General features: G+C 41.6%; 12 protein-coding genes and 2 pseudogenes across 19 annotated transcripts; 10 read left to right on the top strand and 4 right to left on the bottom strand.

The window, feature by feature from the left end:
* The first annotated feature begins 4,580 nt into the window (after positions 1 to 4,580).
* LOC127764215 (ABC transporter C family member 3-like) lies at positions 4,581 to 10,226 on the top strand (annotated as a pseudogene).
* Positions 10,227 to 16,330: 6,104 nt separating this feature from the next.
* Positions 16,331 to 20,559, bottom strand: LOC127762425 (uncharacterized). The gene is made up of 2 exons (XM_052286934.1): positions 18,700 to 20,559; positions 16,331 to 16,677 (listed from the first exon to the last, which is right to left on the bottom strand). The coding sequence occupies exon 1, from the start codon at positions 20,459 to 20,461 to the stop codon at positions 18,731 to 18,733; it is 1,731 nt and encodes a 576-aa protein (XP_052142894.1). The 5' UTR covers positions 20,462 to 20,559; the 3' UTR covers positions 16,331 to 16,677; positions 18,700 to 18,730.
* A 3,157-nt stretch (positions 20,560 to 23,716) lies between these two features.
* LOC127762426 (pectinesterase-like) lies at positions 23,717 to 26,718 on the top strand. Its single transcript, XM_052286935.1, has 2 exons — positions 23,717 to 24,665; positions 26,006 to 26,718. The coding sequence occupies exons 1-2, from the start codon at positions 23,717 to 23,719 to the stop codon at positions 26,716 to 26,718; spliced, it is 1,662 nt and encodes a 553-aa protein (XP_052142895.1).
* Positions 26,719 to 27,985: 1,267 nt separating this feature from the next.
* On the top strand, positions 27,986 to 29,452 carry LOC127762429 (uncharacterized). The gene has a single exon (XM_052286938.1). The coding sequence runs from the start codon at positions 28,040 to 28,042 to the stop codon at positions 29,276 to 29,278; it is 1,239 nt and encodes a 412-aa protein (XP_052142898.1). The 5' UTR covers positions 27,986 to 28,039; the 3' UTR covers positions 29,279 to 29,452.
* Positions 29,453 to 31,843: 2,391 nt separating this feature from the next.
* Positions 31,844 to 33,362, top strand: LOC127762428 (uncharacterized). The gene has a single exon (XM_052286937.1). It carries the CDS (start codon positions 31,863 to 31,865, stop codon positions 33,132 to 33,134), a length of 1,272 nt encoding a protein of 423 aa, XP_052142897.1. The 5' UTR covers positions 31,844 to 31,862; the 3' UTR covers positions 33,135 to 33,362.
* Positions 33,363 to 34,894: 1,532 nt separating this feature from the next.
* On the bottom strand, positions 34,895 to 36,521 carry LOC127762427 (uncharacterized). The gene has a single exon (XM_052286936.1). It carries the CDS (start codon positions 36,376 to 36,378, stop codon positions 35,077 to 35,079), a length of 1,302 nt encoding a protein of 433 aa, XP_052142896.1. The 5' UTR covers positions 36,379 to 36,521; the 3' UTR covers positions 34,895 to 35,076.
* Positions 36,522 to 45,886: 9,365 nt separating this feature from the next.
* Positions 45,887 to 48,899, top strand: LOC127762431 (uncharacterized). Of its 3 annotated transcripts, none has more exons than XM_052286942.1 (3): positions 45,887 to 46,824; positions 46,992 to 47,087; positions 47,578 to 48,899. In XM_052286942.1, the coding sequence occupies exons 1-3, from the start codon at positions 46,207 to 46,209 to the stop codon at positions 47,743 to 47,745; spliced, it is 882 nt and encodes a 293-aa protein (XP_052142902.1). In that variant the 5' UTR covers positions 45,887 to 46,206; the 3' UTR covers positions 47,746 to 48,899. The 3 variants fall into 3 exon arrangements, 2 of the variants coding, with proteins under 2 accessions (XP_052142902.1, XP_052142903.1); XR_008015531.1 differs by lacking the exon at positions 45,887 to 46,824 and adding an exon at positions 46,891 to 46,919; XM_052286943.1 differs by lacking the exon at positions 47,578 to 48,899 and having other exon boundaries at positions 46,992 to 47,570.
* A 1,411-nt stretch (positions 48,900 to 50,310) lies between these two features.
* LOC127762430 (BURP domain-containing protein 4-like) lies at positions 50,311 to 54,329 on the bottom strand. Of its 3 annotated transcripts, XM_052286939.1 has the most exons (8): positions 54,213 to 54,329; positions 54,027 to 54,125; positions 53,837 to 53,935; positions 53,636 to 53,740; positions 53,396 to 53,544; positions 53,201 to 53,299; positions 51,704 to 51,766; positions 50,311 to 51,625 (listed from the first exon to the last, which is right to left on the bottom strand). In XM_052286939.1, the coding sequence occupies exons 5-8, from the start codon at positions 53,481 to 53,483 to the stop codon at positions 50,880 to 50,882; spliced, it is 996 nt and encodes a 331-aa protein (XP_052142899.1). In that variant the 5' UTR covers positions 53,484 to 53,544; positions 53,636 to 53,740; positions 53,837 to 53,935; positions 54,027 to 54,125; positions 54,213 to 54,329; the 3' UTR covers positions 50,311 to 50,879. The 3 variants fall into 3 exon arrangements, with proteins under 3 accessions (XP_052142899.1, XP_052142901.1, XP_052142900.1); XM_052286941.1 differs by having other exon boundaries at positions 53,396 to 53,740; positions 53,831 to 53,935; XM_052286940.1 differs by having other exon boundaries at positions 53,396 to 53,740.
* Positions 54,330 to 57,630: 3,301 nt separating this feature from the next.
* Positions 57,631 to 70,099, top strand: LOC127762424 (ABC transporter C family member 3-like). 2 transcript variants are annotated; one of them, XM_052286933.1, is made up of 12 exons: positions 57,631 to 57,767; positions 57,904 to 57,965; positions 58,648 to 60,415; positions 60,699 to 60,785; positions 60,871 to 61,506; positions 61,618 to 61,782; positions 62,279 to 62,573; positions 62,672 to 62,886; positions 63,477 to 63,782; positions 69,392 to 69,455; positions 69,544 to 69,783; positions 69,863 to 70,099. In XM_052286933.1, the coding sequence occupies exons 3-12, from the start codon at positions 58,664 to 58,666 to the stop codon at positions 69,961 to 69,963; spliced, it is 3,861 nt and encodes a 1,286-aa protein (XP_052142893.1). In that variant the 5' UTR covers positions 57,631 to 57,767; positions 57,904 to 57,965; positions 58,648 to 58,663; the 3' UTR covers positions 69,964 to 70,099. The 2 variants fall into 2 exon arrangements, with proteins under 2 accessions (XP_052142893.1, XP_052142892.1); XM_052286932.1 differs by having other exon boundaries at positions 57,631 to 57,965.
* On the top strand, positions 65,187 to 66,127 carry LOC127762432 (DEAD-box ATP-dependent RNA helicase 40-like). Its single transcript, XM_052286944.1, has 2 exons — positions 65,187 to 65,682; positions 66,003 to 66,127. Exons 1-2 carry the CDS (start codon positions 65,193 to 65,195, stop codon positions 66,044 to 66,046), a joined length of 534 nt encoding a protein of 177 aa, XP_052142904.1. The 5' UTR covers positions 65,187 to 65,192; the 3' UTR covers positions 66,047 to 66,127.
* An 11,862-nt stretch (positions 70,100 to 81,961) lies between the features above and the next one.
* On the top strand, positions 81,962 to 84,877 carry LOC127764171 (40S ribosomal protein S3a-like). The gene is made up of 6 exons (XM_052289007.1): positions 81,962 to 82,106; positions 82,239 to 82,344; positions 82,957 to 83,094; positions 83,190 to 83,375; positions 83,484 to 83,684; positions 84,590 to 84,877. The coding sequence occupies exons 1-6, from the start codon at positions 82,048 to 82,050 to the stop codon at positions 84,683 to 84,685; spliced, it is 786 nt and encodes a 261-aa protein (XP_052144967.1). The 5' UTR covers positions 81,962 to 82,047; the 3' UTR covers positions 84,686 to 84,877.
* A 10,585-nt stretch (positions 84,878 to 95,462) lies between these two features.
* On the bottom strand, positions 95,463 to 109,801 carry LOC127763470 (cell number regulator 10-like). Of its 3 annotated transcripts, none has more exons than XM_052288179.1 (6): positions 104,440 to 109,801; positions 97,029 to 97,066; positions 96,791 to 96,928; positions 96,624 to 96,695; positions 96,108 to 96,317; positions 95,463 to 95,770 (listed from the first exon to the last, which is right to left on the bottom strand). In XM_052288179.1, exons 3-6 carry the CDS (start codon positions 96,906 to 96,908, stop codon positions 95,688 to 95,690), a joined length of 483 nt encoding a protein of 160 aa, XP_052144139.1. In that variant the 5' UTR covers positions 96,909 to 96,928; positions 97,029 to 97,066; positions 104,440 to 109,801; the 3' UTR covers positions 95,463 to 95,687. The 3 variants fall into 3 exon arrangements, with proteins under 3 accessions (XP_052144139.1, XP_052144141.1, XP_052144140.1); XM_052288181.1 differs by having other exon boundaries at positions 96,118 to 96,317; XM_052288180.1 differs by lacking the exon at positions 104,440 to 109,801 and having other exon boundaries at positions 97,029 to 97,592.
* Positions 109,802 to 129,360: 19,559 nt separating this feature from the next.
* LOC127763793 (disease resistance protein RGA5-like) lies at positions 129,361 to 133,220 on the top strand. The gene is made up of 3 exons (XM_052288585.1): positions 129,361 to 130,461; positions 130,901 to 132,849; positions 132,941 to 133,220. The coding sequence occupies exons 1-3, from the start codon at positions 129,614 to 129,616 to the stop codon at positions 132,970 to 132,972; spliced, it is 2,829 nt and encodes a 942-aa protein (XP_052144545.1). The 5' UTR covers positions 129,361 to 129,613; the 3' UTR covers positions 132,973 to 133,220.
* Positions 133,221 to 133,772: 552 nt separating this feature from the next.
* Positions 133,773 to 137,833, top strand: LOC127762481 (chlorophyllase-1-like; annotated as a pseudogene).
* The last annotated feature ends 4,805 nt before the right edge of the window (positions 137,834 to 142,638 follow it).

Below are 142,638 nucleotides of genomic sequence, written 5' to 3'. Positions count from 1 at the left end.
CTCCCAGTCCTTTTAAATCGTGTTTCCCTTGTTGTGTGTATTTTTCTATTTCTTTTCTTTTCTTGAAAGTTGAAACCAACTCTATTTCTTTCTCCCCTGTTTTAGTTGATTTCCACAGTTCACTCTACCATGGACGTCCGACTGAGTTTCTTTATATATACTAGCAAACATACCCGTGCGTTGCAACGGATGAAAAAACCTAATGCTAATATACTTTTTCATACATAACCATATTGATGACAATCAGAAAATCAGAAAATTGGAACATCTTAAATGTAATGGCCCAACCTCGATGATGGCAACCTTACCGATGTTTGGTTTACCTAAAATAATTGGATTATTCATATGACAACATGCATATAATCTAAAATATTATTTTAATCTCATTCTTGCAACCAATCAAATCCTACACTGACTTGCATGGTCAAGTCTACATAAAATAGAGCCACTGTGCACTCTTTTCTAAATAACAATTAAAATATGTTTATTTTATAATATTATTTCCATATAATATGTTATCAAGAATAGTAGCTATACTTCACAAAAAATAGTATGATAATTGACTACAGAGGTGTGTAGGGTCTCCAATACAGGAGAATAGATGATGAAACAAAAGCCGTGTAGGAGATGGAAAAAAAATCGATGATCCTATCCAACCAAGCGTCCATCAATTTAGCCTTTTTTCTGACAATTTTTTCCTCGTATGCTTTTTTTTTTTGCTTTTTTACAGACGATGGAAATATTTTTTTCTCGCGTGTTTTTTTGGACTACGAAAACCTTTTTTCCTAGCGTGTTTTCTTTTGTGCTTTTTTCTGATATTTTTTCCTCACATGTTTTTTTAAACCATTTTTATCTTCCCGCACATATTTTTAGTTAGATTAGAGATAGAGAAGAGATATATATGGACTACTAAAACGACAAATATAAATCCTTTCTAGATGTTTTCTGGATTTTTTTATTTTTTACGGATTTTTTTTGTTTTTCGCTTTATAGGAAATTGTACTTTTTTTCCGTTGTGGGATTGGATCTACGTTAATATAGATGTTGATGAATCTAAACATATATATTCATTCTTGTATCCGAAGGGACTAACCAAACTTTTATAGAGAAACTAGGAAGATACTCCCTCCGACCGGATGGGACACTTCATAGTGCAACGAATCTGGACAGGAAGCATGTCCGGATTCGTTATACTATAAAGTGTCCTATTCGGTACTAGTTTGTTATATTATGGGATGGAGTAGTAATTTCCATCACTTCGCACCACTTGTACCAAACATGCTATACTAGGACTTAAAAGTCAAATTCTAGTCTTAGTATTAATCAATTTCCCATCAAAACTTTCCATCCTCTTCATCGCAAAACATGCTAGACTTAAAAATCAAATTCTAATCTTACTATTAATTAATTTCCTCTCAAAACTATCAGTCCTCTCCATCGCCAAACATGCCGAATGCAGCCACACTACTATTTCCCTTCTATAAACTCGCAATATTCTCTAAACTTGCCAAATAGGCCCACGGCTGTAAATTTGGATTTCAATATATGGCAGGTATGATTATATTTCATTAATTGACTAATCATACTCTTGTGTAGCTGTAGGTGTCAAATAAAAGGGGCATTAATTCTCCACATAAGAAGGGTACGAATTCAATGGTTTCCTTCTATATGATTATTACCTCTATTGGATTAGCCTAAACAAATCTGTACTTTGTACTGTAATAAAAAAATCCCCACATAAATACAGGAGTGCAGTACATATGAACCCCTTCTGCTACGAAACCCCGTGGAAGACGGCTGGCCTTGGCACGGCGCATAGCAGGCAGCAGCCGGCGTTGAGAAGGGGACCGGCCGATCTTCTGATCGATTTGTTAGGCTTTTAGGCATAACGAAGAAGCTAGGTAAGTATATGCCTGCAGACTTTGTCATCTCTATTTTGATTCTTCACATTGGTCCTTTTTTTTCTTTTCCTTTGTATTCATCCATGTATACCCGATTCGAGAACGATCTTAATTTTATTTCATTTTTCAGAAAAAATAGTCCATATTACTTAACTCAACTTCTAAATTTTACTAGGCTATACCCTTACTTTGCAAAGGGATTAGAAGGAAAATTTGCGAGGCTTGAGTTTCATCCATCTGGTTTTACTGGTGGGATGAGTTTTGGATGGAAACGCACGTGTTTGTTTTTGTTGAGGTGGTTTCTTTACAACGAATTACGATGTATGAGGAGGAAGATGGCGACTTACACTTCTTAGAGCAGGTATATATAATAAGGTTGAGTCAGTAGGCTATACGTTGTTCCACATTAGCGAAATTCTATGTGGGTGAGGGAGAAAAGAAGAAAGAGAAGAAAGCGGAAGAAAGCGGACGCTAGATCTGTCACCGGGCGATAGTGTAAGAAACGAGCCTCTACTGCTCGCTTGCAGCTGATATGGGTGATACCTACGTATTTGGTGGGCCTCCGACATATCTCCACGATCTAGTTTGCATGTATTTCTGTTTTTCTCCCTATCTAACACGCTAGAGCACAGGCAACACAAATAGCTACAAGGATGGTGGTTAGTTTTGATCATGCCAATTTGGTTGTGCATGCATGAATTAAATGTTTGTTTATTTCCATTTAGCTAGCGAAACAGCTAGTTCATCGCATGAGCTTCTCTCTTGATGGCTATATCAGACACGGACAAATACTATCGCTGGTAGCTTACTACACTAATAAACTTGCTCTTAATTCACGAATCCCCGAATTCTAATATTGTTTTTTACCCCTTACAAACTATTTTGAGCCTCGTGAAATACCGGACCAAATCTCCAAATCACCGCCGGTTGAATAGGAGGGCGGCTGCCTGCGCAACTCATGCCCACCCACCCCCACCCCTAGAACGAGAGCAAGTGAACATTCGTTGAAGATATTTAGTTAGTTGCCACTGACATGGAGGAAAATAGATGGTAAGGGGAAGAAGGGAACCGTTACTAACAAGCGGGGATTATGATATTGGTTTCAAGCGTTACATATGTGAAATCCGTAATCCGCACTAATTTGAACTTAACTAACATTTTTATTGTTTTGTTTGAAATAAACTCCAAATTTACTCAATTTTAAAATAACCTTTAGGCATGACATTGATAATGCTACGGTCGTACAGCGTGTGAACTGTGAAGAAAACCGGGGTTCAGATTTACAAATAAGTTCTATAACAACTTTTTTTTTCATAATTGTGATAGGAATTACTTTTAAGTCGTTGATAAACTCGCCACCCAAATCTATAACAAACAAATGTGTTTCATAAGATTTTGAGAAATTAGAAAAACCCACGTACCGCACGTATAGGTAATTTCTGTCTCCTTTGGTCACGTGAGTCGAGCGAGACGGAGATATTTGATAATTTAACACTCCTTAAAATTTGGGCAACGGAAAAAAGCGTTAAATTATCAAATTTTTCAGTGAGACGCGGCTTCTTTCCAACTTCTGATCACCGAGAAAAACCACGCAGACACCCGGATGGCCGTGGCGGCGATCTTTACAAGCGTCAATTAAATTAATTTGGGCAACGGAAAAAAGCGTTAAATTATCAAATTTTTCAGTGAGACGCGGCTTCTTTCCAACTTCTGATCACTGAGAAAAACCACGCAGACACCCGGATGGCCGTGGCGGCAGCGGCGGCGGCGGCTTGCCCCAGCCACCAGCGGCACGTCCGTGCTCCTCTTCGGTCGGCTCGGCACCGTTGCGCTAGCCCCGCTGGTGGGCTCAAGACCCTCACCGCTGCATTCATTTGATAGGCTCTCCGTGATCGCCGCCGCCACTGCCGCCTCTTTGCCGGTGGGCTCGAGATCGCCAACTTCTCTTCTCCTCCATCTCTCCCACCGAATAGCCAGTATCTGGTTAATTTACAAAAATTTCGCACAGATTTCGATTTGTGGCTAACACCATCCTATTCCACGTGCGTGCTTTTTTTTTTCTTTCTTTTTGAGGTATGCAAGGAGTAATGCGTAATATATATTCTCATTTTCAGTCTGTTGCACTAATTTTGCTACTTTTATTAAGTCTGTGCTTCAATGCTGAGATGGGCATGGTGAGATCGGATACTTTTAAAAAAAAAACTCAATTGCTAAATTTAAAAGTTCGGTACATCCTCTTTTTTTTTACTTCTAGGAAGTTTAGCACATATTAGATTACATACATATTACATATGCTATTTATCTAATCTAGGTCTCGATTTTGTTTACTTGGAGATTTGTGATATCATCTTGACCATGTGTGACAATGGAATTCTGTGGTATCGTGCGGATTCATCCGGATGTTTTTCATGCAACATATGGCTTTAACACTCACAGTTATGTTTGTTTCCTTTAAATTAGCTATACTTTCTGTAATCCTATTAATGTCCATGAACAGACTTAAATTATCATTTTTACGTTAACACTTTTATACTTTTCTTTCTCATAAATAATCAGTTGTAACTTGCTAAAGTTTGTTGTTCTATGTTCAGGAGTTATTAGTTTATCATGGATCAGCCACTATTGGACCGTGCAGCTTCTTCCTCGTCTAAGGCCACAGGCAGTAGATCAGCTTTCACAGATGCTGGATTCTTTAGTATTATCACTTTTTCTTGGATGGGGCCGTTACTTGATCTTGGAAGGAGGAAAGCACTAGATCTTGATGATGTGCCAACTTTGGATGATAATGACAGTGTTCAAGGCATCCTCCCTAACTTTGAGGCGAAGCTCATCTCAGTTTCTGGTTCAGGGAAGTACACCGATGTTACAACAATTAAGCTAGTCAAAGCTCTTGTTCTTACAACCTGGAAATTAATCCTCTTCACTGCAGTTTGTACCTTACTCCGACTGTCTCTTCATATGTTGGTCCATACCTGATTGAGTACTTTGTTGACTACCTGAATCGAAGTCCACGGACCGCTAAAGAAGGCTACATTTTGGTGTTGAGTTTTGTTGTTGCGCAGTTCATCGAAGGCCTCTCATCAAGGCATTTGCTCTTCAGATCGCAACAACTTGGTGTGCGGGTGCGCTCAGCTCTTGTCGCCATCATTTACCAAAAGGGTCTCTCCCTCTCAAATCAGTCCAGGGAAAGCATTTCAAGTGGAGAGATCATCAATGCCGTGAGCGTTGACGCGGTGCGTGTCGCGGGTTTCAATTCGTCCATGCATGAGCTTTGGCTGTTTCCTGTGCAGGTTATTCTAGCAATGCTGATCCTATACTCCACTCTTGGTTTGGCAGCATTTGCAGCCCTTGCTGCCACTGTTTTGACAATGTTAGCAAATCTACCTATAGGGAGGATCCAGCAAAATTACCAAGAGAAAATGATGGATGCCAAGGATGCTAGAATGAGGGCTATGTCTGAGATGCTGCGGAACATGTGCATTCTCAAGCTTCAAGGATGGGAAATGGTCTTCTTGTCGAAGATCATGGAGTTTAGGAAGGAGGAGATGCATTGGCTAAAGAAAGATGTATACACTCAGCTATGCTTATATTTGTCTTCTTTGGAGCTCCTGCTTTTATTGCTATGGTCACCTTTGGAACTTGTTTGCTTCTAGGCATTCCATTAGAAACAGGGAAAGTATTGTCTGCTCTAGCAACGTTTAGGCAGCTACAAGGACCAATCAATAGTATCCCAGACACAGTCTCTGTGATCATCCAGACAAAAGTATCACTTGACAGGATATGCTCTTTTATGCACCTCGAGGAACTATCGAGCGATGTTGTAACTAAACTTCCAAGAGGTACAACTGATGTATCGATTGAGGTGAGGAACGGTCAGTTCTCTTGGAACACATCTTCTGAGGTTCTTACTCTCCGAAATTTGAACTTCCGTATTCAACAAGGAATGAGGGTTGCTATCTGTGGAACTGTTGGATCTGGAAAATCAAGTTTGTTGTCATGCATACTCGGTGAGATACCGAGGTTATCAGGAGATGTTCAAACATGTGGTAGGATTGCCTATGTTAGCCAATCGCCATGGATACAGAGTGGGACAATTGAACATAACATACTTTTTGGCACAAAACTGCATAGGGAAAGGTATGAAAAGGTCCTTGAAGCATGCTGTCTTAAAAAGGACTTGGAAATATTACCATTAGGTGATCAGACAATTATAGGAGAGAGAGGCATTAACCTAAGTGGCGGACAAAAGCAAAGGATGCAAATTGCACGTGCTTTGTATCAAGATGCAGATATCTTTCTGTTTGATGATCCCTTCAGTGTTGTTGATGCTCATACTGGGTTGCACTTGTTCAAGGTATTTTTCAAAACAAATCTTTAAATCCTATTTCTATGTGTGTAAATCATCACTGAATGCTTAAACTAATAACTTATTGTTGGTACTTAAGACTTCTAATACTACAAAATATATTTTTACATCATATGATTTCAACGCCATTTTCTCCCAGTCAATTTAGGGGGTTTTTTTTAACCTTCTTCAGTTGTCAGTGCTAGTGTTGTTATCAAATCCTTAGACGAATAGAACATGTTTGTTTTGTTTGATTTTTCATTTCCCAACTTCCAAAATCAGTAATAGCAGTTTATCTCTCTGCATAGTTTATTGTGTGGACAGAAACCTAATGTCTTAATCAGATCTTTTGTATGTTTCAGCTAAACAGTTTTTAGGTAGCCTGTTCTTGAACAATATTTAGGGTTCAAGAGTATATCTACCGTATGAAAGTTATTCAACACGACCTTGTATTTTTCAAGAGTGCTTGCTTGGACTCTTAGCTTCAAAAACTGTAGTGTATGTTACCCACCATGTCGAATTTTTGCCATCAGCCGATGCTATCATGGTGAGCTTCCAACAACTATCAAATCTACTTATTTATTCTACTCGCAACAATCGTTTTACCTTGTCAATTCATTTCGTTGTTCCAGGTCATGAAAGATGGACAAATAATACAAGTTGGGAATTACGCTGAAATACTTAATTCTGGAGAAGAGTTTACAAAATTTGTATTTTCCCATAAGGATGCCATTTCTACTCTAGAAAGTTTAGAACACTCAAGTGGCAATCCCGAAAGTAGTCTTATTCCTGGTGACAGTGGAAGTATGCTTTTCAGACAAGATAAGCAAAAGGATGAAAATGAAGGAGCAGAAGGGATTGTTCAAAATGGTCAGTTGGTACAAGAAGAAGAAAGGGAGAAAGGGCGGGTTGGGATTTCTGTCTATTGGAAATATATTACAATGGAATATGGTGGAGCACTTGTGCCGCTTATTTTGCTCGCTCAGATAATTTTTCAAGTTCTTCAAATTGGAAGCAATTTTTGGATGGCTTGGGCTGCTCCAATATCCAAAGATGTGAATCCTCCAGTCAATAGCTTGAAAATGGTACTTGTATATGTTGCGTTAGCTTTTGTGAGCTCGTTATTCATTTTCATAAGATCCCATCTTCTTGTCATGGCTAGATGTAAGACTACAATGATGCTATTTGATAAGATGCATCGATGCATATTCCAGGCTTCAATGTCTTTCTTTGACTCCACTCCTAGCGGTCGAATCTTGAACAGAGTAAGTAATTTACCTTCACCATCTTTATTTTAATGAGAAAATTGAAGTTATCTCCTTGGAATACCATTAGAATTTTTATTCATATTCAATTAATCATGAAAGTTGAAACAAAATTGTAGGCTTCTAGTGATCAAAGCACAGTGGACACCAGCATTTTTGACCTGATGGGATATGTTCTATTTCCTGTTACCGAACTTCTTGGAACAATTATTTTAATGTCACGGGTAGCATGGCCAGTCTTCGTAATTTTTGTCCCAATTATTGCAGCATCTTTGTGGTATCAGGTATTCTTTTTATTATATATTTTATGTTGGATGCCATTTTTTGGTTCCAGTTTATAATTTTTAAGTATGTGGAAGGAAAAATACAATAATTCATGAAATTATTGACAATTTTTCACAGATTCAATTGAAAATTGAAAATCAGTGTTTTTTTCTTTTCACAGATTTAATTTGAAATTTAAAGGCATGGCAAAGCAATTAAATATAATACATAATAAAAACATGAGGTACATATATGATGTGATTCTTTTCTTGGCAAAAATGTTCCCAATAAAATTTCTAGGTTGATGCTACTGCATATAGGAGAACTTGTGCATTTCCGATGTTCTTCTGAACAATCAAACTTTTAGTCTTAAAATATGCTATTAACCAATAATAATTGTAATCATATTTCAAAATTATAACTATGTCCTATGGCATTATTGGTTTCAATACGACTCATGTTTTGTTTTTATTTTTAATCACCATAATTCCTTCCCTTCAGCAATATTACATAGATGGTGCTAGGGAGTTGCAGAGGTTGACTGGAGTTTGCAGAGCTCCGCTGATGCAACATTTTGCTGAATCAGTAGCTGGATCAAATATTATTAGATGCTTTGGCAAGGAAAGACAGTTTATCAATTATGTCAGTCATTTCATGGATAATTTATCTAGACCAAGTTTATATAATGCTGCTTCAATGGAATGGTTGTGCTTTCGCTTGGACATTCTTTCATCCTTTATCTTCGCATTTGCCTTGGTACTTCTGGTCACCTTGCCAGCTGCTCTAATTGACCCAAGTAAGTACAGTGGGCTTTAATTTGATTGGTCCGATCAAATTAGTTCTTTATGTGTATTACCATCCTTGCTAACTATTATTTTTATTTTTATTGTCTTCTCACAGAGACAGCTGGTCTTGCAGTCACTTATGGATTAAGTCTGAACATGTTGCAAGGGTGGGCTATTGCAGTGCTCTGTAGTTTGGAAAATAGAATGATATCCGTTGAAAGAATTTTTCAATACATGTTTATTCCTTCTGAACAACTCCTTACAATATCAAAAAGTAGACCAAACTGCCAGTGGCCGACAAATGGTGAAATTGAGCTTCCCAACCTCCATGTTTGTCTCTTGAACTCTACGTTGTTATATAAGTTCACTTCTAACAATGTCGGAGTCATATCAATTATTGATTAGAACTCTCAACATTTCTATTCATAATATTTTCTGAGAAAAACAGTGTGTTATTAAATTAATTTTATATCGAAGTTATTCCACAAAAATTGGCATGCAGATTTTTTTTCTAGTACTGTAGAGTTGCAATCCTCTTTCATAATATACTATTTTGTACGACTTCCAGCATACCACTGTGGAAATACCCTCACAACACTATATCTTCTTTCTTAACATGGAAAACATACAACACCTAATGCAGAAATTTCTGGTGAAGTGTTATTTTTTTCCTCTAAGTGCTTTGTATGTGATGCAGGTAAGGTATGCAACACAATTGCCTTTTGTTTTGTAAGGCCTTACTTGCACTTTACCCGGAGGGTTGAAGACCGGCATCGTTGGAAGAACTGGCAGTGGCAAGTCAACCTTGATTCAAGCGCTATTCCGTATTGTCGAGCCATCTATTGGGCAAGTGTTGATAGACGGCCTTGACATCTGCACCATTGGACTACATGACCTACGGACAAGATTGAGTATCATTCCACAAGATCCTGTGATGTTTGAGGGGACCCTACGAAATAACATTGACCCTTTGGAGGAGTACAGCGATGAGCAAATTTGGGAGGTATTTTAATTTTAATTTACTGACATTTTAATTCTTCAATGTGCACCTGTCAAACTAATGCATAACTTATATTTGTTGTGTTATCCAGGCATTGAACTCTTGTCATCTTGGCGATGAAGTTAGAAAGAATGAGCTCAAGCTTGACTCTGCAGGTTTTATATCTATATCAGAAAGCTATAATGCATTGCTCCACAGTGTCAAACTCATAAGTCATAACTGATATTTTAATATGAAATATAGTTACAGAAAATGGCAACAACTGGAGTGCAGGTCAGCGCCAGCTTGTTTGTTTGGGAAGGGTAATTCTAAAGAAGCGAAAGATCTTGGTTTTGGATGAAGCAACTTCTTCAGTGGATCCAATAACTGACAATTTAATTCAGAAAACCCTGAAGCAACAATTTTTCGAATGCACAGTGATTACAATAGCACATAGGATCGCATCTGTTCTTGATAGTGAGAAGGTCATTCTTCTGGACAATGGTTAGTCATGTGCCTTGTTTAATTAGTAGCCAACGGTTAATAGCTTGGTTCTCCCGTTTTAATTCCATGTTGTTGTAAACAGGTAAAATCGCAGAGGATGACTCGCCAGCAAAACTTCTGGAAGACAATTCATCGTTATTTTCGAAACTTGTATCAGAATACACCAAGGGATCAGAGTATTAAACTATGTAGATGAAAGAGGAGCCAAATATATCACCGAAACTAAATTTTTGGCTTAAATTTAAATATTCTTTCTTGGTAACTTGTTGCAACATGATCAGTTGTGTATTCGGAATGTGCAATGGAACATTCATACATTATTACATTTGCTCATTGGTTTGCATTTACGTGTGTACTGACTAAGAAAATTGCAATGCTGACGCATAGGCGATGATGTGTTTGCAAATGTGTTTATCTTTCAGAAAGCACTACTCCAGAAGTTCACCATAGACAAAAATGCTACTACTAATATATTCACCATCTTATTGTGTTATTTATAACAATTTTTTATAAGGCTTCTAAAAAAACGTACATGTGTCCTTTGCTATCGAAATCTCGAATTGTGACGTGACAAGTTTTTGAACGATCCTAACAAGGTGCCAAATAGACAAAAGACTGCCGTTAAAAATAAATGGAAAAAGTACGAATAACCCCCCACCCCCTATCCCCCGAACTATTGCGGTCGTCCAAATTACCCCATGAACCATAAAAACGGACATTCTTCACCCCCAACTATGCAAACCGGACGAATTACCCCTCTCGAACCAATTCAGAGAGGTTTTGTCCAACGTGGCGCACACGTGGCAATCCAATTAGTGTTTTTTTAATTAAAAAATGCAGGACCCGCCTGCCATACTCTTCTTCCTCTCTCTCTCTCTATTCTCTCTCTCTCTCGCTCTTTTCTCTCTCGCGGCTCGCACAACACGCATGGCGAGGACGGCGCAGGGACGAACGGTCGGCGAGGATGGCACGGACGTCGACACGGAGACGGAGGCGACGGAGGCGGAGGCCGACCGGGCGCACGGGGACACGCAGCGGGCAGCGGGCTCCTCCTCCGCGCGGTGGAACACCGCCGCCACCGCGGGCTCCTCCTCCTCGTCGTGGGCGCGCGGTGGCCGGCGGCGCGTGGGGACTAGGTGGCAGGGCGGCGGGGCAGGGCAGTGGATGAGGCGAGCGACGGCGGGAGCTCGCACTGCTCAAGGCGAGGCGAGGCGGCGGAGGCGGGGTACGGCAGAGGAGGCGAGCGTGGCGGCGGAGGAGGCGAGGCGGCGCGGGGTGACGGCGCGCGGACGGGGCTCGAGGTGACGGCGGCGACGGGCGACGGACGACGGCGCGCGGCGCTGGCGGGGCTCGAGGGGAGATGGCGACGGCGCGCGGCGCGAGCGACGACGACAGGCGACGCGATTGGTCCCATCTCCGCGCTCGCTGCCTCCACCGCTGCCGCTGCCTCCTCCGCCGCACCCCGCCGCCACTCGCCTCCTCCTCCACCGCCACCTCGCCTCGAGCAGCGCGAGCTCCCGCCGCCTTTCGCCTCCTCCACTGCCCAGCCCCATCACCCTGCCCCGCCGCTAGCCTCCCCGCGCTCGCTGCCTCCACCACCGCCTCGCCTCGCCTTGAGCAGCGCGAGCTCCCGCCGCCGCTCGCCTCCTCCACTGCCCTACCCCGCCGCTTGCCTCCCCGCGCTCGCTGCCTCCGCCGCTGCCTCGCCTTGTCGCCGCCGCGCTCGATGCCTCCTCCGTCGCCGACCGCCCGTCCCCGCACCGTCCTCGCCGACCGTCCTCACGTGCGCGCTGCGTGAGCGGCGAGAAAGAAAAGAGCGAGAGAGAGAGAATAAAGAGAGAGGGGGGAAGAAGAGTATGACAGGTGGGTCCCACAATTTTTTATTACAAGAAGGCTGACCGGATTGCCACATGTGCGCCACATTGGACAAAACCGCTCTGAATTGGTTCGAGGAGGGTAATTCGTCCGGTTTGCATAGTTGGGGGTGAAGAATGTCCGGTTTTGTGGTTCATGGGGGTAATTCGGACAGGCGCGATAGTTCGGGTGATAATTTGTATTTTTTCCAAAATAAATTAACTGGGGTAATGCACTGTTGTCTCCTTTTTAAAGTCACTTCAAATATGGGCCCACGTTGACTATGGCTTCCAAAGTTCAGTAATTAAGTTCTCCGGTTTATGACCCATCATTCCATCAATATATCTCGCATATAGCTTGTCCTAATAATTTCTGTTAGGTTAGATCTTTCAAAAACAATCAGTGTAGCAAATTGCATAAATCATGTGCCTGTTTCTGAAGTAGTAATAAAATTTAGGGATTGAATGGATAGGGTAGAGTCCTCAAGCGTATTTTTGGTCAGTTTGAATATGATTTGAATTTTTGTTTCTTTTTTTTCTAAATGAAATCCTAACAGCGAAATGGACATAGGACGAAACGGTAACTTCGTTTTACAAATGCAGAGTCAAATAAGCAAATTAAAAATTAAAAGAAGCAGGGCCAAATTGATATTTAGACTCTAAAATAGAGTCAAATAAGCAATTGTCCCTTTCGATAACTGCAAAGCAGAATTGTACTCAAACCCACTCAAATCTGAGTAATAGTCCCTTCTAGCTTTGTTTGTCAAGATTTGTGCTGAGATGGGCTTTTGAAATATTGAGAACTCATAATTTATCGAAAACGATTGTAATAGGTCCCGTGTGATTTAATAAAGTCTATTTTCCCTGCAAAAGAAAAATCTTGATGTAGATCAACCAGCCATAAATTCGACTAATCAGGCTAAAAAAATAATTCGACGTCTATAACAAAAACGGTTGAAGAATACACTCATACTTAAATCCATCGAAATTTGAATATCAACAGAGAGGTAAGCATAAAGAAATAACGCTCAAGTCCGATTGACCCCCCCCCCCCCCCCCCCTCCCTCCAACTATCACGGAAGTATGATTTAGCCTCCTCAACTCTAATTCCAAACAAGTCACACCCCGTAACTAGGGGATGACTAGGGATCGGTCACCCGATCCAAATCTCCAAAAAGCGGGCGCTGACGTCAGCGCCACCCATATGTGCAAAACCACTTTAAACTAATTTTTCTTTAAAATTATTTATCCAAATCATGATCCGATTGCACTATTAAGTTTGTTGCAATTAAATCTTCAAAACAAAATCACCCATGGATATATTCCGACGAAAAAAGTTTAGCTTATTATTGATATTTTTTAAATGTTGCACGATGTTCCACCAGGTATATCGGAATTGTTTCACTAAGTAGATCGAAAATGTTTCAATCGTTTAAATCGGGCGTTGTTTCGCCTTATATAAAAACAAGTTTCAGCAAATAGCGAAAGAATGTTTCAGTTAACTGCAATATTTGATCCATACATAGTGAAACATTATATAAGGCGAAACATTTTTTGTGGAACAAAAAATGAAACGAATTCCCTTAATAGAGGGTTTCCAAAATATGTGGGTGATTTGTTGTAAAAGAATGTTTCAGTTCACTGCAACATTGTATCTATACATAGTAAAACATTATGAGTACACTAGATGAAATATTTTGGGTGGAACAAAAAAATGAAACGAATTCCCTTAATAAAGGGTTTCTAAAATATGTGGGTGATTTGTTGCAAAAGAATATTTTAATTCACTGCAACATTAGATCTATACATAGTGAAACATTATAAGTACACTAGGTGAAACATCTTTTGTGAAACAAGTGGAGGGACAAGTGGGTGGGCCCAGCGGGACGCGCGCATGGGGGAGGGGGAGTGACCGATTTCCCCCCTCCCCCAGTCGACAGATCTTGAGCATTTTCGCCATAACTATTCAGTTCGGACACACAACCCCCTCATTCCTATTTATAGCCAGTTTTGTTCGAGAGTTATCTCACATGGCACTTCGACGGATGACATAGCAAAAAATTAAATAACTCCCTCCTCTCGTCTCTCTTTCCCTCAAATTCCCCATCCTCTAGAGCCCAAATCCCTAACACTAGGGTGCAGGAGGCACCGGACAGCACGACTGCTTCTTTCCGGTGAGCATGGCGCTGAGCTTCCTTCCGGTGAGACGGTTCGCAGAGGATGAAAAAAAAATAGCCGACAGAGGCTATAGATTTATAGCCAGCTACAGCACGAACTCCAAAACACTATGTGTATGTGATATATAGGACCAGTTATTAATGATATAGTATATATTTATAATTAACTATTAGAGCACCCACAATGGTTATCTATATACTCTCTACAAGAGATCCATGTCAGCATATTTTCCTACTTGGAATGTATTAAATGAAGAAAGAGAGCAAAGCTATCTACTAACTTAGAGATAGTCTATAGAAAAACGAGACAATGCATGAGAGAGCTATAGATACCAATGTATACATACTATTAAGGTGATTTACTATTAATCGAGTATATTGCTGAGATGTACATGTTTTATATAGAGCACATTACTTTACCATTGTGGGTGCTCTTATATGAATGACTATTAGATTGACTATAAATGATTTAGAGCTGGTAGTTGGCTATACTATTAAACTAATCTCTTGAACCATTAAACTAATCTCTTGAACCATTTTGGGCCAATTACAGAGTGACATGGCCTCTACATGCAGTAGCTAACTCCATCGTGTGCTCCTCACGTGACAGGCTGGGCCCGTCTCCTCAGTCCTCATTAGGAGATTAATCTCTATAATTAGCCCAAAACCGCCGGTAAATGGGAGGAAGGGGGTTTCTCTATCCGGATCGAATAGTTTTTGAAACGTAAAATCTATTCGGAGAGGCGTCTCATTTTTGCGTGGAGTTTACTACATCGTACTACATGCATGCATTTTTTTAATAGACATGCATGTCATTTTTCCTCTTCAAACAAAATTTTCTCTCAAATTACTTATCCGATCTAAAATCCGATTACACTATTGTTTTTGTTACAATTAAATCTTCACAACAAGTTCTTACATGATTATATTATGATGAAAAAATGTTTATATTTGTAAATTACTTTTATTATATACGCAAGTTACATTTATCATATATATAGAAGTTGCTTTTAGATTTAACTAAATTACTTCTTAAACTCAATAAAGTCTAAAAGTAATTTACATATAAACTTAAAACAAAACAAAAGTAACTAAATTCGTTATAGGGATAAAAATATGACTTCTCGTACAATGAAAAAAGGCATTCATTAAAGTTACTTTTTTTTTATAAGTTACTTCTATAATATATGTAAATTACTTCTATACTTTATTGAATTTACTTTTATATGTCTAAGAAGTAATTTAGTGAAATCTAAAAGTAATTTAGATATATGATAAAAGTAATTTATAATTTTTCATGAAATATAATCATGTAAGATCTTGTTATAAAGATTTAATTGTTACGAATACAACGGTGCAATCGGATCATAGATCGGATGAGTAGTTTAAGAGAAAATTGTATTTAAAGTATAAGTGGATTGTGTCCCTCTTAGATGGAGTGGTAGTTGATTTAGACAAATCAGCTACCACTAGCTGTCTAGTCACATCCTTGAAACTAAACCGGCAGGACAACTATCAATTATATTTCAATTAAACATGAGTAAAAACCCAGACGGGTTACAGAAAAATAAAACAACCTCTCACTGGAGTAAAAACCCAGACGGGTTACAGAAAAATAAAACAACCTCTCGACAAGTAGAGACTCGCCAAGTTCCTCCACCACAACCGGTACAACCACACAACACATGAAGCACCAAACAACACTAGCCAAACTACCAACGAAACAACGGCGGAATCCAAGAGCGAACGTCGATGTTGAGATGCTGAAGAAGTGGCATACAAGTTTGATATTACAAGGCACGTGTCATCGTTGCCGAGCTTGCCGCCCAGCGACCTAGCAACTCCGACTCCATGGCGATCGCGACATCGTTGGAGGCACCGCCTAAACAAGCAAGACAACACCAAGCTCACACTTTGGACATCGGCCAAAGTGATTTATCTAGTATTAGAGTTGATGAGGGTATTTTTTACTTTCATGATAGTTGAAGGAGGTAAATAAGACTTAACCCTAAAGAAATAAATGAGGGATGATGGTTCAGAGCTATCTGCATTGCAAGTCGATTGCCGAATCAAATTTGGAGAACCGTACAGGTTGATCAAGATGATCGTAGTCGTAGCGTGCAAATCATGCATCCGGAAACTGAAATTCTTCACTCTCTGTAATGAAATGAAATATTTTTCACTTCATGAATAAGCATGACTTAGTTGCACAGAATTGTACGAGACTGAGATCATGTTGGAGCATTACAACAAAACGAAACGGTTGCAGGTCGAATAAACCGGGCAACAAAATAAGCAGGATTACGGGATTTCGGGTCAATATCAGCATCACGCATATCCCAAAGTTATAGAACCCCCTTAATTAGGCACACCTCCTAATTAAAACCAAATGCCATCATAGATACAGGCGTTAATTAAACTGTCATCAGCTCCATTGCTAACTCATAAATTAAAGGGATACTACCATCTAATCACATAAACAATCGTTCACAGAATAGCTCTCGAGAACCAGAGACACAAAACCCAGTAGCTCAACTCGTCACGTCATATCCTTAGCTCCACAAGCCAAAAATCTTCTGCAACTTGAATCTTCAATACAACCATCTGCTTGTGAACAGTGAACAGAATAAGTGTATGGATAATGAAGCAATATAAATTAGTACTACTAAGGATGCAAGAAGAAAATTGAAGCAACGAAAAGAAATGTTTTGTCCAGGCACAGACAAATCAAAGTCTTAGCAATGCACTCATATGCTCATCATTGTAGTTTGAAAACAAATAAAGCAGATTTGAGATATTGAGAAAAGTTATGTACGGCTGTTACACTAAGCTACCTTGTATTCGCTCAGCCTTTAAGCAGTGAACTAACTAAAATGGTGCCAACTTATAATCTTCATGCCAACAGCCCCACAAGGCTCAACAAAATCCAAATTAAAGATTAAATATGATATTCATATATGGATTTTGGATTAACCATTGATTTCATTTGTATGTTAACTCTAGATGAACAACTTCCTGAGTTGCTACTGTGACTTGGTTAAAGAGACTCAGAAAAAATCATGTATCCCTGAGCGAGCCTCACAGGCTCACATAAACAAATCAATATTCACGTATCAAGGCTCCAAATTCAGCTGAAATAAATGCAGGCTTAGCATAGAATCCTCTGTGCTTGACCAAACTGACAAGTGTGGTGGCATATACTCCCTCCATTTCAAAATGTATGACACCGTTGACTTTTTGCATAACGTTTGACCATTCATCTTATTCAAAAAAGTTATATAAATATCATTTATTTTATTGTAACTTGTTTTATCATCAAATAAAATGTAATCTTAACTTATACTTTTACATATTTATGTTAAATTTTTGAATAAGACGAATGGTCAAACGTTGTATGAAAAGTCAACGGCGTCACATTTTGAAAATGAGGTAGTACATAATTAGGATGGTCATCTAGACAAACAAGGTAGCTACTTACTCAAATTCCCATGTCAGTACTAGCAGGTAGCTTGAACAGAATGCAACTGTTGTTCTTTAGTGGAGTTGATGAGGTCAGTCAACAAAATCAGGTCATCTATACAAGACAAGGTAGTTCCCTCCATCCCACAAAAAACCAACCTAGTATTGGACGAGACATTCCCTAATACAACAAATCTAGATAAGCTCCTGACAGATTTGTTGTACTAGGAAATGTCACATCCAATACCATGTCAGTACTAGCAGGTGGCTTGTAAAAATGCAACTGTTCTTTTAGTGGCATTATTGGGAGCAGTTGGAGCAGCCAACAAAATTCTTCAAGAGAAACCCTAAATTCACTAGAGCAATGGACATCACACAATAATTTACTTTGAAAAATATAAAGCATAACTTCAAACATTAAGCTATTTATATCAACCTAAGCTACAATTAACAAACAAAACTACAAAGAACTTGAAAATAAACTATGCTGCCTTTTGCAGCACAAGATTCATATGGACAAACTACCAGTAAACATTGCATATATCAGTTGTGGTAAAAAAAAGCATTATAACTCAGTTCTGCAAAGGAAAACCATCCCCAAAAAATGACTATTCACGGTGAGTAGAGTATAGTAGGTACAAAACATTACAATGACAACCTAGCAAAGCAACAACTGTGCGTTTGAATAAGGTAAAGCTAACTATTTCAGGAGTAGAATGCAAGAGATGCTTTATTCATAGTGTTCCCTTGTTCACTACTCCTACCTCTCAATCCTTACAAAGTGTAGGTACAGTTTAATTTACAACCAATCAAGAATAGTAGAATCCAACAGATGATATATTCAAATCACTCCCTTATGTTGCTACGTATGACAAACTCACCCTCTCAACACCTACAAAGTGTAAGTTAGCTTGATATACAAACCAATCAAATATTTAGATGGTTTGTACGTGTCAAATATGGCTAAATCTTTCGTTGGCTACACTTTCCATAATTGCACATGTTTCACACTAAACTGACCACATAAGAACAGGGTTGTTTCAATAATTAGTTCAGAAGTCACACTCAAATTTTAGAAGCAACAAGAACACTTTAAATGCATTTAGCTATAACAGAACTTTAATATACAAATGGGAACATAATAACGCAAGTAAGAAGAATGTATACCGCACAAAAAGGATATCAGCACCGCAATGTTTTAGTCCAGCAATCCTAACAAAGCATTGGCTACTTCCTTCTTCGTGTCTGCTAGACGGAGCTGCATTCTCACTTCCGCTATCTTCTGCTTCTTGATCTTGGATTCCAGGGTGCAAGCCTTATCATCACTAATGAACTCAAAAGCTCTCTTGAAGGTTGATCCACATGGATGCTGGGCCTCAATTCCGTTCACAAAGGAAGCAAGGTTGGGATACAAACTCTGCAATTCAGCATACTCCCTCCGTATGCTTGGTACATTAGCATCTTTATCTACTTTCTCTTTGTGATTTTCCCCTCCTGTTAGGATGCCACCATTTTGGGTGCCAGCGGTGGCCTCCTTTGGCATAACACTGTGTGTGTCGCCATCCAATTTCCCATTGTCAGCCTTCCCCTTCTTACTCCCAACCAAAGTACCATCATCGCGAGCGGCAGTTGTGGTGGCCTCCTTTGGCATGACGATATGTGTGTCCCCATCCAATTCCTCTTTGCCAGCCTTCTCCCTCTTACTCCCACCCAAAGTTCCATCATCATCATCATCATCATCAGTGGCAATTGTGGAGGTCACCTTTGCCGTGCCACTCTTTGCTTCTTCATCCAATTTGTCTTTGTGGCTTCCCTTCTTCTTACCCTTGGTTGGACTAGCAGCAAGAGCGGCCTCCTTAGATAATCCAACCTTTGTTTCCATACCTGTTTTCTGCTTGTTGGTTTTCCCCTTCTTATTCTCTGCCAGAGTACCACCCTTTTCATTAACAGCAATGGCGGCTTCATCCACCTTATCTTCCTTGGCGGCTTCCTTTGAATCTCCACTCACCTTATCTTTCTTAGCTTGCCCCTTCTTGTTCTTTGACGAATTGCCAGCATCCTTTGCGTTCTTTCCCCAGATTTCTGACGATAGCTGATACATCCGCAGGTCATCCTCTTTAGCTGGTAGGTCGCCGCCGTGTTCAACTTTCTTGGCAGTGGCCTCGTACCGCTGCTTGAGCCTCCGCACCTTCTCATACATGTCCGAATACTTGATGCTCTTCCTCTCGAGGCTATCGCCCACAGCAGCGATGATCCCCTCAACGTTAAGCTGCGTGCCGTGGCTCTTGAAATGGGCCACGAGGACCTCAAGAATCTTGACCTCGTCATCCGTCGTCCATCGCGATAGGGCCTTCCCAGACTTGCTTGACGGCGAGGGCTCCGGCGCCAACTTGGACTTGCTCACCTTGCCGGTAGAAGGAGCCGGCTCAGCGGCGGCCGCTTTCGCAGCCTCAGCCTTGGCTGCCTTCTTGGACTTGCCCGAGGAGGGAGCGGGCTCAGGCGCCGCCGCCGACGACGACTTCTCCGGCTTGGCCTTCTTGGCCTTGCCCGACGGCGCGGGCTCAGGCGCGGCCCTCTTCTTCTTGGCCTCGGCTTTGGCCTTCTTCGCCGACTCCTTCTTGACGGGCTCCGGCTCCGGCTCCGACTCCGACGAGTCGCCTTCCACCTCCTCCCCTTCCTCGTCGCCGCCGCCAACCTTCCGAAGCTGGAAACCTTGGGCGTAGGTGTCAGTGTCGGAGTCCTCCTCCTCCTCCTCCTCATCCGACGAGGCGGCGCCGCGGCCGCTGGGCTTCTGGGGCGGTGGGGCGACGGGAGACTCCCTCTCCTCCTCCTCCTCCTCCTCCTCGCCGCTTGAATCCGCGGAGGACTCGGCCTCGGGAGGCGGCGGCGGCGGGGGCGGGGGCGTCGGCGCGCGGCGCTTGCGGGCCATGGGTGATGGATGGCTCGCTCGCTCGCTCGCCGCTAGGGTTTTGGGGCGGCGGAGGAGAGGAAGCGGGGGAGATGCGAATGCGAATGCGAGCGGCGGGGTTCTCGGCGTGGGCTTTGGGCCTTTGTGGCGGGTTGATTTCAGGAGACTGTTGGGTTTCACTGACGCGTGGGGCCGGGTGTAGCGTACGCTAACGGTTCGAATTCCATTTTTATTTACTTGTTGTATTTATTTTGGGCATTTCGTAAAGGAGAAAGTTCTTTCAAATGTCGCGATTTGCCCGGAGGAGATCGAGGTGAAAACTGAAAACCGATCATGGTAGGTTTTACCAAAACAGCGCGAAAGCCGATACAAACCATAGAACCGGTGACTTTTTTTTTTTTGTTAATTATGTATGAAAACTAACTAAAATCAATTGGAATTCACAAATTGGGTCAGGGTGGTTTCAAGCAATGGCGGAGCTAGAAAATTTTTTAAGGCCGGATAAATATAACTAGTATTTATTATAGAAATTTCATCACCAATTTACTCACTAATATAAAAAATTAATGGAGTTTTCGCCTGCCCAGGCGATGCCTCCGCCATTGGTTTCAAGAAAACCAAGCGATTCCTAAAAAACAAATCGGATCTGTGAATCCCAATCGAGAATTCGGGGCTTGGGGTTTGTGCAACTTCAAAGTAATAACATCAAGATCATCTCTCGGTCTTTTATGATTGGAAAATACGCTTGAGATCAAGAGAAGCAATTTAATGTGGCGGCAACAATATAGAGAAAGGTAAAGAGAAAAAAGTTGTCACAAGATAAATTGAATGATAGGAGATACTCGTCCCAAAATATAAGAGATTTTAGGTGGATGTAACACGTCCTATTATAGTTAATCTGGACAGACTACGATATGTTGATATATCATATCCACTTAAAATCTCTTATATTATGGGAGGGAGGGAGTATGAAATAAAACAATATTACTGTAGATCAAATTTCTTAGTACTACAAAATATATATATTTCCTTTGTTTTTCAAGCTTGCTAGCTTTCCATTTATTGAACCCACGTTATTATCCCATGGTCACGTGTTTTGCAGTTAGTCCTAATAAGATATCCATTATCATAAAAAAAAAAGTAGCTGAAAATGGAGTGTGCGGCATGTACTAGGGCGATCGAGAGGATATGCAGCCGGCACACGGCACGGCAAACAAGCAGCGCGTCAGCCAGAGCGTGGTATGATGGACGGGCGGTGTGCCGGTGTGGCGAGGCAGCCAGCAAAACCAAACCAACCGCACACGATCGCACGAGACGACTCGCCCAGCCACCGATCGATCGCCCATCGTTGCCGCGACTTTTTTTGTTTCTTTCCACGAGGCGAGAGCTCCATCTGCGCTCGTCACATGTGCCATTGTGCCAATGTCACACGATTCCCTTTAGCTATCTCTTCGTGAGCCCATATATACGTGTACAATACAATAGGAAAATCACATCCAAATGTGCAGCAAAATTGTAAATGACAAAAAAAGAAGAAGCATCGACGACAGAGCTAACTAGCTATATATATAGCCTGGAATACTGCATTTGCATTGTCTAAATCGGCACACAGTATTTTATTTTTCTTTTTCAAGTGAAATCACCGTCACGTTTGGCTGTCCCACTGTTCTCCTCGTGCCTTTCTATTTTGTTTTCTTTTATAAACATGTATGGCTATGCAGGGTTCACTTATTCACATTTTTAGTGTACGTTAAAAAGCCGTGTAAAGATAAAAAGAACATGTCCGATCTTTGCAAGGTGTTCATATAAAGGTAAGATGTTCGTGTATACATTATATGGATGAATGTATACGAGTTGTGAGCGCACTTTTTTTTTCTTAAGAAGAGAGGAATATGAATTCCTAACTACCCCTCACAAGTAGAATGCATGGCAATCAGGGGTAGAAACATCATATCGTGTGTGTGGCTGAGTCAATAGTGATCAAGGTGGACGGAAAACGATTAAGAATTAACGAAAGTGTTAAAAATGAGAACGTGGTGAGCTTTAGGTGCTATTTAGTATCTTTCGATGCTATAAAAAGAAAAAAAAGATGATATATAACCAATTTTGCAAAAAAAAACCTATGATTTGAGACAATTATAAGGAATTTAGAAGGAATTCAATACCTTCATTCCAAAGCATCATATAGGAATTTATTTCGATAGAAATGTAATCCTCCAAAATTCTTTTATTCGAAAGGAGCCTTAACTTTCATAAGAAAATTAGATCCAAACTAAAATTCAGTGTTGTTTCTAAGATAATACATGGTAAATAAAACTACCATAGGTAATACACGGTGAATAAAAACTACCGTAATATAGTAAGTAGTTTATATATCCATAGTACTCACTCCGTCCCAAAATGTAAGCATTTTTAAAATATTGTCAAGTCATTTTTTTAACTATGACTATTAATAGAAAAAAAATATTAAAAGGTCAATCATATAAAATTGATGTTACTATATTTATCATTAAACAAACTACAATAATATGTAACTATTTTTATTTAAACATCTTAGTTTTATAGATGTTGTTGGTCAAATAACATTACTTATGATATAATCTCTTGATTTCCATGTTACTCATGCACCTAATAACGTTAGTTCACTAGCCACAATATCTTTTTAGTTTTATCTCATTTCGTAAGCTTCGCGTGAGACGGTAGTTGAGAGGTGCACTACTCTACTACTCCATGAGTAGTAATATAGACCGAAAATATGCGCCCAAGAGCAAGTGACACATATCAGTGATCTGTGAGCCGTGGTTTGTACGTGCACACAGAGCAGGATTTGTTCCCGTCGCGAGACCACGCAGCGTCTCACTGACGCACTGCGCGCTAGCTAGCGCGCGCACACGCGCAAGCGCAATGCCGCGCGGTGGGCGCGCCAGCCAGGTGGGGTGGGGGCCAAACGAGCAGTGCATCTGCATGTGTGCTGCTGTGGTAGCCCAGCCCACGCGGCTCTCGTCTCGTGCCGCGCCCATGGATCGGCGAACAAACCAAGCGGACGCGGCCGCCGCCGGAGCTGAGCGAGCCCATCGTTCTCCGGCGATGGCAGGCAAACCATCGGTACATGCCGCGCTTTCCGCGAGACGCAAAAGCTTCCCAGCTCGCCGCCCGCGCGCGTCCCATCATTCTCGCCACCCCCAATCGCCCTATAAATGGCCGCGCCGCCATCGCTGGTAGTCCAGCACCTCGTCGACTTCTTCCAGCTTCCATAGCTAGCTAGCTCGGCTCGCCATGGGCCACGCCGTCGCTTGCCGCCTCATCCTCCTCCTCGTCTTCCTCCCCTGCTTCTTGCTGCCGCTCTCCGGCGCGCACGCCTTCCCGGCCTCGGCGCTGGAGGCGGAGGCGGTGGCGGCGCGCCACCGCCGGCTCCGCATTGCGCTCAACGCGACGGCGGTGCACGTGGGGAAGGCGCTCGAGGCCCTGTCGGGCGCCGCCGTCGCGCCGGCCTCCGCGGTGATGACAACGCCGTTCTCGGCGGGCTCCTCCTCCTCCTCGCCGCTCGCCGCCGCCGCGCGCGACGACTGCGCGGAGCTGCTCGAGGACTCCCTCGACCTCCTTGCCGGCGCCGGTGAGCCCAGTGCCGCCCACGACGACGCGGTCACGTGGCTCTCCGCCGCGCTCACCAACCACGACACCTGCGCCGACAGCCTCAATGAGGCCGGCATCCCCCACGGCGCGGACGCCGCGCCCCACCTTGCCGCCGCCCGCGCCATGGTCCGCGACTGCCTCACAATGTACGCGGAGGTCGCGTCGGCGGCCATGGCAACCAGCAACAAGGACGGCCTCGCCGGCGTCCCCGTCCGGAACGGCGGCGGGAAGAGCAAGAAGCAGAGGAAGAGAGGGAGAAGAAGAAGAAGCCTCTTCCCGAGGTGGCTGTCGGCGAGGGACCGGAGGCTGCTGCTGGGCCCCGCGGCGCCATTGGTGGAGAGCGCGGACATGGTGGTGGCGAAGGACGGCACGGGGACGCACCGGACGATCTCGGACGCGGTGAAGGCGGCGCCGGAGCGCAGCGGGCGGCGGACGGTGATACACGTGAAGGCCGGGCGGTACGACGAGAACGTGAAGGTGGGGAGGAAGAAGACGAACCTGGTGTTCGTCGGCGACGGCAAGGGCGTCACTGTCGTGTCCGCCGGCCGCAGCGTCGCCGACAACTTCACCACGTTCCACACCGCCACCTTCGGTATGTCATTTGTCGCCACGATTTACTCACTCCATTGTCATTTCATCGAACATTTTTTTTTAAAAAAAAGAGAATGTTATGGTGTCAAGAAGAAACAATTTTGATCTATCACGTTCTCTGAAACTAAACCTTTCATTGCTACCATTAGTGCATTTTTCTTTTGTACTGTTTTCATATCACATAAGTTTAGAAAAGAATGCTGTTGCTCCCTCTATTCCATAAGGCACAACCACTTTTCTTATATGTTTGATAATATAAGGCATGTATGCAAGCATACAATTAACTATGACATCTTCTCCATTAAATTATTACTTTTTAAATTCTCTACTCTCATGTTATCTAATTCTATTGGATGCATGCATTATATTTATTAGGATGATTCAAACTACAAGATGATAATAACTATTTCTTGGTCTTTGGATTAAGAGTGGTTGTGCCTTATATTTTAGAATGGAGGGAGTAATAATTAAAAACAATTATATTTTATAAAAGTATTTTTTTTTCACTTTTTACTTTTCAACTGACATTGCATCCCCTGTCTTCACCATAGATAGACCTATGCTGATTTTGCACAAGAAATTAAGTGTTACAAATAGGGACGATTTCCTAGTTTGTCTAAATAAACTAATTTTACTTTTGCGCTCAATGCAAGAAGGTAGTAGTAAAAACTAGCTAGAGGCAAGTTATTAAATTGCAATTATTTTAGTGATATGAGCAGTGACGGGTTGCAATGAGCTTACAGGAAAACACAATTAATTCATTGCTACCGAAGTTAAATACTACAACACTATGCCAACAACAGAAGAAACTTCACTAATCACAATAATGATCTACTCCAGCCTGTTGTGAATGTCTGATGTTGGAACCATCCAATTTATTTTGCGGTCATTAGTTCTATTAAATTGGTGGATTCTTTCTTTTATATATTTTTTTGCTGGGCAATTGATCGATCGTTATTCCTGCTGTTACTTCTGCAATCTCCTAACGCTTCTACTGTTCCGCAATGAAGACCACTTCGAGTAGGATTAGCTCGTAGTATTAGGCACGTACTAATAGCTTCTGTAGATGACTGGGTATAAAAGCTGGTAAATTTCCTGAAAAGAAACGGTAGAAATGGACTACTCGTTTGCGTCATTGCGGTAACATGGCGTAGTGTAGTGGGTGGGGGACTTAATCACTTAACTGAACCAGAAATCGGATAGCCTGCAGGCAGGCAGCGGTATGGCGCGACATGGCACGTTGCGAGCACTGCTGAAATTTGACAAGAATTTGTTGCAAATTAGTAATCTCGTACTAGTATAAGAAAGCAGCTTAATTAATTTGTGTGAAATTTGTGGCAGCGGCGTCGGGGAGCGGGTTCATGATGAGGGACATGACGGTGGAGAACTGGGCGGGGCCGGAGAGGCACCAGGCGGTGGCGCTGCGCGTGAGCGCCGACCGCGCCGCCGTCTACCGGTGCAGCATCATCGGCTACCAGGACACCCTCTACGCCCACTCCAACCGCCACTTCTACCGCGACTGCGACGTCTACGGCACCGTCGACTTCGTCTTCGGCAACGCCGCCGCCGTCCTCCAGCGCTGCAACCTCTGGTCCCGCTCCCCTCTCCCCGGCCAGAAGAACACCGTCACCGCCCAGAACCGCCGCGATCCCGGCCAATCCACCGGCCTCGTCATCCACGCCTGCCGCGTCGTCCCCTCGCCGCCGCCGCCGTCGACGGCGCCGGCCGTGGCGGCGCCATTGGCGCCGACGTACCTGGGGAGGCCGTGGAAGCTGTACTCGAGGGTGGTGGTGATGATGTCGTACATCGGCGGGCACGTGCCGCCGGAGGGATGGCTGGCGTGGAACGCGACGTTCGCGCTCGACACGCTCTACTACGGGGAGTACATGAACTACGGCCCCGGGGCCGGGGTCGCCGGGCGCGTGGCGTGGCCGGGCCACCGCGTCATCAACGACAGCGCCGAGGCGGAGCGGTTCACGGTGGCGCGCTTCATCTCCGGCGCGTCGTGGCTGCCGGCCACCGGCGTCTCCTTCCTCTCCGGCCTCTCGCTGTAGCTAGCTCAACCATATGCTGCATGCGCATATATATATATATACCTGTTGCGTTGGCATGTGCACGCACGTACGTACTTGGGATTATATTGATTTGTTGTAGTAGATTCGAAATGGGATGGAGCGATTTGATTTGCATTCAGAATTTGGAATTTCGGTTTCACCGCGGCGAATTTTGCGGTTACATACATCGCATCGTTCTAGGCTTCTAGCGGTGTTTGTTACGTTTTCACTGTAAGGTGTCGGTGTCGGTGCCGAGCGATTTGAATGAATGTGGGGGCTGGCTCACTGTGAGCTCTTGTGCGGTTTGGTGATGAGAATTCGAGTGGGTCAAGTGACAGCCCATCGATAGACTCTTGCGGCGTAACTTTTTCTTCAAATTTTCAATTTTTCCATCGCATCAAGACTTTCCTACAAATAAACTTTCAACTTTTTTCTTTAAACTTTTAATTTTAGTCAAACTTTCAATTTTAACGTGAAACTAAACACACCCTCGAAGCTAGCATATCAAATGCGCATGTACTTTGGTCTGTGAGACCGTGACAAGCACTGCAATGACTAAACACTGATTAGTTACCTATGCAATTATTAAAATATATAAATATTGAATTTAATAAAATAATTTGTTGCAGTAGATGTTGCTAAATGTTTTTTTATAAACTCAGTCAAATATTTAATATATTTTACCTAGCTTACTTACAAACAACCCAGCGAAAATTTGGTTGTATCAAGGGTATTCATCTAATATATGGACCAAAGAGAGACTTCGTTAATTAGGAAAAATGTCATGTGATTTGTAATAATATAAAACAAAGAGAGTACACAACAGTAGGTGCAAAACCCATCTCATTCTCCAAACAACATAAGATGGGTGATATGACTATTTCAACATTAAAATGAGGATAGCCCCTAAAACATTTTGATTTTTAAATAGATGGTTTGCATATCAAAATGTTTAGAACACAACTAAAACCACTTGGCATGAAAAAAGGCCGAGTTCTAAACTTCAACTCCGACCTACAATTCGATATATAGGTTTCTTGTTAACAACTCCGACCTACAATCCGAGACTATTTTAATTAGGAAAAAAGGACATGTTTTCTAAACTGCTAAGCAGTTTTTTTAAAAAAAACTATGGAAAAGCTTTTTTCTAAAAAATATCAAATAAATCCATTTTTTCAAAATTTATAATTAGCTAATACTTCCATCAAGGAGTAATAAAGTCAGCCAAAAGTCAAAAATCCGCGTGGAAATTGACTCGTCACAAGCTGGACCAGACGACCGCTTCCCCTTCTCCCTCTCAGCTGCGCTTCGCGGGAACGCCATGGAAGACAAGGGGACGCAGCCACCGGAGCCAGCCGCGGCCGCGGCGATCTCGTCGGTGCTCGCTAACGACGACCTCCTCCGCGAGATCCTGCTCCGCCTCGGCCTCCCCACCACCCTCGTCCGCGCCGCCCTCGTCTCCACCCGCTGGCTCCGCCTCGCCTCCGACCCGGCCTTCCTCCGCCGCTTCCGCGCGCGCCACCCGCCGCGCCTCCTCGGCTTCTACCACACGGCCAGGGCGCGCTTCCAGGACGAGGTCCCGGCGTTCGTGCCGCTGCCCCAGCCGCCGGAGCTCGCCGCCGCGCTCCGCGGCGCCCGCCTCCGCCTGGCGCCCGGCTCCTCCGGCTCCGGCCCCGACGCGCCCGTCATCCTGAGCTGCCGCAACGGCCGCGTCCTCGCCGCGGAGTTCCCTCCCGATGGGCCACGGGTCAGCATCATCAGCCCGATGCACCCCGCCCGCCACCCACCGGCTCTCCCGCTGGTCTACGAACTCCCTCGCCAGCCGGGGCAGATTCTGTATGCCTCGTGTATGCTCCTCTTCCCAGATGTCGGCAGCGACGATCCGTCCTACACTTTCGTGGAATTTCTACGCAAAGATCAGGAGATGTTGGCCAAGGCAGTTTCTGTAAGGGCTGAAATTTCGGATCTGAACAGTGTCCGTGAATCGGCAACTATAGAGATTCAGGAAAGCTGGGAAAGGAGCATAAGGCGTGATGTGCTTGTCAATGGCAATCTCTATCTGTTGGGAGGGAAGGGGCATGTTCTTGGGTTGAATTTGGCATCCATGAGGCTATTCTTGTTCAGATTGCCAGATGGTGTGCAGCAGCTACACCGGATGGGAAACATTGAGCTGCTACGCGCAGGCGATTCCGGCTTATATCTCATCCATCTGAAGGGGTTTCAGATTCATGTTTGGTTCCGCGCCTCCGATTCCGACATCGGTGGTGGCAACTGGGAGCTGGTTGATAACATCTGCTTGCGTGAATCGTTTGGTCAGTTTGCAGAGCCCAATTGGGAATCAGGGGATGCTCTGGTTGCGCTCCATAGGGTGGAGGACAATGCTGAGGTGTTCTTGCGGGTAGACCGTGTGATCTTCCACATACATATCATGAACAGGACGGTAAACAAAGTGTTTGAGATGTCACCAGAGGCTTATAGATATTTTGACATATTTCCATTCATGATGCTCTGGCCTCCCACCTTCCCACAACTTAGGAATGATCATGATCAAGATCAGTGATCCTCAAAGGCGCATTTGTCTGGTGCCTTGCAAGTATGGTCCTGAATTTGTCTTGTAGATCTCTCACTGTTAGAATCTGCTTATGTTATGTATCTCTATCTTTTAAGATGAGGTCGAAGATTAATGTACTATGCATCAAGAATATATATTACCTGATGCTATCTTTGTCTGCTATTCTGCTCTCTTTGTGTTAACCTGATCGACTGACTGTACTTGGGTGGTTTAGCACACGGCGCCCAACATGTAGTAAATTCTCAAGAATTTTATAGCATAATTTCCACGTTTTCGATGAACTGGTACCTTCCTCATAATTCCCGGTGTTGCTGTCTGCATATTCCTTGTGCAATAACTCTGTAACCTTTGTTGTTTAGGCAATTCTGAATGTTTGGTATCATGTTCAGAACCAATGGCTTTAAGCTAAGAAGTAAGAAACTATTTTGTAGCAAAGTTTTAGCATGTTGATTGCACATGTTCAATCGATGTTTAAAGAGATTCCTGACAAAGAAAAGAGATAGATTTAAAGGGACTAAATGTATAGCACGTTTTTGAAATAATACTACATATGTGTACTTTACAGGCTTACAGCAGGAGAGGCATTTCATTTGACCTGCTGATCTTGTGCAGAATCTGTACATGCCTCATGTAGCTTTGCAATTGTCAAAAGGTAGTGGTTATTGCCTGTAATTATCATCTGACTTTTGATCAATACGGCGCCGGGAGCAAAACCAGGCAGTGTCAGCTTGCTGGATCAGGATTGACACTGCTGGATCAGGATCCTCTGCAGTCGACTGCACCGCGCCTTTATCAGTGACATATGGGCCCATAAATCATCAGGCCCATATGTCAATGACAAATGCACGGTACAGTGACTGTTGAGGATCTCAATCCTAGCTTGCTAGGGGAGGGATTATAATTACTTGTGACTGTTGTTAACATAATTGGACTGGGAGATATCTCCCATCTCGTCTTGCTTAATCTGAATACGCGGTTCTCTTTTGTATAGGTTAATTTAAACCTGTAAGGATAAGGCGAATAGTGTTGAAAAAGTACTACTACTATTTGATTTAATTTCATAAAGCTGTTTGTATGTTTCAAATCTTCCAAATGAAATTGTGGCTCACCATGGTTAGTTTTATAATGTTAGTTGTATAATACTAAAAATCCTACAGCATAATGTTCGCGTTTTTAATGAACTGGTAGCTTTCTCCTCGTACTTCCCATTTTGCTGACTGCATATTCATTGTGCTTAGGGGGTGTTTAGAGCAAGTTTAATAGTATAGCCAACTACAAGTTTCAATTCATCTATAGTCAATTTAATAGTCAATTCATACAATAGTGCTTACTATACTATTAATTCCTGGTCCCACCTATCATACACACATTACGTTCTGGAGTCCATGCTGCAGCTGGCTATAGATCTGTAGCCCGTTGCTCTTCTCTCTCCTATTTTATCTCTTTAAAATATGTTTATAGTTAGCTTATAGCCTGCTATTGTACTTGCTCTTAGGGGGGGGGGGTGTTTGGGGACTAAACTTTAGTCCCCTCTCTCCCAAACACCCCCTTAGATCCATGAGTGTAAAGTTTTGGCGTGCCACATCGGATATACGGACACATATTTGAAGTATTAAACGTAGACTAATAACAAAACAAATTACATATTCCGCCTGTAAACTGCAAGACGAATTTATTAATTAAGCCTAATTAATCTATTATTAGCAAATGTTTAATGTAGCACCACATTGTCAAATCATGGAGCAATTAGGCTTAAAAGATTCGTCTTGCAATTTACACGCAATCTGTGTAATTAGTTATTTTTTTTATATTTAATACTCCATATATGTGTCTAAATATTCGATGTGACATGGTGAAAAATTTTAGCATGGATCTAAACAGGCCCTTAGATCGGTGTTCCTAATGACTTAATGACTTAATGTTAGATACCCTGTTCAGAACAAGATGACATTTTGTTTCGACAACTTGACACTTGCCTCTTTTTTTCTCCAGGACGAGTAGTATATGTACATCTAGATTTTTTTGTTCCGATGTTAAAGCTAGATGTTTGAAACCTTTTTATAGCAAAGGTTTAACTCGATATTAAAAGAGACAAAAGAATAATGCATGGCGTGTTGTCCAAATAATCCTACGCGTGTGTGGTTTACAGCAGGAGAGCGTGGGCGCCTCCTAACCAAAATTCAGCCCAACTATTGAAAAAAAAAGAACCTGAATTAAAGTTAGTATTTGTATATAAGATATGTTTCCTTTTCTCTGATTAATATATGTGGTTTTTTTTAGTTACTCCTTTATTAAGGATAAATAGATTTATATATTTAGAGTTGTACATAGTTATTAAAAAATATATGTAGAATTAAATGGTAGAAGTGATGAGCTTGAATGTTGGAGTATTATTGGTTGGAAAAAAATGTTCGTGGAAAAATTAATATATAAATTTTGAAGGTTAAAAATTGTTATTTTTGATATGGATAGAGTAATGAAGTTGTAGAAATGACATTAAGTAGAAAAATATTGTTAAACCAGCTTAGCTTAGCTCAACCTGAGCTCCTGACTCCAATACCTCCTCGATCGCATGCAAATGGAAGACGAGGCGACGCGTCCCTCCTCTCCGCCACCGGCGGCTTCTGCGGCCTCGTCGGTGCTCGCCGACGACGACCTCCTCAGCGAGATCCTCCTCCGCCTCGCCTTCCCCACCACGCTCGTCCGCGCCGCCCTCGTCTCCTCCCGCTGGCTCCGCCTCGCCTCCGACTCGTCCTTCCTCCGCCGCTTCCGCGCCCGCAACCCGCCCCGCCTCCTCGGCTTCTACCACACCGCGCGCCGGGACGAGCAGCCGGCGTTCGTGCCGCTTCCCCAGCCCCCGGAGCTCGCCCCCGTGCTCCGCCGCCTCGGCGGGTTCGCGCTCGGCGGCGCCGACGTCTCCGCCGTGGTCTTCGACTGCCGCAACGGCCGCCTCCTCAGGGCGGAGTTCCCGCCCCCGCCCGACGAGCTACGCTTCGGCGTCGTCTCCCCGCTGCTGCCCCCCGCGCGGCAGCCGCCCGATCTGCCCCCGAACCTGCACTCGCAGCTCCATCAGGTACCCAACGATGCCCGTGTGCTGCGCCCGGGCTGGATGCTGCTCCCGGAGGAGGAGGAGGAGGACGACGGCGGCGACGATCTCTCCTACACGCTGGTGGTTCTGATACGAAGAGGCCGTGGATTGTTCGCGAGAGCAGTGTTGGTGAGAGGTGAATCAGACGACCAGATCCGCACCTCCGATTCAATCGAGCTGCCGAATCACTACTTGCCAAACAAGAAGATGAACCGTGGATTGCTCTTCCATGGGAGCCTCTACATGCTGGGCAGGGAGCATGTTCTTGGGTTGAATCTGGCGTCGATGAGCTTGTTCTTGATCAAGCTCCCGGATGGTGTGGAGCAGCTGGAGCATATGGGGAACCTTGAGTTGTTGCGGGACGGCGATTCCGGATTATATCTTGCTCATCTGAAGGGGTTTCAGATTCATGTTTGGCATCGTGCGACAGACGGCGGTGGGAATGGTGGTGATTGGGAGATGGTTGATACCATGTCTCTGCATCAATCGTTTGGTCAAGTTGCGAGGCCCGATTGGGAGTCGGGGGATCCTTCACTTGGGGATGCTCTTGTTTCACTTCGTAGAGTCGAGGATAATGCCGAGCTGTTCTTGACGATAGACCGCGTGATCTTCCACATACATATTGCGAGCAGGACAGCGAACAAGGTTTTCGAGATGGCTCCAAAGGAAGATATTGGTTTTGAAATCTTTCCCTTCATGATGATATGGCCTCCCACTTTCCCGGCTTTGAACTATGACGATGACGATGATCAGTAATTCAGTATGAATGATCCCAGAGGATTTTTTTTCTCTAGTGCTTTATGTGATGTCTAACCGATTCTCAATTCAGCATGTAGTTATCTTGCTGTAACAATCTAGTTGTTACTAGTCTTTTAGGAGAGTCAGGAATGTTATGTGATGTTCCTTCGTTACGCTTTAAAATAAGATTTAAGTATGAGTTAACCTGATCTACTTCAAAAATATTCTTCTGCTTAACAAATTGAATTCAAGCAATATTTCAGGTTTAAATTTCACGTTTTTTCCGCGTATGCTACAGAGGAATTTTGAGCTGGTAATTTTGATAGCCTGTTTTGGAGATTATTTGCAAAGTACTGCTTCTGAGTTTTTAGTCCAAAAACTGGAAACCTGGAATGTGTGAATAACTTTCATTGACAATTTAGGATTGAATCATGTTGTGAGCTTTTTGTAGTATCAGACTTTATTCTGTTCATACTTAATACAACATTATGTAGCATTTGTATTGAATCTCAATTCCTGATTTTGTGCATACGAAACAGGAACAACGAAGAAGTCATATCCTTGTGTGTTGTACCATGTGCTGCTTGTTCTGAACTAGGAATTTTCGGATTTCAGAGCAACTCTGTCATAGCTTGAGTTCTAACACTTTTTTTAAAAAAAAAGGAATATTTGCTCGGCTTAGCAACATATCCAAACGAAAAACAAGGATATGGCAGATCATATAAACAATTGTAATGTTGTTGGAAAATTTGGACTTGTACCCACCAAGCAAAGTCTAGCTATGGCTCGATAGACACTAGCACCAGGTGGGCCTACCCAGCATGTTTTATCTAGTTTCGTTCCAACTTAAAATTGAGTAGAATTTGGGTTTCAGGTCATAGTTGAAGCAACTCATGCATATAATTGAAAGTGGTAAGTCACAGCTACGAAAAGAAACTGCTGAATTGATAATGCTTCAGATTCTAACATGGCAACAATTGTTTTGTTTTGAGCATGGAACATCCAGAACCTATAATCCTTCGGTTTTCATTTTGATTCGGCAAGGCAACTCACGAGAATAGGAACATCAAAATTACTAAACGACTGATGCCTGGGGCTCTCTAGTTCCTGGCTGCTGAGGTAGTACTGCTCGATCGGAAGGATATATGGAGCATAAGCCATCAACATGGTTAAATTTTCCATCAACGGGTTGTTTGCTTCAAAGAAAATATATCTTCCTTTCTTGCAGTTCATGGTTACAGTAACAAATCTCCAAGATCAATGCATCACCAGAGTTATCATGCCAACTTAAGGCTCATGCTTACGATAGAAGTAACCAAGGGTGCTTGTGGAATTATATTCAGAGTAAATTTCACAAAACTATATATACTTTGACTAAATTATCATAAAACTACAAATTTAAGATGATGTATTATAGAATTACAGATTTAACAATAAATTTATCATAAACTTACAAGTTTGGCTAAGTATCACAAAACTATAAATTTAATAATAAAATTTTCATAAATCTACAGATTTTGGGGTTTAAATCTTTACCACTAATATTATGTTTGAATTATAAATATCTTATTCGCATGATTAAATTAAATTAAACATTTAATTTTGTGATAACTTTGTTACTAAATCTGTAGTTTTACGCTATTTCACCTTAAATCTATACATTATATTAAATTTGTAGTTTTGTGATAATTTAACCAAACTACCTATAGTTTCGTGAAATTATAAATCAATATGCTAGCAGAGAACTTGGGATTGATTTTAGGAAAGGATACCCATATATTATATATTAATCCATTAATTCATCGACCGTACCATTTTTAGTCCATTACCACAAAATGGAAGAGACAAACACACATCACACATGATAAATCAATCCAGCAGTAGACAATAACTTAAGACACCAAGCACCAAAAACCAAACCTCCTCTTCAAGGATCACTGAAATGGCCTCCATCCTTGATCTACTCCAGCACTGGGAAGATTGGAGGCCACCAAACCATGGTCAGTGGATGGATCACTGGCAGAACACCTCCTCTCTTCGGTGACGCCTCGAAAATCTTCTTCACCATCTTCCTCCTGATATCCATGTACAGCACATCGCCATCAACGCACAAGAACATGAAATCGCAGTCGTCGCCGACCTTGATAACCCCAACCAGACCACCAATGTTCATCTTCCCGCCAACCTTCGTGAGGTGATCGAACACTCGACGAACACCAATGTCGTCCACCAACACCCAATTGCCCGCTGCCATGCCGTCGCCGTCATCGTGGTCGTGGTCGTCGCCACCGCGACGCCAGAGACGAGCTTGAAACCCATTGACATGGATGAGGTTGAGGCCGGCGTCGTTTGAGCGGAACAGGTCGAGGTCTCCATCCTGCTCGTGGCGCACTCCGTCGGGGAGGTTGATGAAGGAGGCGGCCATGGATGCCAGGTCGAGCACAAGAATGGCGTGGGACTGCATGCCCAGGACGTAGAGCTTGCCTTGGACAAGCAGGACACGGTTCCAGGTCGTGTCGCCGCGGCACCGCGCCGGGAGCTCGATCGGCGCCGTGGCGCGGACGACGTCGTCGTCCCAGGCGCCGGCGCGCAGGACGGACACCTTGGCGAAGAACTCCCACCGCACGCGCCAGTCCACGCGCTTGCTGCGCACCAGCGTCACCACGGTGTAGGACTGGCCATCGCCGCCGTCCTCGGGGAGGAGGATGCAGACGTCGGTGGCCCGGCCGAGCAGCGTGTCGTCGTCGCCCATGGCGGACACGGGCGGCGGGCGCGCGGCGAGCGGCACCGGCGGGAGGACGGCGAGCGACCGCGACGCGTGCAGCAGCGGGCTGACCACCGCGAGCGCGCCTTCGCCGCGGTCGAACGGGTCGGAGAGGTCCATCAGGACGCGGCCGTTGCGGCAGTCGTACACGGGCAGCGGCTCGCCGCCGCCGAGGGAGCCGAGCATGGCGCCCTTCGCGGCGCGGCGCGCGGCGGCGGCGAGCCCGCGGGGGTGGGGGAGAGGCTCGAACAGCGAGCCCCCGGCGTGCTTGGCGAAGAGGCCGAGGACGCGGGGCGGGTGGAGGGCGCGGTAGCGGCGGAGGAAGGCCGGGGCGGAGGCGACGCGGAGCCAGCGCCTGGAGACGGCGGCGGAGCGGACGAGGTCGGTGGGGAAGGCGAGGCGCAGGATGATCTCGCGGAGGAGGTCGTCGTCGTCGAGCACCACCGAGACGGCGACGGCGGCGGCGGGCATGGCAGGGTGCGTTCCCTGACCTTCCATCTTCTTGGGTGTGTGAGTGGGTTTGGAGAATCGGGAGGGACGGAATGCATAGAAGGGGAATCAATGGAAGCATGGAAGCTAGTGTACTGGTTCCTTGTTCTCTTTTCCGGTTTCCATTTTTTTTTCTTTATGGAAAGGGTTCGGAAAATATTACTACGGTACATAAGACTATAAGAGCAGGTACAGTAATGGGTTATAAACCAGCTATAAACGTATTTTAAAGAGATAAAAAAAGAGATAAGAGCAACGGGCTACAGATCTGTAGCTAGCTGTAGCACGGACTCTAAGACGCAATGTGTGTATGACAGGTGGGATCAGGTATTAATAGTATAGTAAGCAACTATTGTATGAATTAGCTATTACATTAGCTATAGATGATTTGTAGCTAGTAGTTGGCTATACTATTAAACTTGCTCTAAGAGCAAGGTCAATAACACAACATATTGGCTGCAATAAGTAGCCATGTCACCTATAGTAAATAATATAGCCCATGCATACAATAGAAATAAGGAATATCTTGTTTACTCTAATACGAATATTCTATTATTTTTTGTAGGGCCCACCATATTCTTCCATCTCTTATTTTCTTCCTCCTTACCTTTACTCTGACGATGAAGCCAGCACTCAAGCGGCCAGTGAAGACGGTAGCTAGGAGCATGCCAGAGCGGGGGAGTGGGGGTGGTGTCAGCGGCGGCCATGGTGATTGCGAGGGTGAGGGTGACAGTCGCGGGGGATGCAGGGAGGGCGGCGGCAGCCGCAGCGGATGAAGGGGGAGAGGGTCGCAGCCTTGAGACTGCGGGCGACGGGCAAGAGCGGTGGTCACGCGGGAAGATAGCGAGGGCGACGGCGACGGTCACGAGGGACGCGAAGAGGGAGGCGGTGGCTACAGCGGATGGAGGAGGAGAGGGTGCGACCTCACGGCTACCGGTGACGGGCAAGAGTGGCGGCCACACAGGACGGGGGCGAGGGTGAGTGCGGCGACGCGAATGATGGGCAGGAGCGTTAGCCGCGGGGAACACGGACGACGGCGGCGGCCACGGCGGGTGCAGCGGGTGACGGCGACGGTAGCCACAACGGATCCAATGGGCGACGAGCCGACGATGGTGGTCACAGGGGGATGCAGCTCGGGGTGGACAAGGTCGTAGTCCAGTGGAGGCCTGGGTGGTCGAGGTGTTGACCCGACGAATGCTGTCAGAGCCTTGGAGGCTTGGATGGACGAGGGCGTCAGACTGACGGACGTCAGGACGAATGCAAGAGACGTTGCTGCCTGTGGTGTAGGGGGGTGAAAACGGTACGAAAACAGACGAAAACCACTGTTCACAACAATGATATTTTCGGCCCAACACCATAGTATTCGCTATTTAGTGCTTTAAAAAAAGGAATCCAGGCTATCTCAGTCACAAAATTTCCCGAAATTCCGGGAAAATTTCTGGAAATTCCGAGAAAATTTTTGGAAAGTTTCCGACCGATTCCAAGTTTCGATAGAAACTGCCCTTATCGAAAATCGATTCCGTTTCCGAGAAAATATTTCCGAATTCGTTTCCGTTTCCGAAAAAATTCCGACCGACATATTCCGTTTTTGAAAATAGGTCCAGAATCCGAAAAGTTTCCGTACCGTTTTCACCCCTACTCATTGGGCTTCGCTTGTGATGGACGTGGCATCAAATATGCCGTTCCTCTGGGAGACTCGAGAGTAAATTCGACCACTGTTGCTAAAGGACTCTTGCTACAGTACCATGCGATAGTTACTGTAGCAGACTTAGATCACTATTCCACAGGAACTCTGTTGTACTGCAGATGATTCGATCCCACCAGCACCTCTCGCGCCTGGTAGCGTGGGTGTGTCATTCTTGGAGTGCGGTGTAGTCGGGCGATTATATAGTTGCCCGCTCCTAGTCCCTCGTCCCTTCATTCTCTCTGCCAAGTCATGCTTTGAGAGTCTACATGTTCTTGTTGTCATAAGTCATATAAGCTCTACTGTACACTAAAGGGATCGTAATTTAGTCCATGACGTTTCACATTATCTAAAAAAATACCATATAGCTTAATATGGACCCATAAAATATGGTAATATGCCACATAGGCAAGCCACGTCATCATCGTATGCATAGTTAAAATTTAAAAGCCAATTATATCCTCACCTATACCATAGAAAGATAAAGCGTAACACCCTAAATATTCGGTTAAAGATCAGTAAAATTTCCAACTTTTGCATCATGCTAGGATCTTGTTGCTTGAGTTATGTGGAACTTCACCTTAAAATGGAACTATAAATAATTAAATACCAAAACCTACCGAGGAATGTAAATGAACTATTTTACAAATATCAAATAAAGCACAGAGAAATCAAACACCAATTTTTTTTCGGGACGGCTATCTATCTGGCGACAGATTTTCTTCATCCAAATCTTGCAGATTTCTGTTTGTTGGATGTTGTCAAGACTGGTGTTGCACATCTGGTTTGATGTGGATAGACCTTTTGGTTTGTTGTGTGGGCCTGGAGTTTGAGTCCGATTTTTGTTTGGCCTGGATCCTGTTTGGGTTCTCATTTGGGCTTTATGTGGGTCCCACTCTACTGTTTGCTTTCACTGTAGATTTCGAATTCCGCGCCTGCTTTTTGTGTCGTTGCCTCCAACACGGAGAGAGAGAGTTTAGGACACACACTCTCTCTCTCTTTTTCTTTCTCTCTTTCTCTCTCGTTGACTCCGCCTTAGTGACGCGGTGGCGATTCCGGCCGCCGTCGTCGTTTCGCCGGAAAGTTTGGTTCCTTTTCTCCGGTGAGGTTTCGTTGTTTCGTGTATGCGTTCTAATGCTTGTGCTTTTGGTTTTTTTTTGAAGTTTTTGTTTGATTTTTCTTTTGTTTCTTCTGTAGGTTTCCTTGACGAAGTTGTGGGGATTGCCGTCGTCGAGTGCATCTTGTCGGTGAAGTGTTGATCTATTGCTTGGTGAGGTTTCCTTGCTTGTGCTGTTGGCTATGTGTTGGTTTCCACCTTTGGATCTGTGATTTTTATTATGTTTTTGTCGCAGAGATCTGGCCGTGGTATATAAGGTGAGTTGTTTTCTCCGATTTGAACTATATTTGGTTGTGATTTTGGGTTTGGTTCATGTGGATTTCATATGTTGTTTATGTGGATTTGAATCAGTGGATCTATTTGTTTGTGAATCCTGTAGTTTTTGGGTCCAGTTGCTGTGGATTTGATATGTGAGATTGAGGTCGTAATGGTTTGGTTTTATTCTTTTGAGTTTGACATGTTTTAGGGTTTGTTGTGTCTGATTCAAGGTAGAAAAATAGTTTTAAGTTCAAATCAGTGACTTGGTTATTTCGATTTACTCCTCATATAGCTCATTTGTTAGGTGTACATCTGATTATTCATACATACTGTATAACTATTAGCTTGTTTTGATGCTATTTTTTTGGTGGATCTAGTGTGGTGATTCGTGGAGTTTATGGATTTACTTTCATGAGCAACTAGTTTTATTCCATATAGCCTGTTCTTGTGATTTGTAGGTGGGTGCATTTTGAATTAATTTGGTTTTGTGTTTGCATGCTGGTTAATTTTCTATTTCATCAGTTTCATGTTGTGTTTGATGCATACACAGACATGGGTGTTCACATTGGTATGTGTCAACTAGTATGTGTATCTCCTTGTGCATGATTCTACATTCTTATGTAGTCCATTTTCATGTATAGGGCATGATTATTTAATATGGATGTATAAGGTATAAATCTGAAAGAAGAACAATTTGCGTACAAATCGGAAGAAAACAATTAATGGAGCCTGTTTGTTAATAATTTGTATTTGTACTTTTCAGAATTTGGGTAGTTTTCTGTAACTTTTCTCTAAGTATGTACATTCTTGTTTTTAATGGAGCCTGTTTGGCAGGGGGTGGGGTGGGTGGTAGTGCAGCTGCTGTTTGCTTGACTACAGCTGTAGTGCCCTTGTGTTTTTGTTTGTTCCTTTAGCAAGCAGTATGCTAATATATGAAGCTTCTTGTAATATTAATGTTTTCTTTTTACATTCTATAGAACTATATATGATTTGGTCGGAAGTATTTAGTTATAGTTATGAATGTTGAATGATGTAATTTGATTGCATTTTTATTGATGTACTAGTTTAAATCACTTCATATGCAGAAATCAGTATGTCTTTTTTAGCCATTAGATCTTGATAGTATGTGGTGATGCATTTTTTTTGTTTTGCCAAATGAAGATAATTATCATTTGAATTAAGCAAATCAAAGTTCTGCACGTCATCAGGCAAGAAAATTAATCATCCTAAGTTAAAAGAATGATTAAAATTCTTGTCCTGATGATGTGCAAAGCATACTTATTTTCTCTTTGTTTATTTCTTTTGAACTATGAATGATAATGAATATCTTAATTTGATGCAACGTTTTCTTTTTGATAATTTTGTATATGCATGATGCAACTGTTTTGTTTTGAGATTTTGTCCATCTATAGATGAATTGCTTGGTATTATTTATTTATAGTATTGAAAGTTTAGTTATGTTAACATAATGCATGTTTTTTTTGTTTGTATAATGTCTAGATGCCTCATGCTCATAAAAGGAAGATGGCCACGAAGGCTGTTAGTATTTCATCTGATGAATCTCTTCATGAAGATTCTGATTCTGCTGAGCATATTTCTGATAGTGTTTCTGATGAATCTGAAAATGATAAGGTTTTGTGATAAATGTACTTTTGTATTTTGTGCCTTTATATTTTTTTCATGTTCCATTTTCATTTATGTATTTCATGTTTTATATTCATGTTTATGTTTCCTAACAGTATGCTGACTCTTCTTCTGATGATTTGATGGAAAAGGTTTTGATCAAAATATTCAGGAAAGAGGTGTTTTTAGTGATTTCATTATTATCATATTTTTCACTATTCCTCTTGTTTCCATTTGTTGCTCAATTTTATGTCCATTTTTGTAGGTTGTTAATGAAATGAAAAAGAAGTTAATCAATAGTGCAAGTAAAGTTGTTCGGAAGCATAAGGTTCATCATTTTAAATTGAATGTTTCCTTCTGTTTTTATTGTTTGAATTTAGTTTCTGAAATTTATGTTTTAAATTTTTTTGCTAGGCTAAGAAAGCAAAAGGACTTGCTCAGAGTGATGGCTCCTTCTCAAGATTTTCTGCTACATATTTTTCTAAAGTTGTCTCATCCTTATCTCCACATGAGAGGACTATTGTTGAGAATTATGGTTTTAAAAATCTGCTCTTCTTTGATAGTGATAGTGTTCCCAAGAAATTTTCTGCTTGGATTGCAAGTAAGGTTGATTTGAAAACATCAGAACTAATCTTGAAAGACAGAGTTATTCGTTTTTCTGAGGAGTCAATTCGTGATGTGCTTGGTCTTCCATTTGGTGGGTTGAGTTTTGGAAAAGATCGCGAGGCGGGAAAGAACTGTGTTCTTTCAATGTTTGGACTAACTTCTCTGCCTTCGGTCAAATATTTTGGTGATTTGCTGATCAAGAACAAAGAACTGTCTGATGAACAATTTATCACTTCATTCTTGATTGTTGCTTTGGCTTGCTTCCTGTGTCCTAATTCTTCACTGCGTCCTAGTGTAAAGTATCTGAGTATTTTTCAAGATGTCAAATCTTTCGGATTCTTATGAATCTCTCAAGTTCACAGGAACCTTAAGGTAGAGTTTAATCTTTGACATAAAAAATTCATCATCCTCTAATCTTGTCGCAAAAACTAAGGGAGTATCTATATATGCAGTCATATTTTCCATGAAAAAAATAGTTAGCACGTATTTACATTGTAAGTCTCCAAAATTATATACGTAATTTTAATATATTTATACTGTAAGTCCCAAAATTACATATGTAAGTCTCAGAATTGCATATGTAAGTTCAAAATTACATATGTAAATCGATGTAGAGCTAAGGTGTAACTATAATGGAAGAGGTAAAATAATAGTGACTGGTGAGCTTTCTCTCTTATTATGATGTCAGTGAAATTTTTTTACACACCAATCATATCACAGCAATGCTTCTCACCTCACCCTGAAACCGTGAGTCGTGAAGAGCTGACGAGGCGCACACAACTGAACAAGCGTGTGCGCGTTGATGTCATACGTGAGCACGAATCTCCACATCATCGTAGGGTCCAAAATTCGACCGTGATTCCACTATCTATCTACTGCTACTTTAAAAAAAAAAAATAAGAGACGTTTCCTTCGTCCGTCACATAAAAAATAGAGAAAAAAGACTTAAAAAAAAGTCCGATTCCACTTAAAATAGCGAAAAAAACCAAAAAAAACCGTAGTCCGATTCCCCGAAAAACGGGGAAAAACAAAAAAAAAAGATTCGAAAAACAGAAAAAGTGGTGAAAAAAATAGATCCTATCCCTTAAAACGGGGAAAAAAAATCCTATTCTAGCCCGCGCACGGTTGTTCTGTTTTTCTTCTTTTTTCGTTTCTTTTCAGTTTTTTTTCTTTCCTTTCTTTTCTTTTTTTGTTTTTTTGTTTTTTATTTCTTACATACTATATACATGTATACAAACTTTGTATACGTTTATATTTTTTATATGTTTGTATATAAACTTTGTATACATATGTATCTCTACTTCCGTCCCTACTTAAAAAATTCTAAAAAGGTCTGTTCGATTCCGTGGAAAAAAACGGTTAGTAAAACATAAAAAACAAACGAGAAAAAAAGGGCGAAAAAAAGCGCGGCAAAAACGTTCGATTTTTATTCGTTTTAATAGTCCATATATACCTCTTCTCTATCTTAACTAATTCGTATTTTTCCGTTCATCACCCCCTCTATTCGTCTGTATTTTCGTCCCTCCCTCAAATCCCAATCCGATTTCGATTTTGTGAATGATCGAAAAAATTGAAAAAAAAAAAGAGAAACCCAAACTTCAACACCCAAAAACACCAAATATATCGACCCAAAACTCCAAATACATCGAGTCCGTCGCCGCCGCTCGGGATTGGGTTGGGCGCCGCCGCCACTGCTACCTGCCGGTGGTGGGGGAGGACGCCGCCGCGCTGCCGGTGGTGGGGGAGGACGCCGCCGCGCTGCCGGTGGTGGGGGAGGACGCAGCCGCACCGCTGGTGGTGGGGGAGCCGCCGTCGCCGCTCGCGGGGGGAGGACGCCGACACCGCCGCCGCTGCTCGCCACCGCCGCCACTTGGGGGGAGAGGCGTCGCCGCCGCTCGGGCGGTGGCGCCGTCGCTCGGGGGGAGGGCACCGCCACCGCCGCTTGGGGGATGGGCGAGAGGCGCTGCTGCAGCCACCGCCGCTCGGGGGAGGGAGAGCGGTAAAGGAGGGGGGAAGGGGTAGGAATGAGTCCTAGGGTTAGGTTTTGGGTGTAGTTATTTAGGTTAGGAATAATCTGGACCGTCCATTCGATCGGACAGCTCCAGCTGCTCCCGCGTCGGGCCGCCGGCCTATTGGGCCGCCAAATGGACCGTGTGGTCAATTTCAGGAGGATGCAAAATGGACTTCAACAGAGAAAGGAAACAAGCTAGATACATAGAATAGACGTAAGGGAGAGAATATAAACTTTCTATAATCGGCCGAAACTTGAAAGGGAGGATTTTGATTCCTTTTTCCAACTAAATAATTGTTAAATGAGGTTTGTATTATTAAAATTAGCAATTAGGCTCTGAAAATTCCAATAAAATTCCAAAGAGCTTAACCGAACATAGAGAATTTAATAAAATTAAATTTAACCTATCATTTTATTTCTCATTCTTGCTTTACTTGTAAATTGATTTTTTTACACAAGGGAGGGAATATAAACTTTCTACATAATGTAAATGTTTCTTAACTTTTCCTCAACTAGCAAAATGCCCGTGCGTTGCACCGGGTAATGACAGGTCTGAACTATTTACCTGAAGAAAATAAGTGGAATTGAGCTGATGGCATATCTGAATCGTGTAACTTAGAAATTATATTTACTTAATGTAATTGTTGAATATACTCATGAATTGTCACATGAACAAAATGTGTGAAGTTGAACTGATGGCACATCCGAATAGAGACGTACAAAAATTATATTTTTTTTATTGTAATGGTTGAAATATTTCCGTGCGTTGCTATGTGCAAAAAAGTGTGGACTTTAACTGATCACACGTCTAAATCGTGACATGTAAAAATTAAACTATATATTGTAATTATGAAAGCTGACGGCATATCCAAATCATAAAACCAATGTAATTATTTTTTTTCTAAGGGAGTATTGTTTTCGATTTATAAATCGCATTTGAGGTCAAATAATACCTAATAACACCACTATAAAAGACACGTAGAGAACATTACTATAAGTATCGAAATAGTTAAAACCGACACTTGTAGAATATTTCCCACCTACGTGAGGGTGGAAAACTACAGAACCGACATATTTCAGGAATTATATGTGCCGGTTCTGCTCCTGCTAACTGTCGTGCTCCACCTTTGGAGCCGCTGTTACCGTCCCACTCTTCCGTTCTTGCCACCACCGGACCGCTCACTCCGCTGATACTCCCATCATGCGGTTCGCTGCGCCACGGGCGGGTTCCACCCGTCCAGTCTTGGCCGCGACGCCACCTCGTTAGTCTACATCGCCACCTTTTCTTGATGTGTCGCTCACTGCTGTAAGGTTTCTCAACCGGGCTAGGCGGCTCGCCGTCATATGCGATGTGGCATACACGACACAACCGACATGGATGCCGCGTCGTACGGCTGAAGCGATCACTTTGATCGACGCTAAGAACCTCACTGTGCATCTCGTGCACATTTTAGAAACAATTATCCTATCCTATGCGTGAAATGAGTCAGTCCCACGATAGCTCCACAGCTAGTGTCTATTGTCGCTACTGTGTCTAATATATCGTTTCGTGGAAAATGTTATTTTCTTTTTACAATCCATAATTTTTATCTCAAACAAATATTAACGTGAAAGTATTTTAATTGTCTGTATTTTATACTATTTAATGGTTTCTTTTACCCTTAACGAAGTATGGATATTTTGCTAGTAATATTAAAATAAAATATTACTTGTCTGTAAAGTAGGTACGTGTATGTCAAAAAAAAAAGTTTGTTTTCAGCGAAATTCAATGCCGTGATTAGCACGATATAGGCATTGTTTAGTTCGCAAAATGAAAACTTTTAGGTGTCACATCGAGAATGTCGGAAGGGGTTTTCGGACACGAATGAAAAAACTAATTCCATAACTCACCTAGAAACCGTGAGACGAATCTTTTGAGCCTAATTAATCCGTCATTAGCACATGTGAGTTAGTGTAGCACTTATAGCTAATCATGGACTAATTAGGCTTAAAAGATTTATCTCGTGATTTCCTCTATAACTGTGCAATTAGTTTTTATTTTTATCTATATTTAATGTTTCATGCATATGTTAATGATTCAATGTGACTTTTTAAAAAAAATTTAGGGTACTGAACAAGACCATAGAGCATAATGGCACTTGACTGTAATTATCTAAAGTCAAGCACTCAAGCTTGTACACTACTTTAGTATCGATCAGTAAAAATGTCGTGACTGTCGCTCTCTCTTTTTTCCTCTCTTCCCGTCTTTCTCCGCCTCTCCCCCTCCTCACTTTCTCACTTTCTCGTTTGTTCCTCTCCTCACATTTCTTCCTCTCCCTCAACGTTGCTGGCCGATCCACCATATCGTCTCCGGCCAATCCACAGGATCGTCGCCGGCCTTCTTTTTCCCTCGAAGTTGTCAGCCAGATCCACGATGCCATCACCGCGGAGGTCCTCATCGAGGGCGAAGACGTGGTCCTGGAGGATGCGGCGGCGGTACTCGGAGGCGAGCAGCTTGAGGCGGAGGGAGTGGTCGGAGACGGGGAGGCCGAGCAAGTCATGGATGGATTCGCCTCGCTCATCATCTCCTCTCCATCTCGCCTCCCTCCCGCGGCAGATCCGGCGTTGGTGGCGTCGGCGGCAGCGGCCGCGGGTGGATCCAGTGACGGTGGCGGCGGCAGAGGATGGATCCGGCGGTGGCGGCTCCTTCCGCCCCCTCTCGCCTCCTTCCCACGGCAGATCCAACGGCGGTGGCGGCGACCGCGTGTGGATCCGGCGGCGGTGGCGGCGGCCGGGGGTGGATCCGACGGTAGTGGCTCCTCACGCGGCGGATCCGGCGACTGCTGCTCCTCCCTGGCATGGCGGCCGGCGGATGCTTCCCTCCCCGGTGTGTTGGCAGCACCTGCCCGATCTGGCGATCTCTTCTCCTCTCGCACGGATCCCATGGTTTTTCCGTTCCCTCTTGCGCGGATCCGCCGTTCGCTGCGACGGGATGGTTGGATTCGGCGACCTCCTCCTCTCCCGCTCGGATCCTGTCGTCTCTCTGCGCCCTGCTCTCGCGGATCGCCGCCGGCGACGACGGGAGTGTCCAGATCCGGCGGTGTCGATCCTCCCTGCCGCCGCCGTTTCTGCACGCGCGGCCCGTACACCGCACCCTGTCGTCTCCTTCTTCCCCAGGTTAGTATGCCTGTCATATGTTTTTATTCATTCGAGATGTTATAAAATTTGTGACACAAGTACAAATGCTAGACCCATCACCTAAAAGTCTTCAGGTGAAATTAAATTGCAAAATTTAGTACCATAGCTTTTCAGGTGATTTACCAATATGACCTGTTGGATTGCAGATTAGAGAGGATGTTAGAACTGCTTGTGTCTATGTTGAATCATTGACAAAGGAGTTAGTTTTCACTACAAAGGATGTAACGCAACTGTTGGTGAAGGTACATGCATCTCAATATTGTCGTCTAAAGGTTTGCTGATATGTTTCTCATATGTTTGTGCTGTTGAATATTGATCCTAATTTCTAATAGAGTTAAATTTGTCACTTGTCGCTGTCAGACATGCCTATTCTAAGCTAAAATAATTCACGGTTATGATTATTCTGAGCTAAAATAATTTGCCTGTTATTTATGTGTAAGATTTAATGCCTTGTCTGGCTGATAACGTATCCTTGTTAATTCTGCGGGCAGTGGATATTGTTTACTTTACCTGAGTTCTTGTTTTCTTCCAAGACACTGTAGCATCTGGAAATAACAATGATGCAGCATTTGCAACAATAACGATTAGCAGATGCTGCATAGTAGTTCTAAAAAATTCATGACAAGCTGCATGCTTATTTCTTCCTAATTGTTATTCCAGTACCTGCCCATACACATAGAGCATATTCTTTCCTCTTCTATTTAGGAACTTTGATTAATTCATATGTTGCAGGGCCTCTCAAATCGGAGGACCGGGGTAACAAGCGCAAATGCAGACAGCTCACGCTCACATTGCGTTTTTACATGTGTCATCAAGTCTGAATCAAAGGTAGTTCTATTAATCATACTATCATGTACTTTCAACTTTTATTTGGTCATGTCCTTTTTCTTGCGATCATGATGATGCTCTATCTTATCTTGTTTATGTGAGCTGATAATTTTTCCAAGTGGGTTTTCCACTTCACCTGTCTGCATCTTATTTATAGTTTATTTCATTATGCTGAAGCATACGCTAAATGCCAAATGTAGATGCTTGTGTGATCCCTGATAGCTTGAAACCTTGAAGGCACATTTGGGATAGTTTAGGCATCGTCTGTAGTCATCCATATTTTGTTGTGATGGTATTATCCCATGATTTTTGTTGCATGGATCGGAATAGCAGTTAAGATTAGACTCGGATTTGATTCTATTCAATTATTGCAAATAAATAGATGAGCGTATATTTTTTTGACGCTGTAGATGAGCATATATCACCTGATCATCGGCAATCCAGGTTTCAGAGATCGATATTTGGTTGCATGACTAAATTGGAATGTACTGTACTTGCTATGCCCCTTTAATGCTTTGGAATTTTTAAGAGCTCTATACTGTTGTCTGCTAGTTTTGCATGGACCATAGGTGTTTATTCCACTTGCTGTGTTCTATTGCCATTAAGCAATACTTTTGCACACTCAGTTCAGAGTAAGAAGATATTTTGAATATATTTATCTCTACTGAGGGATATTGTGTGTAGTTTATGCATGCTTTCAGTTTTTAAATATTTTCAATGGTTGATTAAGACTGTTAGATTGAATATATTTTTGTCTCTATCATACTATTATATTATGTTATGAATTTTTTAAAAAATATTCAGGTAATTAATGTCAATATCATCTTGTTAATAATGAATTAATTATGCAATATCATCTTGGTAAATAAGTTGTATTTCTTGCTCCTGCTACATGCATTTAATAGGACAGAGTTTATGCAAATTACAATTGCTCCTAAAGTTAGAAACAAAACAAATCTAATTGTTAAGGGTTAAAGAATTTCCTTCCGTCGTCATAAATCAGCATGCTCAATATCCACACCAAATATTGGGTGTATATATGAGTCTTGTTTGTGTTTTCAGTTTCTTTTATATAGGTTGAGAAGATGTTTGTATCCTACTTGGACATGTAATTCTTATTCTTGGATTATGTATGTAATTCTTGCGTTGTAATTCGAGCCATGTAATTGTATGACTCTATTTGGGATTCAATACTTCCATGTGGCAAATCGGGGAAAAAAAGGAAACCGGGCAAAAGAAAAACCATGCGTGGAAAAAAAAAAGAATCAGACGAAAAAAACCACGCGTGCGAAAAAAACCGGTCAGAAAAAAAACAAATCGGACAAAAAAAAACCGGGCAGAAAAAACAAAAAATGAATCGGACAAAAAAAACCGTGTAAGAAAAAAACCGGGAAAAAAACCGCCCGTGAGGGAAAAAACCGCGTGCGGTAAAAAAAATCGACGGACGAAAAATCCCCATCGGAAGCCTTGCGTATTTTTTAAGTAGGTATAGATATAGATATAGATATAGATTTTCAGGTCTGTACAGTTTCCGTTGTAACGCACGGGCACTTTTGCTAGTGAAAAAAAAAATCTGTCGTCATGATTATAACAAATCTGAAAGCTAATTTATTTACAGATAAGTAGATCGAACAACCAGCTAGGATGGGCCTCGTGAGCTTTCATGCCTCAGCCAGCAAATAGACCGGTAGGCCTTTGTAAACAAAAAAAGAAATCAAATTTAGTTTCCTAATTATACTCCTTGTAAACCGTGACTCTGATTAGCACGATACACATGCATGCGTATACAGTATATATAAATTGACTAGAAATAATGCTATGCTTTGCAACTGGTAAAACCGTTTTTTATCACTATACATTATACTTCTTTCTTGGTTTTGGACTGAAAGCCAATTACTTTCTTCCTTTTAACCCTAGGCCTAGTCTGTTATCTTCAGCTCAGCCCACAAGTAAAGCTATAGGTCTAGCTCGCATATTCAACTGCCGTCTTCAACCTCCGGAAGTGCCTACGATGCATGAGCCGATCCTTCCATCGAATCCAGGAAATCTTTTTCGATCCTTCCCTCACCAAAATTGGTTGAGGGGTTTTGATCTCCTCGATTTTCTCTTTTCGTTTTTTATCAAACAAATCATCATAGCAATCGGCAAAACTTCTGGTGAAGTAAAGCCGAATTGTAAGAGAAAATCAAGGAAAAAAATGATAAGGGAGTTGTGCGGAATTAATTTTTGCAATCAACTAAAAAAGGAAACAAACGGGGTGGCAGATCAACGTGGCGGCTACGCTAGGGTTCGGCCTAGACCTTACTGCGTGCCATAAAATGTGACAAAAAAATAGCGATCAAAAAAGTGGATGAAAGGAAAAAAACGTGCAAAGGATAGAGAAAAAAATAGCGGATGACAAAAACAAAAAAAAAGACGAAAAAAGCGTGAAAATGCCGCGACTTAAAAAATAGTGGCAAAAAGAGGAATGAAAAAACCGAGAAAAATGACACAAAAAAGACGCGCCAAATAGAAAGAAAGCTGACGGAAAAAACCGAAAGAAACGGTAAGAAAAAAATGGACGTATATATAAAAAAGAAAAACGGAAGAAAAAAGACGGACGAAAAAAAGAAAAAAAGAAAGAAAAAAGAGAAAAAAAACAAAAGACGGACGAACAGAAATACTGAAAAAGTGGACGTAAAAAAAAAGAAAAAAGAACGGACGAAAAAATGAAAAAAAGGAAAGAAAAGAAAGACGGAAAAAAACGAAATACTTACGTATTTTTATAATAGGTATAGATATGCATGTCGGATTGACCAATTAATTATGAGGACGAGCAGAACCGACGTGTTCGACTGACGTCCGACTTAACGGCGAAACACACAGCGTGAGGCAGCCCTGACTTGCTCCGCCATACAGACGATCGATGCAGAGGGCAACACGGATGGCGGACATCGTAGTTGTACAAGGGTCTCGAACGCTTTAGTTATATGTGTAGCATTTTCGTAATAATAATATTAGTATATGCAACCTATTATATTTTGATACGTTAGAACTAAAAAAGAAACGAGACGAAAATACTTTTCCTATACACATATTTAGATAACCAGTTTGCATAGCGAACATTTATTCTTAAGTATTATATTATGGAACTCTGGTTCAGCAAGTAGGAGTATAACTGTAGAAGTAGGTTATACTACATACTAGTTGATAAATTCCTGATGAATTTAGATAGCTAGCCATAGCACATAGCTCTGGGGCATGTAGTGGCAGATGGGCTCGCCGCGGCGTGCGTTGAGCATGTCAAAGTAATGGGCGTCCCACATGGTGGTGTTCATGTGGCAGACGGCGACGGCGGTCGCGCCCAGAGCAGCATCGCCGTCTTCACCCACGCTGGCGAGCTCCACCCTCAGTGCCACCGCGTCGCTGGGCCGGTGGCAGTAGAACACCTCGTACGGGTACGGCATCGGGTGGCACGGCACCACGGCGCCACCGCTGCCGATCCGGTCGACTCCATCGGGCGCCACCACGTACCTGCGGGGCTCCTCGCGCCGCCGTCGCCCACCACCACCGCCGTGCACGACCGTGGTGGCTGCGCGCGGCGCGCTGGTGCCCAGCGCAGAGGCGGCGAAGCTGATCACCGCTTCGTGCGAGGTGGCGCAGGTACGTGGCTCCTCGCCGGAGTCGCCACCTGAGGCCGCCGCCGTCACCTCGCCGCAGGTCAGGAGGGTCTCGGCGACCTGCGCCGCTTTCTTGGAGCCCCGACGGATCCCAAACCTGCCGAGGATGGCGTCCAGATCGTTGTAGTCGAAGGGCACGGCGTCCGCGTCTGCCCTGCTGGCGAACCTCAGCGGTGGCGCCGCGCCGATGTCGTGCGCCAGCTTGGTCCCTTCCGGCAATAGAGCTCCAGGAAACAAGCTCTTCATTGTGAAGAGCATGCCAAGCTGGACATGCATGCCGATCCCGCCGTGGCCTCCGTCATGATTCATGAATGACTCATTAAATTCAGTCTTTAGCCCAAGGGGACGGCAAAATCGGAATCATTTCTTACCATGGTGAGGCTGAGGAGGATCGGACACCGAGACAGCTGATGCGCCCAGTGTGATCGTTTCGCCTGCATCACAAATTAAGCCGTAACGCTTGTTACTGTTACCGACAAAAAAAAGTTATATCTGAAAATAATAAACTATAATAAAAAACATTAAAATCAACACTAAAATTAAAAAAAATTAAATTTAAATTTTGGCTGCGACTCGTAACCGAGTTAATTGCAGGATCAATATAATTGAGTTAATTACTGCAAAAATAATATCATCTATTGCAAGGGGACTAGAGGAAGGTGTGGGCGCCGATGATATTCCACTTCAGGAGGTATGCTGCATCCACGGATGGCGCATCTTTAACTTTCTGTCTGTCTATCAGTAACTTCATAAATTTCAAAATATAAGACATAACTATTTTTTTTCATGTCTTACTCTCTTTATTCATTTTTTTATCATCATATTTGGCTCATGCAATAATACCAAGATAATCTAGCACAACAATTAATCAACATCAATTAGCACTATCAACCTTTCATATTTTTGCATGGCTCATGGACTCTCTAATTAGCTGTGATTGCATTAATGCTTAACCAAAATTTCTGACAATGGAGTTATAATGCATGCATGCAACGCAACATACGAAGCATTTCTACCATAGCCTCGCCTAATATGACGATCAAATATGAATTTTTGTCTTTTGAAAATATGATGAACAAAAGTGAACAGAGGGAGTATAATATAAGGCGCGCATGCATACATATATTAACTAGCATATCTTGTTCCTATAAAATCGATTTGTTTCAAATCATATGACATCAAACCTCCCAATCATATTGCTTGTATGCATCGAGGTCATCCAACAAACAAGGTATTGCTTGCATGCATCGAGGTCATCCAACAAACAAGGTGATTATTTTTTTCTTGATCTTTGTATTAGGAGTGGTTAAGCTTTATATTTTGGGATGGACGGAATATATACTAAAACTCCATTAAACTTCTTCAAAATGCTCTCAAGCTGCCATGTGACGCTCTAATAAATTAAAAAAATCATAAAAAATCTGAAAAAAAAAAGCAAAACATATGTCTCTCGATTTTCACTTTAATCTGTGGGTCCAATATTATAAACCATTAGATTATCCTAAAACAAACCAAACAGTGGCTACTCCTCCCGTTCCGTTCCACAGGTACATACATATGCAACCTTTTTTTATGTATATGGTTTAGACAAGAGTTATTATTATTATTATTAATGATAATAAATTTTATATAAAAGTTACTTCACAAACATAGAACACATCAACATATAACTCTTTACAAGTGGACATAAATAAATTATCTCTACAATAATTGGAAATAAAGTTTACTCCATTATATTATAATATATACCCAATATTTTAGACTATTTTATTAATAAAAATATTTGTTAATTGATTTTCGCTTAAATAGGTTCATAGAAAATAATAGAAGGTATAAGTTAAAACAAAAGTAAATCATCTAACAAATACTTGGAAGGGGAGGAAAGGAAAGTGTGGGTGCCGACACATCATGTCCACCCTGTTTGATATTCCACTTCACAGGGTATGCTGCGTCCTCGAATAGTGCATCTATACAATAGAGTTGTCAATTTAACAAATTAAATAGGTTGCTAGAAAATAATGGCAGGTATAAGTTAAAACAAAAGTAAATCATCTAACAAATACTTGGAAGGGGAGTCAAGGAAGGTGTGGGTGTTGGCGCATCACGTCCACCACGCTTGATATTCCACTTCACATGTGGGTGTTGGCGCATCACGTCCACCACGCTTGATATTCCACTTCACAGGGATATGCTGCGTCCTCGAATGGTCCATCTATACAATAGAGTTTTCAATTGAACTATTTGAATAGGTTGGATAGAAAATAATGACAGGTATAAGTTAAAACAAAAGTAAATTATCTGACTAATAGTTGGAAGGGGAGTCAACGAAGGTGTGGGTGCCGCTGCATCACGTCCACCCCGCTTGATATTCCACTTCATGGGGTAGGCTGCGTCCTCGAATGGTGCATCTATACAATAGAGTTGTCAATTTAACTAATTAAATAGTTTGCTAGAAAATAATGACAGATATAAGTTAAAATAAAAGTAAATCATCTAACAAATACTTGGAAGGAGAGTTGATGAAGGTGTGGGTGCCGGCACATCACGCCCACCTCGTTTGATATTCCACTTCACAGGATATGCTGCATCTTCGAATGGTGCATCTATACAATAGAGTTGTAAATTTAACTAGTTAAATAGGTTGGTAGAAAATAATAACAGGTATAAAATAAAACAAAGTCATCTAATAATAACTTGTGAGGGAAGTAGAGGAAGGCTTGGGCGCTGGCGCATCACGTCCGTCTCTCTTGATATTCCACTTCACAGGATACGTTGCATCATTGAATGGTGCATCTACACAACAGAGTAATTAATTTAACTAATTAAATCAATTGATAGAAAATAATGGCAGATATAAGTCAAAACAACAACAATAATTACCCGAAAGATGAGCCAACGAGTGTGTGAGCGCAAACATGGACAAGGCGACAAGCACAACAAGTTCGATGGAACTAGCCATTTCACCTCGTACACTCTTCGGTCTGCTCTGAGTGATTATCCAAAAGTTGCTCTTGTGATTTTGCATTTGTTAATGCTACTCTTTTATTGCGGCAAAGGTATAGACGTATAGTATGTTAGCTAGGAGCACGAAAAGATTGTGACAAGAACAGAGAGTTGCCAAGAGTGTGAGTTTGCTTTTTGTGTATTTTCTGCCCAAACGGTTAGATTGTGAAAGGACAGAGAGTCACGAAGAGTGTGAGTTTGTTTGATGTATTTTCTGGACAAACGGTTCAGTAAGTTAGGGACATGTAATAACATCACAAAATACAATGCTGATATATGTGCAAAATAGTCAGCACGTACAGTTTAGTGAAAGCGTTCATTCATTTCTTAAATGGTGTCATCACCAAATGCTGATAACATACCCCATTTGCGGATACATCGACTGCTAAATCCAAATGCATTCGCAGGTGCAGTGGTTAAATAGATTCATCATCAGCGTAATTTCTGATAAGTACCTTCTAATCTAGGCCTTTCATTTTCTTTAAAATATCTGCCGTTTTTTCTTTGAAGTTTGAAGAGCATAGAAGCAGGTCTATTGTGGACCCAGCCACCCAGGAATTGCTAATGTTGCAAACCTCCAATGTTTAGTACAAACGGTATTGCACCCATCCATGGACATCCTAACCATTCTCTGTTTTTTCCACTGAAACAGACATCCTTTATAATGGCATACCTTTTGTGTCAAAATCATGACATATACCTTTTTCCATAAAAAAACATAGTGCGATAATAATCAATAATATTCAGTTATGGTCCTTCCAGCATGTAAGTGTACTGCATACTTGAGTTTAGACAGATTCATACATCAAATTAGCAAGCATTGGATCAAGTAATTTGATAATGCGCTCAGTTTGGATTCTCTTGGATATCATGACAGCCTAGCCCCTTTTACTATTAAAATGACAGGTTAAGCTATGCAATGCCTCATGCGTCCAAATATCAGAGGCTAAGTGAAATCAACATGTAATGCATAAGATTGTTCTCACTGTCGTTTATACACTCTCATCCTCCATTGGAACAGGGAGACATCCAATGGAGGATGAGAGAGAGAAAATGGATACCCGGACAAAAGGAGAATACATCGGGTGGTGGCGAGAGGAGCTAGAGCCGCTGAGATCACCAGCCGGACAGGGTTTGTAGCGGAGTAGCCGCCGTGGTTGCCGGTGGCATAGAAGGGTCGATGATGGGGCATCGGCGGCGTTGCAAGTCATGGTCAGAGTGAGGGGTCACTGGCGTTGTCGCGAGTCGTGGAGGGCGTCGATCTGGAGGGCGCGATGGCGGCGTGATTTTACAGGCGTAGCGTGGATGCGGCGTCGTTGGAGGGGGCATGGATTGGGGCGGGATCAGACGGTGCTGCAGCGACGCGGCGTGGATCGGGGATGTGGCGGCGGCGGCAGCAGCGGCGTGGATCGAGGCTGCGGTGGCGGCGGCGTTGAGGGCAGCAACCGAGAGAGGAGGGTGCGCGCGAGAGAGAGAGGAGGGGAGAGGGGCGCGTACGGAGGGGAGACGTGGGATGATCTGAGGCGTTGGATTAGATAATTCTGGATCGTTGGATTTGATAAATGAGGTTTGTATGACTGCACTTGGTGAACTATAGGGTAGAAGATGTTACGTACAATTACTTCTATTGCATATCTAATTAAGTTACTTCTACAATTTAAATAAATTACTTTTTAATTAATAAAATATTGGAATATATTTAACATAGATATCATTCTGTCACATATTTTGAGTTGGGTACAATGATACAAATAGACCTTAAAAACAATATATAATTTAATCTAAAAATATAAAAATTAAAAATATTTTTGCCAGAAGCTTAGATACGTCGCCTCGTTATCGAGTCGGACTCGGAAATCATGTGAGCAGTGAGCGCATGGGGACGTGCGTACGAATATTTCTGTTAGATAATGACAGATCGTACTCGTGCATTTTCCTCCCCAGATCTCTTCCGTCCGTGAAGAGGAAGCCTCCTAGCTCTTCCCTGGCCACCTGGGCAGGAGCGCTAGTGCACGGCTAGCCGCGCGCCGCGTGCGTGCTCCGCAAAAATGCCCGTGTGTTGTAACGGGTAAAATTTTTTTTAATAATAATATACGTTTTTCATATATAATTATGTCAATGACAATGTTTCTATTTTAATGAGCGGCTTGTTTTTTATAAACAGTGTTTTTTTCAGACTTTTTTTTCTGAGAGAGAATTGGATATAGGAGTCGGACTTTTTTATTTTATTTTTTTAGCTTTTTTTCGGACGAAGCATCTCTTATTTTTGAAGTTTTTTTTAACAAAAACGACCTCAAGTACCTTGTTGCAAGATTATAGGGACTCAAATGTAAATATAAAAATTACAGGGACTCAAATACAAAAGTACAAACCCAAAATTTAAAATCATATAAAAATGGAATGCTCTCGACCTGTAGGTTCCGTTTTTGCAAATAGAACTTTAATCCGGCACATCAATTTTTTTTCACCAATCTAGAGTCGGACTTTTTTTTTCTGTTTCCGAGAGGGAATCGGATATAGGAGTCGAGTTTTTTATTTTATTTTTTTAGCTTTTCTTTTGACGGACAAAGGAAGCATCTCTTATTTTTTAAGCAGTAGATATATATATAGATGTGTATATATATATATATATATGTATATGTATATGAATTTTAATAATACTAGAAAGTCTTATATTGTGAAACAGAGAAAACATGTGAAAGGTGTGAAATTGAATGACTTTAGTACTACGCATGCAGATCCCATGATTCGTTTCCTTCTCCAAATAGAGGCGGGAAAAGAAAGGAGCATTTAACTATTTGCCACTTTTAGATTTGATATTTAAGACATATTGGTCCACGTGTGTATATGACATATGAATCCAGTGACAAATACTCCCTCCATCTACTTTTGATAGTCATATTTCATCTTGGCACACAGACCAACGATAAGTGATTCTACTTATCATCCATTTAAACATGCTACTAGTCATTTCTCGTGAACAAGCGATTTATTAATATTTACATTTCTCGATGCCCATGTAGCCAATCTTGTGTGGAGGAATAGAGAATCACGCATTAAATTCGAGAAAGACATTAAGATGATAGGTTGTTGGATTGAAATATGCCTATCAAAAATAGATTTTTCAGATTTAGAAATATGACTACCAAAAGTAGATGGAGAGAGTAATTAATTGCTACATTCAAAGTGGCGAATAGTTAAATATCTCCAAAAGAAAAAGGCGGGTCACACTCACAAATCCCTCAACTAAACCTCACCCGTCAGGACCCAAGACTCCAGGAGGTTTCGATTCAGATTCGCACCGCGCGTGCCTGCCTAAATCTCGTAACCAACTATACATATCTTCTTGTGATTTCGGTTCGATTTGCAGCAAAACAAGAGACCGCTCGATCTACGACAAGAGCGAGCGAACCCTTCGGCGAGCGCAGCAGTGTAGGGGATTTCATTACAAATTTCTTCCTCTTCTCCTGGTTAGGTTTCGTCGATTAGTTTGATCATCTTCTTTTGGCTGGTTGATCTCATCTCAACAACCCGCCGCCGCCGGTATGCTGGATTATGTTTTTACCAGGTGACGGCGCCATATATTGATCGTCGCCTCTTCCTCCTCCATCTTTAAGTCGGCGGCGGAAGGTGAATCTCAACTCTATCCTGATTTGGTGCAAGTTGTCTCCCGATCTTGATTTCGAACATGGTCGCTTCTTTCTCTCCTACGACCAATAGGAGCTCTGCATTTTTCAACTTTAGGGATTTCTTTTTCGTATTCCTATTTCTCTGAGTCGGAACTGTTAGGTTGCCTGAAAAGCAAAACTCACTAAAAAAAGGCTATTCACTCTCTATGAAGCGGCCGCCAGCGCTGCTGGATGTGGGATCCATGTTCCCCGTCTCCGCACAATCTCTGTGAACTACTACAAATTTCAGACATGTTTTGTTTTGTGGCTCTGGCTCAAAGCATGAAACCGTTCTAGTTCTAGTACCAAAAGCAAAGCAGTATTCCTTATTTCATATATTCTCATTTCCAATCTGTAACACTAATGTTGTTCTCTTTGTCAAGTTTTGTGCTTCAATGCTAAGATTGGTCTTGCCAAAATTGAAAAGTTCAGCACACGCTTTTGTGTCACATATTCTATTTATGTGATTCTGGTGTATGCATGTTGGCTTTTACACTCGCAATTCTTTTTGTTTCCATTAAATTAGATAAACTTTCTGTAATTCTGTTCAGATTCATGGACAGAATCATTAACAACTTCTATATGCCTGTGTCATAAATTTTTATTGGTAAATATATTCAGTCTGTATGCTGTTCTGTATTCAGGAGCTATTCAGTTACAATGGAGCAGCCACTTTTGAACCATCCAGATTCTTGCTCATCTGAGGCCACAACCAGTACTAGATCAGTTTTCACAGATGCTGGATTCTTTAGCATCCTCACATTTTCTTGGATGGGGCCATTACTTGATCATGGAAGGAGGAAATCATTAGATCTTGATGATGTGCCAATTTTGGATGATAATGACAGTGTCCAAGGCATCCTCCCCAACTTTGAGGCAAAGCTTGTCTCAGTTTCTGATTCAGGGAAGTACACTGATGTTACAGCTATTAAGCTGGTCAAAGCTCTTATTCTTACAACCTGGAAATTACTGGTTTTCACTGCAGTTTGTGCCTTACTCCGTACCGTCTCTTCGTATGTTGGTCCATACCTGATTGAGTACTTTGTTGACTACCTGAATCGAAGCCCACGGTCCGCTAAAGAAGGCTACATTTTGGTGTTGAGTTTTGTTGTTGCACAGTTCATCGAAGGCCTGTCTTCAAGGCATTTGGTATTTAGATCGCAACAACTTGGCGTGCGGGTGCGGTCAGCTCTTGTTGCCGTCATTTACCAAAAGGGCCTCTCCCTCTCCAACCAGTCCAGGCAGAGCAGTTCAAGTGGAGAGATCATCAATTCTGTGAGCCTTGATGCCGAGCGTGTCGCGGATTTCAATTGGTCCATGCATGAGCTCTGGCTATTCCCTGTGCAGATTATTCTAGCAATGCTGATCCTATACTCTACTCTTGGTTTGGCAGCGTTTGCAGCCCTTGCTGCCACTGTTTTGACAATGTTAGCTAATCTACCTATAGGGAGGATCCAACAAAATTACCAAGAGAAAATGATGGATGCCAAGGATGCTAGAATGAGGGCTATGACTGAGATGCTACAGAACATGCGCATTCTCAAGCTTCAAGGATGGGAAATGGTCTTCTTGTCGAAGATCATGGAGTTGAGGAAGGAGGAGATGCATTGGCTAAAGAAAGATGTGTACACCTCAGCTATGCTTATATCTGTGTTTTTCGGAGCTCCTGCTTTTGTTGCCATGGTCACCTTTGGAACTTGCTTGCTTCTAGGCATTCCATTAGAAACAGGGAAAGTATTGTCTGCTCTGGCAACATTTAGGCAGCTACAAGGACCAATCAATAGTATCCCAGACACAGTCTCTGTGATCATCCAGACAAAAGTATCACTTGATAGGATCTGCTCTTTTATGCACCTCGAGGAACTATCGAGAGATGTTGTAACTAAACTTCCAAGAGGTACAACCAACATATCGGTCGAGGTGAGGAATGGTCAGTTCTCTTGGAACACATCTTCTGAGGTTCCTACCCTCCGAAATTTGAACTTTCATATTCGGCAAGGAATGAGGGTTGCTATCTGTGGAACTGTTGGATCTGGAAAATCAAGTTTGTTGTCATGTGTACTCGGTGAGATACCAAAGTTATCAGGGGATGTTCAAACATGTGGTCGGATTGCCTATGTTAGCCAATCACCATGGATACAAAGTGGGACAATTGAACATAACATACTTTTTGGGACAAAAATGTTTAGAGAAAGGTATGAAAAAGTCCTTGAAGCATGCTGTCTTAAAAAGGACTTGGAAATATTGCCATTTGGTGACCAGACGATTATAGGAGAGAGGGGCATTAACCTAAGTGGCGGACAAAAGCAAAGGATGCAAATTGCACGTGCCTTGTACCAAGATGCGGATATCTTTCTGTTTGATGATCCCTTCAGTGCGGTTGATGCTCATACTGGGTTGCACTTGTTCAAGGTATTTTTTGAAAAAACAAATCTTCAAATTCTAATTCTATATGTGTGTTTACATAATTGAATGCTGAACTTATTTTTGGTACTTGAGGCTTCTAATACTATAAAATTGATTTTTGCATCATATGCTTTCAAATATTAACACTCCATTTTCTCCCAGTCAATTTGGCTTTTTTTTCCCCTTTCTTCAGTGGTCAGTGTTTGGTAGGCTGATCTTGAGCATTATTTAGGGTTCAAGATTATATCTACTGTATGAAAGTTGTTCACTACGACCTTGTATTTTGCAGGAATGCTTGATTGGATTCTTAGCTACCAAAACTGTAGTGTATGTTACCCACCATGTCGAATTTTTGCCATCGGCTGATGCTATCATGGTGAGCTGCCAACAACTATCAAATCTACTTATTTATGCTACTTGCAACAACCTTTTTACCTTGTCAATTCCTTTTCCTGTTTCAGGTCATGAAAGATGGAGAAATAACACAAGTTGGGAATTACACTAAAATTCTTAATTCTGGAGAAGAGTTCACAAAATTAGTATTTTCCCATAAGGATGCCATATCTACTCTAGAAAGTTTAGAACATCCAAGTGGCGATCCCGAAAGTGGTCTTATTCCTGGTGACAGTGGAAGTACCCTTCTCAGACAAGATAAGCAAAAGGATGATAATGAAGGAGCAGAAGAAGGGATTGTTCAAAATGGTCAGTTGGTACAAGAAGAAGAGAGGGAGAAAGGGCGGGTTGGGATTTCCGTCTATTGGAAATATATTACAATGGCATATGGTGGAGCACTTGTACCACTTATTTTACTTGCTCAGATAATTTTTCAAGTTCTTCAAATTGGAAGCAATTTTTGGATTGCTTGGGCTGCTCCAATATCTAAAGAAGTGAATCCTCCAGTCAATAGCTTGACAATGGTACTTGTATATGTTGCATTAGCTTTTGTTAGCTCGTTATTCATCTTCGTCAGATCCCATCTTCTTGTCATGGCTGGATGTAAGACTGCAATGATGCTATTCGATAAGATGCATCGATGCATATTCCGAACTTCGATGTCTTTCTTTGACTCCACTCCTAGTGGGCGTATTTTGAACAGAGTAAGTAATTTACCTTCACCGTCTTAATTTTAATGAGAAATTGAAGCTATCTCCTTTGAATGCCATTAGAATTTCTATTCAATCAATCATGAGATTTGAAAAAAAATGCAGGCTTCCACTGATCAAAGCACAGTGGACACCAGAATTTTTGACCTGATGGGATATCTTCTATTTCCTGCTATCGAACTTCTTGGAACAATTATTTTAATGTCACGGGTAGCATGGCCAGTCTTTGTAATTTTTGTCCCAATCATTGCAGCATCTCTATGGTATCAGGTATTGTTTTTACTATATAATTTTTGTTTGATATCAATTTTTGGTTCCAAATTTCTAATTTTTAAGTATGTAGGACTAATAAATTAATTCATGACTTTATTGAGAATTCTAATACATTAATTCATGACTTCATTGAGAATTTTTCACAGATCCAACCGAAAATTGAAATCGTTGTTTTTCTTCTCCCAGATTTAATTGAAAAATTTAAGGGCAGGGCAAAGCAATTAATACATAGTAAAAAAAAACCATTAAGTACATATATGATGTGATTCTTTCCTTGGCAAAAATATTCCCAATCAAGTTTCTAGGTCGATCCCGGCGTATATAGGAGTGAACTAGTCCATTTCCAATGTCCTTTGGAACAATAGGATTTTTTGTCTTAAAATATGTATTTCTGTATAATAATTGCAACCGTATTTCAAAATTATAATTATGTATTTTCTATGAGATTCATATTGTGCGTTTGTTTTTAATCACCATAATTGCTTCCCTTCAGCAATATTACATAGACGGTGCTAGGGAGTTGCAGAGGTTGACTGGAGTTTGCAGAGCTCCGGTGATGCAGCATTTTGCTGAATCAGTAGCTGGATCAAATATTATTAGATGCTTTGGCAAGGAAAGACAGTTTATCAATTCTGTCAGTCATTTTATGGATAATTTATCTAGACCAAGCTTATATAATGCTGCTTCAATGGAATGGTTGTGCTTTCGCTTGGACATTCTTTCATCCTTTATCTTTGCATTTGCCTTGATACTTCTGGTCACCTTGCCAACTGCTCTAATTGACCCAAGTAAGTACAATGGAATTTAATTAAATCAGTCAGATCAAATTAGTTCATTATCTGTATTAACATCCTTACTAAGTATTATTTTAACTATCTTTTCACAGAGACAGCCGGTCTTGCAGTCACTTATGGATTAAGTCTGAATATGTTACAAGGGTGGGCTATTGCAGTGCTCTGTAGTTTGGAAAATAGAATGATATCCGTGGAAAGAATTTTTCAATACATGGCTATTCCTTCTGAACCACCCCTTACAATATCAAAAAGTAGACCAAACTGCCAGTGGCCAACAAATGGTGAAATTGAGCTTCGTAACCTCCATGTTTGTTTCTTGAACTCTATGTTGTTATATAAGTTCACTTCTTAGAATGTCGGAGTTATATAAATTATTGATTAGAACTCTCAAAAAATTCATAATATTTTTTGAGAAAAACAGTACTTCCTCCATTTCAAAATGTATAACGCCGTTGACTTTTCACACAACGTTTGACCATTCGTCTTATTCAAAAAATTTATATAAATATCATTTATTTTATTATGGCATGTTGTATCATCAAATAAAATATAATCTTAACTTATACATTTACATATTTATACTAAATTTTTGAATAAGACAAATGGTCAAATGTTATAAAAAAATCAACGGTGTCATATATTTTGAAATGGAGGTAGTATGTTATTAAATTAATTTATTTCTTCATGAAGTTTATTCCACAAAAATTGGCATGCAAATTTTTTTTAGTAGTGTAGAGGTGCAATCCTCTTTCATAATATACTGTTTTTATGACTTAATATACAACTGTTGGAATACCCTAGAAATTATATCTTATTTCTTCACGTAGAAAACAATAACACCTAATACAGAATTTTCTGGTGAACAATTCTCCTCTAAGTGCTTTGTATGCGATGCAGGTATGGTATGCGACACAATTGCCTTTTGTTTTGAAAGGCCTGACTTGCACTTTACCTGGAGGATTGAAGACCGGTATTGTCGGAAGAACTGGGAGTGGCAAGTCAACCTTGATTCAAGCACTATTCCGCATTGTGGACCCATCCATTGGGCAGGTGTTGATAGATGGCCTTGACATCTGCACCATTGGACTGCATGACCTACGGACAAGATTGAGTATAATTCCACAGGATCCTGTGATGTTTGAGGGCACCCTACGAAATAACATTGACCCTTTGGAGGAGTACAGCGATGAGCAAATCTGGAAGGTATTTTTATTTTAATTTACTGGCATTTTAATTCTTGTTGGTGTAAATAAGTGATGTTCCTAGGACCCATTTGTAAATGTTAAGAGAATAGAAAGGAGGAGATGTGGGAACAGGGTAGTAACCCTGAAAAAACCCCAAATTAGACAATATGGTATCAGAGCCGAGCTCCTGGCGACCAGCGGCGGCAAAACCCTAGCCGGCGGCGGCGGCGGCTGCGGCGCTCGTGCCGGAGCAAGACGAAGTGGAAGACGGTGTGGAGGCGACCGCTGGGACTCGCGGGGTGGCGGCGCGACCTACGGCGACAGCGGCTGAGCGGCGTGCCGGGGTGGTCGGCCGGTCACGTGGCCGTGGCGTGGGGGCGACGGCGCAGGAGTGGTGGCGGAGCTGCGACCAGGTGAGCCGGCTGGCCGCTGTTGCTTGCTGTTGCTACCAGCTGCGGCTGGTTGCTGCGCTGGGGCTGGTTGCTGCGCCGGCACGGAGGACGACAAGAAGGGCACCGGCTGCTGTTTGCTGCTGCTGTTGCTTGCTGTTTGCTGCTGCTGTGGAGAGAAGGGACTGCTGTTTGATTGCTGTTTGCTGCTGCTATTGCTTGTTTGGTGGACTGCTGCTGTGGAGAGAAGGGAAAAGAGAGGAGAAGGTTGCTGTTGCTTGCTGTTGGTAGTGTCTTGTGTGCTGAAAAATTACAGGAGCAGAGAGCAGTAGCAGGTGAGGACTGAGGAAGCTTAGAAAGGGGGAGGGGAAATGTCTTCAGGGGTTGGAAAGGAGGTTGTAGATGCCTCCTCGGTGGTTACTAAGGGTGATATGAAAGATTTGCTAGAGAATTTGTTGAAGATGGGCATGATAGGTCCGAAGAGTGTAGCAGGGGGATTCGAACTGAAACTAGAATTGATGCCAAATGAGTTGAGATTGGAAGGGAGCAAAAATTATTTGAGTTGGTGTAGGAGAGCTCAATTATTGTTGAGAGCAAAGGGGGTGGATCATTTTTTGCAAGAGAGTTGTGAAGAGCCTTCTGATAAGGAGAGCCAAGCATGGAGAACGTGGAATACAACAAATTCCACTGTGGTATCTTGGTTGATGACCTCGGTGGCTCCTTCTATTGGTAGGATGATAGAGACTATTCAGAATGCAGCAATTGTGTGGAAGACATTAAGCAACATGTATTCAGGAGAGGGAAATGTAATGATGATGGTTGAGGCTCAGAACAAAGTAGAAAATTTGAAGCAAGAAGGGAGAACAGTCCAAGAGTACGCTAGTGAGTTGCAGCACTTATGGGCAGATCTTGATCACTATGATCCTCTACAGTTGAAGCATGAGGAGGACATTGTGATTGGAAATAAATGGATGCAGAGGCGAAGAGTCATTCATTTCTTAAAGGGGTTGAACAAGGAGTTTGAGGACAGAAGAGCGGCTATGTTCCACCAGGCTACATTGCCCACTATGGAAGAGGCTATTTCTGCTATGGTGCAGGAGGAGATGAGGTTGAAACTGATGAGAGGTACAAATCCTACAAGATCAGCATACACTGTGGTTGATAATAGAGAATGCTACAACTGTGGACAAGTGGGTCATGTGAGCTACAATTGTCCCACTCTTCGGAACATTGGCGGTAGGGGGTTAATTCGAGGAGGGTATGGTGGATTTGGTGGAACCCGTGGTGGATTTGGAGGAGACCGTGGTGGCTTTGGGGGGAACCGCGGTGGTAGAGGAGGTCGTGGTGGAGGTCGTGGTAGGGGCAGAGGTGCTCCTCAGGCCAATGTAGCCATAGAGGAGGGTAAAGCTATTACCCTAACAGGTGAACAGGTGACACAGTGGGAGGAATGGCAGAAGAACAAGATCAATGAGAGCTCCAACACCACCACTCACTTTGGTAACTTCGCCAACTACGCCCAAGTGGGCGAAGGTACTCAGGCCCATGCACTTGCATCTACTTACAGACATCCTATAGATTGGATCATAGACTCAGGAGCATCAAAGCATGTCACAGGATTGCATAATACCTTCACATCATACACCCCTTATGTCCACTCTGAAACTATACAAATCGCTGATGGTACATCCAAACCTATTCATGGTATAGGGTCAGTAGAGTGCACATCATCAATGAACTTATCCTCTGTCTTGCATGTTCCTTCCTTTCCAGTAAACCTTCTCTCAGTTAGCTCAGCTATTGACCAACTCAAGTGCATTGTTGTATTTGATGAGAACTCTTGTCTGTTCCAGGAGAAGGGGACTGGGAGGAGGATTGGGACTGGAGTCAGGCGTGATGGGTTGTGGTACATCAATCATGAGGAGCTGGGGCTAGCTGCGGTGGTTGGAGATGTTGAGAAGGAGATCATTTTGCTTCATTGTCAGTTAGGACATCCATCTTTTGAGATTTTGAGTAAGTTGTATCCAGATCTCTTTAGTAAAGTGGATAAGCATAGATTGGTGTGTGATGCTTGTGAGCTTGGAAAACATACTCGCTCTACATATGTTGGGATTGGTCTTCGTAACTGTGAGCCTTTCATATTAATACATTCTGATGTTTGGGGACCATGCCCAGTTACTTCTGTGAGTGGTTTCAAGTGGTTTGTCACCTTTATTGATTGTCACACTCGTATGACTTGGATTTATATGCTTAAGCACAAGAGTGAGGTCCTTCGTTGCTTTCAGGACTTTCATAAATTAGTGACAACTCAGTTTGATGCAAAAGTTAAGATTATTCGGACTAATAATGGAACAGAATATATCAATAATGAATTTGTGTCATATATCTCAGATGAGGGGATTATTCACCAGACTACTTGTCCTGGTACCCCTCCTCAAAATGGTGTAGCTGAGAGAAAGAATCGACATTTGCTAGAAGTGGCAAGATCTTTAATGTTCCAGATGAATGTGCCAAAGTACCTATGGAGTGAGGCCGTGATGACAGCTGCATATCTTATCAATCGCATGCCTTCTAGAATACTTGGTATGAAGTCCCCTGTTGAACTTTTATTGGGTAAGCGAGAGTTCAAGGTCCCTCCAAAGGTGTTTGGTTGTGTTTGCTTTGTGCGAGATCATCGACCTTCTGTTGGCAAATTGGATCCTCATGCAGTAAAGTGTGTGTTTGTTGGCTATGCCTCAAGTCAGAAGGGGTATAAATGTTGGGATCCCATTGGGAGAAGACTGTTTGTGAGTATGGATGTGACATTTCGTGAGTTTGAGCCCTATTATAAAAGTAAAGGAGATCTTGACCAATTTCTTGAGGAATTCTCGACTGTCATGGAGGTTGATAGTCGAGAGGGGGAGATAGAGAGAGGTGACACACATAGGAAAAATGTTGGTGACAAGAATGGGGAGACAGTGGTGTTTGGATCAATACCATGCTCTATTGACAATGCAAGTAAAGAAGCAGTGGAAGTTATTGGAGATACACAAGACAATGATAGAGGAATGGTTCATCATGAGGAGGATGGAGAAGATGGAGAAGATAAAGAAGTGGTTGTTGGGACAATTCCATGTCCTATGGAGCGAGCCGAAAGGGTGAAACAAAAGGATGTGCTAGTCTACCAAAGGAGGCGGTTTGATAGTCAGGGGGAGAAAAGAAAAGGGTTAGTGCAAAGTCAAGTTGAAGAATTATCACATCCAGAATGCCCAGTCCCAGAGTGCCCAGTCCCTGAATCCTCTCAGAACCTCTCTCCTACAGTCTCATTGGCTCCCCTTGAGATAATTGGTAATACTCCTCCCATTCTTGAACAAGTAGAATTACCTCTTGCACAGCGTAGAGAGACTAGATCCAATGCTGGTAGACCTCCTATACGTCTTGGTTTTGAGCATCTTAGTTCTATGCATGATATTTGCAAACTATATCTCATATTCCCATGTTTCACCGGCATACAAAACATTCATTGCATCATTACAGACAGTGCCCATACCAAAGGATTGGAAGTGTGCAAAACAAGATCCAAGGTGGAAAGATGCAATGAGAGAAGAGTTGAATGCCCTTATGAAGAATAAGACTTGGGAGCTTGTAAAACTTCCACCAGGAAAAAGGCAGTGGGATGTAAGTGGGTTTTTACAGTGAAGCAAACTCCTGAAGGGAAGGTGGATAGGTATAAAGCAAGATTAGTCGCAAAAGGCTACAGTCAAACATATGGAATTGACTATGATGAGACATTTGCACCGGTGGCAAAAATGGGTACAGTGAGAACTTTGGTATCTTGTGCAGTGAACTTTGGGTGGCCCCTCCATCAGCTTGATGTGAAAAATGCATTTCTTCATGGTGATTTACATGAGGAGGTCTACATGGAGATTCCTCTAGGATTTGGGAATAGCCAGACAGTTGGAAAAGTATGTAAACTCAAGAAATCCTTGTATGGGTTGAAGCAGTCTCCACGTGCGTGGTTTGATAGATTCAGGCGCGCAGTGTGTGATATGGGGTATTCTCAGTGTAATGGAGATCACACGGTATTCTACAAACATAAGGGGACATACATCACCATCTTGGCTGTGTATGTTGATGATATAGTGATCACTGGTGATGATGTAGAAGAAATCAGGTGCCTGAAGGAAAGGCTGGGAAAGGTATTTGAGGTAAAGGACCTTGGTGCTCTTCGCTACTTCCTTGGAATTGAAATTGCTCGTTCATCAAAGGGGATTGTTCTCTCTCAGAGGAAGTATGTGTTGGATCTATTGACAGATACAGGAATGCTTGGGTGTCGTGCGAGTGCTACACCTATTGATAGAAATCATCAATTGTGTGCTCAATCAGGTGATCCTGTTGATAAGGAAGCATACCAAAGGCTGGTGGGACGCTTAATCTATCTTTGCCATACAAGACCTGATATCTCCTATGCAGTCAGTGTTGTGAGTAGGTATATGCATGATCCTCGAACTGGTCACTTGGATGTGGTTCATAAGATTCTTAGATATCTGAAAGGGACTCCTGGAAAGGGGTTGTGGTTCAGGAAGAATGGACACCTAAATGTAGAAGGATATTGTGATGCTGATTGGGCGAGTAGTATGGATGATAGAAGGTCTACATCAGGTTATTGTGTGTTTGTTGGTGGTAATCTTGTTTCTTGGCGAAGCAAGAAGCAGGCAGTGGTGGCTCGGTCTACCGCCGAAGCAGAATATAGAGCTATGGCTTTGAGTTTGAGTGAGATACTGTGGATGAGGAGCTTGTTGATTGAATTGCGAGTGTTAAGAAGTGATACTGTGATGCTTCATTGTGACAACAAATCAGCCATCAACATTGCAAACAACCCTGTTCAACATGATCGCACTAAGCATGTGGAGATTGATAGGTTCTTTATTAAGGAGAAGATTGATAGTGGGGTACTTATGCTAGAGTATATCAAGTCATGTGAACAACTAGCTGATTGTCTAACTAAGGGGTTAGGTCCTAGTGAAATTCAATCAATATGTAACAAGATGGGTATGATTGATATCTTTTGCCCATCTTGAGGGGGAGTGTTGGTGTAAATAAGTGATGTTCCTAGGACCCATTTGTAAATGTTAAGAGAATAGAAAGGAGGAGATGTGGGAACAGGGTAGTAACCCTGAAAAAACCCCAAATTAGACAATAATTCTTCATATGTGCACCTATATCAAACTAATGCAAAACTCGTATTTGTTGTGTTATCCAGGCATTGGACTCTTGTCATCTTGGCGATGAAGTTAGAAAGAATGAGCTCAAGCTTGACTCTGCAGGTTTTATATCTATATCAGAAAGCTATAATACATTGCTCCACAGTGTCAAACTCATAAGTCATAAATGATATTTTAATATGAAATGCAGTTACAGAAAATGGCAGCAACTGGAGTGCAGGTCAGCGCCAGCTTGTTTGTTTGGGGAGGGTGGTTCTGAAGAAGCGAAAGATCTTGGTTTTGGATGAAGCAACTTCTTCGGTGGATCCAATGACTGACAATTTGATTCAGAAAACCCTGAAGCAACAATTCTCCGAATGCACGGTGATTACAATAGCACATCGGATCACATCAGTTCTTGATAGTGAGAAGGTCATTCTTCTGGACAATGGTTAGTCATGTGCCTCGTTTAATTAGTAGCCAACAGTGAATAGCTTGGTTCTCCCGTTTTAATTCCATGTTGTAAACAGGTAAAATCGCAGAGGATGACTCGCCAGCAAAACTTCTGGAAGACAAATCATCGTTATTTTCGAAACTTGTATCAGAATACACCAAGGGATCAGAGTATTAAACTATGAGAGTAGATGAAAGAGGGGCCAAATCTATCACCGAGACTAAATTTTCGGCTTAAATTTAAATATTCTTTCTTGGTAACTTGTTGCAACATGAACGGTTGTGTATTCAGAAGGTGCAATGGAACATTCATACATTATTACATTTGCTCACTGGTTTGCATTTACGTGTGTACTGACTAGTAAGAAAATTGCAATGCTGTTCAGAAAGCTCTGGATGCATAGCCCATGATGTGTTTGCAAATGTGTTTATGTTTCAGAAAGCACTACTACAGAAGTTCACCATAGACAAAAATGCTACTACTATAGATTCACCATCTTATTGTGTTATATTATACTAGAAAATAAGTGTGCCTGTTTTATAGCCCGTGTATTCATTTTCGTGTTATTAAAAAGCATCATCTTTGTTGCAAAAAGGATGACGTACATTGTGACCAGTCAAATCTTATCTTAAATTATTAAATGTCAATATCATATCAATAGATTTTTTTTATGAAAACTCTTCTGTATAGCTATATATTGATTTTTATAGATATATAGTTTGAGAAAACAATGATGTAATTGAGTTTATGTTGATTTTCAAATTGACATTATTTTAAGTACAGGGGTAGTATGAATTTTGCAAAATTTTATACTAATAAGTTCAATTTTATTGAAACTTAAGAAAAACAGTGCATTCAAACAAATTTGTAATGAATTTTTAAGTTCTAACTTAACATTGCAAATCACATTAGTATGAAAATTCTTAAATTTTCTCCTTTTTCCATCCACACTAGGGTTTATTTATTTGTGAAAAACTATATAGTTGAGTTTTCTCTTAAATGATAAAGTTGACGATGATATTTTTTTAAGGTGTTCCAAATTATGTTTAGAGAAGCTACGATGCTCCTCATTTCTTTATTGTACCACATGACATATTGCAAATGTATAGAATTTGAGCCATAAACTATGCACACGTATTTACCATGACGTGTTGGTGGAGCCTTTCTTCAAAATAATTAATGCCCCCAATGATCATTCTAGATACCAAATCCTATAGTTCTTTCTTTCCAGATTCAAGTGCTTCCACTCTTTTCTCTGTCCCAGTTGTTAGCTCTAGTATGTAGAGAATATTGTTTTCTCCATATCATTTTTTTTCTCAAGATTATTCCTTGATTCATTTGGAATGCTAAACATTCCACGTGGACCAATCAATGCTGCTGGACTCAGCCAGCATTAGAGATACTAGAAAATTGGGTACGCGCGTGGGCGTGCCAACTATTTAGCCCGTGCCAGTTTTAGAATGCATGAAAGACATAATATTTGATCGGATTAGCTAAAAAAATATTGAAGTGTTTCTTTTTCAAATTTTCATAAGTTTTCTTCAAATTCATGAAAATCAGAAGATATATTAATTAGGTCACGAAGGAAGATACTCATAGTGCTATCCTTGTTGGCTGAACACAACATCCACCAAATCGATTTTCTTTTTTACTGTTCTTCTGATGGAAAGATTAACTGGAGGAGAAGAATGGTTTGGAAAGATTTGGATTTGGTCTAATAGACTAATCTTCTTGGTTTTATCAACTATCGTTGTAGACTTGTAGTAAAGTCTGTTGCACTTGAGAAAATGAAACACATCACATTTTTTCATCCACATTTTTTTTTAAAAAAAGAATCATAGCTTTTCATCAAATTCATGAAAATCAGAACATATATTAATTATGTCATGAAGGAAAATACTTATGAAGTCGTCCAGCTTGCTGGCTGAACACAACATCCACCAATCCATCTTTTACTGTTCCTCTAATGGAAAGATTAATTGGAGGAGAAGAATGGTTGGAATGTTCTGGATTTGGTTTAATAGGATAATATTTTCGGGAGAATAGCTAATATGGTCCCTAAAGTTTCGTTCCTGGGTCATTTTAGTCCTAATCTTTCATATTGTCCAAACAAGTCCTTTAAATTTGTCATGTGGGCTAATATAGTCCTTGGTCCCACCAAAATCGCCACATGGACATGCCATGTCACCTTCCTATGCAAAATCTATATGATTTGTCCAATTTACCCTTACGCACAGGAAAGTAAAAAACAAAAGGAAAAAGTTAAAAAAATATATGGTATTTGTAAGAGCAAAAACATACCTTAAAAGGGTGAAAAAAAGAAGTATTTTTTTCCTATGGTTATATCTAATTCACCCTTATATTTATTTTTCTATGATATACGTAAGGGTAAATTGGACAATTCATTATTGATTTTGCATGAATGATGACATGGCATATTCATATGATGATTTTGGTAGACCCAAGGACTATTCTAGACCTTATGACAAAGGTTAAGGATTTCTTTGGACCATTTAAAAAGTTAGGGACTAAACTGATCCTATAGAGAAACTTTAGGGACTAAAGTAGCTATTCTCCCATTTTTTTCTAAATATACTTTTTTTCTATTGATTCAGACGTAACATTTTTTATAAGACTTGTGTTTGTACTGTATTTCTAAAAAAATATATACCGTGCTTTGCTATGAAAATCTAAAATTATGAGGTGACAGTTTTTGAACGATCCTAACAAGGTGCCAATATACAAAAGTCTGCCCGTTGAAAATTAACTGGCTAATTACCTATTGTCTCCTTTTTCAAGTCACTTCAAATATGGGCCCACGTTGACTGTGGTTTCCAAAGTTCAGTAAATAAGTTCTCCAGTTTATGACTATCAAAATATCTCACATGTAGCTTGTCCTAATAATTTCTGTTATGCTAGATCTTTGAAAAACAATCAGTGCAGCGAATTGCATAAACCATGCACCTGTTTTTGAAGTGGTAATACAATTTATAAGCACAGGTAGTGAAATCATAAACGTGTCATTGGTTTTCGTCTCTTAGAACATGTGTTAAAGAACATATTTACGAAAGTGAGTGTATTGTTGCGTGTGTAGTGATGTGTGTGCATATACGTAAAGAAAATAAAAGAACATCTCAGCACAAATCTTGATGCAGATCAACCAGCCAAAACTTCGACTAATTCGGCTGAAAAAATAGTTCAACGTCTATAGCAAAAACATTTGAAGAACACACTCAACTCAAATCCTTGTATATATGAATATTTGAATACGAACAAAAAGCATATAATGAAATAAAATGAGACAGTGTTTGGCTAATGGGAAAGAGAAATAATTTCCCACCCACTAAAAGACATCTTTAAATTCTAACCATTCATTTTCCCTCTTCCATTTAATCTTAACCATTCATTCATTTCCAAATCCCAATTCCACCCCCCATTTTCCATTCTCCAAACACACCCTGAGGGATGACGGTTCAGAGCTATCTGCACTGCAAGTCGATCGTTCGATTGCCGAATCAAATTTGGAGAACCAGACAGGTTGATCAAATCGATGGTAGACGTAGCGTGCAAATCATGCAGTCGGAAACTGAAATTCGTTTCCAATCCACGTAAAGATTTTTTTTTTCTGACTGCATGAAAAGCATGACTCAGTTGCACGGGAGACTGAGATCATGTTGGAGCATTACAACAACACGAAACGGTTGCAAGTCGAATAGACCGGGCAAAAAAATAAGCAGGATTACGAGATTTCAGGTCAATATCAGCATCACGCATATCCCAAAGTTATAGAACCCCCTTAATTAGGTACACCTCCTAATTAAAGCCAAATGCCATCATAGGTACAGGCGTTAAAACAGTTCATCCGCTCCATTGTTAACTCATAGATTAAAGGGATACTATACCATCTAATCACATAAACAATCGTTCACAGAATAGCTCTCGAGAACCAGAGACATGAAACCAGTAGCTCAACTCATCACATCATATCCCTTAGCTCCACAAGCCAAAAATCGTCTGCAACTTGAATCTTCAATACAGCCATCTGCTTGTGACCAATGAACAGAATAAGTGTACGGATAATCCAGCAATATAAATTATTACTACTAAGGATGCAAGAAGAAAGTTGAAGCAACGAAAAGAAATGTTTTGTCCAGGCGCAGACAAATCGAAGTCTTAGCAATGCACTCATATGTACATCATCATAGTTTGAAAATAAATAAAGCAGAGTTGAGACATTGAAAGAAGTTCTGTAAGGCTTACACTAAGCTACCACAAGTATTGGGTCAGCTTTTAAGCAGCGAACTAACTAAAATGGTGCCAACTTACTTATAATCTTCATGCCAACAGCCCCACAAGGCTCAACAAAATCCAAATTAAAGATTAAATATGACATTCATATTTGGATTTTGGATTAACCATTCATTTCATTTGTATGTCAACTCTAGATGCACAACAACTTCCCGAGTTGCTGCTGTGACTTGGTTAAAGAGACTTCAGAAAAATTCATGTATCCCTGTGCGAGCCTCACAGGCTCACATAAACAAATCAATATTCACATATCAAGGCCCCAAATTCAGCTGAAATAAATGCAGGCTTAGCGTAGAATCCTCTGTGCTCAAACCAAACTGACAAGTGTGATGGAACATACATCAATCAGGTCATCTAGACAAACAAGGTAGCTACTTAGGGTGAGTTTGAGGGATAGGGGATTGGGAAGATTGGGAAGATACGTAAAACGAGGTGAGCCATTAGCGCATGATTAATTGAGTATAAACTATTTTAAATTTCAAAAATAGATTAATATGATTTTTTAAAGCAACTTTTTTTTTGTCAAAAACGCACCGTTTAGTAGTTTGGGAAGCGTGCGCGCGGACTACGATGTGCTTTCTCACCCTAACTCACTATAACCAACGCTGCCTTACTCATATTCCCATGTCAGTACTAGCAGGTAGTTTGAACAAAATGCAACTGTTGTTCTTTCAGTGGCATTGGTGAAGGCAATCAACAAAATCAGGGTCATCTAGACAAGACAAGGTAGCTACGTTAATATTACCATGTCAGTACTACCAGGTGGCTTGAAAAAAAATGCAACTGTTGTTCTTTTAGTGGCATTACTGGGAGCAGTTGGAGCAGCCAACAAAATTCTTCAAGAGAAACCCTAAATTCACTAGAGCAATGGACATCACACCATAATTTACTTTGAAAAATGTAAAGAATAACTTCAATATTCAGCTATTTATATGAACCTAAGCTACAATTAACAAGCAAAACTACAAAGAATTTGAAAATAAACTATGCTGGCTTTTCCAGCACAAGATTCATATTAACAAACTACCAGTAAATTAGTCAGTTCTGCAAAGGAAAACCATCCCCAAAAAATGACTATTCAGGGTGAGTAGAGGATAGTAGGTACAATTGTACAAAACATTACAATGACAACCTAGCAAAGCAACAACTGTGCATTTGAATAAGGTAAAGCTAACTATTTCAGGAGTAGAATGCAAGAGATGCTTTATTCATATCGTTCCCTTGTTCACTACCTCTCAATCCCTACAAAGTGTAGGAACAGTTTAATTTACAACCAATCAAGAATAGTAGAAAGCAACAGATGATATATTCAAATCACTCCCTTGTGTTGCTACATGTGACAAACTCACCCTCTCAACACCTACAAAGTGTAAGTGTAGCAATACAAACCAAACAAATATTTAGATGGTTTGCACGTGTCAAATATGGCTAAACCTTTCGTTGGCTACACTTTCCTTAATTGCACATGTTTCAAACTAAACAGACCACATAAGAACAGGGTTGTTTCAATAATTAGTTCAGAAGTCACACTAAAATTTTAGAAGGCACAAGAATCCTTTAAATGCATGTAGCTATAATAGAAATTTAACATAAAAAATGGAAACATAATAACTCAAGTAAGAAGAATGTATACCGCACAAAAAGGATGTCAGCACCGAAATGTTTTAGTCCAGCAATCCTAACAAAGCATTGGCTACTTCCTTCTTCGTGTCTGCTAGACGGAGCTGCATCCTCACTTCCGCTATCTTCTGCTTTTTGATCTTGGATTCCAGGGTGCAAGCCTTATCATCACTAATGAACTCAAAAGCTCTCTTGAAGGTTGATCCACATGCATGCTGGAGCTCAATTCCTTTCACAAAGGAAGCGAGGTTGGGATACAAACTCTGCAATTCAACATGCTCCCTCCGTATGCTTGGTACAGTAGCATCTCCATCCACCTTATCTTTCTTAGTCTGCCCCTTCTTGTTATTTTTGACGAATTGCCTTTGTTCTGTGATGCGGGAGCAGAAACATACTCCTTTGCATTCTTTCCCCAGATTTCCGACGACAGCTGATACATCCTCAAGTCATCCTCTTTAGCTGGTAGGTCGCCGCCATGTTCAACTTTCTTGGTAGTGGCCTCGTACCGCTGCTTGAGCCTCCGCACCTTCTCATACATGTCCGAATACTTGATGCTCTTCCTCTCGAGGCTATCACCGACAGCAGCGATGATCCCCTCGACGTTGAGCTGCGTGCCGTGGCTCTTGAAATGTGCCACGAGGACCTCAAGAATCTTGACCTCGTCATCCATCGTCCACCGCGATAGGGCCTTCCCAGACTTGCTCGACGGTGACGCTCCGGCGCCAACTTAAGGAACGGTTCGCGGGAAACCCTGGAAGAATTCCTCGTACTTACCAAAAGCCAGCGTGGGCAATGGCTGGGCTTGTAGTGTAGCTTTCCTCTAGCTGACGTGTCCAGGCAAAGGTGAGCGTGATGGAGTTCGGATGGGCCCTGCGACGGCCTATGCGGCTTTCGGATTTACCTAGGCTCGAGAGGGGACTGCCCGCTACCTTGCGAGGAGTGGGGGTGAAACCTGAGGTGTGGTGTGTTTGGTTAGAGGGGATTATGCGAAGGGTCCTGTCACGGCCTCTTTTCGGTATGTCGTGGTGGCAGTCGGCGCACGGGAACGTGTCGTGGGACTGTGTCTTGTGGGTACAGTTATACACCTCTGATCAGAGTAAAACTATTCGAATAGCCGTGCCCGCGGTTATGGGCGGTCAACCAGATTCACTGTGATTAGTCTCATCCTAGTTTAGTCTAATGGAATTGATTAGTTCAGGTGGATGGTTGGGCCTGTTGCAACGTGGTGTAGCGTTGGACAGTGGATGGTTAATACTGATTAATTATTACAACTGTTTTACTGTTTTCAACTACTGTTTATAAATGCTAGCTTTATGCAAATGATCCCATTTAGCCTTCCTTTGGTTATATATTGCATCATGCCCTCCGTTCCGGTATGACTTGCTGAGTACGGTGGTAGTACTCAGCCTTGCTCTATCTCCCAACCCTCAGAGTTCGAGTATGCGTCAGATAGTGGTTTCTCCGAAGACTAGGCTTCGTCCGTGCCGTCGAGGATGCCTGTGGAGTGGTGTTCCCGCTGCAATCCAAGTCAACGCTTGGCTCCAGTTATCTTTTATATTTCCGCTGCATTTATGTAAGACTTTTATAATATTTGTAAGACGTGGATCTGTATGTCAACTTTGTCGTTTGTGTACCCTGGCCGGTCCTGGACAGGGATTTTAATGCACATTCTGCTTGAAATTCTATTCGGGAATTTCTGGACGTGACAACGGGCAAGAGTGGCGGCCACACGGGACGGGGGCGAGGGTGAGTGCGACGACGCGAACAATGGCAGGGGCGCTAGCCGTGGGGAACACGGACGGTGGCGGCAGCCACAACAGATCCAACGGGCGACGAGCCGATGATGGTGGTCATAGGGGGATGCAGCCCGGGGTGGACAAGGTCATAGTCTAGTGGAGGCCTGGTGATCGAGGTGGCAACCCGGCGGGCGCTGTCAGAGCCTCGGAGGCTTGGATGGACGAGGGCGTCGGACTGACGGACGTCGGGGCAAATGCAGGAGACGTTGCTGACCGTGGTGTAGGGGTGAAAACGGTACGGAAACGGATGGAAACCAATGTTCACAACAATGATATTTTCACAACAATGATATTTTCGGCCTCACACCATGGTATTCACTATTAGTTTAAAAATGGGAATCCAAGCTATCTCAGTCACAAAATTTCCGGAAATTCCGGGAAAATTTCTGGAAAGTTTCTGACTGATTCCGAGTTCCGACAGAAACTGCCCTTATAATTTTCGATTCCGTTTCGGAGAAAATATTTTCGAATTCGTTTCCATTCCCCAAAAAATTCCGACCGATAAATTCCGTTTTTAAAAATAGATCCGGAATCCGGAAAGTGTCCGTAACGTTTTCACCCCTACTCAAGGGGCTTCGCTTGTGATGGACGTGGCATCGAATATGCCGTTCCTCTGGGAGACTCGAGAGTAAATTCGACCACTACTCTTGCTACAGAACCATGCGATAGTTACTGTAGCAGACTTAGATCACTATTCCACAGGAACTCTGTTGTACTGCAGATGATCCGATCCCACCAGCACCTCTCGCGCCTGGTAGCGTGGGTGTGTCATTCTTGGAGTGCGGTGTAGTCGGGCGATTATATAGTTGCCCGCTCCTAGTCCCTCATCCCTTCATTCTCTCTGCCAAGTCATGCTTTGAGAGTCTACATGTTCTTGTTGTCATAAGTCATATAAGCTCTACTGTACACTAAAGGGATCGTAATTTAGTCCATGATGTTTCGCATTATCCAAAAAAATACCATATAGCTTAATATGGACCCATAAAATATGGTAATATGCCACATAGGCAAGCCACGTCATCATCGTATGCATAGTTAACATTAAAAAGCCAATTATACCCTCACCTATAACATAGAAAGAGAAATGACGTGACTACACAGCTAGTGGTAGCTAGTTTGTCTAAACCAGCTACCACTCCATATATAAGAGACATTATACACCTATACTTCAAATACAATTTTCTCTTAAACTACTAATCCGATCTACAAATCCGATTGCACCGTTGTGTTTGTAACAATTAAATCTTTATAACAAGATCTCACATGACTATATTCTGATGAAAATTTATAAATTACTTTTATAATATATCTAAATTACTTCTTAGACATGTAAAAGTAAATTCAATGAAGCCTAAAAGTAATTTACATATATTATAGAAGTAACTTATAACAAAAAGAAAGAAACTTTAATGAATGTCTTTTTTAATTGGATGTGACTACACAGCTAGTAATAGCTAGTTTGTAATCCATTTAGTATCTCCTTTCAACTTGAAAAATAGAATAGTATCTTCTTTTCTCATTCTACATGAAAAACAAAAATGAAAGGAAATAAACAATCGATGATTAAACAGATTTATAGATAGTTACTTTTGAACCATGCAAAAGTTACTTCCAATTAACATTGAAGTTACTTTTAAAAATATTAAACTTATGTGTGTTGATCTGTGCTGACTAAATTTAATTTCTAGATAAAGTCATATTTTTATCCCTACAACGAATTTACTTATAATGTCATGATAAAAAAAATGGCTATATTTAGTTTGTTGCCAAATTTTGATAACTATATAAGAAAATCCTGCCAAAATTTTGACAAGTTACCAAAATTTTGGCAAGTTGCCAAATTTTGGTAAGGTTTTTTTCATCAAAGTGAACAGGCCCATAGAACTACTATACAGCACCCTAAGGTTCCATTTAGCTAAATGGCTCCCCTCACACCACCCAACCACTCATCATTTGTTTGGATAATATTTTTACTCCCCTACCAACTCTCCCACCCACACATCCTGCTCATTCTCCTATGATAAAAGTAACTTACATATATAATAAAAGTAGTTTGCAAATATAAATATTTTTTCATCGTAATATAATCATGTAAGATCTTGTTGTGAAGATTTAATTGTAATGAACACAATGGTGTAATCGGATTGTAGATCGGATAAGTAATTTGAGAGAAAACTTTATTTGAAAAGGAAAGGGACGTACATGTATATTAAAAAAAAGGCAAATTTTGCTACAGGACATTGCTATTGTGTGGTTTTAGCTCAGGGACACTGCAAAAACAAAGTTTTGGGGAAAGACACTTCATAACTGTGGATATTTGCCAATGGACATCACGGCGTCAAAATGAAACTTGCCGTGCTGATGTGGCAGTTAGGAGCCCATTTTTTAACTTGGTCAGACCGAAATGCCCTTGCGCCTTATCTCTTCGTATTGAGCCGTTTTGGCTCGATTTGCCACCACCACTGACAAAAGAACTTGCTGGTACAAGAACTCGCGGTGGCTGTGTGGCCTGATGCGGGCAGTCGATGACGTAGCGCAGCGCACTCGTGCAAGAGCAGCGGCCGGCGCGGTAGTAGTGCGGCAGCGCGGCATGCGGCATCCGGTCAGTCTAATGAGGGCGGGCGGCGATGCTGCGCACTCGTGCAAGAACAACGGCCGACGCGAAGGTGGAGCAGCGGCACCACGAAAACGGAGCTGCAGCCGGCACGGTGGTGGTGCGGTGGCGCGGCTCGCGGCTGCAGCAGAAGACGACCGCCGCCACCGTAGACGACGACGCCGTAGACAACCACCACCACCACCTCCTCGCCGCACATTGCGGCACTCGTCAACGCCAACCGTCGCCGTTGCTCATCATGGCGCGCAGCCCCTGGTCCTCTCCGCTAATCAGGCCTAGTCGTCTGCCTTCGTGCCGACCGTTGCTCTTGCACGATTGCGCCGCGCTGCGTCGCCGGCCGCCTGTATCAGGCTACACAGCCCCTGCGAACCGCACCGTTGCTACATTCGTCAAGCCGCACTCAGCGCGTCGAGAGAGAAGTGGATGGCGTTCCCCACCTCCACCGCCGTCAGCTTGGAGATCATCGCCGAGGAGGGCCCTAGCGGAAGCAGCGCCCAGCAGCAGCAGGCATAGCGTCCGGTGGCGGCGGCGGGGCGCGACAGCGGAGGCACGGTGGGGATGGGGAGCGGCAAGTTGTCGGTGGACGGCGGCGGCGGCCGCCGCGCGTTGTAAGATTCGCCGCCGCGGGTGTTGCAGGAGGTCAAGGACGCGCTGTCCACCCTGCAGCAGACGTTCGTCTCCGACGCGACGTGCCTGGACTGCCCCATCTTCTACTCCAGCGAGGGGTTCTTCACCATGACCGGCTACTCCCCCAAGGGAGATAAGGCACAGGGGTATTTCGATCCGACCACATCAAAAAAGGGGCTCATGACCGCCACGTCAGCAAGACAAGTTTCATTTAGACGGTGCAGTGTCCATTGACAAATATCCACAGTTATGTAGTGTCTTTCCCCAAAACTTTGTTTTTGCGGTGTCCCTGAGCTAAAACCACACAATTGTGATGTCCTGTAGCAAAATTTGCCTTAAAAAAATGCATGCATGTAGTACCATTTAGTAGCTGAACTTCTCCACGTTTCTCCGTGTTTAGGCGTAGCTAGTTAAGGCAAAATCGAGAGGCCTCTCCAAATAGATTTTACGAAAGAGAAAGTGTAACACCCTAAATATTCGGTTAAAGATCAGTAAAATTTCCAACTTTTGCATCATGCTAGGATCTTGTTGCTTGAGTTATCTGGAACTTCACCTTAAAACGGAACTATAAATAATTAAATACCAAAACCTACCGAGGAATGTAAATGAACTAATTTACAAATATCAAATAAAGCACAGAGAAATCAAACACCAATTTTTTTTATATAATCCAATTATGATGTAATAAAAGACCGGGAATCAAATACCAATTTAATTCGCTAATCAAATACCAATTTACAAACACAAGCAATATATGACGAATTATAAAAGGGGAGATAATTCAAATACAACAAATATAGTTCAATTATAATATTTCACTCTAGTCCAAGCAAAGGGCTAAAGGAAGATCAATAAAAAAAACCAAATTATGTATACAACTATAATCAGACTACACATTAAAAAATCCATATTAGACCCTAAATATAAGTCTGATTCCCATACTTGGGCTTAAACCATCACACGTTAAAAGGAACTCCAAATGGGCCTCCAGGCTCAGCTACTTGAGCTCGGCTTGTTGCAAACTCGTTTTCTGCTGGGCTCTCGACTGGAAATCGAGCCGAATGAAATCCCTCTTCTTCCTACTTGTAACGCTTGCGAGCTTCACCGAGCCGAGCTCGACCAAGCTGGGCTAAGTTCGTGTTGCGGCTTGGCACATCCCAGCCGTCCGATCGAGCCACCCCTCCCTTACAAAACCCCACCCAGGCCACTAGGTTTCGCCTCTTCTTCCTCTTCTCCCACCTGCGCCGCCGCCACTCACTCCCAAACCCTAACCCCGGAGGAGAGGGAGGAGCAGCCATGGCCGTGGGCAAGAACAAGAGGATCTCCAAGGGCAGGAAGGGCAGCAAGAAGAAGACGTAAGCTGCTTGCGCGCGGGCGGTGTGGGCGCCACACCTCTCGTCCTCTCTGAGCTGCTTGTTCTTGCTTGGGGTTTTTGGGGGATTCTGATTTGGGATTTCTTCTCTTTTTCTCTCTCCGTGTGGGTGCAGCGTCGATCCCTTTTCCAAGAAGGATTGGTACGACATCAAGGCGCCGACCGTGTTCTCCGTCCGCAACATCGGCAAGACCCTCGTCTCCAGGACCCAGGGGACCAAGGTTCGTTCGTTCGTTCCCCATTCGCGCCCGTCAACCTCAATCCGCGATCTGATCCATGCTTTCATTTTGTATCACTGTCTGTGAGTACATGTGCGGAATCTATCTGTTTGGATCTGCGTGGCTGCGTCATTCTATATCTGAGTAGGCTAAGGGATTAATGTTGGCGTTGATGTAGTTATTGTGATTGTAATGTCTTGATGCATTTTTATGTTTTGGCTAGAAGTTTGTTTCGTTAATGCAAATGTGGGAGTTCTGGCAAGATTTCTTCTGTGCTGTACTTGTTCTACTCTCCTAGATTTTTATGGCTGATACATGGAATGTTTCATTTCATTTGATGAACACTAATCATATATATAAGTTCTTGAGGTGATTGATTCTTGCTGAGATGTACTTGGAGTAACCTTTTTGCTGCCTTTAATGTTTGCTGCCTTTAATGCGTCATACATCAAATGCTTGATTTCAGTAACACTATCATGTGTTCTCACTAATTAGATATTTTAGTCTGATGTTTAAATACGCAAGATATTTCTTTGTGCAATCTTCCTAAGGTTATCTGAATTTTTTACAGCACTATGTCTGTTGCTGATTATTATTCATGAAATTATTTTCTAGATTGCATCTGAGGGTCTCAAGCATCGTGTCTTTGAAGTCTCCTTGGCGGATCTTCAGAATGACGAGGATCAGGCTTACAGGAAGGTTAGACTTCGTGCTGAGGATGTTCAGGGGAGGAATGTCCTCACGAATTTCTGGGTAAGAATGGGCATTGATTGTTCATTAATCCTTTTGTGTTGTATCTGTGATCCCTTTTGTCCTATGTAGTCTAAACCAATACATATTTTCTCTAGGGCATGAGTTTTACCACGGACAAGCTTAGGTCCTTGGTCAAGAAATGGCAAACATTGATTGAAGCCCATGTGGATGTTAAGACCACAGATAACTACATGCTCCGCCTGTTTTGCATTGGTTTCACCAAGCGCCGCCCAAATCAGGTGAAGCGTACCTGTTACGCTCAGGCTAGCCAGATCCGGCAGGTAAAAGTTTTGTCATACTTTTTTGCATGTTCTGTACTAGGTAAGTTCTTGTTTTTTGAGATGAGGTATGTTCTTGTTGTTTACTTTATTTTTGTCCACTGTTTGAAGATCCGCCGGAAGATGGTTGAGATCATGGCCAACCAGGCATCAACATGTGACTTGAAAGAACTGGTTTCAAAATTCATCCCTGAAGTCATTGGAAAGGAGATCGAGAAGTCAACTTCAAGTATATTCCCTCTCCAAAATGTGTTCATCCGCAAGGTGAAGATCTTGAAGGCACCGAAGTTTGATCTTGGGAAGTTGATGGAGGTGAGGAACCTTATTCTCATGCCTAGCTAGATGCCTTTAGTGCTCCTGGTTATTCTTCTGAGAAATGTATTAGCATGGTTATTGGCTTTGGAATCTTATTAGAAAATCTATCTAGTATATTTGCTATGTGTTGGAATCAACTATGTTTACTAACTCCCCTGCTATAACCTGGCTGCCCTAAAATACTTAGTTCAGGATTTTGCTTTGTGTTGAATACTAACTTTTAGTGTAAGATGTTGCAATACCGAGTTTTAACAATATATTTTAGGGTTTATGACATTATGCATTTAGATAATTTTTCCTGATAAAAAATTCCTAGGCAATTTTGTGCTCTTAGGCAGCCAATATTAGCTCAAACCTTATATTAGGGCTTGCCTTCTGTAAATAGTGCTGTACTGTAGTGTTGATTTGGAAGCAAGACTTACTCAAGTATTAGGGGTGCTAAATGACCTGGCCGGAGTTCTTTTTTTTACTGTCACAGAATGTAGCAAGTAAATTTAAACATGATATGGCGTCCAAGTACAAAACATGTTTGTTAACAGCCTCAAATAACGTTGAAGGCAGCCAACACAAATTGGCCTCAGTATGCTGCCTCTTGATGTCCTCAGTAGTGCCAGATGTTATTTTTCCACTCCTAGTTCCTGTGTGTACGTAACTTTACTAGCCAAACACCTGTGCTTTTCTGTGGATTAAATCTAATTAATAGTGAGGTTTTTGGGACAATTTCATTCCTGTAGATGTTGTTACAGATGAAATATGATAGAATCATGGATAGTTTGGATAGTTGGTACAAAACATGATGGAGTAGGTGGGAAATAAAAATAATACTATACTTGGTGGCACCATTGCCCTTGTTTAAAAGGAGTATAGATTCTGAGAAAATGTGGTTTTTATTGGTTTTACAGGTACACGGTGACTACAAGGAAGATGTCGGTATGAAGCTGGACAGGCCTGCTGAGACTGACGAGGCGGTGGCAGGGGAGGTTGCAGCAGCTGAGTAGAGAATGGTGTTGCTAGTTGCTTTACCTTTTAGGAGATTTGGGCTGTTACTAAATTATGGATGATCAAAACTTAATGTCAGTTCCGATACCCTTTTTTGTCTGCCGAGTTGGTTTCTCTGATTAAACCATGGAAAATTGTGAGACTGATTTCATGGCCAGCTCATTTTGAATGCAGTTGAATGATTAGTACTATATGATAGTCTGATACTACTGGTTAGATCATTGCTATGCATTTGATCATGATCTGCTCAGCTTGCGCATTGGCAATGGTATACACCTGGTGAATTACATTCTGGAATGCGGTGGTTTGGACCATTTTTTTGGGCCCGTTGGAAAGCTGGGATTCGGATGGGCTGAAATTAAGATGGTGCAATAATCTCGGTACCGCGAGATGGGCTGGCCTGTTGAGTTACTGTTCAAGCCAACCGTGAGGGTGACGGCGTGGATAGCTTTCGGTCGCTCGTTCGTGCATTGCTTTCTCCACCTGTTCTTGCGGAGTCCCTCTTCTTTCTCCTCCGAACACTAAAGCAACCGTTGGTCACGGAGGCGAATCGAGATCTGCATCGGCTCCTGCTTGTCCTGAGCGGCGTGCAAGCGGTAGACCATGCGCTCGACGTCGATGGCTCATTGGGCAGGAGGGTTGCCAGGCACATAAACTCCATAAAAAAAAAACTCAACCTATAACAGAATGTGACCCCTCCTAGAATAATGAACCTGTACAATCCCCTTCTAGGTTGAGTTTTTTTTGAGACGGAGGGAGTAGGGGAGAAGCACTTAGATCGAATATTAGCGCATTGGAGGTGGAGAAAAAACGAGAGGCACAGTCGCAGCAAGCATCGACGCGGCGTCGATTCCACCGACAGTGCATCAGCCTCTCCCGCACGCGTCTGCTGCTCTGGTGAGTTCTCGTGCCGAATAGGGCCGGAGATTCACGTCCCATCCGGCATCCAAGGAGGCGCCATTGCCAAAATTGGTGGAGAGGGGGACTTGAACTCATAGCTATATTAAGCCATCCTATGGATCCTGCCATGGCATCCAAAGGCGTGAAGCGGAAGCTTCATCTCCAGCACTCCACCACCGAGCCCTTGATATCCTCTCCGCAGTTGCCATTTACTTCGGCAAAACGGCGAGAGGTGGCTTTAGATCTGAAATCCTCTCAGGGTTCATCCAAGTCTCTGCAATCCGACGCCAGCTACACCGCCACAGCTGAAGACGACATCCAGCCGTAGCGCGAGCACTCATCATCATCGCTGCAAAGTTCCATGAAGCTATCTTGCAGCTGGTCTGCCGCCTCACTCTGGCCAAAGTTGCATCTTCACTCGATTGGGACTTGCTCGACTCGTAGCACCAAGGGCAGTAGTAATGCAAGCTACCCATTTGAAGAACCTAAAACTGCCACATAGACTAAAGATACTGTGTCCAAATTTTGGTTCCCCACAGTGCAAATGGCCTTATGGGTGACTTCGATTTTTCGTTTTAGCTCCTACCACTTTTGATTTTAGCCCTCATATTTTTCTCAATTTAGAAAGAAGTACAAATTTTACAATGAACACCTTACAGTGGAGGAAATAATACAAATCTCAACCCCACCCAGGCACCCACCACCACCGCACAATCCTCTCCATTTTCTCCACCCATCAACCTTGGCGAGTTTACCGGCGATGCCGCTGCCTCCGTCCTCTCCCCACCTCGGCGACGAACTCTGCCGCTGGCGGCCTCTCCCCACTCCCCCCACCTCGGCGACAAACTCCGCCACCGCGGGCCTCTCTCCTATCCCTATCGGGGCCTCTCCACTCCCGGACGCCGCTCAAGCCCACTCGCACAAGGACGCGGCGGTGGTTGAGGAAGCCGAGGCAGTGGTGGACCCACCGGCGAATCGACGACGACGAGGTCGGTGGAGCCAAGCAGGGGGATGACGTATAGGGGAATAATCGGGAAAATTGAGGGTAGTAGCACGCGACATGGGAGAGGGGACCACTCACAGTTTCTTTTTGGGCCTGAGGAAACCGGATCCTTGGTAGGAGATGCAAACCTTTGCAAAGATACAGGTCCTACCAGGCCACCACCTTTTTTTTTTATCCATGTCAGAGTTTGGCCTAGCTGGAAAACGAGGTAACTCGCCACGTAGGTGCACTATAAAGGCCCTAAGAAAGGTAAAGCACAAGTTCTAGCTTTTATTTTCAACCTACTTGCTTGCTTGACTTGGGTTGTTAGATGGCTGGCGGTCACACCCATTGGACGTAGGCGGAGCTGAAAGCATTCCTGGATAGCTGCATGGAAGAAATTGAGGGCTGCATCATCACCTCCAGCTGCCCCAAAGCTCAAGGATACATGAATCTGCAGAACAAGATGTACGAGAAGGGTCATGAACAAGCAGTAGCTGAAGAACTTATGGGACCACTGTCGCCACCGTTTCCAAACATGGACCTAGCTGGAATGAATGGCCACCGATCTGGGGCAAGATCCCTACACTGGCTCCATCCAAGTAAACTCTGAATGGTGGGAGCAGATGGAAGGGTTATGTATAGTTTAACTTTGCAATTTTTCCATTTTGCGCATGCCATGCAATTTTTCCTAAAGTTCATGACACTAGAGATTACATGTAGCAAATTTGAAAACATAGATGCTTCACACACCACCATCAGTGGATCAATAGAGCCATATAGAGTAGGAGCTTTAACAAACATAGGCCTCTAGATGAATGACATTACAGACCAGATGTAGCATAGTTCAAAACATAGGCCTCTACATGCATGATTCATACATAGGTCTATAGATGTATGATTTACTGTCATACATATATTTGGAATGTTAATCCTAAAGTATTTCGAATGACAGATTACTTGTTCCATGCCTAGCGATATGTCAAACTATATTTATGATTAATTATGCCATGTTATCAGCAATATGTTCATATGTTCATTGTCATGCGTGTAGTCTTACTGAATTTAAAACAACCTAGTATGATCTGTTCATGCCATGTGTACACCATATTTGATAATTAAATTTCAATATCTTTAGAATACTTCTATATATACCAAGATAATTATGAGCTCAAAGTATAGATTACAAAATTTGACATTTGTATCTGAAAATTACATTGAAACTTGTAGCAGAATTTCATGCATATATAGGTTTATAGATATACTCTAGATGCCAGTGTATCAAAACTTTATACATAGGTGTATAGATGTATGATTAACTATCATACATATATTTGGAATGTTGATCCCAAAGTACATGACATTACAGACCACTTGTTCTATGCCTAGATATGTCAAACTACATTTATGATTAATTATGCCATGTTATTAACAATATATTCTGTTCATGCCATGTGTACACCATATTTGTCACAAGTGTAGTCCTTAATTTAAAACAGCCTAATATGATCTGTTCATGCCATGTGTACACCACATTTGATAATTAAATATGTGTGTTGTTTTAAATGCTTGTGTATATACCAAGATAATTTTGAGCTGAATGTATACATCACAAACCTAGACATTTGTTTCTGAAAAACACAATGAAACTTGTAAGTGTGTAGTTCACTCAAAAAAACACAGAAAAATATGAACTTTTCATGCCATGTGTAGTTCACAACTGATATTACATCTGCAGATTGTGTGCAATGTTTTTGTACATAGAATGATAAGTATGAGCTCAATGTATGGATTACAAAAAATGATATTTTTTTTTCTGCAAATTAAATTGAATGTTGAATGTTTTCTGATCTGTCTAGGGTACTGAATTAAAGTTTACATGTTCTGATCTCTCTACTATGATCTTTTCATGCCATGTGTAGATGACAAGAGCACATTTAATTTGAACATGTCTGCAATGTTCTGTATTTATCATGATAACAATGAGCAGCATGCATAGGTTGCAAAATAATCCAAGGCGATCAGCCATGACATGTTGTAATTAAAATCTGACCTGTTAGTGCCATGTGTTGAGGGTTACTGATAATTGAACTTGCACATGTTTGAATTATTCTGTATTAAGCAAGAGATTTAGGAGCTGAAGTTATTGTTTGCAAAGTTGGCATGTGTTACATATCTAAAACAATATTTCCAGCAACAACGTGATCAAACCACATAACTGAATTGTGTGTTGTATTTGCAGCAAAACTTTAATTTATCTTGGATGTAATGACAACAACAAATAAAACTTATCTTTTAAGTACCAACTTGCTGCATCTACAATTTATGAACGCATATTTGTGCACTTATTTTAACTACTCAGTTGTATTGTGGTAGAAGGTGATATGCTTCCGTTTTTTTTTTCTTAACTTCAACACATGGTTGCTGCCATGTGTACACTAACTGCACTACATGTATTTTCACTTGCTATTGTTATATACTTTGTTATAACAAATGTGTGCCTATCTGTATTTGATTCCAGATTCTACCGTTTTGAACATGCTTACATGTTTACATGTGCTGCCATTTCTATATCCTGCCATCTGTACATGCATACAAGTGGTTATTTTCTGATTAAACCAACTATGTGCTGTAATTTGTGTAGCTTAGAAGAGGAGCACGTGTATTCAGAAATGCACCGCTCAGATTCAACGCTGAGCATCATGTTGTTTACAGAGGAAGAACTGTGCTGCTAAACCGCTCTGGTGTGCCTAGGTCCAAGCCGGCACAGTCACAGGTGTCCTAGGAGGCTAAGATCCTCGATGTTGAGGACCTCATGCAGATGGCACTACTTATGCATCTCCGGAGCCTCTTCAATGAGGAGGCACAGTAAAGGAAAAAAGGATCGTAACCCCTGTCAGTGTCTTTAGTGGCAGCGGCAAGCATATTTGCGGTGACTCCACTGGAGATGCTCTGAATAGGTTGGCTGACCTAAGGGTGCAGTCCAATGAGAGCAAAGAAAGAAGGGAGGAACAGAGGCAAGCCAAAAGTGCTAGAGCTTGCATGGAGCTACTGAAGGCTGATGGCATCACCAAGAAGGTTCCTCTATACCACATGGCACTGAAGCTGTTTCGTGATGGGTATTTGCATGAGTTCTTCATTGATGATTGCATCACACCAAAGGAAGGTGTGTACTTCATCCACTCGCACTACCAGGTAGAAACTATGTTTGCTCCACCACCAACATGCTCAGGTGGTGCTAATGGATTTGGAGGCTGGTTTGATGGTGGAGGTGGATTTGGGGGCCTAGAGGTTATGATGGTACGGTTGGAGCAGATGGTGCAGCAATGTTAAAATGTTTTAACATTTCTTAAGGCAGTGATTATCGTACTGGTGCCATGCGATCTTTGTCATGCATCTCTAATTTTCCTTGTGATGTCCGTTAAATAACTTGTTCGATTTCTTTCGAGAAACGTGATTGTTCTAGGCCTTATTAATTTGAGTGTTTAGTTTAACAATTTCGGCACCATTAATTTGAGCTATCAGTTGCACTGATTGAATAAATTATGTTGTGACGAATTTTACTTGACATGTGCTAATATTTTAAGTATTTCGTACCTCATTTGTTCTTTATCCGTATTCCATCTTTTCTGAAATTTTCTATACTGTCTTATAATTTTTTCATCGTGACTAAGTTTATAGTTGAACGATAATAAAGTTAAAACCTATTAGCACCATTCATACTTGTACCTTAACCATGTTTATTTTGTCATATAATGCTATGGGAACTTGAGCACTTCGTCTGAAAGAACAAATGCTTCAAAGGATGGATACTTCAGTGAAGAGGAAGATTGCATTCTTGATATGTTGGTTGCTAGTTTGGAGGCAAAACTGTGTGGTAAGGCCGCAAGGCGGGTCCCGCAACAATTCGAGATGGAATGAATGATGGAAACAAGTCCAATGCAGCTCAGTGCCAAGCTATATTTCGAATGAGGGCTGATCAGATTCATGCTTTGTTTGGGCTACTCACTAATCGGTATAACCTTCACGGAACAATTGAGATATACCCTATGGGAGCACTTGGAATATTCCTATACAACATGGCAGGTGGCTATTCTAATCGGTCGACAAATAATAGGATGGTCCATTCACGATCTACTGTGTCGAAATATTTCCATAGAGTGCTTAATGTTGTCTATGCAATGGCAATTGACATAAATAAGCGCATGTAGATCCTAACTTTGCTAGAGTGGATAACCGTGTCATGCAAGATGAGGCCTTCCAGCCATTTGCTGGTGCGGCAGGTTCAGTGGATGGGACACATTCCTGTTATTGTGGTATTTGATGATTCCATTCAACACGGAATCGTCACCATGTCAAATCTAGGAATGTTCTTGTTGTTATTGGATGGGACGATCGTGTCATATTTATAGATGCGGGATGACCAGGATCTATGCACGACTAAAGGGTGCTCATAGAAGTAGTACGAGGCTATCCCTACGTATTTCCAAGGTTTCCATGGGGTTCGCAACACTTTTATTTTTTTAATGAAACAAGTTAATGCCATATAGGGGTATTAACTGAATATTTTATTTGTGCAAGCAAATATCTCCTCGTGGGCTCGGGTTATGCCAGTTGGTATGGATTCCTACCTCCATACCCGCATGTTCGATACCACTTGGATGATTTTGAGGGTTCAGAAGCAACACTACCGCATGGAAAGGAAGAGACTTTTAACTACATTCACTCCTTTTTGTGTAACACAATGGAAAGAGCTTTGGAGTTATCAAGAGTTAGTGGAGAATTCTTAGGGAAATACCTTACTTTCCTGGGCAGAACGATCGGACAAATATCACACACTGTACGTTTGCTCTCCACAACTTCAAGCTTGACAGTTCAGACCCGCATTTCATGACACAAAACCTGTTATACAATGGGTACCCCAACATCCCGGAGGCTCCACTCCTACGTGTTTGGTATGACGCACCTAACAACGAGGAAGTGATGAATACAATCCGTGAAGCCATTGCAGATGAAGTGTATAATGGATAGGTGGCAATGAGTCTGCACCTTCAAAAATAAGTAACATATCCATGAGTGTCATGGATATGTATCCTATATGTATTTGTGTGTTGCTACAAGACTCTATTCTCGTCTATGTATAATTATTTGTGTGCATGTACTAATGATTAATCATTTTGTCTTCCCTTTAATCATCTCAAATCAATTTGTCTTCCCTATGTGTTTAACTAGAAGATACTCCGCACGTTGCTGTGGAAATTAGTTGCATTAGAAGAATGTTTGCCTAGGCAACAAAGCTTGTAGTAAGTTGATTCTATGGAGGAAAACTCTCATACAAAGTAATACTTGCGTTAGGGCAACCATATCACATACAAAGAGCCATGCTGGGTCATGGTACATATGATTGAGCATAGAACCATAAGCATTAAACTTTATAGTTGAGAAGAAAAAAAAAGCTACATCATATCAAACATGGATAAATACGACAACAGAAAAGAGTGAATTCCTGGAAGGAAACATATAACTTGTAAGACTAAGGCTAGAAAGAACATGGTGAAATGTTTAGGCGTCTATCTCAAGAGGACTTGTATTTACATGCCTAGAAATATGAGATAGAGAGAATCCATTATATGCCACTGACTTTGTCACACGTCTACGATTAATTTGCCACTGACTTTATCACGTTCTACAATATGCTATCAACTTTTGCTTAATTTCTACGATTTACCATCGCTGTCCAGTTAGTCTCCGTTAGTACTGCACAAATTTGTCAAAATGACCAAAATACCCCTAGGATAAAAACCTTCAAAATCTGGATAAAAATTCTGAAATGTTAGATTTTAAGTTTTTTTTTACCAAATTTTGGATGTTTTGCAATCTTGTGTTCATAATATGATATTTTGATAATTTTATCTAAATTTTAGAAGTTTTTGTCTTAGGGGTATTTTGGTCATTTGGACAAAATTGTACAGTGCTAACGGAGGCTAACTAGACGGCGATGGTAAATTGTAGAAGTTAAGCAAAAGTCGATGACATATTGTAGAACGTGACAAAGTCAGTGGTAAATTGTAGACATGTGACAAAGTTAGTAGCATATAATGGATTCTCTTGACGAGATAAACCATCTTAAAAAAATCTGATAAAAAAAGCACATGATCGAACAAAGTTCGGAAGATGTACATGTTTCTACCTTCATAGATTAGCATATAAGATATCTCCATGCCTCCATGCTAGGAATCTTGCGCCGCATGCATCACTTGCTCCATTGCGGGTACTAGCTCTTTAGTTCCATGCATGGCTATACTATTTTACCAAGTGAAGCCATGAACACGATTAGACGAAAATAACATTAGCACTGCCGTTTAAGGACTGAGGCCAAGAAATATTTTACCCCCAATTTTTTTTCCAATTTAGGCAGCCCATAACCGATGTCACGTGCTCCCTCTCTTTGTTGCTATTATGCTCTACCGCACTCTGTTCTTGGTATGCTATAACCGATCATCAGGAGGGAGGGGATGTGAGGAGTAGTAGATCAGCACAAGGTCAGCTACGATACTAGTTCTCAAGCTCGAGTTCAAGCACATGATGGTAGCGCTGAAGTTGCTGGTGCTCGAGCTCGAGGAAGGGGCAGCACGGCAGTGCTTCAGCCTTCAGCTCGGGACGGGAGTAGCAGTGTTTCCATAATTCACTTGCATAAAAATATTCACCAACTCTTATGAAAATGATTAGTAATAATCACTAACACCAAGTTTGATGTTTTCTTTCATTTGCTTTTATGTAGGGATTGATGGTTAGATTTGGTACCTAATTACCGTCAATAGCTTTGCAAATACGTATGACGAAATAAGATCTGCAACGTTAGAAAATAAAGTTTGTATCGGTGTGTTCTTTATGATATCCTATCTTACTATAAAGTCGATACCTACTAACTTCTAAAACTCAACATGCAAGTATGCCACATCATCATCCACCAGCAATTATTTTAAAAATTATTTTAAAACGGAGCCAACATTTTGGTTTGAACCAAGAGAATAAAACATTTGTTATGCAAAGCATAAGAGGCGACCTAGAGCTTTTCTATGCCTCAGTGATGAGCGACTTGCCCACCATGTAAAGCTCTCTGCAACCCATAACTTGGTCATATCACTACAACATAAACGAAAACGAAGATAGTATTATAGGTGTCAGAAAGTCTATAACTAACACCTATAATGTTTTTCTTGGCTCGAGCACATGCCCATGGGCCGTTTAGAAGATCTAATACCTATGTGACGATATAGGTACCGTTTATTAATAAAATTTGGCACCTATAATATTATCACGTTATCTGTACTAGTTTGTTTTAAATAAACAGGCATCCTAGACCGTTAAGCTGAGCCAATAGACCGAGTCTCTCCGTCCTTATCCTCTCCCTACCTTCTCCTCCCCTTGTGCGCGTGCTCTCTCTCCCGACTCGACCCTAAACTCATGAGTGGAGGCAGCAGCATGCGCGTCCCACATGCGCATGCTCCCGTGACTCCTGACGCCCCCCCCCCACCCTACGCGCACTTACCCTCCATGCAGGCCACTGGCACCGTGGCGCGGTGTTCGCCGGAGGCGGTGAGGGGTAGGGAGGAGGTAGAGAAGGGGAAGGGGATGGGGAAGGGGAAGGGGAAGCGGATATTGCCATTGGTACGGTTCTGCTGCGGGGGCCATCAATAAAATCCGGGTACCTTGCCATGTACAACATGTACAACATGTAGGGCAACCCCTTCCCCTACGTCGGGGTGACGTGAGGGCGCTGTCTCGAGCTCAATGACCGCTAGATCTGGGTACCTTGCCATGCTCCCCTTCCTTTTCCATGTCACGTCACCTATCTGTTTGATGACGAGAGGTTCTGTTTTTGGTTGAATTTGTGATTTAGCATGTACAACAGTTTGTTTTTCTTTTAAAAAAATGTGATTAAGCTTGTACAGAAAGTTTAGCATGTACAGAAGTTTGTTTTTTTTTCGATTTGTAATCTGGGGCAACGGGGAGTGACTCAAAGCATCGGATTCGACCGAATCGAGCCTCTTCTCTTTTTTTATTTTTTGCGTCGTGTGTGCCTCAATTTTTTTTTTGCATCGTGTGCACCTCAAAGGTTCTAGTTGCACCAATGACCTAGGATCATCAGTGCCTTCTCCGTGCTGCCGGCTGGAAAATCCGGTCCCTAGCTAATGTGGAATTTTCAATTGACACCCGTCAAACTTTCTGTCGTAGTATATGCTGGCGAGGCACTCTGAGGCGGCAATTAGAAGCTTGAATTCTAGAAGCATGCTAAAATATTCAAAAGAACATCTATAGTTTCATAATTTCACAATAACTAACAGAATCATTGCAACACGATATTTTTACATAAATTCAAGATTCCATAGTCTTGGGATTCTGTAGTTTTAACAATTTTAGTTTAGAATTTGTTCCATGGATACAATGGCGGAGCCACATGGGCAGCTGCCCGGGCTTCACCGCACACAGCAGTAGATTAGGACTTGATTTATGTGATTATTTACCATCCAGCCACATACAACAGTAGGAAGTACTTAATTACCGTACTTAAGCAAACCAGCAAAGCAAATGCTTAAAAAATCACAATCACGTTCATAGTAAATGTTTTTTGAAGTAGTATGAAATTGTGTACATTTGTTATCTATTTTTAGCTTTGCGGAGTTTCAAGAAAATTCTTCGATCCACCACTGCGTGGATACTTGCAATAAAACCATAACCAACGTTTAGAGCAATCTAAAACTTATAAACTTATAGTGAGAAAAAATACAACAAATTTAAAGTAGAATAATATTATTCTTAAAGAAGACACATAGATATACATCTCACATATTTAAGATATATAATAAAAAGTTTGAGAAACATATGCCTGCTTATGTGGATGGGCTTTTCTTCTCTTCCTAGTTTATCAAACTAGGGCGACGTCAAATATTATTCAGATGCCTGACTTCTTTACACAGCTGTTGAATATAGATGTATAGACAAGCAATTTTACAGTCTTTATAAAGATATCACGAGATATCACTTTTTCTCGCACTGGGCCACTTATCTTATGGCTTCGTTCGGTGGACGGAGCGAGCTATTTATTTGCTCCTGGTTCATCGCCTCATCGGAGCCTGGACTGCGGGCGCACTACGCGACGGAGGCGGTACTGCAGCCACCTGCGGCCGGCCGTCCCAACCTGCATATGCCAATCGCCAAAGAAAACGCCGTTAGATCTTGGGGTTTGCATCGCCTTGGCAGTGTCGTCTAAAGCGGCACATGCATATATAGCAGGGAGTATACTACTCTCTTTTAAAATGTTTAACACCGTTAACTTTTTAGTATGGGTTTGATTATTCGGCTTATTCAAAAAATTTAAGTAATTATTTATTCTTTTCATATCATTTGATTCATTGTTAAATATACTTTCATGTACACATATAGTTTTACATATTTCACAAACTTTTTTGAATAAGACGAACGGTTAAATATGTGTTAAAAAGTTAACGGTGTCTTGAAACGGAGGGAGTACGTACCATTCAGCACGTTGTATCCACGGGCGGCGAGCTCCCTGTGCTCCTGAGCCAGCGCGCACCAGTGGCAGAAGAGATGGGTGAGGCAGTCCGGCAGGGGCGATTCCGGCAAGCCATACTGCGCCCTGAGCTTTCCGCGGTACCACCCCGCGTACGCCCACCACACGCCGAAATAAGCGGCAATGAGGTAGATGAAGCAGATACAGCACCACTCTAATTGGTGAGGAGACCAAAAGGAAATTGACAAGAGAGAAAACATGCATATCGGTAAGCAAATGTAGAAAATCTTCACATACATATCTGTAACCGGATATAATAATAAGCGTGAAAATGCAAAATTTTGAAACTGAATACCGATAATTAATTAACCACCTGATCAGCGGATATTAATTCGATCTAAATTCAGTTTGATGGTTTCTTTAATTTTATATCTGAATCCAAACGCTCTTCTGTTTTATCGGTAACCGGTCCAAAGCAAAGCACTTTGGATGGGGCTATGGGAGAGGAGATGACCCCTACCTGTGGAGCCTTGATCGACGATTTCACCGATGCAGGAAATCGACAACCAAGGGAACCAAGCACTCAAACAAACTGCCAACAGGTCGAGAAATTAAGCCATGAAACGGAAAAAACATTGCATTGTACCACCAAACCAGAAAAATCCAGTCAGTCGTAGCTTTGCATACATGATTCGCAGCCGTCTCCGAAGCAGTCGCAGAGGCTAGTCTGCCAACCCTGATGGGCAGGTACCATGCTAGGCTTGATGACCACGTCCACATTCTCGACGTCGACCTGCGTGTTCATGGCGTTGCTGTGGATCTTACCTGCATCGTTGGAAATTGGAAACTAGCGGTAAATCAATTTTGCATCTGGAATTACCGAGTGCGTGTAATGGACGTACAATCGCGCGCCTTGACCACTTACCTGGGATGAAAAAGGTCCGAAAACATCCCAATCGTTTTCTTGGAAACGGAAACGGTAAATTCGAAAATAAAAACAGTATAATAATATCAGAAACCAAAATCAGAACAATATGAACGAAAATGCATTGGTATCGACAAAAATCAATAACAAATATCGAAAATCACACATTTTATTTCGCATAACCATATAATATAAGAAAATTAATTCAAGGATACACTATGCAAATTACAAATTGTCTCCCTTTTAACTTTGCACTCATAGATTTGGTTAAGGAGTTGATGGGCTTCTAAATTATGGGTCAAATAAAGAAATAGATAATAACTATTGGTGTATTTAGAAATACGGTAATCTATCTATCTATCTATCTATTATATTATTAAAACAGCTTTGAAAGGAGGCACCATGTTCGCTGTGGGGTTAGAAATTCCCACATTAATCGGAGAAAAAGAAAAAAAAAGAAAAGGAGAGTCCAAGTAGAAATACAATCTAAAATAACTGAATTTCAGAATTAAAAATAAGCAATATTGAAAGAAGTTTCCATATAAGAACTCAATACGAGATTAATCAAAATTAAAAATAAAAGTAAAATAAAATCCAAAATTAGAAAAGGAAAGGAGAGTCTAAGTAGAAATACAATTTAAAAATAGCTGAAATTCGGAATTAAAAATAAGCAATATTGGAAGAAGTTTCCATATAAGAACCCAATACGAGATTAATCAAAATTTGAAATAAAAATAAAATAAAATCCAAATTAGAAAAGGAAACGAGAGTCCAAGTAGGAATACAATTTAAAAATAGCTGAAATTCGGAATTAAAAATAAGGAATATTAAAAGAAGAGTCCATCTAATAACCCAATACGAGATTAATTAAAATTCGGAATAAAAATAAAAATAAATCTGAAATTAGCAAAAGAAAATAAAGAAGAGTTCAAGTAGGAAATCAATTTAAAATTAGCTGAAATTCGTAATTAAAAAGAAGCAATATTGAAAGAAGAATCCATATAAGAACCCAATACGAGATTAATTAAAATTTCGAATAAAAATATAATAATATCCAAAATTAGAAAATTTAAAACAGAGTTCAAGTAGGAATACAATTTTGAAACAATTAAAATTCAAAATAAAAAATAAAAACATTAAAAGAACACAATACAGTATTAACTAATTTTTTAGAAAAAATAAATTCTGAAATTAGAAAAAAAGATTTATATTAGGAATAAAATTTATAAATAACTAAAATTTGTGATAAAAATAAAGACTATTGAAAGAAAAGACCATCTAAAACACATGACGAGATAAATTAAGTAACATGCCTATAAAGTAGTAGAGTTGGTGGCGGTTAATACGGCATATAAAAATTATTAATAAAACACCAAATAGAATCCTAATGACGATTAAAAGGAGGGACATCAGGCATGCCGTGAAGTAAACAAGTAAAGCGGTTGCCGGGACTTCTAGAAAGTATAAAGAAAAAAAACCACATTGATAATCATTTTCGATTTTTAAAATCTCAATGACAATAAAAAGGAGAAGCAACGAGCGGGGTGTATAAGAGTATAGTTGCAGAGCCTCCGACGATCCGACGGTTGACGGGACTTCTAGAAAATAAAAAATGAATTGCAACGATAGTTATGTTCGATTTTTAGAATCACAATGACAATAAAGAGTAGGCGGCGGACGGGCTGCAGAGGAGCATAGTGGCATCGTTTGATGAGACTTCTAAAAATTATAAAAAATAAAACTACAAGTCCAATTTTTAAAGATTCAGAAATTCCAAAAAGTAAAAAAAAACCAATGATAATCATGTTCTATTTTAAATCTCAATGACAATAAAGAAGGGAGGCAGCGAGCGAGTAGTAGAGGAGTACAATGGCAAAACCGCTGATAGTTTGGCGGGACTTCTGGAAAGTAAAAATAAACCCAAACTATAATTATGTTACCCGGAAATTTAAGCTATTTTAAAAATTAAAAATTAAGTGGCATATATCACTAATTAATTAGTTAACTAGCAAAATTGTTGGAAATAAGAATAAGCCACTCAAAATTTATGAAATTCACATCCGTCGAAGTTAAACAAACAAACAATGTCCAATATACAACCACAATATAATAGTGATAATTGGAAATATAGTACAAACAAACGCCACTGTAAACAGTCAGCATATACATACACTTACACTAATAATACAATACATCATATATTTGAATATACGGTTGCACAGAACATGCATACATGCATAGCTTGACCCTTTTATGCACAAAAGGTAATATCTAAATAAATATTGCCGTCAGACCCATACACGAAGTGGTGTATATTCAACCATTCACCGAGATACCTAGATCGGCTAATACCGTCTGGCACCCCTCACTTAAGTTGGGTTCGTCATCCGGCTAATTAACACTAAGAAGTCACACATCTCATATAAAGAAGTAACCTCACCAAAGGGACCTCAATTCACCAGCAGTACTAATTTTCCACCAATCACATAGCTGCACATAGGAGGACTCACACAAGGCCACAAAGGTAGTAGCACAACCTCATCACCTCTCAGTCAAGCAGTCAAAGCATGGCTGTACAAGCAGTCAAAGCATGGCTACAGCCATGCCCATTTGCTCACTGATGCATGCATATGAGCCCCAAGCACTTGGTGAGGAGTGAGCAGATCAGGGGAGGAGAAGGAGAGCAATAGGGAGCGAGGAGGGAATAGCCAAAGTCCCAAAATCCACAAATCAGCGGAATGCAAGATTCTGCCCAATCCATTGCAAGAACCAATCCCTCAATCCCAATAGTTAGTAGCCAAATTAGTTCTCAGCCAAATACTCATACCATCTCTATGTCGGCTAGGAATGGGAGAAGAGAAATTGGCTAGACAAGGAGATGATCTATCAAGGAGGAGAAGAGACCAACACATTGGCGAGGACGAACACGGGAGCACAACCATGGAGGAACTTGTCCCTTAGACAAAGGTGAGCCCCTCAAATCTTGCCATTCTTGCCACCTCATAGAGCAGCCATGGCACGAGGCACTATTTTCCTGCACTTTCACATCACTATTAGTGGTATCACATCCATTTGGTAGCATGAGAGAGAGAGAGGGACACACACAGAGAGAGAAAGCAGCCGCTGTTGGTAGGGCTTGGACCATGGGAGGAAGAGGAGAAATCGGGAGGGGGAGAAAAGGGGATTTGCAGTGAGCTAGCTTGGGGTGTGTAGTGGTGGTGGCTGGCGTCGACCTCCGTGGGCGCCGGGGTGGCAGCGCCATGGGTGGTGCTGTAGATGGAAGGGAGGAGCAGAGTTGGGGAAGAAGAAAGCCATTAGCAGCAGCAACAGCCAAGAAAATGGAAGAAGGGGATGAGTAACTAGATGCAGCTTGTTGTATGTGCGAGAGAGAGAGAGAGAGACATAAGTGAGGAGAGCAGGAATAAGGGTTAAATTGCTTAGTGCACACTAGTTGTCTACACTAACATTAAGCTTAGCAAAACTCTGTCAATAAATCTGTAAATCAAGTCTAGTTTAAATCAAGTAACTAATATATATACTCAATACAAATTAATGGAATGCTAGAAATTGTACATCAGGCTAGAATTTTAGGTGCACTGTAATATAGATAGATAAGCCAATTATATTCTTCAAGTTTGAAAGTTAATTGAAAATCAATGTATACAATAAAATGCAGGGAAAAGGCTAGAGTCAGAAATTGGGTCATTTGATAGTACCGGCTACAGAAACTCAGGCAAGTCTCTCTTTTGATCATGTTGGTAGATGATAATTCTATTTCAACTTAAAAATCTATTTCATAAAAATATTTCTCCTAGTATTGCATCAAAAAGTATTTTCTAGAATATAATGAAATGAACCATGATGATATGACTGACAAGCCGATGATGATGGAGATCATCATGATACTAGTATGGTGGGTAGGGGGAGCTCAGGGATGAGATGATTGATGATGATGGCAGGTCAGGGCTCTCCCTACATACGGTGTATAAATATAAGGACTAATCACCACCTCACTCGTATCAAAGAACCGTATATACCGTGTCGACCATAGATTCGTCTTAAGACGGGCTGGACCTAGTACCTTATCAAGTTTATTATACTCCACATGGGTACGTAGTAGTAGGATGGGAGATGATATAAACCCTATGAATGCCGATGAAGTGCATTCCAGGCGCATATAGTAGCACGGTGGTGTGGAGAGCTGATAGGCTCAACACAAACGTGGAGTGTAGTAAGTTGAAGTAGGGGAAAAGTTCTGTACTCTTAGCATGGTGCCGCATCTAGTGAAGTGCAACAGTCAAACATGTTAAGAGTAGCTATGGGTACAGTGATAGAAGCCTGCGCAGTGCTAAATTAAATCGTGATTCATGCCTATCTCCTGGATGGGAGTCTACGGGGAGTTGCTACAAACTCTATTCAATGTTACGAGTGTACTCTAGCTTTTATAAATCTCCTTTTGAAAACTCTTTTACAAAATAGAAATATACTTTACTTTTGATGACAATGAAGGTGATGATGTTACGTAAGGTATAGTATTGTAGTATATAGAGTTATATATTATTATTCATGCATATACATTTTGCTACTAATGACTTGCTGAGTACGAAAGTGCTCACCTTTGCTATATAACCCCTTTATACAGGTACAGTTCTTTGAAAGTTAAGATGGAGTAGAGATGGTCTTAATGCTCCTAGGGATGAATTAAAGGTAGTTCTAACTATTTCTCTGTTGCGATCTCTGATGGTGGATTATTATTTGGCAAAATAATGGTTGTTAAATAATAATCTATGTTCTCGCACTTTTATCTGTAGTGATAAAAGTGTGGGGTGTCACAGTTCGATTTTTAAAATCTCAATGACAATAAAAGAGAAGAGATAGTGGACAGGCTGTACAGGAGTATAATGGCAACGTTTGACGGGACATCTAGAAATTATAAAAACGAAACCTAACGTGACAATAAACTCTAAAAACTATAAAATCTAATTTTTAAAGGTTCCAAGATGAATAAATAGAAATAGTGATAGATCGAGCAAGCAAATAAAGAAGATGACATAAGGGGTAGCAATTGGTGTGATTTTTAAAATATATAATTAGAAACACGAGGATGATAAGGTTTGGTCTTTCAAAGTCTTAACAATGAGATAGCTATTTAATAAATTTTAAGTAAAATCATACTTAAAAAAATATGATTTTTTTGCTAACCGCGCAATTGCGCGGACCACCCAGCTAGTTATCATAATATAAAACAGTAATTTAGAAGCCCGAACCATCTGAGCACAAAAGCCCTCCTGACTCTCTTTTTTTCTCTCCCTAGCGTCCCCTCTGGCCCTCTCCATACCTAGCTCACCCTGGAGCCCTAACTCTAAGGGCATCACCAATGTATATGGCAAAAGTGGTCTATATAGATGGGACCCATATAATAAACTTTAACTATAGCAATCCTCACAATATATATGGGTACAATGTAACATTAGGAGAAGAGAGAGAAGTAGAGATAGATAATATTATTTATGTCATATGGGTAGTCCATATGCATATGGATATCTTTTGCTATTTTCTTTATATGGACTAGTTGCACAATGTTACTAGATGGCTGAATGGAATAGTTTATTCCCTATGGACTACTTTTGTAGTACATTGTGGATGCCCTAATATATGTTGGAATCCGTTTCACGTATTAGCCCTCACGGGAATTGAATTACCGATGATTCTCATTCTTGACAAAATGTTCACATGGAGAAGCAAGCTCTGAAATACTACTCCCTCCATCCCATTTTAATCATCCCCTAATATTTTTAAGGCCTTTTCAAAATAATCATCATCTTCATTTATTTGTTCAAATTAAGAGTACTAAATGTGTATCATTGGAATGTGTTACTTGCAACCAAACAAGATTAATTTATATTATATTTAAACCATTAGCAATCCATAAGGCACGAAGCGATGGAACACTTAATCCATGAGAGGATTAATTTTAAGAATGATGAATATTTTGCTGTTATTGTTCTTAGCGCCTTTAGTTAGGGGATGATTAAACTAGGATGGAGGGAGTAGCCTGCTGACCAAACTGTCCATTTTTTACGGGTCCTAGCTAGAGTGGATCATGGTGAATTGATTCCTCCTTCGGCGTGTTTGGAGCAGTGCAGTGAAAATGTTGCTTCACACAGGAATCAGGGCAACCATATATTTTATATATTTTTTTGGCACGACAATATATTGATTTCACCTACCCTTTTTCTGGCAGCTTTAAATTGATGACAGTTTTGGCATTTCACAATCGAGCTTCCAAAATTTCTGGAGTGCTAAAACTCTGGAATGGATTCTATTCTTTTTTATATACTTCCTCTGGTTTCATTTTAATTAACGTTTTGGACAAGAACACGGTCTACAAAATATATCTTTGACCTTTATTTTTCTATTATAATATATATAATAAATAAATATATGTTTACTTTTTTATTATAGTGTTTTGAAAGACAAATTTATATATGTTATTCCTTTAAACTAAATATTTTTAAAATTATTGATGATCAAAGTTATAAAGTTTAACTTCAACCTTGTCTAAAACGTCAATTAATATAGAATCGGAGGGAGTAATATAAAATATCCTCGTGGACATTCATGGCAAGTATATTGCAGGAGGCATGGACGCCACCAATCACAGTTAAATACTAGTATCTAAAATTGCGCAGGTTTTGACACAACTTATTTAAAGAGGCATGGTTTAGTTCCAAATTTTTTTCCTAAAAACGTCACCTCAAATCTTTGTATATATGTATGGAACATTAAATATAGATAAAAATAAAAACTAATCACACACTTTGCATGAAAATCACGAGACGAATCTTTTGAGCCTAATTAATCCATGATTAGCCATAAGTACCACAGTGACCCACATGTGCTAATATCGGCTTAATTAGGCTCAAAAGATTTGTCTTGCGGTTTTCAGGCGAGTTATGAAATTAGTTTTTTCATTCGTGTCTGAAAACTACTTCCGACATCCGGTCAAACATCCGATGTGACAACTAAAAAAATTCTTTTTGCGAACTAAACACACCTAGAATTTAAGAATTTTAGCGACACCAAAGATTTACTGTTGGCTTCCAACTTTTGAGAATGTGCTAAAGGGGGCATATTCGCAGGTATAAATGTGCAGTAGGGCACGTGAAAAAACAAACAATATCAAGAAATTATATTATATATGTATCACGTACTTTTTTTTCGTTTTAAAATATTGCTGCCTTTGTATATCAAATTAGGCCGCTATATTTAGGCCGGAGCGAGTAACTAATTTGCTTGAAATGAAATAATATTAGAAACTAGCTAGTGCAATTGCACGGACAAATTTTACCAGTTACGTGTATATATTACAGACGAACTTACATAAGGATCAGTGTATAGCAAGGTATACCTTAGAATCCAGGGCACCACTACCTCAAGCTACCCCGGCTTTGTGAGTTGTGACGCGCAGATCGCTGGGCTGCGTTAGCGCATTGGAAGCTTCTTAAATAGTAAGAGCAGGCGTAGACTTGTCAGTTGAGTCAACTAAGAGCCATAATAATATTGATATTGCTATACCAACGACCAACAATCCGTTGGTCCATCCGGAGGTGACGCATCCCATTTTATCAAACATTAAAAAAAAGGTGAAGTTTCTATCATTGATGCTACTCTGTACGGAGTACGATGAACAGAGTACCTTACTTTTACAATTAATAAGTCTGTTAGCGACGTGGAAGTGGTGGCAACCACACATGAAACAACCCGCTCTTAAATGATACTCCTTCCGCTTTTTTAATTAGTATTTTTATTGTTATTAGATAGTGTAGTAAACATAATATCGATTTTTAAGTCATTCGAAAAAGGAATAGGAATACTGAAGAGTATGTCAGGCGATGGACTGACGATTCTAGGGCGACGCGGCAGCGCTCCCTGTCGCCGGCGAATCTCCGGCGGAGATCACGGTGTGAGCGCGGGAATTCCTCAGGTCACACCCTTGGGAGACAGGAAGGGAGCGGCGCGGGAGCCTAGTGAGAAGCTCATGGTGAGCCTGCTACTGTAGGGGGTGGACACATATCTAAAGCACCGTACTAAAAAATTATCTACATTCAACTAACCATCTCAATATTATGTAGAAATCTAAACATATAGAGTAGAGAAGGCTGAAGCTAATAAGCTATATATATAAAAAGTTTCTGTTTTCGAAAAGTTTCCAAATTTATCTTCGGAAAGTTTCTGACCGATTCCGGTTTTCGACCAATAGTAGCCTCACCGTATTCATTTCTGATTTTGAAAAAAAAAATCTGAATTCATTTCCATTTCTAAAAATTTCCGATAAAATTCTGACTGACACTTTCCGTTTCGAAAACCCGTCAGGAAATAGGAAACTTTATGAACCATTTTCATACCTAGTTACACCATCAGAAATTAATCTCGGCTAGTTACATGCATATGGTTGCATGCGTGCAGCGCATTCAGCGATTCCCATTTACTCCCACTTATTGTATGATGGTCATTTAGGAAAAACCTCAAAATCTTAGTGGACGGTCAAATTGGGGTAGAGGGACTACTATATTTCTCTCGTTTTGCTTGTGCACTTGTCAATCACGAAGGGATGAAGCCAGGGGGCGGGAGGAGGCCTAGCCTCCCCCAACACAACTGCTTAGAGCCTCATCGGTTGGCCTAATAACACAAAGCAAAAACGAAAGTTTGAATTTTAAAACTTGAATTTAAAGTTGATTTCAACTTATTTTCAACGTAAATTTCTTTATAGCATTGGCTTTTACCTTGCTACGAACAAATATATAAAAGCTTCATATATAAATTAACTTGTATTTCTTTTTTTTTTGCGGGGAAAGAAGAAATATATTACTCTCTTAAAATGTCCTCACGCACTAAACGTAAGATAAAATTACAACTTCCTTCCAACCAAACCCCAGAGACAGAGTCAACTTTGGCCCTGTTAGCTAACAGGTGACTAACACTATTCTGGCTTCTATGGATCTTACTGACTAGAATTCTCCTAGTCCCGGCTAGCAAGCGTTTAGCCTCATGAACAATGTTAGCCAATTCCGACCGATCCCTTTCCCCATCATTTAACAGTTGCACTACAGACATGCAATCTGTTTCAACTAGAATTGGGAGCAGGGTCCAATGGAGAACTAGATTCAGACCTTCTACACAGGCACGCAGTTCTGATTCGAGAGCACCTGTGCATCTGTTCAGCGGTTTACAGGACGCGAAGATTGTATTCCCACTGCTATCCCGTAAAACCATACCAATTCCTCCCTTACATAGGGCAGCATCAAAGGATCCATCAACATTGAGTTTCATCCAACCAACCTGAGGTTTCACCCAATGCAATACGGGATTCGGAACTCGATGATCATCAGAAGCTCTGTCTCTTACCCTGCCAGTGACAGACAAACTCGCTACAGACTTCCCTTTTTCCACATCTTTCAGCGGTGATTCCTTGATCTGGAAAAGCGTGGCTATGTAACTTTCAACAAATCTTTTCGAAACTTCCAGCGGAGGGGCTGCTTTATCATGGGTGATTTCATTGCGAACATGCCAATTCCGCCATAGCGTCATTAAGAACATCTCGTGCTCATGGGCAGGGAGTTGCTCCAGCATGTCAAATAGCCACTCATTACCGAAACGAGATTTTTCCACATCAAGAGAGATGTTGCCTGCATTGAACATGGCTGACAACAAGTTCCTCGCGTGTGGGCACCTGCAGAGGGCGTGAGCAGTATCCCCCTTCTCCTGATTACAAATGATTCAGGTATCTGTCGACTCCAAATATTCGTACCTTTTTGTTGACAATGGTTGGTAAACAGTTTGAGGCAGCTTTTCAGGCAAAGACCTTTATCTTCTGCGGCATCTTACACTTTCAGATTGAGTCCCAGGCTTTGTGTGTACCCACTACAGATGAGCTTGACGAATCTTCAGTGTTTGCCAGCTTACAAGCAAGGCTGTAGGCACTCCGCACTGAGAACCGGCCTGTCTTATCTGGGTGCCAAGCCAAAAAATCTTCTTCCAAATGAGGAGACAGACAGATAGTTGGGATGATCTCAGCGTCTATAACAAGGAAGCATCTATTGATCTCTGTAATATTCCAAGAGCCATCTTGGTCTATCAAATCAGACACCCATTTTAGCCAACAATTACCTCTCAAAGAAATAGGTCTTCTTGAGTGATCACGTGGAATCCAGGGATCTCTCCACACGCAGATAGACTTCCCATTACCAACTCTCCATATGATCCCTTTTTTCAATAACTCCAGCCCACGAACAATAGCACGCCAAGTCGGGAAAATGTTGCAACTGAAGGTAGTATCAATTAGGGATCCTTGGGGGAAATACTTCGCCTTCAGAACTCTTGCATAGAGGCTATCAGGGAATTCTATAAGACGCCAAGCTTGACGGGCAAGAAGGGCTTGGTTAAACAGCCTATAGATTCTGAAGCCTAAACCACCACATCTTTTTGGTTTTATTAAACAGTTTTCTTGATAAGCCATTTTGGCTTATTAGAAAATATAGGCAACCAATAAGGCTCTTAGGCTGTGTTTGGGAGTGAGGGTTGGGAACCTCACTCCTGGCATATAAAACGGAGCAGCATTTAATGCGCGATTAATTAAGTATTAACTAATTTTTTTAAAAACTAGATCAATATGATTTTTTAAGCAACTTTCGTGTAGAAACTTTTTGCAAAAAACACACCGTTTAATAGTTTGAAAAGTGCGCGCGCGGAAAACGAGGAAGAGGGGTTGGAAACTTCCTATACCGAACGCAGCCTTAAACTACAACCCAACCAAATTGAGATCCTCTAACTTACTTTTCTCTAACTTGTGTCACTGATATGTGTGCCCTCTATCCAGTTGGCCCATGTCAGTGACTCAAACTCAGAGTAAGTCATAGGATTCTGCCGATGCATGCACAGCTTAGCTAACAGCATCACATCATGTGCCATTCTGAATTTCCAGCTTCTTATGTTTATCGTGTAGGATTAATTAGTCACTAACCAAAAGAAGCACAAGCCATGCCATTCTTTTTTTTCCTTTTCCTTGTATAATACTACATTTTATTAATATCTCATAATCATAATCATGTCGTTAGATGGCTACCATCTCAAATTTCTAAATATTCCTTAATACTTGCAAGATAGATAGTTTGTTAATCATTTTATCAAAATCGATATAGATGAAAGCCTATTTATCTAGACTTTTATCTCGGTCGATATTTTCACCGCTTATGATATATTTGCTCAACATTCTTATCATGCTAAATTTCATAAATAAATAAGTATATGCAGTATAACTTCCTGCCTATGTTTTTTGTTGTAATATGTTTTTCATGTTAATACGATGCATCATTACCTAAAGAAAACATTGAAATTTGCATATAATCTATCTATTGTATACTAAAAGTCCATTAAACTTCCTACAAACGCTCTAAGGCTGCCATGTGGTATCCTATAAATGCTCTTAAGTCCCCATGTGTCACTCTAAAAAATTAGTAAAATCTGACCATTGATTTTTATTTAAATTGGTGGGCCCATTAATTTTCATCTTTAGATCTATCTTCACAAGAAAAATAACTCCGTCCGGACGTGAGCCTCCGCACGCATGTACCGTTCCTCTCCTTTTTTTTAATCCCCATATAATTTAAATTAAATACCTTTTTATGGGCCTAAAAAGCCCATCAACCTACTAGATCTAGCCAACTTCCTATATTCTCACCTAATAAATAGTTCAATCAACATCATATAAATATTTCTAAACACATGTCCAAATTCGCTGTTCTCGCATATGCCATATCCTATTCTAAGTTCAGGTTTTATGGGACGGGATGAGTATATAGCACTCTTAAATTAGAGAAAACCTTAAAAAAAACATTCGACCATCTATATACATTATTTTAGGTTATTAGATTTATCTTTTTCTAAAAAAAATATATCCCAAACCTCCCTCCGCGCTCCTATGCGGCGTTAAAGCCCATTAACCATCTTATAAACCACACAGTGACACTCCTAAATTATAAATTAGAGAAAATCATAAAAAATTAAGAACAAAACACCATTTCGACTTAAATCGATGGACATATCATTTAGGTTGTTATTAGATTTTTATTTAAAAAAACTCACAAACCTTATTTCCTCACTCCCGGCCCCTGCAATGTTAAAGACTTAAAAAGTACATTAAACATCCTATAAATATTTCTAAACCACTACTGGTCTCTCTTAAGTTAAAAACAAAACATCCAACCATTGTTTTCGACTTAAACATCCAACACATTATTTTAGGTCATTAGATCAATCATTTTTTTAAGAAAAAACATCCTCCTCCCTCCCTTCCCGTCCCCGTGCGGTGTGATGTTCCTTTTCTCTTATTTTTATATTATGATAATTAAAATTAAATTAATCTTTATGGAGGAAAAACCACAAATTAACCTCCACATATTAGGTCTAGCCATGTATCCCACTGTCCCTGTCCTTCTCTCTCTTACTAGCACTTATAGGAACAATATAAATAAAATATTTATAACTTTTCAAATCATATATTCAACTTATGATCTGTTCGAACTATTATATTTTTAGTGAAATCAATACATTAATATTCATATTGTCTATATTTAAATGCTAACATAAAAATTATATTCTGGACCCACATCCATCTTGAGGCCAACAATAAATTAAAAAAGATACTAAAATTCGTCATTGAAAATCAGAATATCCCACCTTAATTTTTAATAAAGCTGGTTGACCCATTACTTATATCCTGTTAGACCCTAACACTTTCTATCAAATTTATTAATTTCTCTCAACATGTATATGGGGGCTACTTACCTATATAATATGACCTTGGTGCTTTTTTATCAATCAATGATCGATTTAGAAGATAAATAAATAATCTTAAGATAATCATAGAGTCTATATTATCTATATGATCTATGAAGTCACCAATAAATTAGAGGAAAACTTTAAATGATATCGTGTTTTACGTCATAATTTGTACCCCATCTAGCGTTAATTTTTTATAGACAACATAATAATGTGTATTTATTACATGACCTCTATTTTAATATTTCTTACTCAATTGAAGTGAGATAATTTAGAAGAGATGACTTTACCCCATGTCAGGTTGTAGGCTCAACCCACTTATGTTTTTAACCCAAATTGCAAAAATCAAATCATTTCAAATATGCTTCATAGAGTGGAATTCCCCAAATTTCTTTAAAAAATGTACATGAAAAGAATCAAAATTTAAAAAAATTTATCTTTTTTTTTAAAAAAAATTGGTTTGAAAACCCATTCTAAACAGAAACATTCAAACTTCTAGCAACGCTAATGGAATGAAAATATGTAAAACTTCAAATACTATCTAGCAAAAAAATGACTTTTTGAGCAAATGTTTGGGGGTAAGATATCTTTGCGAGAAGTCAAAATGACCAAAATTTTCTCATAGGAACTACATCTATTGTTTCGACATAATATTTTCTTATAAATTATGAAGTGTACAGTCTCAAGTAATTTTAGTTTAGAATTTATGTGCTGCAAGGGTAATCATAAGAAAATTATAACCAGCATTCAAATCACATTAAATAAGTTCAATTTTTATTTAGATAGAGAAACACCCACACATGGACATCCCTAACAAAATTTCATGCACATTAAATAAGGTGCACGCGCATGTGCGCGGGCTACCTTCCTAGTTTTAAGAAAAAATATAATTGTGATCACTTGTCAATTTAGTTCCCCCTCGTAATTGTCACGCCTAGATATTCACGAACCAGAATTTCTGAGCTGAATGTGTATTAAACCCCTGTCCAGGACCAGCCAGGGCACACAAACGACAATTGTTGACATACAGATCCACGTCTTACAAAAATATAAAAGATTACAAATGCAGCGGAAAAAAGAAGAAAAAAACGAGCTAAGCCTGAAGACTTGACTTCTGCAATGGGCGACTCCATTCGACAGGCATCCTTAACGATAGCGACGAAACCAACTTCTTTGTGACATCTTCAACTGAGAAGGACTTCAACTCTGGTGTGGGGGAAAAGAGAGCAAGACCGAGTGGCGAAGGCTGTCTTGGGAATATCCTCTTCCCGAATTCTCAACTGATGATAGCCTGATCGCAGGTCTATCTTGGAAAACACCTTAGCTCCTTTTAGCTGATCAAACAGATTATCAATTCTTGGCAACGGATATTTGTTCTTGATTGTGACCTCATTAAGGGCGCGATAATCAACGCACATCCTCTTGGTCCTGTCTTTCTTTTCCACAGATAACCGGAGCACCCCAAGGTGAAGTACTCGGTTGGATGTACCCTTTCTGCAGCTGTTTGTCAACCTGCTTTTTGACTTCTGCTAGCTTATTAGCTGCCATTTTGTACGGCCTCTTGTAGATTGGAGCAGTTCCGGGTGCCAGATCAATCCGGAACTCGATTTCTCTCTTCGGTGGCATTGTAGTGAGGTCTTCTGGGAACACCTCAGGATACTCTTGTACTATAGGTATATACTCCAACTTCTTGGGATTTTTTTCCGCTATTTCTGTCTGATCCTCAATAGCAGCCTGATTCAGACTCGCTACGGACTTCTGTGACACTGGAGAACGGAAGGTGATCTTCTCCCCTTTGTCGTTGGTTAGGGTGATAGTGCGACTTGCGCAGTCGATCACTCCCTTGTGTCTGGTCAACCAATCCATTCCGAGAATGACATCTAGGTCTTTGGATTCGAGAAGGATGAGGTTGGATAGAAACCGTGACCTCTTGATCTCTATAGTCACAGAGGGGCAGTAGTGTGCTGTCCTCATGTCATTTCCAGGGGTATGAACCTGCATCGGTATTTTAAGTTCCACTACCGATAATCCATGTGCCCCAGCAAATCTCTTGGAAATGAAAGAATGCGAGGCACCAGAATCAAAGAGAACTGTTGCTGGATATGAGTTCACCGGAAACGTACCCAGCACGACCTCTGGTGATGCCTGTGCTTCCTCTGCAGACGCATGATTGACGCGGGCCTGGACGAACCTAGGTCCAACGCGCTTTAGCTTCGGACACTTGCTAGCAAAGTGGTCGTGCTTGCCACAGTTGAAGCAGGGTCTTGGCTTTCCTGCAGACTCCTTGAGCTGTTCTGACTGAGCTGACATAGCTGGCGGATCTGACTGAGCTGGTGCCATTAATGGGGGTGAAGTCGAGTTGTGGTTATGCTGCTTACTGTTGTTGTGACTGCCACCGTTGTAGTCGTTGTTGAAGTTACTCGGGTGGTAAGGATGGTGCTGACGGATGATCAGGGTGGAAGGCTCACCTAGCTGTCCCGTCATGAAGCGAGGCTTCTAATTGTTCCCCTGAGGAAAGCTGATCTGAGCTGCCTTTCTTTTTCGGTCCATTTTGTTGCGTTGCTCTTCCTGACGGATAGCCTTGTCCACGAGCTTCTCAAAGTCATCATAGACTCCGGAGATCAGTTGGTTGGTCAATTCATCATCGAGACCAAACAAAAACTTCTCCTGCTTCTCGGCATCGGTGCGCACATCCTCAGAAGCGTAGCACGCAAGGCGGTTGAACTCATGCAAGTACTCTGTAACTGTCCTGGTTTCTTGATGCAGTGCGCGGAACTCTCTTTTCTTTTGTGCCATAATCCCCTCAGGAATTTGTGCCTTCCTGAAGCTTTGACAAAACTCTGCCCAAGTAACCTCCGTTGAATCTGGACGGGTCACCACGTAGTTATCCCACCAAGCAGAAGCGGGACCTTGCAACTGATGTGTAGCAAAAGCAACCTTCTCTTGGTCATTGCATTGCAGAAGGTTCAGCTTCTTCTCAATCGCACGGAGCCAGTCGTTGGCCTCCATTGGGTTGGTGGTGCTTGAGAAAGTGGGTGGCTGGATATGATGAAAGTCTAACAGTTTGGACAGGTGTGATGATGGAGGACCAGACTGCTGGTTCTGCTGCGCCTGCTGCAACATCTGATGGTAATGTTGCTGCATCTGTTGCATCATCATTGTCATCATCTGAGTGACCGTTGGGTTCTCGGGCGGTGGAGATGAACTGCTGTCAGATGCACCACTGATATGAGCTCCATCGGTCTGCTCTTCGCTGCCCCTAGCGTCGTTGGAGGCACGGGGATCATTCCCTGTCTTCACCATCTGGACGAGGATAGGTAGAAATAAGAGAAAGGAAGAAAACAGATGGCTTGGAAACTAATCTTTCTTATAGATTTAAGTGCAATTAACTTAATCTTGATTAAAACACTAAAAAGAAAGCAAACAACTCCTAATTAAGGCAGTCATACCACTAACACATAATATCGACCGCCGACTAACCCACAAGCAACAAACCTAAACACAGAAACTAGCAAGCAGCCAAAACTAAGAAAACGTTAAGGATAAAGGCGGCGACTCTGAAGCTTGGAGCGGCGCTTACGATCGGAGAACAGGTCTGACATCTAAAGAGGACAGAGGGATAGGAACCAACACATGCTCAAAACCAAATTAAATAAAGCAACAAATAGCTCAAATAACTCGCCGAGCATGATGATTTTTATGCGTGGAACATTTTTCATGAACCCAGACAAAGATACTAATGCAACTGACTAAACGATAAATTAATGCACAAAATAGATGCGTAGCTATAATATACACATAAAATTGCCCATCGAATCTAGACACGACTTAGTGCATATCACCTAACAAATTCCCGACTGAAGGCCAAATAAATTCGAAATAAAGTTTTGCTAAAACCCTAGATTGCCTCTAGCCGAGAAATCCGATTAAATAGTGATCAAGATTTTTCCCACAAATCAAAAGAGCAAACCCCAAAATTATACCGAAACAAATCCAAGTGCAAAAGGCATGTGCAAATGAAAAGGTTTAAGAGGGCTCTTAGGGTTTCTAGTTGGCTTGTCCTACGGTCAAGGTCGGCTCTGATACCAACTAAGAATTTCTAAGCTAAATGTGTATTAAACCCCTGTCCAGGACCAGTCAGGGTACACAAACGACAATTATTGACATACAGATCCACGTCTTACAAAAATATAAAAGATTACAAATGCAGTGGAAAAAAGAGAAAAAAAACAAGCTAAGCCTGAAGACTTGACTTCTGCAGTGGGCGACTCCATTCCACAGGCATCCTTGACGGTAGCGACGAAACCAACTTCTTTGTGACATCTTCAACTGAGAAGGACTTCAACTCTGGTGTGGGGGAAAAGAGAGCAAGACTGAGTACTACCCACTGTACTCAGCAAGTCATACCGGAAGGGAAGGTATGATGCAGGATATATCCAAGGGAGGCTAAAGGTTCATTTGCATAAAGCTAGCATTTAAAAGCAGTAGTTGAAAACAGTAAAACAACTGTAGTAATTAATCAATATTAACCAATCACTGCTCAACGCTACACCACGTTGAGTCAGGCCCGAACCACCACCTGAACTAACCAGTTCATTAGCTAACTAGGGGTGAGACTAATCATGGTGAATCTGGTCGACCGCCCATAACCGCGGGCATGGCTATTCGAATAGTTTTACTCTGATCAGAGGTGTACAACTGTACCCACAAGACACAGCCCCACGACACGTTCCCGTGCGCCGACATGCCACCACGACATACCGGAAAGAGGCCGTGACAGGACCCTTCGCATAACCCCCTCTAACCGATTGCACCACACCTTAGGGTTAGCCTATGTCCCCAGCAGGCAACGGGCAGCCCCCCTTTCGTACCACGGTGAATCCGGAAGTCGATCAGCCGGACACCCCGGCCGACCCAACTCCATCACGCCCACCCTCGCCTAGGTACGTCGGCTAGAGGAAAGCTATACTACAAGTCCAGCCGTTGCCCACGCTGGCTTGTGGTAAGTACGATAAGTTCTTCCAGGGCATCCCGCGAATCGGTTCTTAATCGCCATGGGCACGACTAGCAAAACCATGCACCCACAGCCCACCATGTAGTGTATTTTAATTAACCAACATCATTGCGGTGGCACTAATCCAAAGCTATGCCAATAATCAATGTCTATGCTTGAATGTACTTCCTCTTTTGTGTACTAGTTGAACTAAGCATGGCTAAGCATCTCCTAAACCAATATCAGTCATTTTAATACCCAAGTTATCAATGGCGTAAGGGAAACAACATATAGCTGAGTAATAGGACCCATCCCACATGATATTGTAAAACAATGCAATATTTAATAGAAATGCGGGACATTTGTAAATTCGGTACAATATGATCAATTGTAATGTATGACTTGCCTTGCTCTCGCACTGATGAGACCACAGCAACGTCTTCGAGGAACCGCGGATCGACGAAACGGCCGAAATCTACGCGACAAACAAAGCACACAAGCAAAACATGCTATAAGACTACTGAAACATGAAACAAAACCATTTTTAATGGATTCTAGGGATTTTTATGAATTTACTGAGACTTGAATGGATTTAAACGGAGCTCGGATGAATTAGTTATGATTTTTAGAAGATTCTATGTGTTTATTACTACAAAAGAAAAGCCTTAATGAGTTTTATTGCGCAATAAAGGATCCCAGATGACGTCACCACAAAGGGGGGCCGGCGCCGATAGATGGGCCCCACTTGTCAATGGCTCAAGGTCGAGGGAGGGGGTACTGGCAGGCGGGGCCCACCGGGCGGCGGCTCATGGGGGGAGGAGGTGGCAACGGCGGGTGGGCCCCACCGGGCAGCGTCACAAGGGGGGAGGGGCAAGGCGCCCGGTCAACTCGGCTCGGCTTCAAACCGGCCGGCCGGTTAGGTGATGCGGCGGCGGCAAGCGGCCACCGACGGCGGCAACCGGCGAGAAGACGGCGGCGGCCGGCGAGAAGACGACGGCGGCCGGCGATGCGGGCGACAGCGCATCGCGGCGGCGCATGGGGAGAGCGGTGCGGCGGCGGCGCGCGGCGACGGCACTAGCGACGGCTAGCGGCGGTTGGAGGCGGCGGTAGGCGGCGGCGCGCGGCAAGCGAGCGGCGGCCGGGATAGCTCCCGCGACGACGATGCTAACGGCGGCGGTGGCTTGGCGCGGCGGCGGCTCCAGCGGTGGCGGCGTGCGACCGGAGCACGGCGGCGAGCGGCGGCGCTGGTAGCGAGCGGCGCGACGGTGGTAGGAGGCGCGGGATGGAGCGGCGAGAGCGGAAAACGAGAGAGGAGGGCACGGGGAGCGTTTTATAGGCGGAGAGGGAGGCGGACGTGGCCGGGGAGGCTCCTGATTTCGCCGGCGACGTGGGAGGTGGAGAGAGAGAGAGAGAGTGGGGGGGATTCGAATTAAATCCCGCCCTTGTGGGCGCACGCGTGTGGGCGGGAGAAGGCGAGGCGTGGGGGCGGCGACGTGGGCGCGGAGTGGGGCGCGGATGCGGAGGAAGCGGCGGCGTGGGCGGCAGTTTCGGCGGCGGCGGTGTCGTCGGCTGGAGGAGGAAGAAAGGGCCGACAGGTGGGCCCCACCTGTCGATGACCCGGAGAGAGGAGGGAGGGAGTGGGCCGGCCCAGTAAGGAGGGAGGTGCGGGAGGCGAGTTGGGCCGGCTACCCAAATGAGAAAAATAGGGAAAAGAAAAAGGAGGAAAAAAAGGAAAATGAATTTCTGGGATTAATATATTGCACATTGCTTATTTTAATTGGTTAAAATTATTTCCAAGGCTCTGAAAATTCCACTAAAATTCCTGTTAGCATATTTTGATATGTAGAATCCAAGAAAAATTCCACATGCCGATTCCGATTATTATTTGCATTTATTAATTTAGGGTTTCTCTCTTGCCTTTAAACAAATAATTTCTTGCGACAATTTATTAATTAAATTTTTGCTAGGGAGAAGAACTTCAGGGCGTGACAGTATTCAAATCCTAGTTTCGCCACTGCAATCACCGATGGAGGGAGTATGTTTTATATGGAACAGTGGCATGTCAAACAATACCTCGTATACATTTATGGGAAAATAATATTTCTTCTTGTGAATTCTACACTAGGATATCTTTTATTACCAGAGTTTTACATTGGACTAGGGACCAACAATATTTTTTTACTTTGGACTGAATTAATATCTTTGCACAAGTTTTAGATTGAACATTTGAACTGGTGTTTCCTCCATCTCCCCTCTCTTCTCTTCATTTTGTTAAAACTTGGTATAATAATTATATTGTTGGACTAGGGACCAACAATATTTTCTCTTCTACAAGTTTTATATTGAACATTTGAATTCGGTATAATAATATTATATATATATATATAATATTATTATACCGAATTCATGTTCTGATCTCTGAACCTTTCTCATGCAGGCTGCAAGGTACTTTAACAGCAAAATATGCCCTTATTCAAGTGATAAAATGACCTGCGCAAAAACTGCGACATCCTCTGTTGATTGCAATCACGGGAAGGTTGCATTTGCAAATCCGTTTGGAGGGGCCAAGCAAACTTACTCGTCCAGTACAACCACGAAGTGCCCACATTGTGTGGAATCCCGTAATGCCGAGTAAGTATAAAGTAGTTAATTGTAAAACCTTGGACACGCTCTCCATGCTTTTCTATATATGTTATTGTATTGTGCTTCCTCAGTACTCCATCCGTAAATCCGTTCTAAATGTTATTTTTAATTTTTTAAAGAAGGTACCTTTTTTAAAAAAAATGAGAATTTGGTCTTTCAAATAATCTAATTTGAAATTCGTTACTATGGGGAACTCAGTACCTTGGGGTATAACTCAGTTCATTGCAACAACTAGGTTACATACCCTTTTGCATCTAAATAAAATATTTTTTGTATATTAATCTGGATATTATAGTTGTCTAGACTCATGTACAAAATTTACTTTTTTTTTTGGGGACATCTCGTTTCTTGGCTATCTCCAGTTGAAATGGGCCTACTATTAATTTGATAATTTATCTTGGGAGATCGATGCTCTTTCAATTGTGTCATTTAATTTCCCTAAATAATTTTTATTAGTGCAGAGCTATGAAGGTGTAGATGTTACTAGAGCGTAATGGAAAGACTAATTTATTTTGTCATGTATTTTTGTTTCTGCAGGATAGCTGCAGCCATCCGAGCCAAATCTATCAAGGCTTCGAAGCTGGCACATTTCGCTTTAACTGTTACGATGTCAGTAGCAGCTTATATGGTCACTTTAAAAATCATTGCCAAACCTCAAAAAGAAAAAAAACATTGCCAAACCTGCCGATGCTGCAAATCCTGAAATGAAGGTTCTATTTTCCATGCAGCCACGACATTTCTTTTTTTTTTTTTGTAAGGATGACTCCCCATAAGGGAATTGGGACTCTGTAATAAGGTGGTCTCTGGATATGCTTTGTTTCATTACTAATAACTGAGCGGTGCATGCGTGTATACCTAATAAGTGACTCTGTAATAAGGTGGTGTTTGGCAGCTATGATTTTTTTTTAAGAAAAAAATCATACTCCTCTGTCCAAAGAGACTGCATATTATAAGCTCTGCAGTAAAAAAGTTTAGTTATATTTTGTGTACGTCCGATGTGGCTGCATATTATGAATCTCTTTTGGTCACCCCTACAAGAGAATTACAAGAGAATTACAAAAGTCAGTACTCCCTCGTCCCTCCGTCCTAAGATATAAAAACTTTTAGCCTCTACAATTTGTTCCTAAATATAATAACATCTTCACCAACATATCCTTCTCAACCAATCACAACCCTCCACAATTCAATTTCCCTACCTTTACTTCTCAACCAATCACAATCTTCCACTATTTAATTCTACCTACTTTGTTAATAACCGTGTCTAACTATAAAACTCATTATATTCAGCATTCAAAGTTATTGTGGAACACATGATTCTGAAAATGCACTGTCACAAAATATGCATGAATACAACGTCTTTTTTTAAGGAAAGGTAAAAGGACCTTGATATCGCCTGGGAGGTGTGAACAGGCGTTCCTAAAAAAATTATCACAACTTTATAATATATTAGAATGATGAGAACTTCCGGTTCAACTCGGAACTTCTGGTATGGGATTGAAAGTTTCAGTTTCAACCGAAAATTCGGCGGATAACGAAATAACACACTAGCTATGAACTTGTAGCTCAAACAAATAAAATGTATATGAATCAAAAGGTGACAAACAAGAGATTGAAGCAAGATATAAGGTCATCAACTATATTAATTAAGAATACAAGTGATCGGATAAAAAAAACTCAAGCACAATATGAGAGATGACAAGAATAAGCAAAGCAAGAGAGGAGACACATTGATATGTTTCTCGAAGTTCAGATCCACGGATCCTACATCTCCGTTGAGGGGCCACAAAGGCTAGGTTTATTTTAACCCTTTCTTCACGAGGTTGTGCAAATGCACTCCTTGATTTCACAATTGATTTCTTCCCTTGCAGAGGCGAAATCAAAGCCTTCGCAAACTTTTTGAGGCACACCACAATCTTGGGCGCTCACTGGCAACACCTAGCTGTCTAGGAGACCTTAGTCCCCAAGAGTAACTAACACAACTAAAGATTTGTTTGCTATGAACTCAAGTGCTCAAAGTATGGAGTGAAACTCGCTAGCTCTTCACTTCTCACTCTCTCAATCCAACTCTCTCCCCTTCTCAAATCCCTCTTACAAAGAGGCACCACAAAGGTAGCGAAATGGGGAAAAGCTATTTGGCTTTAGATGTGTCTAATATTGCCCCAGAACAGCAGCCACTTAAAGGAAGGGCGGAAGAGTTTACATACCCAAGCCTCTTAAAACTAGCCGTTGGAGGCCAAGACTGTAATTTTCGGAATTTCCAAAATGCATTTTCGGACAAGTGCAAAAAATCAACAGAAGCCTATCTCAGTTTCGCAGCTATTTTCAGAATTTCCGAAAAGCACAGGATAAAACGACCGTAAGTTTTCGCTCGGGAGTCCGTTTTTTATGATCTTGAACTCTATGAAAAGCTCACTTAGAGGACTACCTAACTCAACCAAAAACAAAGTTAAAACCACTCAAAGGATATGTTAAAGCTTGAGTGTCTCTCAAGGTAGCACTATGATTGGTCACTTTGAGCACCGAAACATACACAAACACATCGACGCTGCATCCCTCTTGATAGTACGATATTACTATACTCAAATTTATATAGGAAGAGAATTATACCAATTGGAATGCCTTCTTTTCATCTTCATTCCTTTGTCTTAAGGAACAGCAACGCCAAAACCGTTTCACCATATATTCTTCAAATAATTGATGCGGTTACTTGTAGCTTCAAATGGTCTCGCACGGTCCATCATGACAAAGCCGTCACTCGCCATTCACCACCGGATTTGGCTCTTCGGCGCCAAGCCCCTTGCTTGCCCTTCACTGTCACATGGTCCATCGCGACCGAGCATCAATCATTTGAAGATGGTCTTGCCATAATAGCCACTTCGTATCCCGCATCTTCAATATCTCCACTGTCATTCTTAGTATTTTAGCTGTAATGATATCGATTGAGCATCAACACCTTTTCAATCCTTGGGACCAATGTTTCTCATTCAACTCAATGAAATTATTGGTCTCAATGATCTGGTTGTCAACCTCTACATGTTGATCAACCAATCGCGCATATAAAAGGAAGTGGATGAGTATTAACCAATATCACAAGTGTCATGTACTCAAATGTAAAGATCCCAATTAAATGTAAGTGAAAAACTTGGATCAAATATGTCACGCCCGGAAATTCACTAGTAATTTCCGAACTAATTTGTGCATAAAATCCTCGTCCAGGAATCAGCCGAGGTACACAAACTGACAATTTAATATACAAATCCATCATAATAATAACGTTACATACTTACAAAAGAAAAGGAAAACAGCAGCGGAATTAACGGTCTAGCGATGGCTTCAGCTCCACTCCCACAGGCAGCTCAACTAGGGTATAAGCCAAACGTCTTCTCCTTCTGGATCTTTTTTCTTCAACTGAGGTTTGATGATTATTGCAAGAATGAGCATATGACATACTCAACAAGCCACACAGCAAATATGCAAGTGCACAAGGATACCAAAGGATGGCATAATATAGGCTCATTTGCGAAAGCAGCATTAAGCAAACATTTAGAAGAAGTAAATCAGTAGAGTAATTAATCATCAATTTTAATCAACACTGAACAGCACCCCAATGCTGCACAGGCCCAACCAAACCTGAACAGCCAACCCCGGTCGTACAGATCAAACATCCAAACCAGGAATTATCCATTCCAAATCAGGAGTCAAATTAATTATCACATTATTAACATTAATGAGTAATGTGGGACTAATCACGAAAAACATTGCTCAACTCACCCATAACCGCGGGCACGGCTATTCAAATAGTTTTACTTTGATCAAAGGTGTACCACTGTACCCACAAGACACAATCCCACAACATGTCACCATGCGCCTTAGCACCACCACGGTACCTCGGAAAGGAACTGTGACAATACCCCTCGCACAACACAACTCACCACAGTACACCGTTCCTGGATCATAATCTCCCCCTCAAAACCAGAGGCAATGGACTCCCCAGCGACCCCCACGGACTTCTCGCCGCTTCACAGTCTGGTGCCCCGTAATGAATCATGCTATACAAAAGGTAAAGCCGTTGCTCACACTGGCTTGTGGTTGGCACGGTAAATGTTTCACAACAGTAGCTCGCGAACCGGTCCTTAATTGTCATGAGCACGACCTTCAAAACCATGTGCTCACAACCCACCTTAATCCAGTTTTAATTACCAATTAATTTACATAACATAACACGATTAACCATCGTGAGCTACCATTAAATATAATCATAATTAATAATAATATAATATGATTTATATTTAATCCCCTTTAATTAGCTAATGTTTCTAAGCATGACTAAGCAAACATACATATGGCATTTAGCTGAACCAATCCAATATATAAGGTCCAAGCTAATCAAATTATAACCCATAGGAAAATAAAGTCATCTTCGGCCATTATTTAATTGGGAAAGGCTCACCACCCGATGATATTCGAAAATAATGCATAAGTTAAAATAAATCATTAGCTTTAAACGGGTTCAACATGCTCAAAGGGTTGTTTGGAATCTGTGTGACTTGCCTTGAGCTTCCGCAAACACTTCCGAACCTTCCTCAACGAAAACGCTCTCCTCCGGAACGACGGAAACTAAAGCAAATGAACAAAATCAACAAAACAGTACAAAAACAATCATAAACAGTACATGTGGATATTTTTAACATGTAGATCTTGATTTTAGAAAAATTTAGCAACTTGAACCACTCGAATCAGAGCTACGATGAATTAGTTATGAATTTCCAAAGTTTTAAACTATTTGCATCTATTAAAAAAAATAAAAAGAAAAGGTTATGACGTCATGCTGACGTCATCGATGTCGACTCGTCATCGGCGACGACCTCGCCGGCGCTAGGGGACTCGGCCGGACTTTTGGAGGGCACCTACGTGTAGAGGAGAACAACGCGATCTCACCGGTACTAACCAATGCGACGAACGACGACGGATGGCGACCGGCGACGAGCTTGTGCGGCGGCGGCGGTTCGGTGGACAGCGGCGGCGGCACTCCGGCGACCGGTGGCGACGGCGAAGGGCGGCCGAGTTTCCCCTCTTCCACGCGCACCCGACGGCGGCGTGAGGAGGCGGCGGCGACGGCTAAAACGACGGCGCGAGGCGGCTGTTCGCCGGCCGGCGACGGCGGCGGTTTGGGTGGCGCGGCGGCGGCACTACGAGGCACGAGAGAGCTCGGGATATGGGGCAAACGAAAGAGGGCGATTAGGGGATGCTATTTATAGGCTTGGATTGATGAGATCGGACTCCAACCGAGAGGATTTGAGCCGGAAAAACCGAGGGTTAGTTGGAGAGATAAACTCAAAAACGAATTCGATTCCGCGTTGATTTCTTTGGGATAAAGTCCGATTCTGGGGGGAAAGGATAGAGGAGGATAAGAGGAATATTACCCCTCAACTAATTTTGAAAACGAAGCATGGGATGCGGCGGATTTGGTGAAGGAAGCGGCGGCTGCACAGGGCACAGGACGGCTGGCTCAGGCTTCTGTCCAAGCTTGAAGATGAACAGTGTCCAGGGAAGCAAACTAGACTTTCCGCTGGGCTTCTACTTCCAAGGACTGATTAAAGGAGGGACACAAAGCAAACTTCGGGAAAGAGAGGGAAAGGACTGCAGGTTGAGAGGAGACTGGGCCGAGAGTGAGAGGACTTTCCCTAATTCGGCCCGAAAATGAAAAGGTGAATTTTAATTACTTTTCCAATTAAATTAATCACTAAAATGATCTTTGAATTGTTAAAAATACTTTCAATGCTCAAATAATTTCAAGAAAAATCCTGAAAATACTTGGACACTCAAAGTACTTAACAAAATTATAATCAGACCATTTAATGATTAATTTAATATGAGGATAATTACTGAATTGTTCTTTGTATGATTAAAATTAAGAGTTGAGCTCCGAAAAATCCGAGAAAATTCCAGAGAGTATAATTAACCGTGGAGAATTTAATAAAAATTAAATCCATCCATGCTTTATATTTAGGAAATTTTATTTTCTACAATTAACTTCACTTGTAAATTAATGAACATTTAATATAAATTCTAATAATAATTTATTAAATAATTTATAAATCCTAAGACGAAAATCAGGATGTGACAAAATACATGCATAACTAAGGTATAGTATTTACCCCCCTAAATGTATGCATACAATTTTTTTGTGTGTGAAGAAAAAGTATGCATAACTAGAGATAAAACATCGTGAGCTTACCCTATATAAGAATAGAAGGTATTTATCATATGTAGACATTAAGGTAGAAGCATACCTTCATCATCTCCATATTCTCAATGTGAAGAGACTAAACAAGATATGGCTCAACAAAACATTAGTCTCAAATCCATATGTCAATCACATGAAAATATTATATATGAATATATCAATATGTGCATAGAGAGAAAGATGTGATTTAGGTCAATGCATTTCATCCTTGTGATTTAGGTCCACGAACAATTAACATTTCTATTTCAACTCATATGAAGTCCGGGAATCACCTATCACAAACTTCACTTTCATATCCACATGACACTAGGCAAAGAATGCTTATAAAAAAATTAGTCTCATATAATTGGATTTATCATTAATCACCAAAACCAAATTAATGGCACTTGAACTTTCAAAAGGGAAGAGGTTTTGCCTTACATATTGATAGAGCAGAGTTGAGGGCTGAGCCTCAGAAAAAAAATATGTACAGGACATGGTCAAAGAGAGCTAATGTTGAAAAAACCTTGAATCTTTTGGCTTCATTCATAGAGATAACTAGAAAGAACCTTGAATCCATAATAGAGTTGTTGAAAGACTCACACATGTTGTTATCAGCGGAGTCACAATTTGACACTAGCTGGAAGAATGCCCTGCTCCAATGCTCAGGTGCGGTGGTCATCATGTCCTTGGCTCCTTGAGGGGTGTCTTTTGCTAGCTTTGCTCTATTATAGTTGAAAAGCTCCCTACAAGATGACTTTGCACAGTTTTAGATTTTTTTCTGAAGCTTCTGGTCAGTGTCCTTTTTTCTCCAGTTTGCATATATTTGCCTTGCACACATCCTATGTTCTACTCTAGTGATAAGCTCAGCCATTGCCTTTATGAGTCCCTACAAGACAGGTAATTCAAAATATTTATTACAACTTAGGACCCATTGCACATTTTGTTAAAAGATAAATAGTTAAAAAGCATACCTTTTACTGGTCAGAAATTATCACCCATCCTTCACCTCCATCATTTATATTGAGATCTTTTTGTAGCTACCCAAGAAACCAATACCATGAATCATATATTTCTTTCTCCACTGCTGCCCATGCAATGGGATACATCTAATTATTAGCATCTCTTCCAATAGCACATATTAGCTCGCCATTACAAGCACCCTTGAAGAAACAACCATCTAGCCCAATTACTCTCCTACAACCAGCAAGAAACCCTTTTCTGCAAGCATCAAAGCATACATAAAACCTCTCAAATACTTTCTTGTCAAGTATATCTGGATTAAGGGTCACAACTACAATACTCCCAGGGTTGCTCCTTAACAACTCCAATTGATAATCATACACTCTTGAGACTCTCCCCTAGTTTTATCCAATGCTTCTTGTAGCACTAAGGCTTTGGCCCGCTTGCACTTTGAAATGGACACATCAACAAGCATGTCCTTTAGAACTGACTTCTTAATATGTTCCACTTTCCATGTCGGATTATCCTTGATAACATCAAAATATTTATTTGCTATGATCCTGGATGTTTTTTTTTGAAGTGAAAGCGGCAAAAGATTTGCCGGATATATTTAGGAGATTAGAAAGCCAAGTTTACAAAGTTGAGATTACAAAATATTCTTAAAACAACCAACTCTAGCAAAGAGCCAGATATATTTAGGAGATTAGAAAGCCAAGTTTACAAAGTTGAGATTACAAAATATTCTTAAAACAACCAACTCTAGCAATGAGTACAGGACTTTCTCCCTTCATGGAGGTTTGAAAACCATATCCTGCTCCTGTATGTCGTCGAGGATGAGTGATATTGTTCTTTGTAGACTTGGGGCTTGGGAATTGATTTTTTTTTTCCGTTTTGTTGCAACCAAACATGCCACCATGTCTTTAACAGGATTCCGATCCTTGACCTGGTTTGGCTTTTAGGGCTAGTGGACCCTAGAGAACACATCCACTGTTAGTGGTGGAAATGTTAGGATTGGGAATAATCCCTTTTTCAGCGGCAATTCTTGCCCATACCTGCTTGATGAAGTTGCATTGGCAAAACAGATGGTCTGTATCTTCAAAAGCTTCTCTGCACAAAGTACAGATCCAGTCGCATTCCCAGTGTCTAATTAGCAGGTTTTCTGCTGTAAGAGCCTTTTGATGAAGAATGAGCCTTCCAATTTAGGTTGAAAATATGATCAATCACCGAACCCATGAATTGGAAGCGGCAAGCGCTCTTAACCGAGAAGATTCATGAGGCATTTCTTGTCCAAGATATTTCATCCTGATGTTGATCAGAAAGAGTTATTTGATTGAGGAGGGATCCCAATTGCACTAATTCATGGATGGTTTCTATATTAGTGATCTGTCTAAAAGAATGTAGCCAGGTGTTGTCTATCATTTATGTTTCCACCTTCCTATTCTTTATTTTTGCCAATTTGAATAGGTTGGGAGCAAGATCTTTCGGGCACAAACCTGGTAACCAATTGTCTTTCCAAAAAAGAGTTTTTTTTTGCCATCTCCTACTGTGATTTTTGTGCATGCCTGGAAGAGTTGTACATCTCGCATATTGCAAGGCATCTCCATCAGCTCCCAAGGTCTGCTTGTATCAGACCACCGTAGCCACAACCATCGTAGCCTAAGCGTAGATGTGAATTTTTCCATTTCGAGAATTCCCAGCCCTCCCATGATGATCCTGGATGTGACTAGCTTGTTATCTCTCCTAGGTGGACAACAATGCTCATTATTAAAAGTGGCCACTTGGAACCATTTAGACCTACTTGTCTTTGACACATATATTAGCCATTTACATCCTGGTCAATAGCAGGTTGCCCTAACCTTGTCCCTTTCATCCTTTGGGAATAGAATATGTCTGTGTGTTATCAGCCCGTGTGTTATCAGCCCGTACTTCACTAGTGCCTTCTTTAACTGCCTACTTGATCTAAATGCCATGCTAAGAGAGAACACAGGAAATGATGCCTTTTTTGTTAAACCTATTATTAGTGCTCTTCCATCTAATTGTTTCTCCTTCACTATTCTCCTCATAGGAGTAGTCATCACTTGAGTTATAATACAGACTGCCATCATCTTCTAAGTTGATATTTTCAGGCACCAGTGCATCATCAAGTATCTCTACAGCCTGGCTACTATGAACTCCTAGCTTCCTTGCCCTAATGTTTCTCTTGATTTTCTTTGCAAATTTCCTAAGTTGTTCAGCTTCTTCATCATCTCCAGAGCTATCTTGCTCTATAGGCTGCCTATAATCAGAGTCTGAACTATCTTACTTTCAGGTCATCTATATCTTCAGGCACTAGTGCATCTGAACCTGAATCTTCAGGCTTCTCTAGAATTTGAGATGTTGCTCTTCTTGGTTTCAATTTTCCCTTCTTTTTATCTTTACATAGAACAACAGTAGGAAGTAGCTCTGCCTTTGATTCTGATTTTGCTTCATCATCAGCTTCTGCAATGCCATAGCCCCAGTCAGCAATCTAATTATCATCTTGCATCTCATCAATTGCTACATGCTCAATATAAATGTCTGCAACCTGACCATTATTAGACGTATGATTTTCCATTTCTATGCAAGCACTGTCATCAAGCAAAAACCTTAGCCCATCTGACAACTGCTTTCTAGGATATAGCCAATGCAAGTGTAATAAATCACTAACTAGCATGTGGTCACCGAGGAAACCTATAATCTCAGGTAAAGATATCCTGTTGAGCTCTATGTATGACAATGCGGTACGCTCTGTCACATAATGCAATTGCCCCCTAGAAAACATAAATTCCCCACCATAGTGAAACCTGACCGGAAGAAAATCCGATGGATCCATTCTTGCAAAAATAAGAAACAAAAATAATCCTAACTTTTGATGATATTAAATGACAACAACTAGCAAGATCATACACTATATATTATCTGAGGCTTCTAGCCTCGGTTAGTCTTAAAAAAACCAAAGCAAGATCTTACACCCATAGAGCAAATTTATGTGTCCTTTGGTACCAACGTATGAGCTAATTTTTGTGTTCATAAGCCCTAAATCCTAAAATCATCAAGACGATAAAATTACCGAGAAATTCACAGAGAGTGATGAGAATTTTACTGCCTACAACATAGCACTATCAAAATTTCACAGAAAAAATACATAACCCACCACTAAAAGACCTTGTAGAATTAGCCCTAATCCTTGAAGAGATAACCTGATTGGGAAAAAAAACATAGAAACAGGTTGTGGAGACTCACCTTTACCTCACCCTGCAATCCAATCAAGTGGATCTACTCCCTGTCATCAGCAGGTTGTTCGCCTAGGAGAGAGAGAGAGAGAGAGAGAGAGGAGGTTCCAAGGAGAACGAGGAGAGAACCGCTCATATTTTTATTCACCCCATCCCCCACACGCCTGTCGATCCACTGTGCTAGGCTGGTCGAGCGTGTCCCGCCAGCGGGGCAAAACCAGAGTGCAAAACCACTGTATGGTATTAATTAAACTGTATCAACAAGATTAGGGGGTTAAATACCTGGTTTATTAGGTGAGGGGGTTAAGTAATCACCTAGTAATAGGTTGGGGGGTTATGTTGACTTAGGCTGTGTTCTTTGGTGAGGGTTGGGAACCCTCCCCATGGAAAACGGAGCGATGGATTAGTGCATGATAAATTAAGTATTAGCTAAAAAAACTTTAAAAATAGGTTAGTATGATTTTTTAAAGTAACTTTCCTATAGAAAACTTTTCAAAAATTACACCGTTTAGCAGTTTAGGAAGCGTGCATATGGAAAAGGAGGGAGTAGAGGTTGGGAACAAGGAGGAACGGATGCAGCCTTATTCCTTTTATAAACATACACTTAGACAAACAAATATATCTTTTTCTTAGCGCAAGTGATCTAGGTGAGATCCGCGCCAAAGAAACTAGAACCAATGACCTATTTATAGAACAAATTTTATGAAAAAGGTTGAAATGTAAATACTTTTTCTTACAATAGACCATTACCACAAAAGAGACTTGCGCTAAGGGCATGTTGTAGTAAAATATATTTATATTTTAATCCTTTTTTAAAAAATATTCTACAAATAGGTACTTATGTTTCAGTTTCTTTGACACCGACTCCCTTAACGTCAGCGATTTAGCTGCCACAGAAGGCGACGGTGTTGGTGCCAGTGCTTGATGCTAAGACATTGAACCTTGGCGCTAACAACTCTAGTTGGAGAAAAATGGTCCATTGCTAAAATAAGTATTTTCTAGAGATCTATTTGCAAAATAAGATTTTAAAAAGGGGTAAAATGTAGAAAATCCAGACTTGTTACGCTTTGTTACGCTAGGAGCCAAAGGAAAAGACAAGCATGGGAGGCCAAAGCATGATCTGTGACCCAACGACCAAGTTGGATGATCAATGCAGCCGGGCAAGAAATATGGAAAAGAAGATTTGGAAAACATACTTGAAACTCACTTGCAGCTGAATTGTTCTTTTGATGAAGGCGAAGCAACTCGAATTTCAACGCAGACATGGTCACAAGTCAGAACAGAAGCACATGTATGGAGCGGGTCAACTTTACGTACTCGGAATCTTCCAAGTAGGACTATAGCGACCCAACAGCAACGATATCTTTCATTTTTAATCTTTATCTCATCTAAATCGAAAAGTCTAAGAACAAAAGTTCAAACTGCCGTCTAACCTCATCGAGCTCTTCCTCCTGTTCGAGCGCAGGGCGATCGATCGAGTTGGGAAACTTCGAATCAATCGAGAGCGTCGCCCTATCGATCCAGTCAGCGACGACAGGGGACTGGACTAGGCGATTCACCCACGATCGATCCACCGGGTGACGAGTGAGTCTCATCCTCTCCGAGCTTATTTTCTTTGTCAGTACCATCCAGTATCCACCCAGGGAGGACAAGAATCAAGATCTGATCCATGGAGTTGGCGACGGGTGCACTGCCAAGCGTGATCGCCAAGCTCGGTGATCTGCTCGTCGGCGAGTACAATCTGCAGAAGGCGGTCAAGGGGGAGATCAGGTTCCTCCAATCCGAGCTCGAGAGCATGCACGGCGCCCTCGGCAAGGTCTCCGCCACGCCGGCCGACCAGCTTGATCCCCAGGACAAGATCTGGGCCAGGGATCTCAGAGAGCTCTCCTTCGACATCGAGGATACCATCGACGCGTTCGTCGTGCGCGGCATGGGAGACGACGACGACCACTCGCACTCCGCCAAACCGCACGGCATCAGCAAGCTCATCGATAGAAGCGTCGGCCTGTTCAGGAAGGCCAAGGCTCGCCATGGGATCGCCTCTGAGATCATGAACATCAAGAGCCGTGTCGTCGAGGTGCACGAGCGTCGCCGCAGGTATGAGATCAACATTGCTGTTGGTGGTGGTGATAAGCCTGCTACAATTGACCCTCGTTTATTCGCGCGGTACACGGATGCGAAAGAGCTTGTTGGTATTGGTGAGACGAGAGATGAGCTGATCAAGATTCTGACGGAAGAGAATGGAGTGTCCGTGCAGCGAGCAGGCAAGGTGGTTTCCATTGTTGGATTCGGGGGATTGGGGAAAACAACTCTCGCTAATGCAGTGTACGAAAAGATTCGACCACTGTTCGACTGCTGTGCTTTCGTGTCAGTGTCTCAAACTCCTGACTTGAAGAAATTGTTCAAGGGCACGCTTTGTCAACTTGACGCAAAGAAATATGAACGTCGTCTCAATGAAAACCCATTGGATGAGGTGCAGCTCATCAATGAACTCAGAGAATTCCTTCAACAGAAAAGGTATAAATCGAAGCACATTCCTTCCACCAATCTGTACATACGATGTTTTTTTTCTCAGCAACTAATAATCCTTCCACCAATCTGTACATACGATGTTTTTTATCTCAGCAACTAATAATTTACTAGTATGCCATCCATTTCGTAATACTAATTAGCAGTCTACATACTGTTGTTGAGAATGTTCATCATGTCCTGGTTAAATAAAAAAAAAACTACAACTGCTTATAAGCCTTTTTACATCGTTATTGAGTCGGAATTAAATAGCTATGTCCAAATCTTCTTTTCTTGAGTGAATAATTTATCTCTGTTTTGGCAAAGATTCACAATAGCTAGACTAGTTTTGCCTACGAACTTGCTAATCCACCTGGCCCCAGTATTTGAACTTTCCGTTCTATTTCATTAGTTTTTTTTCCTAATTAAGGACTTAAGCTATATGCAGGTATTTCATTGTTATGGATGACATATGGGATATCTCAATATGGAAAATAATTAAATGTGCTTTGCCTGGTAATGATGTTGGATACAAAATCATTACAACAACACGTATTTTTGAAGTTGCTGAAAAAGCTGGTGGTGTTTACAAGTTGAAAAATCTTTCGTTAAATAACTCTCGACGATTACTATATGGAAGAATATTTGGTAACTGTGAAGACACAGGAAAATGTCCTGATGAGGAGCTGGCTGAAGTATCCGAGAGAATACTAAGGAAATGTGCTGGTGTTCCATTGGCTATCATTACGATGGCTAGTCTGCTGGCTTGTAAAGCAAGAAATAAGATGGAGTGGTACGAGGTGTATAACTTGGTTGGTACTGGTCTCGAGAATAGTCTGGATGTTAAAAATATGAGAAAGATCTTGTCATTTAGCTATTATGATTTGCCACCCCATTTGAGAACTTGCTTATTATATTTAAGTGTGTTTCCGGAAGATTACAAAATTGAAAAAGATCATTTGATATGGATGTGGATAGCTGAAGGCTTTATCCAATGTGAGAAACAAGGGAGGAGCCTATTTGAACTCGGAGAGAGTTACTTCAATGACCTCGTGAATAGAAGTATGATCCAACCCATATATGATATGTACACTGACATAGTATCTGAGTGTCGCGTACACGATATGATCCTCGATCTTATCTGCTCATTGTCAAGTGAAGAAAACTTTGTTACTATATTAAATGGTAGGGATCAAGGATCTCTGTCATACACGATTCGGAGGTTGTCCCTCCAAAATGGCAATGAAGATCATGCTATGACTTCAGCAACTCGGAGCTTGCAGCAAGCAAGGACAGCTCTTGTCTTTCCATCTGCCACTGATCTAGTACCTGTCCTTAGGAGCTTCCGAGTTTTACGTGTACTGGATTTACAAGGTTGTGATCTTTCACAAGGTTACAGCCTTAAGTACGTTGGGAACTTATTTCACTTGAGGTATCTAGGACTACGTGACACACACATTAGAGAGGCCCCAGAAGAAATAGGAAACATACAGTTTCTACAAACTTTGGACCTGAGGGAAAACCCTATTTGTGACTTGCCACTGAATATTGTGAAGCTCAGACATTTGACGTCCCTGTGCTTCGACGGGTTTGCGAGAGTGCCAGATGGGATTGGAAGCCTAACAATGCTTGAACATCTAGCAAATGTGTTGATCGATTGTGCTACTGTGGGCATGATGGAAGAGCTGGGCAACCTAACGGAGCTAAGGGTGCTGTGCATCATCTTCTGGGACGGATGGAACGACAAGCTGCTGGGTCTCCTACAAAAGTTGCAGAAGATCCAGCGTCTCTCCATCGACGTCTGCATGAGCAATGTTCGAAAGAACATCGGTGGTTTGGACGCCTGGGTCGCCCCTCGCCATCTCGTCGCACTGAAGACAGAGAATATCTGCTGGTTCTCGTCGCTGCCGGCGTGGATGACGAATCCGTCGCATGTCCCAAACCTCCGCTCGCTATCCATCGCCGTGAGGGAGATCCGGCAGGCCGACGTTGAGACCCTCGGGAGGCTGCCTGCTCTCCGCGATCTGCAGCTGCAGGTGGACCACGAGGAGCTCGGAATCCGCGGGGTGGTGTTGGTGATTGGATCAGCTGGCTCGTTCGCGTGCCTGGTGTGCTGTGGGTTGTGGGGATTCGTTGGGCCGGCGGTGTTCCGGCGAGGAGCAATGCCGAGGCTCAGAACGCTTCGCTCCCGGTTCTCCGTGCGGGAGGCGATCGCCTTCGCCGGCGCCGGCGACGATGGTCTCGACTTGGGACTGGGGAGCTTGCCATCGCTCCAGGAGGTCAATGTCTCGTTGGATTGTGAAGGCGCCAGCGAGGAGGAGGTGAAGGAATTGAAGGCTGCGCTGAGGAGTGCCACCAAGATCCATCCGAATCATCCAAGCATTAGCATTGACGGAGGTACATGTGATGCTTGCTAAGCTTGCTCCTAATTGATTCTTGTCGATCTTTTGCCCTTTCTTATTCTGACGTTAATTAATTGATATTTCAGATGGCCAAGTTTCAGATGACGAGCGCGAATAGATGGTGGAGTATAGTACTAGCATCGATCTAATTATGCAGATCGCCAAATGCTGTTGTTATCCATCTAAATCGGCCAAGATCGCAATATACAATTGTCCTCTCCTCGATCGCCGGAGACCGCTGTCGTCAACCGCCTCACTGAGTGGCCAATATGCAGTGCCGCGGTGTTTCAGGAAGTGCATGCATCAGTGCATGGCAATCACTCCTACAAATCTCTTGTGCATTTAACCTGCTGGACGATTGATACGGAAGCCATTATATTGTTTATGATAATTTTATTCCTCTCTAATCAATGGCCCATATTGTTCCACATCTCAATTCTATAACATACCTCGTTAACGCAATAAAACTTCTCATAAAAAAATGGTGCGGTCACACCGCAAATGGTACTGTCGCGCGTCGCTGCAGTATATTTAAATAGAGGTTAGCATGCAGCTACGCCTCCTGTTCCTCGTCTCAACATTCACCACCAGTTATTGAAATTTTGTTTCTCGCCCCCCACCGGCAAGCACAAATCTCATCCGAAATTTTTGGTTCTTTTTCTTTTTTGAATTTAGTCAAAGTTTATTTAAATTCATTAAAATTTTGTCAAATTTTCAAATAATTTCGGCTAAGAAATTTCTAAAATTTTGGTTCTTTCAAGACCAACACCCCCCACCACCACCACCCCTCCCCCCGGCGCCAAAAACCTAATTTCGAGATTGCAAACCCTGTTCACCAATCACCACACTAACAGAAGAAGAAGAAGATACATACCTCATATCAATATATCATACATGGCACATCGCTGTGCGCTCGGCATGGTGGCGGTGTTCCATGCGGCGCCGCACCGCGTGGAGGCCAAACACGTCGACCACAGCGTGCTCCCGAGCGTGCCCAAGGCTTGGTGCCCCAAGCCGCTCATGGTGGTGGCCCCCGCCAACGCCGGGACCTACCCGGTCGCCATCTTCCTCCACGGCTGCAACATGGTGAACAGCTGGTACGAGCAGTGGCGGACACAGGATTAAAATAAAGATAGGACGGAGAATCTAGGGATGCAAGCGGGACGGATAAGCAGGTTTTTTTAGCCCGTTTATCTCACTTCTAGTTCATTTTTTATTCTAAATTTTGCACTATCATGTAAGAAATGAACTAGTAAGCGAGTTTTTATACAGGTAATGGGACTACCCACTTGCATCTCTAGCGGAGATGGTCGTTTCATAAGAATAGCTAAACACACTAAATATCATATTTATACTATAATCACATAGAAATATAGTGTAACCAATAAATTAAGGGAAACAAAAACATTTTAAAATAAATTAATAATCTGTGTCATATATGATTCATTATACAACAAAAGATAATAGTTGACGTGTTAAGCCCTGTTTGGTTCCATGGGCTAATATTTAGCCCTCAAGGATCCAAACAGGTGGGCTAATTTTGAGCTAATGTGAATTAGCCCCCCTCAAAAAATTAGCCTCTCCAAGGGGTGCTAATGGGGCTAATTTTGTGTGGGGACCATCAAAAAGCAGCTCTCTCTCTCCTTCTCTCTCCTCTCTTTGTACTCTCTCTCCACCTTTTAGCCTTGAATTAGCCTATCGATCCAAACATATCACCCTAGGCTAATGTTTAGCCTACCAATTCATGACTAAACATTAGCTCCCAACATTAGCTCTGGGCTAATCTTTCAAACAGGGCCTTAATTTGCAAATATTGGACAACTCATAAAGCCAAGTGGTTCACCGTTCAGACTTGATGGAAGTAATCAATTGATTAGTGATTAGGGCTGTCATCCAGGCAGCTAGAACAGCAGGACTACATCCTGCATGAGCCACCGAGCCAGAAGGAATGGAGTGAGCGGCGTTGCGGCGCCGCGACGGGACCGTTTCGGCTAGTGCGCGGGCGCGCGCCTACTCCCTATAGGGCTAGCACCTACCGGCATGCTGGTGTCGTTGCGTCGGCGCTTGGTCGACTCGATGTCTCGGTGAAGGCTGAAGGGGGAAGCCACGAAGGCGAATTGATGGTGTGGCGCCGATCCAGGTCGAAGGAAATGAGGCGTCGCTCGCATGCGGCTTATGCGATCGACGGTTAGACTGCTCACTAGCGCTTCGGCTGCTCATTTTGGGCCCAATGTTGATAGGGCCAAGGAGGGTGGAGGGGTGGGGCGGTGTGGGCCGTAGCTGGGTTGGCCGTCCAACCCTGCCCAATGGGTGGATCCGCCCCTGGGTACGAGGGCCTCCTGTCGCATGTCGCCTCCCACGGCTTCATCGCCGTCGTGCCGTAGCTCTACGGCATCGCGCTCGATTTGAACGATGCCACCAGGAAGGTTGCCTGCTGGGCCGCTGACGAGCGGCTGGGCCTCGCCTACGTCCTCGGCAGCGTCCTCAACCTCCCCGGCGTCAAGCCCGACCTCTCCAGGCTGGCCCTCACCGCCTGACCTTCAAGCCATGGTCCTCCACCCGGGGATGCCGGTGACGGTGGGGCGGAGCCCAATGGGCCAGGGGGGTGCTCAAGAACCTGGCCCAAAATTCTAAATAGCTTATTACCCTATATTCTCCACCATATAGACAGCCCCCAGTCCAAACCAGGGAAACCCCCTCCCCCCAAAGATCCAAAACTTTGGCCCAAAACTATAACTCTACAAGGCCCAACTGAGAGGAGGATACGAGAATTCGCTCGTGTTTCCCATAGATCGATAGCGCGCGGCAGAGGTAGGGCTGGGCGGCGACGGGAATCAAGGCGCCAGGGCGGCACCGTTTCGAGTTCGACGTTTCCTCTTCCAAAAATCAAAAATCGCTATTGCTTCTCACCTCTCGTTCTATGGCTGTGACGCCGTCTTCCCGTTCTGCCCAGCCCACTGCGGCACAGCACTGCGCCAATCCGGCCATGCCGGCGTGCCCGAGCCAGACACCGGCGGCCAGCTGCCTAGCCTGAGCCCTGCCCGGTTGGTGGCTGCCCTGCCCTGCCAGCCTGCCCTTACAGCCTTGGCGCCTTGCTGTTGCCGACCAGCCCAAGCAGTGAGTGAAGCAGAAGCAGCCCAACTCCAAGTCTCCAACGCCGGCCGGCCGGTAAGTCTTGCGTGGTTGCACCCTGCCGCTCCCTTCTTTTAATTTTGCAAGTCTACCAATGATTAGGTTATTGTTTGTTGTTTGCAGTCAACGGAGGGGATTACCGGAGTAGAACGGTTGCAAGTGATTGTGCTTCTATGAAAAATCACAGCCGTTAACCAACACTTAAGCTTTGTTCGGGAGTGAGGGTTGGGAACCCTCACTCTCTAGAACGCAAAACGAAGCAGCGTTTAGCACGTGATTAATTAAGTTTTAGCTAATTTTTTTTTAAAAAATGGATTAATATGATTTTTTAAATGAACTTTCGTATATAAACTTTTTTGCAAAAAAACACACTGTTTAGTAGTTTAAAAAGCATGCGCGTGAAAGATGAGGAGGAAGTGTTGGGAACTACTCCTAACGAACGTAGCCTTAGAGTACGTGAGCGCTTTCTCTCAACTTTCATATTTAATTTGTTGTATCAATATAAAGCTTGAAAATTTTTATTTGATCTCTAAAAGGTTTCTATGGAGAAATTTCTTAAAAGAAAAGTACTGGATTGTACCAACAATGTGAAGAGTTCATCCCTTCGACTAGATGATGCCAAGAGACGATCGAATATCATCCAGGCTTAAGAAAAGAAATTGATGATTATCATCCCAACCAAAGAGACAAGGTAAAAAGAAAGTACTTAGAGAATGGGTCTTGCCAACCTCGTGATCTTGTACTTCCTATATCAGTTATTTCCAACAAAGATGGAAAATTCAATCCGGCATGGTTTTATGGTACGCATTTTTTAAATTTTTTCCATGCACTTTCTTATTGTATATTGCCTTCAATTAGATAGATGATGCTTATATGTATTGGGTACGTAACTATTTAGTATAATATCGTTCTAGAACTATGCATGTCAGTATTTTACATAAAGAAAGTTAGAGCAAGGTCAATAGTGTCGCCCGCTAATGGCTGCAAAAATGACCACATCAGCATAGACATTGCTAAGAGCTAATGTATACAATAAGCAGGTTTACATGGACTATTATCCAATTTTTTAATCTTTAGCTAGCTTCCCCATCTAATTTTTTAATCTTGTTGCTGTCGTTTCGTCTCGCCATTCCTACATCACACCAGCTCGCGTGGACCCCACAATTGCATGCCCCAGTCAGAGCTAGCCTAGTGTTGCTGCACTTGCGTTGGGATGTGTGTGTAGCCGGTGATAATTTAATCCCTGACTCATGCTCTCTCGTGTCCAGCTCATTGACAAATCCGATGTGGCAGTTTTATCGTCGGCTAAACTAGCTTATTGAACTTGCTCTTAGGAACCCCCTCATATTTCTCTAGCTCCGCCCCTGACGGTGATGGTCATCGCATTACTATAAAATATTAAATAGGTGTCGGCTCATATGTGTTGAAAGTATTACAACCGACATCTATACCCCTTTTCCATCTCTACGGTCTAAAAACACAAAAAAATCGGCACCGGCCTAGGCCCGAGGCACGTCGGCGGCCCGCCATGCGCGCCGGCGGGCGTGAACCATTGCGAGTTCTACGACGAGTGCGCGCCGCCGCGGTACCACTTTGTGCTGCGGGACAACGGCCACCTGGACATGCTGGACGACGGCGTGCCGTACGCCATCAACAACTGCATGTGCATGAGGAACCTCGGGGACACCAAGGAGGTGGCCAGGAGGACCATCGGTGGCCTCATGGTGGCCTTCCTCAGGGACGCGCTGGAGGACCAACACGACGACCTCAAGCTCGTGCTCAAAGTTGGCGTTAACCCGGGCCTCGCGCCAGCGGTCATCAAGCCGGTTGCTTACGATTTGGCTTGAAATCACGCTCGCGGTGATTAATTAATTATCGCTCATTAATTACCGTTAGTAATTAATCACTTTCGCGTGTAATCCCATAAATCCTAAATGTATTTATAAAGCTCATCCTCGTTAAGTATAGTTAATAATGTTTGTTCTCTCTTCTCTTATGGTATCACATCACATTAATTATTTTTAGTCTCCGGATGGTTCATCACACATCATCTTAATTATTTTTAGTCTCTGGATGGTTCATCACGAGTGATAATTGACTATCTATCTATTTATTATATACTAAAAGTCCATTAAACTTTCTACAAACGCTCTCAAACCGCCACGTGGCATCATACAAACGCTCCTAAGCCAAACTTCCTACAAACGCTCTCAAACCGCCACGTGGCATCCTACAAACGCTCCTAAGCCGCCACATGGCATTCTAATAAATAATAGAAATTCCTAGAAATTCTAAGAAAAATAACAATACATCTGGTCATTTGTTTTCATTTAAATCGGTAGACCCATTATTTCAAACCGTCATATTTATCTAAAAATATCTTTCCACATCCACCTCCCTCTCCTCCCACACGTAACTCTTTCCCTTTGTACGTAGTGACGTACCGTGCAAAAAAAGGTTATATATGTACGTGCAGCCCATATATATCTCCTCCTTTTCTCTCTACACCCTATTTTATAGCTAGAAATTTAACACAAACATGGTAAGTTAAATGGTCATAATTTAATTTAGAATTAAACTTATAACTTAAGATCAATAAAATCCAAAATATTCTGAAAAAAATAAAAGCTAAACATCGAACCATTGATTTACGCATGTACGAGTGAACTATTATTTTTAACCATTAGATTAGATTAGATCATATCAGATTAAAGTAATTAATCCATCTCCTAATCTCATCCTTACTTGCAAGAGGGAAAAATAAATATATAACAATTGATTTTCGCATGTACAAAGTGAATTATTATTTTGAACCATTAGATTAGATTAGATCAAATCATATTAAAATAATTAATCCCTCTCTCCTAATCTAATATGTATTTGTAAGAAAGAAAAATAAATATATGCTATTCATCTGGAGAAAATATATATATGTATACATGCACGTACAGGAGAGGGAAAAAAAAACATGCATATGTACGTACATAAGAAAACTATTGACCATGTTTTCCTAATCCTTAAATTAGAGGTCAGTCTACCCCTCTGTTGTGGCTCCTTTCTCTCCAGTTTATTTGCTAGGGTATTCTATGTTAATAACTATATTTTAATAAAAAAGAGACCGTATATTTCTTCTGACATAAAACGAACGCTAAAACAGTCAGATTTCATAGTACAATTAAAAGGAGATCACTATGGTTACGACCAAACAAAATGCAACATAATTTATTAATATGATGATGTAAACTTAAACAAAATTAACTTGGTTAAAAATACAAAACAATATTTAAATTTTGAAAAAAAAGAATGATTAAAATTACACTCCAGTATAATATAAAATACACCCTAATTACAGTGTAGTACTCTATAATTATAAATTATAAATGTAAATGCGCAATGAGATTTTGCTAATTATTACTCCTCTCTTTCTACACTTTGACAGTCGCGTGGATGCCTAGCATCTAACGTTTCTACTGGTCATGTACTGGTAGTAGTAGAGGTTGGAGTAGTAGCAATAGCTCAGTTAGAGCAGGTACAATAGCAGGCTATAAGCCAGCTGCAAACATATTTTAAGAAGATAAATCAGGAGAGAGAAGAGCAGCGGGTTACAGATTTATAACCAGCTGTAGCACGGATTCCAAGACACAGTGTGTCTATGACAGGTGTGACTAGGTATTAATAGTGTAGTATGTAACTATTGTATGAATGAGCTATTAGATTGGCGATAGATGGATTGAGGCTAGTAGTTGGCTATACTATTGAACTTGCTCTTAAGAAGGCAGTTAGTGTCACTTTTTACATCTCTCCACATTCTACCACATCGCTAAATGCTATAGTACGAATCTCAACATTAAAATTAAATTTCACTTTAAGGCACCTTTCTATTACTGATATTTTGCTTTGTACCAACCTTTAACCAATACTTTTACTTTGCATAACATATTTTTACCTCTGTGATACTTTGGACCAACCTCAACGCTTCTATCCATCTACATCATACATCAAAAATATGGTATTACATATAACTGTGACAGTTAATTGATCATTAGGAGCCGACATAACCGAGATCATTAATACGTACCCTGTCCAAAATGAAAATATTGGTTTAAGGGTAGTCTAAAATAAGACTTTCGTAATAAAATATGGCCCAAAGTGAAATTCATGACATATATATAGCAATTCTGATTAAAAAGTTATCACATGGAACAATATTCTAACCCTTTTTATGTCTTTCTTATCTAAATAATCTTAACAATTACTCCATGCTTTTTAAGAACGTACTGATAGTGGATATTATATTCATTTACAACCCACTTTTTTCTATAGAAAATTGATAAATATGTTAACTATCTTTTGAATAAAAAAATATTAAATGAAACCACATTCTATCAATCTTCATGTTATTATAAATAGTCTTAACAATCAGCACAAATAAACATGATAACATATATTGTTCCATTATATATTACCCCACGAACATGCATAGATGAATTAGATCAATAATGAAAAAAAAATATCAAAACTCATATTGATATGTTCATGAACAATTACTTCTCAAGATCAACTCTACATATTTTCAGAAGAGATAATTATATATGCTAAAATTTAATGGACCAATTAACGCCATAAACAAGTGTCACTCTATTTCATAAATGGACTCAAAACTAAAAAAAAATTAACTTCCATCTTATCTATGTGTCATTCCTTGAAGGGCGCTAAGCATGGATAACGTAGTATACTCTGCTTCTGTAGAAATGGCGGGGGCATGCATATGACTGAGTAAAGGTGACCCTGGTGAGAGGCTACTATTCGCAATAAAGTTCAACTAGCCTACTTATCGATGCAATTCTTTAGCTGATAATGAATTAAGCGTTAAAATTATGCTCCACACTGATTTTGAGGAGCACGGCTATGTTGATAAAGGACACATGTTTCAAGGCATAAGAGAAGAAAGCCTTGGTAGCCACGGTCGGCTTCACCCATTAGAGGGGCATTTATATCTAATGTTAAATGTTTTATCCCATGAATTGGTATGAGCAATACTTCAAAATATTTATACATATATTTAAACACAAGTGAGGCATGAACAATCAGGTATGAAGTACAGATGATCTTTTTGTTGTATTAATGACATATTAAGTTTGTTTTCTTGGATGGATGTAATCCCATCTATTAAAAAGGCACACAACTTATAATACAACGATAATAAATAGTGGTGACAGGCGAGTATACATATATCTGGGACATAATTATTTCTTTTTGAATATGAAAGATACTATTGTCATTTAGTATATCAAAATTTGTGGTCTAGATATTTATTTTCATATAATTATAAGGTGATCTACGGTCCTTATAATTAATCAATATGGCGAGATGGGATTTCTTTAGCATTATTTTTATAAATAATAAATAAGCGGTTCTTATAATTAATATAGTGAAATACAACTTTTTTTAACAATCTTTTATATATAAGTTGCCCACGCATCTGCACGGGCTTCCTTCCTAGTTTGGGAAACAATCATAGCTAGATTGTTGGATGACACTTTGGGGAAAGAAAAATAAAAAAGCAAAGGCAACCTAGAAGGATTAATATTTTTTTTTACACATCAGCACCTCTATATACTAATTAAGGATGAACTTCTGCAAAAACGATTAACTCACATGTAAAACTACAACCCAAGCCAAAGTTTGTACTACTGTACATATTGAGTTTTCTGAGATTTTCTCAATAGGAACAAAGAAATATGAAATTAATATGGAATTGAGCCTTAAAAAATAGCAAAACTTCATGGGAATTTCGAGAAATTTGGGAGGTCTCACTCAAATATTTGTTGTCAATGGACCCATGTAAATTACAATTAGCACGCTCATTGTTATAAAATTTCCTTATTCATAAAGTGTTGCAGAAGCTTAAATGGTTATTCTGTATTAAATCACCATGTTGCACATGAGCAAAATTTAAAAGACGACTATCCTATAGAGAGAGAGAGAGAGAGAGAGAGAGTAACAATTACAAAAATGAAGTAATGTGTAATTTGATTGGATTACTACCCTGACCCTCTAATGGCTTGATCATTCATCGCCCAATCAGTGGATCGGTATATGCACTTGCTCTAAGCTTGCTGGAAACAACAAAAAGAAAAGAGCACTTATATTACAAAAATGAATGTGGAGTAAATCAAACGGAAAGGGAACCTAATGTTGTTCATGAACATGCAGAAGCCTTCGTATCTTGTGCTCTTCCCATAGGTGGAGACCAAATGTTGGCTAAATCAGCCGGCTGTTGTCGCATAGGAAAGCGGCTTCGACTTGTGAGAGGCATATGCAAGTCAGGGAATCAAATTGGCTCAGTGACTCAGTGTAGACGGTGCAGGAAAACGGGCAGTGTTGCACACTTATATAGGAGGAATTGAGAGTTATAAAGAGAATCAATGAGATTTATCATGACACCAGATAATGGCAGTTTCTGGTTTACAATTGTTGAAGAGGAAACAAACCATGATGGAGACGATTAGCATGGTTTGCATGAGGAATTGCAAAAGACTTATCAAAAGAGTAAATTGAATTAACTATGGTGTCTTTCCCAATTCATGGCAGAAGGCCGACGGGAAGATGATGGGGTTCAACTGGACTGAAACATCCAATTGGGCCTTGT

The sequence above is a fragment of the Oryza glaberrima genome, chromosome 2 (assembly GCF_000147395.1).
Source record: "Oryza glaberrima chromosome 2, OglaRS2, whole genome shotgun sequence".
Lineage (NCBI taxonomy): Eukaryota > Viridiplantae > Streptophyta > Magnoliopsida > Poales > Poaceae > Oryza > Oryza glaberrima.
This window is presented reverse-complemented; position numbering and strand designations above follow the sequence as displayed.

Coding starts and splice junctions, on each gene's coding strand:
- LOC127762425 (XM_052286934.1), bottom strand. CDS start 20,461: ATGGCCCGCAAGCGCCGCGCGCCGACGCCCCCGCCCCCGCCGCCGCCG.
- LOC127762426 (XM_052286935.1), top strand. CDS start 23,717: ATGGGCCACGCCGTCGCTTGCCGCCTCATCCTCCTCCTCGTCTTCCTC. Junction 24,666..26,005: donor GTTCCACACCGCCACCTTCG/GTATGTCATTTG, acceptor AATTTGTGGCAG/CGGCGTCGGGGAGCGGGTTC.
- LOC127762429 (XM_052286938.1), top strand. CDS start 28,040: ATGGAAGACAAGGGGACGCAGCCACCGGAGCCAGCCGCGGCCGCGGCG.
- LOC127762428 (XM_052286937.1), top strand. CDS start 31,863: ATGCAAATGGAAGACGAGGCGACGCGTCCCTCCTCTCCGCCACCGGCG.
- LOC127762427 (XM_052286936.1), bottom strand. CDS start 36,378: ATGGAAGGTCAGGGAACGCACCCTGCCATGCCCGCCGCCGCCGTCGCC.
- LOC127762431 (XM_052286942.1), top strand. CDS start 46,207: ATGGATGGATTCGCCTCGCTCATCATCTCCTCTCCATCTCGCCTCCCT. Junction 46,825..46,991: donor GTCGTCTCCTTCTTCCCCAG/GTTAGTATGCCT, acceptor GTTGGATTGCAG/ATTAGAGAGGATGTTAGAAC. Junction 47,088..47,577: donor TAACGCAACTGTTGGTGAAG/GTACATGCATCT, acceptor CATATGTTGCAG/GGCCTCTCAAATCGGAGGAC.
- LOC127762430 (XM_052286941.1), bottom strand. CDS start 53,483: ATGCGCCAACACCCACATGTGAAGTGGAATATCAAGCGTGGTGGACGT. Junction 53,300..53,395: donor TTCCTTGACTCCCCTTCCAA/GTATTTGTTAGA, acceptor TCTATTGTATAG/ATGCACTATTCGAGGACGCA. Junction 51,767..53,200: donor TTCCTTTCCTCCCCTTCCAA/GTATTTGTTAGA, acceptor TTTGTGATGCAG/GCGAAACGATCACACTGGGC.
- LOC127762424 (XM_052286933.1), top strand. CDS start 58,664: ATGGAGCAGCCACTTTTGAACCATCCAGATTCTTGCTCATCTGAGGCC. Junction 61,507..61,617: donor GTGGGCGTATTTTGAACAGA/GTAAGTAATTTA, acceptor AAAAAAATGCAG/GCTTCCACTGATCAAAGCAC. Junction 69,456..69,543: donor GCTCAAGCTTGACTCTGCAG/GTTTTATATCTA, acceptor TATGAAATGCAG/TTACAGAAAATGGCAGCAAC.
- LOC127762432 (XM_052286944.1), top strand. CDS start 65,193: ATGTTCCACCAGGCTACATTGCCCACTATGGAAGAGGCTATTTCTGCT. Junction 65,683..66,002: donor CTACGCCCAAGTGGGCGAAG/GTACTCAGGCCC, acceptor TGTCTGTTCCAG/GAGAAGGGGACTGGGAGGAG.
- LOC127764171 (XM_052289007.1), top strand. CDS start 82,048: ATGGCCGTGGGCAAGAACAAGAGGATCTCCAAGGGCAGGAAGGGCAGC. Junction 82,107..82,238: donor AAGGGCAGCAAGAAGAAGAC/GTAAGCTGCTTG, acceptor GTGTGGGTGCAG/CGTCGATCCCTTTTCCAAGA. Junction 83,095..83,189: donor ATGTCCTCACGAATTTCTGG/GTAAGAATGGGC, acceptor TATTTTCTCTAG/GGCATGAGTTTTACCACGGA.
- LOC127763470 (XM_052288179.1), bottom strand. CDS start 96,908: ATGAACACGCAGGTCGACGTCGAGAATGTGGACGTGGTCATCAAGCCT. Junction 96,318..96,623: donor CGTCGATCAAGGCTCCACAG/GTAGGGGTCATC, acceptor CTCACCAATTAG/AGTGGTGCTGTATCTGCTTC. Junction 95,771..96,107: donor TGGATACAACGTGCTGAATG/GTACGTACTCCC, acceptor TGGCATATGCAG/GTTGGGACGGCCGGCCGCAG.
- LOC127763793 (XM_052288585.1), top strand. CDS start 129,614: ATGGAGTTGGCGACGGGTGCACTGCCAAGCGTGATCGCCAAGCTCGGT. Junction 130,462..130,900: donor GAATTCCTTCAACAGAAAAG/GTATAAATCGAA, acceptor AGCTATATGCAG/GTATTTCATTGTTATGGATG. Junction 132,850..132,940: donor AAGCATTAGCATTGACGGAG/GTACATGTGATG, acceptor TTGATATTTCAG/ATGGCCAAGTTTCAGATGAC.